Source organism: Ambystoma mexicanum, chromosome 4q (genome assembly GCF_040938575.1).
Source record: "Ambystoma mexicanum isolate Mex_15411 chromosome 4q, UKY_AmexF1_1, whole genome shotgun sequence".
NCBI classification, from domain to species: Eukaryota; Metazoa; Chordata; class Amphibia; order Caudata; family Ambystomatidae; genus Ambystoma; species Ambystoma mexicanum.
Window position 1 is genome coordinate 987,194,609 of NC_090928.1, and position 144,179 is coordinate 987,338,787.

The following is a 144,179-nucleotide window of genomic DNA, read 5'->3' on the forward strand; positions in this document are numbered from 1 at the left end:
TTTCCGCATGTGTCTCCATTAACCATTCAACATGCATTTCATGGACTATTCAACAAGTGTTTCATGGTATATAGTAGTTGGTCATGTTGTGTTTGCTGCAGTTATATTTCTTCGTGCAATTCATGGACATTTTGCATTTTTGCATTTTGTGGAATTTAAATGCACGTTTAATTCTGATGCAATGTATTATGATTAGGTATGGTTTAAGCAAGTGCTAATACTGTCATGATATATTTGTTATGAAGTGGTTTATGCTTGGATTGTATGGACTAGTAAGTGGTAATATTTTAAAGGGTGATGCACTTACTATATGAGGATGTGTGAGTGTATCATACTGATAATGCACACACTCATAACAATAACCAACAAGCAACACAAAGAAAAAAATGTTTTTTTCCTGCGTGTAGTGTTTAACAATATTATAGGATTTTCAGGTCTCCGAATGCTGCATTTCATATATATTTGCAATGCATATTGATATTTTAAATGTGTTATCAATACAAAGGGGAAATATGTTCATTAATAATATATTATCCATGATGTGGATTATAATAGGTATAATTCAAGTGGCACAGCATCGCTCTGATGCCATGTTAGAGTAGAATATATTTGGCACAGCATCGTTCTGATGCCATGTAATACATGAGTGAAAATTTTGAGTGATTTTCATGTAAATGAGAGAGCCCTATGGTTAAATGTGACACAAATGTTGCATGGTATGTATACAATTTTTTGGGCATATTACATATGGCATGCATATGAATATATTACCGGTTTACTGTACTTGGCCTAACATGTTTTTTTAAAAAAAAACTTGGATGCTTTCAATTTTTGGCTGTATTCAAACAATTTTGTTTTCAAAGATCATTTGCACTTGGACTCAGATCTGATCAGTCTCTGTCGCGGTGTATTCTCTTCTCGTGCTGTTCCTTCCCAGTTGCGTTGTTTTAATGTGATCTTTGTTTTGTGAGTTTTCTTTTATGCATTTTTCCCACTTTTCATTGTTTCTTATGGCAGGGTGTGTATGTGAATATGTGATGGCGCAAACCACAGGTGTTTCGGAGAGGAATGGTGGTGTATGTAGTTATGCAGTTATGGTTGTGAGGCAAATGTTGATAAGGATAAAATATATGGTCCATATGAATGTTAGATAGTTCCTGATGGTTGCGTGAGTACACGGTTGTGCTGGGTGTGGCAGACCCTTGTCTCCATGTGGCAGGTGGAGTAGGAGGAGATACGCTTCATTGCTTGAGAGTGTGGCAAGGAACGTTGTGCTCGCAAGTGGCAGTTGTGAGGCCCGGGAGTGGCAGTCCCGGGCAGGTGGTGATTTGTGTATTTGATTGTTTTGAATGTTAGTTATGTGAATGTGGATACGCTTTCTTGGTTATGAATGTTGTATAGATTTTACTGATGTGAAGGATTGTGTAATTTGGAAAGTCTCTCTAAATGTCTGGTCTGTGATATTTTGTTTGTGTGTTCAATTGAAGAGAGGGAGATGTGTAGTATTGTACCTATCTATCTGCACTGGGTGCACACAGTGCTGCTAGTAGAATACAGCTATGTGATATAGAATGTGATGGGACCTGAGGGTTCCAAGAACTACAGTTGGGAACACAGGATGGGAGAACCTTACTGAAAGGATGTCATCTATTTAGCTCCCTGCCCCTTTCTATATAACTAGCCCTGTAACTCTGTAACTTATAAATAAACTTACTCCTTTTATATATACTGGTCTCCTGTGCCTTACCTGAATCCAGATGTCTTCTTACCTTCCCAGATACTACAGGTACCAAGCTAGTATCCTTAGTTTCAGAAATGGCCACCCCTAAGTGGCCATTCAAGATTAAGAAAGCGAAATGACTCGTCATTATGTCCAACGTCATGTGATGTCATTGTTGCTATTATGTCATCAGGTGCAGGGGGTAAAGGTTCCCGCACGCTAGCCCTGTGTATTTAGTGGCATAACGTCAATGGTATTACAGATGGGGTAACATGATGTCACCAGGACAGTGTCAGTGTGTGACAATGTAAACATTTCAAAACATTGTAATGGCGTGAGGTGAGGCACGACAAAAGCGCGTGGTGCAGCAAGAAAAGACCAGAGACAGAGCGATTATTTCTCAACATGCACAAACTGCCCCCTAGTCCCGCCTCCCGCCGCCCGTCACTTCCCCTTTCCCTTACATACTTCCTGAACACCCCCCCTAAACACTGAAACATCAACACAACAAACATTCCCCCACGTAACTGATTGCCAGAATAATCTAGCTCAATCAATCCGGAAAAAAGCCTTCAACAATGGGTTCATGTTTTTGAAGTCTGATACTCCACAACACCAATAAACACGTACAGTGAATGTATTTGAATGGATTTTAGGATATGGAGCCCACGTAATCCACCTCTTAATGCTACAGCCAGACATGTTTGCAAAGGAAATGCTTTTTTTTCTTTTTCTATTTTCGATAGGCAAGCGCAAAAAAGCACTCTGTATGAAAAACCCTGAGAGTGTCACCACCCTGCCTGCAAATGAGAGCTTCAAACTATGTTTCAATTACCCGTCCATTGTGCAGCTGGTACTATGAGTGTGTGTATTATTCAAATCAGCCGAGAATGCGCTGCTGTTGTGCAAACAACTGTCAATTGCTGAAACAATGATTACAAGGCACCATCTCTTTCAGGTGTACTTAGAAGTACTTACACGCGGCCACTTGTGTTTAAATACCGTGCTCACACAATGCATGAGTAACCCCCTTCCCCGTATGCTCCAATTCCCCATGCCAAATCTATTACGTCAAGAGGGAAATCTATTACATTACCCATTTATGCACATTTGTATTAAACATGTTTTTACCATTGTACTTTGAAGGCTTGAACGAATACAATATGTGTATTGTGGGTCGTGCACCCATAGCCCTTGCGCTAATACATGTGTGCTGCATGATTTTGGAGTGTGGCGACCTTTACATAAACAATGAAGATGAAGTTGGCATTGTCTGAAAAATAGCATTGAACAAGGGAAAGTTACTGGTGTGACCTATGATAACAAAATATTGAAATATTGTCAGAAATGCTGTATATAGAGTTAGAGTGTTGCCTTTGAACGGTTTTAGAGTGGATTTGACATTTCGCAATGCCACTGAGTAGGCTTGTGTTATGTTGTCCCTGCTTAGAATTTGGTGGTTTGCAATAAAAAACATGGAATTTGAATTGCAATATGTAACATTTGCAGATCAGGACTCCATGGTAAACGGAGGCCATTATGGGGGAAACTCATTGCAGATACTACCGAATGAAAAATTACAGCACATGGTTACCAGCCTCCATTTTGGAGGCAGCAGAGAATGTGGCACAGTGGAACAAGTAGTGCATAATTTGTGGGGGTGTTTGCCAGGGCTAAGCCCCAGCACTTATTTCTGCGCCCCAGCCCTCATTTTCTCAGATTCAGTCTGATTGTGATGTCATGCTTTGGCAACTTTATTATTGTAACTCTCATTCAGTAGTTGTCACTCAACAAGCAACAGCAGTGTGCACTGGGACATAATTCTTCATCCCAAGCTGGCTCATTGTTGTTCATAAACCTGATGACACGTTGGCAGGACAATGCTAGTTATCCATTTTCATGGTTAACAAGGAGTTGGGAGATTGCCATACCCACACATTGCTCCAGTCATATTGAATAACATTGGTGCAGCTCCACTACTGTAATAACCAGCAACTTTACCACAATAGGTGAGGGTTGACAGCAAGAGGTCAGTCACCAGTCAGCAGTACCAACAATTGGGCTAGCCTTAAGAGGCTGTCATGAGTGCCTACCTATACACAAATATTTTGGTGCAGTGTTTGAAAAGCAAGTTCATCAGTTAAGGAATGATTTTTCATGCATTTGTCAATCAATTTACCATAGGAGGAAATAGCGTTTGCTCTTTTTTTCTGTGGAGGATGTGGACAGATGATTACCATGTTCCACCTATAGAATTGAAGCAAAATGTTAACAATGATAATGGGCCTCATTACGCGGTAGGAGGTAACCATGGCGCTATTAGCGCCATGGCTACCCCCTTACCGCATTCCGGGTCCGTGTTCCCGGAATAGGGACTTACCGGGTCATTCCGACCTTGGAGGACCCGGTAAGTCCCCATTCTGGGAACCATTCCCCATTCCCATTTGAGCCCCGATAGGGCTCAATGGGAATGGGGATGGAGCTAATAACGGGCCTGCTATTAGCGGGCCCGTTACTAGCTCCGAATTCCCTTAACGGGTCCCTTCCATAATGCCTGGTAAAACCAGGCGTTGAGGAAGGGACCCGCTAAGGGACCTCGGAATAGGGTGGTAAGGGATTACCGGCACCGGTGCCCTGACCGGTAATCTCTTACCGCCTAACGTGTTTAAAGAAGCTGTCAAACATTTGCTTTAAACTAGTATGTTATGTTATTTTACATTGAATGGTGTGTGAAAATTGCACATCTGCCATGGGTAATGCCTCCATCACCCAAAATGGCCAGTGGGAGTTGCAGCCTTGACCTTAAATATGCTGACAGTGTGGGCGGAGCCACCGGTGGTGGCAATAGGGGGCTGGAATTTACCCACCTTGATGTGTCGCAGGTGTGCTAGAAAATATTTGGGCCCTGGCACTTATTTTATTACAAATTAAGCACTGAACCAGACCACATTCGCTTGCATGTCTGTGCTCGGTATCTAGACGCGGGAATGTGGACATAGCTATGGCGTCCATGCCTACAGCCGCTCTGTGTGGTTAATGCTCACAAAGCACTGACGTACACGAATGCAGTGGTGGCAGTAGTCAGCAATGGCGGCCACCATATAAAGATACAGCGGCCTACATTACTATGAATCCCTACAGACTTCACCTGCCCTTTTCCAATGTAAACGGGTGGGCATAATCTCTAGGGATCCATGTTTTCCAACCACATTTTCACTGTCTTTGTCGGTTGGAGACGCATGGATCTACTCTGCCTGGAGAAAATGTCAGACTCTGCAAGAGATCCCATCCACAATGGCATGGAGGCCCTCAAAGATGAAGAGAGTTGTCTCTGCCTGTTATACCGAGTCCATGCCATTTTCTGTGGCAACTAACACGAGGCTTTATGAGTTTAAAGACACTACCAATAACTCGAGGATTAACCACAGAAATAGTCCACCTCCCAGGATGTTTTGGGATTTCAATACAAGGAGGAACATTCTCAAAAAACATGTGCATCTCAACGAGATATACAATGCCACAAAGATGCAACTGCCCAATTGTGCACCTCATTGTATAGCACATATTCACAGCGAAAACACCAAAAATGCCCACTGTGGAAATAGGTGGGCCTTTAATAGCGTGTCTGAGGCGCATGTCTCTGGCGCATCATTTGTAAATGACGAGATGACCATCAATTTATGCCAAAAATGTGTGCATCACATCAGATCTACCCTACAAAACACAAGCAAAGTATTTCAGAAAATATGTTCAATGTTTTTTATTACAGGTTGCTTTTGGTCTCGTGCAGAATGGATGTTACCAAACAGTTTGGGCTGGACTGCACCTTGAAGGGTGGGACCAAGCCTGATTTTCATATGGTCTTCCCCTTTATGAAATGTTAGTGCATCTTTGTTCACTTTTTGAGGTTGTGCCTGTTTGCACACTTAATTTGATGTATTTGCAAGCTTTCCACCCACTTTGCATATCGTTGGCACACATTTTACTCTCCTTTTATAAACTGGTGCATCTGTGAGAGGCGCCCTTCTGTGAATGAGGCACATCTATTTCTGGCTCATTTGTGGTACACCTCAGGTTTGCACACTCTTTTATTTTGGAAAATCTGTCCCATTGTGATCAAGGGAGGATAACTGCAAAGATACTCCCGAAGGAAACTAACATTAGCAAAGCTACTATTTTGACTTTTGTATAGTAAAATTGTTTTGTTTCAGAGGGTTTTAACATAGGAATGGAAAGTACATGCATCAGTAGAGGAAGACAAAAACATCGAACATCTACTATTGCTTGAAAAACTGCAAATGTGAGATGTTCAAGGCACCCCCTCATTTGCTCTAGTGCAACTCTTTGAGAATCAAGCCCATTAGCTCCATTTCAAGGAGTAGTGACACCCTAGTTAGCCACCAGAGTTACACACATTGCCTTCTCTACATATTGATGTCAAGGACATGTGACCCCGGCTCTGCTCACCAGCTAATCACTGCTAATTGTTCTTGACTGCCTTACCGTTATACCTCCCTTCAAAAAACTGCCTTCCCAACCTTTTTTCTATCTGCATTTGATAGGTAGGTCAAGGTCATGTGACCTACGCCTTGCCCACCTACTACTCTTTCTTTCCCTTCTTAAGTCCTAGATTCCAGGGCATCCCTCACATGAGGGTCTGAAGCAAAGGCCAGATGAAGACATGGGCTCCTGATGTTATGTCTTCACATCTCCACCCTCAACCATACATGTATACAATAATTCTCAACCGCCTTCAAAGACCGCACCTCAAAGAACCTCGTTCACATCGCACTCACACTTATCCTCCAAAACACACAAGCACATGCCCATTAATGCTAACTCCACAGTAGCACAAGGATCAGACTTTGCTGACCTCATCTCCACTCACAACCCTGACACACTATTAACCTATGGCCTAATTTGGGCCCACCTAGGTTGGGGTTATATGCTGTCTGTAAGGAAAAATAAAAGCACATACAAAAATTATTAATTGCAGACTTTTATTTAAAAAGTGTATTTGTGTTTACAGTATTGGTGCTATAATTAGGTTGTAACATGGGACTACCCTAATGGGGATTCTGAGAAGGTCAGAGAGGGACAAAGAAGGACGGATTCCCCTCCTAGGAGGTCTACATTGAAGAGGACAGTAATGACTGAAGAGGATGGTTCATGTGACAGAAGGAAGAGAAGACAATGAGGACGTCCTCTGGATGAGTTCTTGCCACGGGCCACCCTCGAAGACTAGGGTCTGATAGACAAGTAAAGAATTTCACTGTGGTTCATGCCAAAAGGGTCCTGGTTGGAGCAATGAGGATTGATAGTCCCGCTGCAGGAGAGGGGCGACCTCAGAAGTGACCAGGTGGGAATACCAACCCACGCCAATCTAGACCTGGGTGGAAGTAGCAGAAGACTCCTGTCCATGGGACCAACAGTGGCTGCCCCGTAAACCCTTGAAGAGATGGGAAGAATCAGAGATCGACCCAAGAAGTGGGCCAGCTTGAGCACTGTGTGAAGAGAGTTCAACAAGCACATGAGCAGGCTATGGTGAACTGGCCTGGCTAAGTGTCTTCCCAGGACCAGTTGAAGCAGGCAGCTGGTCTGTCCTTGGGAGCTGTGCCTACCCTGAAGGTGCATTTCAGTGCATGCACTGTAGCAAGATACATTGGAGGAGATTGTGGTGGAATGCGCATTCTGGTCACTGGCACCAAGAGACAGCGTAAAGGCACTGTTCCGCAAAGGGGTTTGCCAATGGCAAGAGCCAGATACAATGGAGTGTTAACGTTGTACAGAGTAATGGCTGGTGCAGCCGCTATTAGTGGGTATAGTAGTAGGTAGTTCAGCATTGTACTTAGGATATATATTAGATCAGCAACTAACAACATAGCCATGGTTGAAGGTTTCATGACCCAGTGAGGTCTCTTATGTCTTAGGCACTATATCATAAAAAGTGAAACCTTGGGGCTGCTCAGTCCCATATATGGTTCTAGCTGTTCTGGGTGGACTGCAGGGAGGCACTGCCCACCTGAATGGTTCTCCTTGCGGACACATTGGGGAGGGACAGGAAGGCAGAGCAGTGCATCAGTAGCAAAACCTGCATCCAGTCAGGGAAATTCACTCGAAAGCCATTGGCACCTGTTATGCAAACTGTATGAGGTATATATGTGTAATTGATGGAGCCCATTAAGTAGGATGCTTTTAGTTGGTCACCAAGCCAAAAGTGATGCTGTGAGTCATCCACCAAGGCACTCATATATTTACACAATTAGTGTTTTAAGCCATATTGTGTGAGGTGCATTTAAAGGCCCCAAACAGAAGTCCCTTTCACATGAATAGCGAGATTTAAAACACTGAAACAAAAATGGCCTGGCATTTGATTTTGTTTTTCAAGTACAATAAAAGAGCCATGTGGAAAAGGGGCTTACCTGTCATTACCAATAGATAAGCAGCATTTTAATTTACAAAAGAAGGAGGAATGAAAGATCCCTGTCACACGGAAAACAGGATGATTTTTAAACATTCAAAACAAAAATGACCTGCACATGTGTCTGCAAATAAAAACGGCTTTAAAAAGCAAAATTGAAAAAATATCACTGCTCACTGAAAATTGTAGGAAAACAAAACATGATGTGTGGGGGACAAAAGCAATGTATATTCTTTCACCAACAAAACTTCAGTGACATTTGAAGAGCCACCTTGTCTTCATGGAAAATATCAGCCCAAGGCAGACCCTTTTGCTGTCTGTGGGCAAAACGTCACAAAGGAGAACTCCCACTCTCAGCCTGAATGTCACATTTCACATCTAATGACCAACCACAATAAAATGTCCTGCTAAAGTTTGTTTGTTTTGTTTGTTTGTTTGTTTTTATTATTTATAATGCGCGAGCGTACCCGGGGGTATCAGGGCGCAGCCTTTACAAGAATATTCGAAGCTTGGTTACAGTACAAAGAATATATATAATACAGGAATAAACTAAACCAATGTTATATACAAATCAGTGGTAGGCCTACAGGCCATTCTATACAGGTAAGCAAAGGCACACAAGCAGGTAAGCAGGAAGGCATATGAAGTTACAGTTTGTACAGGTGGTGCTAGGCACTTCATGGTCTTAGTGGGTCTCGAGTTTCAACCATGAGACTACCAGTGAGCGGAAATTCTGGTAGGGCATGTCAATTCTAAGGTTTGGAGGCAAGGAGTTCCACAACAAAGCAGCTTTTACCGGGAAGCTGTTGCCCCCTATGGTGGCCCGCTTGAAGTGGGGAACAGATAGACAGTTTTTGTATGCGGTTCTGGTGGGTCTTGATGAGGACTGTCGGTGGAATCTGTTGATCAGGTAAGTTGGGGCGGCATTGTGCAGGGACTTGTGAGTGAGTGATGCCGTTTTTAATAGAATTTTGTTTTTAGTGGTTAGCCAATTGTTCTGTTGGCTATAATTTGTAATGTGTTCCCTTCTGGAAATGCCCAGAGCTGCTCTTAGCGCATTGTTCTGAAGGGTTTGCAGTTTACTGGTAGCCTTAGTAGATCCCAGGTATAGGGCATTGCAGTAGTCAAGGCAAGACAGAATAAGAGCTCTGGCGAGTGTCAGGCAGCTGGAATCTGACAGGAAGGGTTTAGCTGTGCGGATTAATTTGCAAGTGTAAGCCGTGGAGGATACAAGGGAGCTCACTTGTCTTTTAAAGGAGAAATTAGAGTCTAGATAGAATCCCAATGTTTTGACCTCCTGTCCAACTTTGATGTTGTTTCCGTCAATCATGAAGGAATTGTAGGCCGGGCCGAGCTTCTTTATGTTGAGTGAGGTACCTAGGATGATAAGTTCTGTTTTATCATCATTCAGGCATAGTCCATGAGTGGTCATCCATGCCTGGATGATGATGTACACCCTATTTAACAAGGCCAAATCCTTTCCATAATCTCCAGAAAGCGGAAGGAGGATCTGAGTATCATCTGCATAATTAGTGTAGGTGATACCGAGATGATCCAAATCATCGAAAAGGGGCTTGAGAATATGTTGTATAGTGTGGGAGAGACACAGGAGCCCTGAGGAACACCGCAGGTGATAGGTATGGGGTCTGCTGCAGCCGTGGGGGAGAAGACCCTCATGGTCCACCATTAAGGAAGGATGTGATCCACGTGATGGCCTCCGTTGAGAAGTGAGCTGCAGTGTGGAGGTGTGAACATAAGACAGAGTGATCGACCAGATCGAAAGCTGCAGACAGGTCAAGGAGAAGGAGTAAGGCAGTTTGTCCATTGTCTCTGAGCGAATCGATCTGGGCTTTTAAGTCAATGAGAGCGGTTTCAGTCCCATGTTGGGGCCGGAACCCAGACTGTCTAGATCCTAGGAGGTTGTGTTCTTCCAGGTGCTTCTGTATTTGTACATAAGCAACCTTGTCCAGAATTTTTAGGAGAAAGGGAACGGTTGTTATGGGTCGGTAGTTTGTGGGTATGGCAGGGTCGAGGGTGGGTTTTTTCAATAATGGGAGTACCCAGGATTGTTTTAGGTTAGCAGGGATGGATCCGGTGGTGAAGGAGGCATTGATCAGTTTTGTGATGAAAGGGGAAAGGTCCCGGGCAGCATCTTTGATGAGCTGAGCAGGGCACAGGTCACCCTGGCAATTGGACGGTTTCAGAGATGAGATGATTTTTTCCACTTCCAAAATATTGACTTTGGCAAACTGGAAACGAGCTAGGTCGGTGGGCGTGGGTTTGTCATGAATTTTTGAATTGAGAGTGTTATTCAGGGAAGCTCTTTTACTGGAGATTTTACTTTGAAGAGTCACAATCTTATTTGCTATGGCATTTTGAATGTCTGAGCACCAGCTTTTATCTTTGGTGCAGGTATCGGGGGGTGCTGTGGGGGTTTCTATTTCTTTGAGGATTGAAAAGAGTTCTTTCATGTTGGATTTGGCTTGGGATATACGAGAGTCAAATGAAGTACGTTTGGCCAGGTAGATTTCTTTTTTGTACAGTGCAGCTAGTTTGGAGAGTTTGAGTTTGTTTGAGTCTGTGGGGGATTTTTTCCCAATGGCCTCGCAACTTCTTTTTTGCTGCCTTAGGTTTTTGAGGAATGGTGTATACCATTTGTTGAGGTGCGTTTTTGGTTTACTGGATCTGAGTTTGAGGGGGGCGATGCAGTCCAGCGAGGTGGCCATAATCTTGTTATATTCTTCGACCAGGGACTCAGGGTCCAGGTCATCTGGCAATGTGTTGAGAGTGGGGAGTAGATTAGGGATAAGTCTTTCTGCTGTCATGTTTTTCTTGTTTCTGGTAAGGGTAGGTGGGGCCTTAATAATAGGCGGAGGTGGTGGCCTATCGTTGGAGAGCAAGAATGATATCAAGTGGTGGTCAGTCCAGGCTAAAGGTGAGATATTTGTAATATTCGCCAGGCAGTTGTGGTCGGCCACCCAGTCGAGTGTTCTGCCTTTCGAGTGTGTTGGTACTGTGCATCTTTGCGCAAAACCTAATTCAGTGAGAGTGTTAGCTATAATGCTGGCGGGGTGGTCTTCTGGGTCATTGTAACCCAAGTTAAGGTCTCCTAGGGTGAGTGCTTGAGTGGAGCTTTTAAGGTTGCTGGATAGAATAGAGTTGAGGTCTTCATCGAAGGTACCAATGGGGCCTGGTGGGCGGTAGATCAAGTAAATGTTAAGAGTTTAGGTGTTAGTGAGAGGTATTTTGACTGCTAAAATTTCGCAGGAGAGGGCATCTATAGAGGTGGCTAGTCTCATGGTAAGACTGCACTTATGGATAATGGCGACACCGCCTCCTCTCGAGTTGGGTCGGTCTTGTCTCAGGATAGTATAGTTGTCTGGGATTGCCAGCATGAGCATAGGGCCTTCTGCTGGGTGTAACCAGGTTTCGGTGATGGCGAGGAAGTCAAGGTCTTCTGCCAGTATTAGGTCTGCGATTTCTGTAGCATGGGCTACCAATGATCTGGCGTTGATCAAAGCTCCCTTGATTTTAGGACTAACTATGTTTTTGGGAGTGGAATCTGACTTTTCTGGGGTAGTAGTATGGCGCTTGTCCTGTGAGAGTTCAGGAGTGCCCAAGTTGAGGGAGTTGTGAAAGGGTGTGGAGTAAGGTTTTTGTAATAGGTTACTGATTTGTGTGGCGGGGTTAAGTCGGAAAGGTTGCGTTCTACGGTTTTGTGTGTTAGTCAGTGAGCGGGCCAGGGGCTCATGGATTTTGTCCTAGGTTCCTTTCTATAGTGATGCGAAGGTGACTGGAGGGTGGCAGAACCTGAGGGTCATTTGAATCTGAATAAGGTACTTGGTTATTAAATTTAGGTAAGGCTGGCATGTTGGGTAGTTGTGGAGCCATCTTAGTAGGTGGTGCACTATTGAGGCTGATCAGGATATAGGCCAGCAGGTAGGTAGTGAATAGATGCTTACTAGATATGCGAGATAGATGCCTAGCATCAGGATAGGCGGTTTAGCAGCAATGCGTGGATAAACACCTAGATTTGAAATGAGGCAGATTGGCAAGAACACATAGATAATCGCCTAGATTCAAATGCGGCGTAGATAAACAGCTAGGTTCATGGTGAGGCAGTGTATTCGGAATGCAGAGATATGCAGTTAACGGTTAAGCAAATTTCAGACAGGCTACTTTAAATTGATATCTTGAAGCCACTTTAGCATAAGGAGACAGGAGCAACAATCAAATCACAAGAGCAAGTCTCAAGTACATCTGCATAATGAGTGCAACGTGCGGCGCGGCTAGTGCAAAACAGAAGCAATAGTGCAATGAAAGGTTCACCTAAAAGCAAAAATTACACTAGGCTAAACATGGGTAACCGCTGATGATAGGCAAGAGTGGTTTGACCCGTAGAATAGGCACCCAAGGGGTGGTGGCTGATGCTGGGTGAGGATAGGTTCTATGGGCTAACTAGGTTCTAGAGGCTACCTAGAGCAGCGAAAACAGCAATACGTTGTGGCATGGGTGCACATGAGAGGGCTGCATACAAGCAGAATCAACCATGCAGTAGGCATGAACACGCATGGAAGGCGAGCAGAATAGAACAGGCGGCAGGGCTCTGTGAGAGAGGCTGTGTGCAAGTGGAATCAGCAGTACAGTAAGTTTAAATACGTGGAGCGGCTGCGAGCATGGTAGAACAACAATATGGCAGAGTTCTGTGAGAGGGCTATATATTATGTAAGTTAAGCACAAGTGGAATGGCTGCAAGCAGGTCAGTCAACAGAGCAAAGGGCGTGAAACACATGAGGAGGCTTATGCAAAAGCCATATGAACAGATTGGCGGAACAGGAATTTAGGCACAATGCAGGGAAATTAAAACCAGTAGAGCAGCAATGCATAGGGACCTGGTATGTCAGGGGACTGTGGAACACTCTGAGTGGGGATTGAATTGGGCAAGATCAAATAGGCGTAGGTCAATGGGTGCAGGCTTAGAGCATACTTTAATGGCTGTGGCGTAATTGGATGCAGTGCATTAGGTTATTAAACTATTAATAGCATATACACATTGTATTGTGCAGACGTTGCGTTCATAGGCGGCTTTGGAAGTCTGAGAGCCGTAACAATAGCTGGGTGTTTGCACATTAGCTGGGAGAGCCGTGTGGATTGGAATGAGGTAGGGCTTAGGGTCAGTGAGGCAAACAGTAGTACAGTGAGAGCCCTGGTAAATAACTCGTGTTAAGATCTGCAGGGAAGGGCTGTGTTGTGAGAGAGCAGCACGCTTACCCAGTTCGGCAGGAGGGAACAAGGGTCGTGGCTCTAGGCTCGATGGCACCTCCAGGCTCACGACAGGGGATGGTACCTTTGTTGTGTGCCTTGGTTCGGTGGGCCGGCTCCAAGCCTGCCGGCTAGCGATTGGCTTTCAAATACAAAGGGGTGGCCAATGGGATCAGGCGAAGGGATGTTGGCCAAAGGGGAGGTCATGGACATGGTGGGCGGCCATTTTCAAGAGGTGAAAAACCTTGTGGTTGATAATGGTGGGAGATTGCACTCCGGGTAGTTGGGCAGCAATCCTGCTGAAACGAAATCACAAATCCGCATGGGATGAATAGCGGATGTTATTAGATATGTTCCGCCGCAGGCTGGTAAAAAAGTTGGGCTCGAACTGCAAAAACGGTGTGCAGCTGTAAGTAGGCAGGTAGCCTACCTTAGTTCTGGCAATGCTGCGGTGACATCTTGGGGTGGGTTACTGCTCCTGTAGTGGGTGGAGGGAGCTCCAGCTCCTCCAGGCCAAGGGATCCGAGTGTACCTCCAGGTTCACGACAGGGGATGGTGCCTTTGTTGTGTGCCTTCGTTCGGTGGGCCGGCTCCAAGTCTGCCGGCTTGCGATTGGCTTTCAAATAGGAAGGGGTGGCCAATGGGATCAGGCGAAGTGATGTTGGCCAAAGGGGAGGTCATGGACATGGCGGGTGGCCATTTTGAAGAGGTGAAAAACCTTGTGGTTGATAATGGTGGGAGATTGCACTCTGGGTAGTTGGAAAGCAATCCTGCTGAAACGAAATCACAAATCCGCATGGGATAAATAGCGGATGTTATTAGAGATGTTCCGCCGCAGGCTGGTAAAAAAGTCAGACTCGAACTGCTAAAACGGTGTGCAGCTGTAAGTAGGCGGGTAGCCTACCTTAGTTCTGGCAATGCTGCGATGGCATCTTTGGGTGGGCTACTGCTCCTGCAGTGGGTGGAGGGAGCTCCAGCTCCTCCAGGACAAGGAATCCGAGTTGAAAGGCGTTGAAATTCAGTGTTCTCCAAACCTCCTGTCTCTGAATGCCTGGACTTCAAGAAAAATCACCCTCGGCTGGAGCATGCATGACTAGTATGTGTGAAAATGGGGGCATCCACTTCAAAGAGCAAGCTTCAAACACAATGGAAACTGATAAAGGCACAGGCTGACCCAGGGAAAACAAATGGCCGGAAGGCAGGAGGCAGGACCATTTGTCCCACATAAAGATTCACAATTTATTTAAAAAGGACTATTAACATGTAGGCCTTTTTCTCAACCATTATTAAGCCGATGGATTTCATTTATGAACCATATTTAATGTAATTTCCAGGTGATTTTGAGCGTATTCAATTCATCTTCCTATGACTCTGGGACATGTAATGGCCAGTTAAACTAGGTTTCGGGCTGATATGAACATGGTCCAAATGTGAGCTTTGGTGAGCGGGTGGACAATTAAATTACGGATATATGTAATAACTTACATATTCATAACTGTTGTGCTTTTTATGGAAACGGCAGAAAGGTGTCACATGGCCATTCTACATGATACAGATTTGGTGGTCGGCTTATCTAATTCTCCATGATTAGCGGAATCAGGAAATATGTTTAGCATGGCAGTTGCTAGTAAATTTATGAAGTTGTGATACATAACTAGTTTTTGCCAAAAAGTTGAAAGGAGAACAAAGGGGTGATTTCAAATGGGAATTGCCATATGTTGCTCCAGTCCCCTAAACCAATCCTGACTTGGAGGCTGGGTTTAGAGGAGAGAGAAGTGTAAATGTCCAATCCTAGTGGCAGGGATTATTGCAGGGTACTTCCCCAAGATTGTAAAATTGGTGGTGTAATCGCTGATATATAAGGCGGACTGCACTATGACAGGGACAGACAGAAAATGGAGTAAGACAAGAGGACAGAGAGAAGAGACAGACCATCAGGAAGGCTGCTGAAACATACCATCTGACAGCTGTAAGGAGACACCAGAAGAGATTGCTGAAAGTGCATCTGGGTGGAGCTGTCTATCTGTAGGAAGGCCTCAAAGTTGACCGGGTCCTATGGTGGAGAGTGGGAAGCCATCTTTGAGAGTGGAGTGACCAGACCCCTACCCTATTTTTCCAGAGGGTCCTGAGATGCAGCTTGCTTTCCTGAACCTTAAACAGGGGCTTGCTATGTAAGTAGAACTGAGCACTGGGAAACCACTAGGTGGGGGAGTCTGCTTGCCTTGAATCCTTTCCCTTAGTAGTGGGAGGGGGGGGGCAGAACTGTGTAGATTCTTAGCCTATTTAAACAAACATATTAATTTAATTAATTCCCCATTTGGCAGAACACTACAGGGTGAATTCTTTTAAAATTCAAATTTAACAAAGCTCACTTCCCAGTGTGTGCTGAAAGAAATAGCCTATACATTCATTGGGAAATCTTTGTTGGCCAGCTGACCCTGACCTCTTAAGGAAGAGGGGTGTCTTTGTTCTTCAATCAGTCCAATTTTTGTATCTAGCTTCCCCAACACAGGCCTTTCAGCAAGGGGGGGTTTGAAATCCAAAATTCCCCAAAGCATTCCTATTTTTCTGTCTGACTTCCCAACATAGATCAAAGCAAGGGGGGGGGGTCAGAAAAACAAACCGATAAATCACCCTGTATTTATTTTAAGCCAGTCTTTTAAGCCTGCAGGAAAATCAAAATCGCACAACTGTACATAAATGTCTTTGTTATTTCTTTTTTTTTTTAATAACACATTTTATTCTATTTTTCGTTACTTAAGAACAACAGCATACAATATACAAAGGAGCTCTCATACGTACAACAAAGGTATTTTAATTTGTTCTCATAATTAGTTGCAGTTATACAGCTCATAACAAGTCAACAGTTGGACCATATCCCTTCTGTATATATACCACACAACAGAACCCCACAATTCTTTTCTTATTTGCTACATGGTTTGTTCCCATTTTTGCCATATTTTATGGGCTTTCCCGGGGCAGCCTCTAGCGGTATAGACTCGACGCTCCATTGCTATACAGGCATCCACATCCATTACCCATTGGTCATATTGGGGTGCGATCTCCGAGCCCCACACTTGTGCGACGTTCCTCTTGTCCAGCCCCGTGGTCATTGAGAGTAAAAGTTTTTCAAAGCAGGTCATTTCCCCCTCCTCTTCAATTCCCAGCAACAGCAGCTTTGGTTCATTAGGGATTGGCCGGCTCATAGCTCTTGACAGTCTATCACAACATTTTGCCAGAAATACTGTATGCGTGTACATTGCCACAGAATGTGATAGACGGTACCCTCTTCCTGTTTACAGCGTAGGCATTTGGCATCCGTGAGCTTGCCCCAGCGATACAATGTCACTCATGGGTAATATATTCTGTGTAACACATTCAATTGTATAAGCCTGATTCAAGCTGAAATTACTGTCTCCCTGGGGTACAAAAAGGTCAAAGTCCAGTCCTCAGGCAACAGTGGGCCCACATCCTTCTCCCATTTTGCCTTCAGACTAAATCATTCTTTCGTGGCAAAGGAAGAAATTGCATTATACATGACAGATGTAGTTTTGACATTCACACTATCCAGAACAATGTTCCTCTCTATGGGTGTGCATTCTGGCAGGTCAGCGAGGTTTGACATATGTTTTTTAAGTGCGTGGGATAACTGTGTATGATGGTATTGTTCTATTGGTAGGAGGCCATGAATGATTGATAGGTCAGAGAAAGGTATTTTGCCATCTTTGATCACTTCCTTGATTGATAATATACCCGCTGTTTCCCAACTCAGCCATTTGGGTAGTTTGTGGAGCTCTGGGAGGAATGTATTATTCCAAAGGGGTTGTACCGGGGTAATTTTATTTTCCAAGCCTATATGTCTGTGAGTCTCCACCCAGATCTGTGCCATGTGGGTTGTTATTGTGCGAGAGGGAGGGCGACCCACTATGTGATACAAGCTTTCGATCGGGGGTATGCCATGCCTCGCCGCTTTCTCTGCTCGTATGTGTGGTAGTTCTGGACCACCGTGCAATATATCATTTATAGCCGCCATCTGGCTCACCAAGTAGTATGTTTGAATATGTTGGAGCCCAATTCCGCCCTCCCACACAGAACATTGGAGGGTGCTTAGTGCTATCCTTGGGTGCTTGCCCTCCCATAGTAGCTTCTGCAATGTCTTGTCTATCTTGCAAAATACAGCTGCAGGATGTGTGAGGGAACATTTTGTAGTACATATAAAAAGCGGGAAAGAGCCAGCATCTTGCGTAAATCAATTTATAATTGGGTATAGATTATGGGTCACATAGTCCTCCAATTTGTTTGAGACCAGGATGCCCAAATATCGGAATTGTTCCATCTCAACTCTATATGGGGAACCCTCAGGAGGTATACAGTCTATTCCTTTAATTGGGGATAATATCGATTTACCCCAGTTCACTTTCATTCTGCTAAATCTGCCATTTTGTATCAGTATCTGTGTGACTATAGGGCAAGAGGCCGCCGGCTTACCCAGATAAATCAGTAAATCGTCAGCATAGAGAGAAACCCTATCTTTCCAAGCTGGGTCCCATTTGAATCCTGACCACAACGGTGTATTTCTCAGCATTACTGATAGGGGCTCAATTAATAATGAAAATAGCATGGCCGATAGGGGGCATCCCTACCTGGTTCCTTTTCCGAGCTGGATGTTACGAGAGGGCCAGCCGTTCACTCTTACTTCCACTATAGGGGTGTTATACAAGAGCTGAACCCAACTTATGAATAGTTCACCAAAGCCCATTTTTCTTATGATTACCCACAATGCTTCCCAATAGACAGAATCAAAGGCTTTCTCAAAATCAATAGCCAATAGCGCCAGTGATTCCTGTAGGGCTGGTGCTCTTTCAAGCGCCAAGTGCAGCCTACGGATATTCATCCTTGTGGATCTTCTTGGCATAAAGCCACATTGATCCGGATGGATCAGGGACGAAATTACCTTTTGGAGTCTGTTGGCGAGTACCTTTGCTAGTATCTTAGTTTCACTATTTATCAGGGAAATGGGCATATAGGAGCTACATTCATCTGATGGCTTACCATCCTTTGGTATTACTTTTATGGTGGCCTTAAGTAAATCCATCGGGAGCATCCCTTCTGTTCTCGAGTGTTCGAACATATTTAGCAGGTGTGGCGCAGTACTGTCACTATTTAGTTTCTTCCAAATGTCCACTGAGAAGCCATTTGGGCCTGGGGTTTTGCCTGACTGAAGTTGGGAGATGGCTGCCGATATTTCCTCTTCTGTAATGTTTCCTTCCAGTATGTCTGATTGCTCAGTATCCAATGAAGGGAGAGTAATTCCTGTCTAATGCCATAATATCTATCGGGGTATCCGGGGAGCTATCGAGCTCCTCATAATGGGACGCAAAGCATTCAGCTATTGCACTGTCAGTTGAAACTATTTCTGCATTCGCGGTTTTAATATTTCTAATTTGCTGATGACCCTCATCTTGTCTTTTGCAACCAGGCTAGCAATTTACCTGCTTTCTCCCCTGTTTCATACAACCGTGCCCTCATGGCTCTGTGTGCCTTCTTGGCGCAGTCTGGTGATACATTATGCAATTTCTTCTGTGCCAGTATCAAAGCCCTGTTTGTCTCAGGTGTGTTATTGCCCATATGGTGTGTTTCCCTGCGTGCCACCTCCTGCTCGGCGTCTTCCACCTCTTTCCGGTATGCCTTTTTCTGCGCTGCTGTCCATGTGAGGATTTCCCCCCTCAGTACCAGTTTATAGGCTTCCCACAGTGTTCCAGAATTATCTACGGAACCCGTGTTCAGCTCAAAATATGTGGCAGTAGTGTTGCATATTTCTTCCAACATGTCAGGGAACCCCAGGTAATAGTTGTTGAGACACAAGATGGGCGGAGGGCGTGGCCTCTCTGTTTCGAGTTCTATCAATAGTGGGGAGTGATCGATATGCCACACTGGAGTAGGGACATGCTATATGCCTTGTGGCTATTCTGAGCTGGTAGAAAGAAGTAGTCTATTCTAGAGAGTGAGGCATGCACGCCTGAGTGTAAGGAATACTCACGTGCATCCACATGCAAGTGCCGCCATATGTCTCTCAGTCCTAGTACGGAAGCAAAGGTTGCCTGTTTGGTGTTGGTTGTAGGATTCCTCCCCCATATTTGTGTGCGGTCTAGTGTATTTCCATGACCTCATTGAAGTCTCCACCTAATACCCAAATATCTGCTACATTCGTGGCAAGGATGGGCGTACTCTCTTCCAGTAGTGTAGATATAAGTGCCGGCAGGGAGTATACTGCCATTATCACAAGAGTTTGGTTCCAGATCCAAGTGTTTATATGTACATACCTCTCCCAGCATCATGGGTCACCTTGGATACTGTTAGTGGGAGTCTCTTATGGATTAGGATCAACACCCCTCTGGCACCCATGGAAAAACCTGTGTGCACTGCGTTGCTGTAATTGTTTTTTTTAAAGAGATTGCATATCATTCCAGCCAGGTGTGTTTCTGTCAGGAGCACTATATCAGGTGTATGCCTAGTTATGAATTGCATCACCAGGCGTCTCTTGATGCTAGACCCTAGTCCGTTGACATTCCATGTCAGGAGTTTCAGGCGCTTGTTAATTATTACAGATGGCGGTACCATTGGATATATAGCCAATGTGGTCTATTATTTTGCCCCTCGTGAAGTGCCGGCCTCTCGGATACTATCACTCTCGCTGTCGCTATCTTACTTATGTTTGGTGTGGTCACAATACCTCTGTGTGTTAAACAATAAACAAAAACCTCATACCCAACTCCCCCCTCCCTATACTCCATCCCCAACTGAAGCATCTGTCGCCCCATTGTAAGCCTAGAATCTAATAACACTCAACATGCATACATTAACTCTTGTCAACTCGGCGTCCCCGACCTGTGGTGGAGTAAGTGCACAGTTAACAGGTACTTTAACCGAGGGGGTGGTTGAGGTGGCGTATTGCGGGCCGCCAGACATCTTGTATGTTGAATACTTCAGTCATATATTGGAAATGCCATGAGGCAGATCAGCAGTTGCTCACATAAGATGAACATACATGCTTGTCTGTTCATTGTTCGCACTCATTCATTGTCCATTAGTGGTATTACCTTCACTTGTTGCAGTAGTCGCTCGTCCGGTGGTCTGTCTGGGCGTGGGCTATACCTTCGGTTTTCTTGCCTCCTCGATGGGCCCCAATCTCCTTCCAGGTGACGTTCTGCCCAGTTCCTTGCCTCTTTTAGATCCATGAAGTGTATCGGTGTGCCGCTATGTTATATTTTCAGGTGTGCTAGGAATAATAGGCCATACTTCACCTTCAGCATCTGCAGGCGTTTCTTAAGAGGATTAAACGATTGTCTTGCTTTTTGTACTTCTTTAGTAAAGTCAGGGAAGAAGGCTATTTTGGAGCCATTGTATGTTATGGAACCTTTTGTCTTGGCCATTTGAAGCACCGCATCATGATCTCTATAATTCAAGATTTTGGCAATCACTGTATGTGGTTGTGCTCCAGGGATCGGTCTGCCAGTCGGTATCCGGTGAGCACGCTCAACTGAATTTTATTTTGATAAGGTCTTTGGAGCAAATAAATCAGTGAGCCATTGCTCTAGAAAGAGCGGCATGGTTGGTCCCTCTGTCTTCTCAGGCAGGCCAAGGATTCGAATATTGTTTCTTCTCGACCATCCCTCTCCCTCTTTCACACGCTCCTCCAGTGATTTAATGCATTCAATTACACTGTTCATTTGTTGACCCATAACCCATAGCTCATCCTCTGCCACCGATATACGAGCCTCAGCCTCTCCTGTGCGGGATGATAGTTTCTGAAGGTCGTGACTCAGTAAGGATACTTCCGTGCTAATGCTGTCCATTTTCACTTCCATGAAGGTCCGTGAGCTGGAAATGGCATTCATCAAATCTCTAAGAGATATGTTATCTTCAGAGTCTTGTGAGTCGCCCGGTTTATTTTGTTCCACTGGGGGGGTCAGAGCAGATGTCGTAAATTGTTCCATTGTGCTCTGTGTACCAACTTTCTTGGCCTTCTCTTTGCCTATTTCAGAATCTGTGCTCAAATACTGTGTAATCCTCTGGTATTTAACAGTTAGTGGAACGGTCTGCAGTTCACAGTTTCATCGCTCGCTACCCTGAAGAGCCTGTAATCTGAAGGCAACACCGTAGCTCAGTCATGCCATACATCAGTGCAGCAGCGTCGTCTCACATCTCTGGTGTTTAGCTTCTCATTCAGCGTATATGTGTTGCCTATGTGCGGGCTACTGATTATTTGGGCCTCCTCCGCCTCACCGGCAGTGTCCCACAGGCACACAGCTCAGTTTACGTGCACAGTTGCGGTCCAATTGAGCCAGTTCGAGCTGTGGACATGTGTTTGTATGTGTCACATTAGCACCTAATGCTCACAAGGGGTGGCCGATATCTGTTCTTCCAGTGGTAGTATCTCAGGACTTTATTCCCTCCTTTTTTCCCACTGTTTCCTCCCTCCAGGATCACACAAAGTGGTCTGCGGGGCTTCAATGAGAGTGGGGGACCAACCCTGTAACAGGGTAGGTGAAATTTCTACTGCGTGTCCCCCTTACCTTCACGGAAATCCACCTTTGTGTGTCATACAGGATTCAGTCTGCTGCCTCTGTTTAACATCATCATAAGCCTGCTCCCACCGTCGGGCCTCCTAGGGGGGGCATGCGGGGGTATCACCAGGCCTTTAGGTAGGTATGGGTATGGTTTGAAAGCTTTAGGAGTGATGTGCCTGTTTCCGTAGAGCACTCTATACTGTGCGCCTCCTCGAGTGCACCCCACAGTCACTCGGTCACACGGGAGTGCAATCTTAGAGCTCTTTGCCTTGGTGCACTGGGTGGTCACAGTGTTATAGGGCAGGGTCTGGTGCTCGTGCTTGGGTTGTCTCCACTTCAGGGCCGGCAGCACCGCAGAATCCCGTGCGTGTTGTGTTTCCGTGAGCGGGAGCATGTAAGTATTGCCAGCGCAGGAGTCCTCCTGGGTGTCAGTCCACACGCACCGCACCTGTGGTCTCCTCTGGGTTGCACGGGGAGATTTAGGCTGCACCGGGATCACTGCTTCTGACACCTTGCTGTCTTCCTGTGTTTGCGGCTTCCCTCGGGGCACGCGTTGTGTAGGCCTCCCAATCTGTTCCGACAGTCTCGTTTCCTACACTCTCACCTCGCGCACAGGCAGTGTAGCAGACCCTCCTCCTCTGGTGGTCAGTGTAGTGCCTCGGATCCAGACGTGATGGGACCTCCCCACCTCACTGGGGCCCCCGACACCACACTGGAAGCAACTCCAGTCACTTGTGTGGGCCGGGCCACAGCACAGATATCCGACACTCCTCTCCCTTCTGATTAGCTGCAGGGACAGTCTTGCCAGATGGTGACAATCAATCTGGGGACAGTTGGGTCTCCCGTCTCCCTGGTAGTTCTCAGTTGGTGGGATATTTCAGCAGGAAGGAGTCACAGCGCCTCTGCCATTAGGCCACAGCATCCCCCGCCGCCTCATACTCCCGGTGGCCATCTTGATCAAAGCTTGGTGATGGGCGCCGCTACTTTCAGAAATCAATATCTTCGGCTCCACGCACCGATTCTGCTTCTCACTGCCACCAGATGACGCTGCAGGTATCCACAGCCGGAAAATAGTCTTTTTATGTATACTGGTTCAACCTTTTTCAGGATATATGTAGGATATGGCTGGCGGCCACGGAGCACCGAGGAATCACGTCCCCATCGTGTGCTAGTTGGCCACGCCCCCCCAAAATGTCTTCGTTATTGATCAGTGTAATTATTTCATGAAGTGAAATTTACAGAAAGTGAATAATTGCGATTGTGGCTTTTTTTTTAACACTTTATTTCTATTTTGAATAAACATACAAAGAACAGAAACAAAACTCAAGTTCAATACCAGTACATTGTATAGATCGTAAAATGCAGAACATTAACAATAGTCATGAAACATTCATTATAATTCATGAAACAGATAAGTCAAGCAAATCATAAAATACTATTTTACAATCCAATCAGTCAATAATTTTCAGACACACAACAATCAAGACAAGGCAACATTAAAAAGCACAACAAACAATGATGTATATATCATTCAATCCAACCCCCCTACCAATGTATATTAACAATCGTATATAAGATACAGGAAACCTAGTCATATAATTCATTAAAGGACCCCCATAGTCGTGAATAACAATCCTCTATTCCCTGATTGTGTCTTTTTAACGCACTTTGGAATCTATTTATGCTGAGAGAAGTTGATTGTGTTGTGCCACGGATAAAGTGTTTTTTAAACATTTTCGTGCTAATTTCTATTACTTTTAATTTAAATAAATACCAATATATTTCCTATACACCGGCCTGGTTCTTGGCTCATTGTTAGCTCAGGGGAGAGGGATCCAAGGGGCATGATATGTGTCTGAGATAGGGCTAAAAAAAATAATCTGTTATACAATTTGTTGCATAACCACGTGAGTGGGGAGGGAAGGAACTCCCCTGTGTTGAGGGTGGCTTATCAACAAACTGTTACTAATTGGGGGCTCAGGCTGGGATTTAGCTTCCTATTCCTGAGCCATGATAAGTACATTGTGACAGTGTATTTATTTTGATGCAATTGCATTAAGGTGGAGGAAAAGTCATCTTTGTTTTCTTAAAGTGTGGCTGGGACTTGATTCCTGAGTTCCAGGGAGCTGTATAGGTAAAACAAATTAAGAGTGTATAAGAATTTATTTGATTGAGGAAATCAAGCAGGAACTGGGTGTTTTTGCCCATGAATAAAGAAAGTTTTATTAAAGTGCAAAAACCCAAATGCGAAAATGACTACTGTACACATTGGGGAAGCCAGGGAGCATCTAACTACATTATTTCTCAAAAGAGAATGGGTTGAGGACAAACTCTTCTGTACTGGCTCTGGTAGCCCCTGTACTAGTGTGTGACAGAATATTGCTACTGTTTTGTCCCAAGGCTCTCGAGTTTCAAGGCACCAAAGCTCTTGAATCTCCTAAATGTACTGCACACGGTCTTCCCTCATCTTTCGTGATGTAATCGCCCCAATGTCTGACGTGCCTGGGTATTATGTCCTCAATGCCTGCCATACTGCTGCCCTGCAGTTTGCAAATGGTGAACTGTCATGTGCAGTGTTTTGTGTCGTCACCCTGGGAACCCTGCCCTTTTCCATATGTCATCAGCTGCATCTCCCAAGATCAATACTAGAAGTCGCTTTACATCACCCACAACTAACCTATGTCCTGCTCTCATATTCTCCATCTCGTATATCCATATTTTGCTTACAAACGGAGCAAACACAATCCACTTCTGCGCCTGTAGTGTTCAAAATCACCATACCAAACAGGATTGTCTGACAATGCACTGCTAATGTTTATGCACATTGGAACCCAGCTCCAGTACCAAACTCACATAACCAGGTCGTCTACTAGGGGCCCCTGGAACCCATCACTCCCACTTTCCTATGGGCTGCTGATCCAGTATACAATGGGGCCTTTAGCCTCCCCCCTTGTCCGCCCTGGATGATGGGTTTTCTTACTTGGGGACGGTGTTGTCCTTTTCTTTACTTCCATTCCTGATGTTTCCTGCACCCCCTGTAGCAGTGCTCTTCCGTTCCTGGATTTTCTTTTTCACCTTTTCTGCACCGGGGTTCTTCTTTCCAGAGATCCTTGTCGCCAATGTAATAATGCAGTATCCACACTTGCGTGGATTGCTTCTTAATAAGTTTACTTCCAGTTCTTAAGTTACATATTACAAGACACTAAGACATAAGGTATAAGACAATAACACTGGCACCCATCACCCGAGGAGGGAGGGACCAACTGACTCTAAACAGAACACTCATCACAGCATTCTCTCACTCATACATCAACATTCCACTTGACACTCACGTGACATCACTAAGCACCTGACAAGCTACAGCAGACTCATACAAGCACTTCACAACAACTCCCAGGTATGCCAGAGGGACACCATAATACTATGATTGCGGCGACGGCGCCCGAGCCGAACACTTGCCCCAAATAACACAGGGCTTACTCACCAGGCACCCGGATCCATACAAGGCTGCCTATTAGAACTAACATCAGCACTGGACATCTCCAGAATACTCTGATTGAACACTGTACCCCCACCCACCTCTGGAGCCACAGGAGGTTCCACTCTGCTCCAGGGGACAGAGAGACCTGAACATACAAAGGCCCCAGAAGAAGATTGAAACTTTCTATCAATCGAAACGTCAGTGTTTCTTGTGGCAACTTGTTGTAAGACCACAACTTAGAAACACACTGAACTCTCTTTATTTTACTAACAGACGTCGGACCAGTCTCTCTTGGTCTTGGACCAGCCTAAGCTGGCCACCATTACTATTTCTGTACTACCTCAACACAGAAAATGTCAATCACTTGAAAAACTACAGCAATGCTACTAGGAGGATATGTTTTGTTATGAAATAATAATGTACACACCTCCTACCGACGTTTTCTAAAAACACAAGAAGTTGGGTCAATCACTTGAAAAACTACAGCAATGCTACTAAGAGGATATGTTTTGTTATGAAATAATAATGTACACACCTCCTACCGACTTTTTCTAAAAACACAAGAAGTTGGGACACACTGTATATACCGATCTATGTAAGGTTGAATTTGGAAATTGTATACCTCCTCTTTTGTTAAAAAAAAACACAGTCCTAGACCAGCCTTTTGACTAAATTATGTATATGTTAAAATCCTGGTACTTCACTGTACATTTCCATGCTTTCACATTCTTGTTCACTTTTATTTTGGATTTGAACTGAATTCTTGCTTTTTCTATAAATATTTAAAAAAAAGAAAAAAAGCCACTTAAGAAATAAAAAAGGCTACCATTAAAAACCTACTAATTGTTTACGGTTGTTTTCTCACATCATGTTAGGGATCCACTGAGCCTTACATGAGAAACCTAGGAAGGTTAAAGAATTTACTGCCCTAACCCACGTGCATTACCCCAAAGTTTCAGAGGACAGGACCACCCATTGTGTACATACAGAGGGACACTGGAAGTCAGTGGTGTTGGAGGGCCAAACACCCTACCCCGGGATGAACAGAGGACTCAGTCAATGGTAAGTTCAAACTGTAGTTTATTACAGACAAAACCAAGATAAAACCAACAGGGATAAGCACAGGAACAGGAAAATTCCATGCACATCACACTCTTCCTCGGCTCGCAGGCCGGTTTTACTACCTCATGCCATCAGCCTGACATCACAACCTGGGACGTTCTCCAGAAAACCCATTGGGCCACATGATTGGGTATTGAGTATTCTACCACCTATAGTGGACAGTATAGATGTTATTCTACTAGCCTTCGCACGTCAGGTGGCTGGCCTGGTGCATCCCCAATTCGCTAACTATAACAAGGGATAGAGAGGTTAGGGGTTCGTCTGAGGAACATCAGTGTGCTAGTTTCACCACATTTAGATTTCTTGTAACAAGTTGTTGAAAGAAAAAAGAGAAGGTCTGCTGCGTTATTGCTTACTGGGATCCGCCTAACAGAGCTCAGATCAGTTACACATTTATCAGATTGGTTTTTGGAAGTAACATACAACTTGCTACTTCTTATATGGCACGACCCTCTATTTGTACCTGCGATTTAGCACTATTAATGCACACATTGGAACCGTGTTACTACTTATTTATCATTTTGGTATTGCATTTCAACCTATTACCACATGGTGAGTAATTTTATTTTCCTAGGTACTATTTTACTTTCTTATGCGCTCCTTTCTAATTAGAGTTTCTTTGCACCTACTTTCTCAATTACCAAATCTCTTTGTAATGAAACATTTCAGCCAGATGTAAACTGATGACCGATGATCCAGAGACTGTATCTCCATCGTTTACTTCACCAAATCTAACATACACCAGTATTTTACATAGACAAGACACTAGGTATGTTAACACACTTTTATACTACTCATCAACGTGATTCTTTGCACCATCCACTTAACCTTTCTTTCAATTCTTATTTGATTACCAACTGCTTTTTTCATAGTATCTTGGATATTGTACCCCCACCAATATTTGTTAATTGTTCCTTCACTTTTTGATACACTAGGTCAGAGCCAGTTAATGATCATTAGGTGTTAATCCCTTTGATGCATGTGGTGCATGCTGCCTCACCTACTGTTTCAAACATAGTAATATCCCTTGATCCGTCCACTCAGGTTTTTTTCTTAGGGCAAATCAGGTGTTTTGCCATTTTTGTAAAGAGACTCTTGTCTCTATCCATTTCAGCATCTGTTCTGTGTCACTTTTCTTTCATGTACTCCTCCATCCAACCCAATTTCAACCTCTGAACTGGGGTATGTTACATTATTTCATTTTATATTAATTTATTTGTGTAATATTTGATTTGTTTTGATGATCACTAATTTATGTTGATATTATCTGGCTTTTTGATTGATTTGCCGCTATCTATGCTCACTTTTTATTATCATTTAACCAATTGCAACTGTAAAAATCTTTTGTAATAAAAACATAGCATTTTTCTGTTATGCACTTAACTCCAATGTCTTTGTTCCGTTTATGTACTGTACAGCCTTGAGAACAACCCACGTGGTGAAAACACGTGCCATGTAAACTGCTGACCGATGATCCAGAGACTGTATCTCCATTGTTTACTTTGCCAACTCTGACATAAAACAGTATTTTTCACAGACAAGACGCTAGCCTTGAGAACAACCAACATGGTCGAAACATGTGTAGGCTGTTCACCCTAGCATTACATTTTCTTTACGCTACCAAACTGAACTGTATTCTTGACTATACTTTTGACTTAAGTAGAATCCAGGCTAACTATAACAATGTTGCATTGTGGTGGATTTACCATTGGTTCTTGCCCGTTGCTACCCACCCCTAGGGCACTAAACTGTGGTTGGCTAGAGCTGACGTCCCCAGGCCTGGGATCCACAAGGGTTCTTAACTCTCTGTGTACCTCTTCAAGATAATAAGAATGACTATGTGTCTGCGTTGTAACTTGTAACTTGCTGTACACCACCTTAGCTTATGAGAGTGCACTCCTGATCATATTGTTGCCTGCTTGTTGCTTTCTGTGTCCGGCAGCCTGGGACCACTGCTCCTTTCCCACCTCTGCTCGCTGTCCATTGTCTGCTTCGGCCATGTCATGTGTTCAGAGACCACAAATTTGAGCTGTGCAGCCCTGAATCATGAGGATGTATTAGTCTTTTCTGCATTTGGTCCTTTTGTTGTCTGGGTATTGGAATGGGAGCCTGCTGTCATTTTCCAAAACCTTATAATGCGGTTTCTACAGTGTCCATGCTATGCTAAATTTACATAGGTTAGTCACACTTCGTTCTGTCAGGTCCCATAGGTGCTTCTGCAGTTCCATAGGGCTATTCACTTGTAAGCATCTGCAAGCACTGCTCAGGATATCTTGTGCCTTGCGGTTTCTGAGTTGCTGCGTTTGGCTAATGGCAAAATAATGAAAGCAATGGCAGTATGTATATGTATCTGTCCTCTAACTCTAGAACTGTATGCTCCGGTTCTTCATGTGTTGGAGTGCGTGTTTATGTCCCGAGGTGCATATGGAATGTGTGCTTCATGTCTAACACTGCTATGTCGTGGTGTCTCTAATGACATCAGCAACATGGCTTCTTGGTGCTTTGTCCAGGCTGTCAATAGAGGTGCACCTGTTCATGGCCTGCAGCTCTTCATCCACACAGGGATAGGTCTGCACCATCCCTGGTCAGTGTGGCTAGCTGAGCGGATACCTCTTGACATACTTGTCAATCATGGGTCCGTTGGGAATCCGCCCGAAATAGAATGGGTGATTACAGTGTCTTCTGGTCTTCTTCCTTATCATGAATTTAGTAGGAACACCTGTATTAGGAATCCCTGATTATAATAATTTACAGTGGGATACTAGATCCAGTGATGAATGGTCACTATACCTGCGAGCAAGCATTGGTGGAAGTGGCCTTTGCAATTGAGAAGTCTGTCAGCATAGCTATTGATATTGATATTGATATTTTATTTCTATTGCACACATACACAGGTGTTTCAGAGCACGACAAGGCACAGGAGGGGAACAGGGGGAGAACAAAACAGCGATATTTCTAGGCCCAGTGACATTGAGAACGCGCAAGTGCACGGGAGAGGAGGAGGGGAAAGTGCATGGAAGGGGAGAAGTGGAAAGTGCGAAGCAGAGGAGAACATTTCTATTATTTCTATTGCACGCATACACAGGTGTTTCAGAGCACGACAAGGCACAGGAGGGGAACAGGGGGAGAAAAAAACAGTGATATTACTAGGCCCAGTGACATTGAGAACGCGCAAGTGCATGGGAGAGGAGGAGGGGAAAGTGCATGGAAGGGGGAGAAGTGGAAAGTGCGAAGCAGAGGAGAACCAGATAATTAACAATACATAAATAATAAAGTCAACAGACAGTGGTAGTGCAGCCAGCAATTTGCAAGTGCTACGTTTAAGGCAGCAGACAGGGTAGGTCTGATAAGTGCAGGAAGAAAAAGGGGTGGCTGTATGGGTACATATACAGACCACAGTGCAAGGGGTGGCCCAGAGTCAGTGCGGGAGGGAGGCAGGGTGAGCAGGTACTTGGTGACAGAGGACAGAGGGTGGCCAGGTGCACAGTGCCAAGAGAGAACAGATCAGCAGGGAAGAGAGGGAGCGAAGGCAGAAGAAAGGAGGATGGTATTGAGGTGCTTCCGGAACCAGAGATGGTTCTCCTCATGTTTTATAATGGCAGGGAGGCTGTTCCAGAGGGAGGCCCCAGCCGAAGACAGAGATCTACCCCCAGGTTGTTTCTTTGAAAAACGACTGACCCTGAGGGAGTTAGCGGTAGAGGAGCAAAGAGCGAGAGAGGGGAGGTATTTGCGGAGGGATAACTGAAGGTATTTTGGACCCAGGCCCCTGAAAGCTTTGTGGACAATGCAGAGGGTTTTGAATTTAATCCTTGCATCCACTGGGAGCCAATGGAGAGATTTCAGAGCTGGAGATATACGATCCCAGGGCTTGAGGCCAAGGGCAAGACTTGCAGTCCTGTTCTGGATTAGTTGCAGAGGGCAGAGAGTAGAGGCTGGTAAATTTAGAAAGAGGCTGTTACAATAGTCCAGCCATAGCTTGGGATACCATGAGCTTCTGGGTAAAGGAGAGGAAAGGCCTCTGAGGAGGTGCAGTAGGAAATGTGACTTTTTAGAGAACTCAGATATGTGGGCGGAGAAGGAAAGGGTGGAGTCAAAGATGACCCGAGGTTCTTAGCCTCGCAGGTGGGGGTAGGAGGAGGGCCAAGGGAAGCCGGCCAGAGAGTGAGGAGAAAGGATGGTGAAGGTGTGCTGATGAGGAGGATCCCAGTCTTGCTGGCATTCAGACGAAGATCATTGGCAGCACACCAATCTTGAATGGCAGTTAGGCAATCAGAGATGAGAGAGGGAAAGGAGGTGGCAGAGGACAGCCTGAAAGTGAGTTGAGTGTTGTCAGCGTAGCACTGGAAATTTGAGCAGAGAATGGCAATGCAGTGGGCGAGAGTTGCCAGGTATTGGTTGAAAAGCCAGGGCAAGAGGTTAGACCCCTGGGGAACACCACAGGTAGAGAGGAAGATAGATGATAGGAAGGACCCGAGTTGGACCTGGGAGGGTCGATCTGAGAGGAAAGAGGTCAGCCAGGCCAGAGCCTGATAAGTGATACCCAGTTTTTCACGGAGACGGTTGAGCAGGATTGTACTGTTGACCGTGTTGAAGGCAGAATAGAGATCGAGGAGGATGAGGACAGAGGGAATGTAAGAGTCAAGGTTGGAGAGCAGATCTTCACGGATGTTCAGGAGAACAGTTTCCGTGCTTCTGGCAGCTCTGAAGCCAGACTGGTGGTCGTGGAGACAGCCAACAGAATTGGAATGAAGATTAAGCTGAGAGATGGCCAACTGTTCCAGGAGTTTGCCCAGAAAGGGAGTAATGGAAATTTGGTGATAGTTAGCTGGACAAGAAAAATCAGCTGTGAGTTTCTGGAGAAGAGGATGCACAAGGGAGTGCTTCAGAGGGGAGGGGAAGGATCCTGAGGCAAAGGAGCGGTTGCAAAAATCAGCAAGGGCTGGAGCGAGGTTTGTCAATGTGGACTGAATACACTGAATATTATGATGAAATACCCCATGTTAAGGAAAATGCCCTAGGAGGGGGAATAATTCTCTTCATTGGCAGCTCATCATCAATAGATCAGAGCACTGGTGAATGGCACAGTGGCACAGTAGCGGTAAAGGCAAAACAGAATGACAGATTTGAGGCAGTGACAAGGGTGATATTGCCAGTGCATTTATTAGCACATGCAGCAGAATTGGTAGTGCTGACTTTAGTGCATGAAGCACATCAAGATGAGGTAATAATGGTGCATTTTGACTCCATCTATGTGACGTCAACTGTACATGCAGGACTGTCACAGTGGAAAAAGAGGGGCTACCTGCGCACAGATGGCACACCAGTGCAGCATGCACCAGTATTAGACCGGATCATAGACGCACTTCAACTTCCATCAGCCATTGCCGTGGTGAAATGCACAGTGCGCACCGGTGGTGCAGATTTGATTTTTCACAGCAATGAGGCCACTGACCTAGTAGCAAAAAGAGAAGCATATTTTCCAGAAGTATCTAACATTGCGACTGCACTGAACACTTACAAACTTTCACGCGACATGGTGATGGAGGGCTTTAATATGCTACCCGTAGCACAAGTTACCGATTGCAGGGGATGTCACCACCTGAAGAGCAAGAGTTATGGAAAAGAAGCGGGTTCTCATTGTCCCTCACAGAAGCAATGTGGTGACAGGACAGCACCAGTAAACCTGGAATGTCCCTATGGCTGCTTGCAGTTGCACTAGAGCAGTTGTACCACCCAGCACACACATCAGGAGAGTGTCTTGCAGTACTGATTTCGGAGGACTGGTTTTTCCCTAATGTGGCAGAACACATTGCTAACTTTGTTATAAATTGTTTAACATGCTAGAAATGTACAGCTGGACATACTCTGTGAACAATGAGAGGAGCAATAGGCCATCCTACTGGACCGTTTCAGCATTTGCATATTGACTACATGGATATGCTCCAAATTCGTAATGGATACAGATATGTGATAGTGGTCGCATGCCCTTTTCCTCGATAGATCGAAGCAGGTCCATGCACACATATCCAGATTCCACGTGTACTGTGAAATTCCTTGTACGTGGGGTATTTCTAAGGTGGGGAGTTTACAAAGTGCTCAGGTCTGACCATGGACCATATTTTGTAAATGAGGCATTCAAGCTTATAGCTATCTTTTTTGGTATAAAGCATACATTTTCATCTGATTCTCAAAATAGAGTATGGCTGTGGACTCGACCAGAGGGGGGAATGTTGAGAGACAGATGAATATGTCATCCATAGCTTCTTCCCCTCCCCCAGTGCAATACTGCACAGGTGAAAAACGTTACTCACTAAGACAACCGTACCAGCCTTAACCCAGGCTGGTACATCAGGAGATGGACACAATTTAAGCTGAAGATAGAAAAAGTAATCAAACTAAGTTTGTGACAATACTTGTGCATGCATTAGACACAAAGCAAATGTGCACTCAACATGAAAAACACGTACACTAGGTAATATATGCATTTATACTTGAAGCATATTTGCATAGCATTCGTAAAACATGAAAAATACTAACATAAGCAATGCATAAGCTGAATGCAACATGAACAACATGCAAATACATCTCACTGGTAAAAGAAACCATAAGACTCACATCAATATTAGAAAAAATCCTAATAAATGCAGGGTAAATTAATTCCAACCACGTCCCAGCAAATGTGTCCTATAATTGCCAAACACTGTCTATTCATTAGGAACCAACACAGATAGGACACCTGCTGCATTCCCTACATATGCACCCAGACACCAGACATCGCTCAACGCCTAGTACAAAGAAATCACCCTAGCTCATGGCTCATGGCCTAGGAATAAGGGATGGTATGTTTTTTAATTGAATGGAAAGCAGCCATGGACCTCTTACTCCCTACTCCTGTCTGGCTCATGTCTTGACGATCTGTCAATTGTCCAAGATTGGTTAGCAGAATGCCAACCAATTGCCGTCCTTGGTGTTAGGCCACCCAGCAAATTATGTGCCAACCAAACATTTGGTGTACAGATGATGTATTTGTACTTTTATCAATTTCGAGTTGGTCCCAGGAGGAGCCATTAGATTGTCATAACACAATGAAATGTTTTAGAGAGTCTATATGTGGCTAATCCCCTTAACCAATCCCTAGTCCCGATAGGTTTTGTACTAAGAGATTATGTTATGACATAAGCAATGACACATTTTTCGTATTTAATCCATTGGGCCTCATTACGAGGTTGGAGGTAGCCTTGCTGGTAAGAGCGGCAAGGCTGCCTCCATACCGGCATATAAGTCTGGCACCCACAAATGGGCAATTACTGGGGTATTCTGACCCCACCGGGCCCGGTAATTGCCCTTTCACTGGTGCCAGAAGATCCCCATTCCCATTTCAGCCCCATTTCATTCCACTAGTACAGACATGGTAGAATGAAAGGCACCCGTGGCACAACTCAGAGTTTGCCGGTCTGGTAACAATGGTAGCGGCAAGCATACCGGGACCGTTGTTACCGGACCGGCAACCTCATAATGAGGCCCATTGTTTTGTATTGAATCAAATGAGGGCCCCGAGATTTTAATGCGTGTATGCTGTCCCTGCTGTGTATAGAAGATGATAAAGCTATGTTTTGCCTTGCACTCTGTCTACTTCTGTTATTGAGTCCGGCTTGGATGACTCCAGATCCCCTGGGTAACTTGGGACTTTCCTGGGCCATCTTAACAGATGGTAGGAAAGGTCATGGTTAGCTAGGCTACCCCGGAACGTTGAGCAGTCCCCGCCTTGTCCCCAAGAGCTGCGGAGGCAACCTGTGGAGAAAGGGATTATACGCAACAGATAGAGATTGACAGAAGCCCCTTTTTGAGAAAGTCCTGCAGGCCGCCCAAAAGGCCATGGTCACACAATTGGCTGATAAGCGAGACTTGATGCCGGGGACCTTCGGCCAATCCATGGAAAAATAAGAATGACATTGGCCTGGCAAAATGGGGCAAGGGATTGTTTGTATATTCGAGGATTGTGATGAAATGAAGAAATAAATGATAAAGAGACAGCTTCTGACAAGGGTCAGGAAAGATCACATGGTAAGCCTTGACACAGGACAATAATAAAATAGACGAATACCTCACCAGGAGTTGGAAAGATGGCCGTAGTATTTTTATTTGTGCAGTCTTTGCTGGTGCCAGCTTTATAACTCAGGCTTTGTAAAAGTGGTTTTGTGTTTACTATGGAGGATGTAAAGTTGTGATGTGGACCTAAGAGGGTGGTCCGGTGTGGGAGCAGCGAGGTGGGGCTGCTGAGAGCATGAGTGACAGTTATTGTGCCACTCAGAAGGATTGGAGGGTACAGTGATGTTCGGCTGTTAGGAGCGTGTGTGGTAATGTTGTGGTACCCTTCTGAAGGATTGTGTGACGCAGGAGGAGCGGTCTCAGAGAAAGATGGAGAAGTATTAATTGAAGCAAAGTATTTTCGGGGTACGGTGTGAAGGGGAGCTCTCTCCGACTACTCCTCTTTGGCTAACGTCTTGATGACCTGTCAATTGTCCAAGGTTTGGTTAGCAGGACGCTAACCAAATGCAGTCTGTGGTCCTAGGCTGCACAGAAAATGACGTTCCAAGCAATACTTCTGGTGTAGAGGTGATGTATTTGTACTTTTATCACTTAAGAAGTGGTCCCAAGTGGGGCCCTCAGATTTTCATAACCCAATTAAATGTTTTACGCTTATAGAGTCTATGTGTAGCCAATCTCCTTAAGCAATCCGCAGTCCCCATAGGTTTTGTACTATAAGATTAATTTATAACATCAGAAATGATGAGTTCTGAGTATTTAATCTATTGTTTTATATTTAATCTAATGAGTGCTCTGATATATTAATGGTTGTATGCTGTCCCTGCTTTGATTAGGTGATAATAAAGCAGAGTTTTGCCTTGCACTCTACCTAATTCCGTTATTGAGTCTAGCTTGGACTTACTCCAGATCCTCTGTGTAATTTGGGATTTTCCTGGGTTGTCTTAACAGATGGTAGTTCTCAGCAAAGGATGGATGAAGACAAGGATCTCACCCATTTGGGCATGATAGGGCCAAGGACCAGACCTGCCATCCTGCATTTCATCTGCATTTAACCTAGAAAGTAGTTGCTATACAATTACTCACCCAAAACCATCTTCATGTGTCTCCTCTCTTCACAGCCCATCAATACCTTCACTATGGTTTGAATGGCCAAGCAGCCTCGGCAGCCACGGCAAGCCACCCTAGCGAACGTCATCAGTATCACTCTTGCTCCCATCCGACACACAAAGCCCACTTGCACATGCCTCTCATGCTGATCAATGCTCGCTCAGCCGTCACTCACGCCACAGAGATCTCTGTCAGAATAAGTAGGACTCAAGACTATTCACATAACGCTTAGAATTGCTGAAAAGCTGGGAACTGAGATGCTCCTTTTACATGTGTTGCAGATGGCTCATTGTAGGGAGAATCAATGACCCATGGAGATTGTTTCCAGTTTAAGTGAGAGAGGCACTAGAAAAATATATATTTTTATCTATGATTTCCACCTCTTACTTGCTACCACAACAAGGGTGCCCAGGGACATCATTTCACCAAAATGCTTGGGGTAGTGGAAGTGGCATCACATGACACTTGACCTCTGATGACATCACAAGATGTGATGTTGTTTGACCTCACCCCAAAGTGACATTGTGGGAAGCGATGAAACACGACCTTTCACCCTTTGACAAAACAGGAAGTGGCATCACATAGCATTGTTTCTAAGTACACTATGAAAAATATGGTTACGATATCACTGTAAAGTGATATACATTTATACAAGAATAGATCACCATATGTATCATTAATATGAGCGCGTATAGACCCATATCACCAAATTACTGTGCATGCAAGCAGATGTCCAGGGCCAAACGATAATGATGTGTTATTATATAGCACTTACGCTAAGTGCTTCATATAGAACAAATATACTTACAATATTACCCAACCTGAGTTGGTACTCATTTATCAACCTCAGCAGGATGAAAGGCTGAGTTTATCTTGCCGGGTGTCGAACCTGCAACCTGCAGATCACACACACATTGCAGCAGCGAGCGCTCAACCCACTGAGCTATCTTAACAGCTATAGCTATCAGAAAACCAGCCACTCCAGAAACAGAGAGCTACATTCTGCTGGCCACAGTCCAGGAGCCTCAATTTAATGTAACAAAAGGAAAACATAGTTTTAAAAACAATATTTGTCTTAGGGGTAGCAAGGGAGACCACAGAGGTAGCAAGGGAGACCTCAGGGGTTGCAAGTGTGACCTGCAATCATCTGTGCACCTGCATGATATCACTGGACACATGGGGACATGGAGTACATTCCACCCAAAGACTGTATTGTAACCAATATCGAGTGAAAGCAGGAGATGCAGAAAGCACTGGTTTAAAGGGGAATTTTATCTCTGAAAGTGCAAAGAGACCTGAATCTGTCAAAAATACAATCCTGTTAAGTGGAAAACCTGGACTATGTTAAAGAAGTTTTGAAATAATAAAAGTCCAGTAGTATGACGTTGTCATGTATTCTGAATGGTACACGCATGCATTTCTTACTGTACATCAAGTGAAGGAAATAGATCAGCATTCAGAGAATTTTAATGTAATGTTTTATCTCTCCAACAACAGTCAGATTATTGAATAACATTTATAATAATATAATTGACTTAAATAATATCATACAGTCTAATATGCAGAAAAACAGTGATGCTTTTGTGTGTTTTGAATAACATTGGTGTTTGATTCTTCTTGATAGTGTGCTGAGATTAAGCTGACCTGTTTTTCAACTGGGAGCAAAATCCCTAAATCGTCCCTTGAGAGTCTTCCAGAGGAGAGTGTTAGAAAAATACTCTAACATTCCAAAAACATAGAATTCACAATCTTTGTAGAGATTATTATCTATTGATAAAACTCTGATCATTTTTATGGCCAGCTTCAAACTTTTCCAGTGAGCTTAACATGACATTTTGAAACATCCATCACTGTAAAACCAAAATGTATGTAGTCTAATGAGAGCAGAACAGTAACCCCGCTGTCAACTGATTTACATTTATCATTAATTAAGGCCTCATTGAACTTGATATGATATGATAAGTCATTTATAATGCGCTTGTACACATGTGTTTCTAGGCGTGACAAAACAGGGAAGGGAAGACAGAAGGATGACAAATCAATGATCTTACTAGGCCTTGTGTCATTCAGATCGCACAAGTGCGGGGGGACAGAGGGGATGAAGTGCCAGTGGGCAGGGGGGAGGGGAGAGTGCAAAGGAATGTGTAAGTGCTGCCAGGAAGTGGCTCATAAGTGGAAGGGGTCATGGTGCAATGTGTGCAACTTGTGATGTGAATCTGTTTACCAGAGTCATGTGCTGATCACAAAACTCTAGGGTCACTGTTGACTATATATGCAAAAGTGAATATTATTCATTTTTTTACAATTTGACTTAGAAACAAATTGAAGAGTGTGTTTTAAAACTCAGGGCCTCGTCTTATTTCTGAGACAAGACTTGTATCATCTACAATTTTTAATTATAGATAAAATCATTAATATTTCATAAAATTATGAAGCAATATGTCAAATAGGTCTGTCAAATATTGACACATGTGTCTGCAAACACACATTCCAATAATCGTGGTTTTATTGAGTTGACATATTGCTGTCAAAAATTATGAAAGAAAACCGAAATTGCTGTCAAAATTATGTGGAGTGGTTTTGATCCCCACCATTTTAGTTCACAAGTATCGAAATAATGATCATTCTTACCTGCATAATTTTTCTCTTTCATAATTCTTTTCTGTGTAAAAACGTTAAAAATATAAATCAACAATATACAAAAACATGAACATGAATAGAAACATTAACATCCGTAGACAAATCATTAGAATTACTCAGTACACAATGCATTCATAATAACAAAAGATAAAACCTTGTTTTGTTAAAGCAAACCAAATGTATACAGAATAAAGCACAAATGGAAGACGTTTTGGTTCATTGGCTGAACCAAGTTACATATTTCCCACTATAAATGCATAACACTTTTTCGAGGCACTTCTCAAGAAACTCAAGCTTTCTTTCAATTGGTCATTGCATTGTTTTCAGAATTCTAATGCACTACAAACATATGTATACCTTTTTTAAATAGAAATAATAATCATCTAATAATAACTGGGGGTGTATATTCAACTGGAGTATCTGACTATGAGGAAGGCCAATGAAAGAACTTGGTCAATCACATAATTTGACATAAATATGGGAATTGTTGAGAACATTATTATACTGGGAGGAGAGCTCAGGAAAGAACAGCACCTGTTCCTGTTGGTTGGATTAAAATGAGAGACCAACTTAAGGGTTGATGAAGGGAAGGTTCCCGATCCAAGGGATGACTCCTGTTCACAAGGTAATCTGCAAAAGGGAACCTGATGATGACTGAGACTTGCTTCATGTCTCGAAAGAATAATCACAAGTTAATATGACATTTCCCCAAAACAAGTAATTTATGCTGTCCATGACTATTTTCCTGCTAAGCAACCCCGAAAAGAGGTTGGTTTGGGAAAATATTATCAAAATACTTTTGATTGAAATGTGAAATAAACAGTGCAATTTCAGTGCATGCAAATTTAAGTGAGATGTCAATTCAATCCAACTTAAAATACCTTTTTTAATTTGAGTATGCAATGATATAGAAAGCACTTCTGTGCATTCGGTGCACCACTCTGTAAATATCATAATCTCATTTAATTGTACCCAATGTGCTATTACAGATAGACATTGGACCATGGACCATGTTTCAAAGCACACCGTACCATGGCCTAAAAAAGATATGTTTGACAATATATGTTCTGTGAGGTTGAAGTTACTTAAACTAAATTTAAAAATCACAGCTCGTTCAAAGAAGTCATTTATATTCCCACAAAATAGTGTGAATATAACTCTGTTTCTACCCCTCATTATACAAAATTGCACAGTGAGATTCATGTATGATTTGAAAGGGGAGGGGTATTTAAATACAGTCTCAAAAGCATTTTCTCAAGTTGGGTGGGTAAGTCAAAATAGTCTCAGTATTCTATATTGAAAACATTACTTCCTTAATGCAAAACTGCAGATCCAAGTTATTGTAAGCATAGTATAAACTGCTATCAGATTTTGCAGGTTTACCACTAGCCCACTCCTCACCTGATGATTATGTGTGTGTCTTTACTGATTCGTCGGACGAGCTTTCCAGCTTTTCCCTCCAGGCAGTCGTTGTCTTTGTTCTGATGGTCTTGTTCTTTCATTTGATGAGATAGGGGCGAGCTCCCCCGAAGGCCACCTTGCCTATATAGCTATTAGCCCGGCAGCGGGGAACTCCACGGAGCCCACCCCAAACTAGGGAAAAGCTTTGCCAAAAAACCCTGGAAGATCTCGTAGCTCAAGTAAGCAGTGGTGAGTTGTAGTTATCCAGAGAGGTAGTTGTAGGTGTGTGCTGGTATCTGGACTCCAATACCCAGCATACACGAGTAGGTAAGTAGAACAATATATTTCCAACGTACTCGGTTTCAGAATGTAATAAACTACACTACCCAGCAGGCCACTGGGAAGCAGAGCCGCAATGTCCAGTTCCGCCGTGCTCGAGGTCAGAGAGTACGGGACCACAATAACCAGCATGCACTGGTAAGTATTCGTAGTGGATTGAGGAATATCGATCCACTACGGACAGCACAAGCAGCACAGAACTCCGGTGCACTGAAGCAAAGTAACGCTTCCATCCAAGAGCGTCGGATGATAGGTGAGACGCCGAGGTAGGAACGCGTGCAGGAAGGCAGCGCAGAGTGCGGCACAACAGCAGGGAGCAGAACACACAGGTAAACAATTGGAATGGGAGAGGGCTACCGCGGGAAGCGGTGAAAGAAAGAGACGGGCTGACAAACAAACAAGGAAGGCAAGGGATCACAGAGGAACAATGGGAGGCAGAGAACGAGTGTTGTGTAACTCACGTAAGTAGCAAAAAGTTGCAACAAACAGGTAGGTGTTCCCATTTCCCAGGTACTTGTAGGTGCAACAACAGAAAGAGTATACCGCATCTTGCAGTGACTCTGGGGTTTTAGTCCTTCTTCCACATCGCCCATCTGCTCCATACTTTCCATGGGCGATATATGACAGTATGACCCCTTCTGAGCTGTCCTCCTCCAGGTTTACCCGGGTGTAACCGATGAAACCTTCGGATAAGTTGGGCTGCATATATATGACTGATCAGTTCCCATGAACTCTCAGACCTTGGGTATCCTTTCCATAGCACCCGATACTGTAAGGTGCCTTTCTTGTATCTCGAGTCCAGTAATCTGGATACTTCGTACTCCTTCGAGGTTTCAATGGGTAGATTATCAGTTCCTCTCATCCTTCTGTTGCGTGGATCTTCCACATATTCTTTTAGCAAAGAGGTGTGAAACACCGGATGTATCCTTTATAGCCTTGCAGGGAGAGCCAAGCGATAGGCGACAGGATTGATCTTGGCAGTAATCTTGAAAGGACCGATAAAACGGGGAGAGAACTTTCCTTGATGTACCCATCTGGGTAAGAACTTGGTGGATAACCATACCTTGGTACCAATGTCTAATCGTGGATTGGGTCTTCGCTTGAGATCAGCCCACCTCTTGTTCTCTAGATGGGAGGTTTCAAGATTAGACCTGGTTCTCTTGTGAAGGGACTGAAGGGTGTCCAAAAGATGGTCCACAGAGGGAATGTTAGTAGACACTTGAACAAACAGAGGAATGTGTCTGGGATGAAAACCGTAAGTACAGGAAAAGGGACTCATGCATGTCGAGGAATGTCTTCGGTTATTATATGTAAATTCTGCCATGGGAAGCAGATGAAACCCGTCATCTTGTTCCTGATTACAGAAGCACCAAATGTATTGTTCTAATGTTGTATTAAGATGTTCGGTTTGTCCATTGCTCTCCGGGTGAAATCCTGAGGATAATGATATCTTTATACCCAAAACCTTGCACAAAGCAGTCCAGAACTTAGAGGTGAACTTTGAGCCTCTATTCGAGACTATGGATTGTAACCTAACCACATCTTTCAGAAACACCTCTGTAGTGGTACTTGCTGTTGGAAGACCTTTCAATGGTGAAAAATGTGCTAATTTACTGAACAAATGCACAGTGACCATTAGGGCTATATGTCCATTGGAAATGGGTAAGTCTACAATAAAGTCAGTGGAAATGTGTTGCCACGGCCCATCTGGTAGAGTGTCCTGTTGCAGTAAGCCTAATGGTTTACAGTAAGCATATTTAATCTGAGCACATTTGGAACATGTAGCCACATATTCTTTGACATCTCTTTTCATACTAGGCCACCAAAACTGTCTTGACACCAGTTCTATGGTGGCAGGTTGACCCTTGTGTCCTGCTGACGGTATGTCATGGCACCAAGCCATGGCCTGTTCTTGTAAATCCTGAGTGGGCAGGAACAAAGCCTCTTTCATAAACCACAGATCTCCTCTTTGGGCCATTCCCTTGTCGTCTGTCATTATGTTATTCTTTTGGGCTTCCTGTACTTGTTGAAGAAATGTATTAACCATATTGATGAACCTCTTCCCTGCTATAAGGATTTCTGGACCTTGGTATCCTCCACAGTCACTTCCTTGACTCCAGGAAACGGCATCTGCTGGTGAGTTGTCCTTTCCTGGTAAATAGGTGATAACGAAATCAAATTGAGAAAAGAAATAGGCCCATCTGGCATGTCAGGAATTTCGGCATTCCAATTTCTGTAACACCTTTAAATTCTGATGGTCTGTACGAACCTGAAATGGACAAACTGCTCCTTGTAATAAATGTCTCCATTCCTCGCAGGCTTGTCTTATAGCCAGGAGTTCTCTTTCAAGCACTGAGTAGTTCCATTCACTGGGTCTAAGGATTCTAGAATAATACGCTATTGGGTGTTCCAATCCGTCCTCTTTTTTTTGTAACAAAGCTGCTCCAATTGCACCTCCTGAGGCATCGGTCTCCCCGATGAATGGTAAAGATTGTTCCGGTTGTCTCAGGATTGGAGCTGTCACAAATGCTTCCTTAAGTCTTTGTAATGCTTGATCCGTTTTCTGATCCCAGAGAAACTTGAATCCTTTTTTAAGGAGGTTAGTAATAGGAAGTATGATGTCTGAAAAGTTTGGTATAAACTTATGGTAAAAGTTTGTGAGTCCCAAGAACCTTTGTATGTCCTTTACTCAATTGTGTGTGGACCACTGTGTTGTAGCTTGAATCTTGGCTGGATCCATTTGTACCTGATCTGCGGAGAGGATAAATCCTAAGTAGGGTACCGAAGTAGCCTCAAAAAAACATTTTTCAGGCTTGGCTAATAGACTATTGTGTCTTAACCTGTGGAGGACTTCTTTGACGTGTTGACGATGTTCAGTCAGAGTGTTCGGGAATATGAGAATTTCATCCAAATAAACCACCACTGAAGTATACAACATATCTGCAAATATAGTGTCCATGAATCTTTGGAACTGGGACAGTGCATTTACCAAACCAAAGGGCATAACCCTGTACTCGTAGTGTCCCAGGGGAGTCCTGAAAGCTGTTTTCCATTTGTCTCCTTCACGTATACGAAGCAGGTGGTATGCCCCTCGAAGGTCTAATTTGGTGAAGAGATGTGCTCCTCGGACTGCCTCAATAACGTCTTTCATTAAGGGAATAGGATACCTGTCTCGTATAGTCAGACTGTTCAGACCTCGATAATCTATGCAGGGCCTTAGTTCCGTGGTTCCTTTTTTAGAGTTAAAGAAAAGCGGTGCCCGTGCGGATGATGAGGATTCTCGTATGAGGCCATTATGCAAATTGGTTGACAAGTGTTCCCTCAATGCCTCCTTTTCGGGTAGTGATAAAGGAAACATCCTTCCAAAGGGTACTTCAGCCTCCGGAATCAGATTGATTCTTCAGTCTTCCTTCCGATGAGGAGGGAAATTCCTCGGTTGGGTGTCTAGGAACACATCTTCATAGTCCAGATACTGGATAGGAATTGTATTAACACTGAGGACGGTATTTTGTATTGTTGGGAGCACACAGGATAAGGCGGGTTCACTAGCCAAACACTGTTGAGAACAATGTGTGGATCTGAACTCTACTGTGTTGAGTTGCCAGTCGATTGCCGGGTTGTGTTTTCTGAGCCATGGTATGCCTAATATGACTGGAAAATGAGCCGCTCAGATAAGATCAAAAGATAGATACGCCGAATGATTTGACACTCTGACTCGTAGTTCCTGGGTTTCCTGGCTGATGTGTCCAGAAGTCAAAGATGTGCCGTCAACGCCTTCTACAGGAATCGTTCTGATCTTGGGGCGTCGAGGTAGGTGGTGTTCATCGGCCCATTTATCGTCTACAAAGTTGCCTGCAGCCCCACAGTCCAACATAGCCAAACATTCAATGGGTTTGGTAGAGTTCACGTCTAACGTGAACTTAACCACCATCAGAGTGTTATTGTTGATCAAAGCTGGTTGAGCATTAGCACAGGGATGCATAGATGTCTCCCCTTCCTTATCCCTGTTCAAGGTTGGGGTCTTTCGTTTCCCTGCTTTCTGGGAGGGACTTCGGGGCAATCTCTCAACAAATGTATGTTGGACCCACAATACATGCAAAGTCCAAGATCCTTGCGTCTCTTCTTTTCGTTGGCTGTAAGTGGTCCTCTAGCAGTTCCTATTTGCATTGGTTTTTCGGATTGAACCTTTTCAGGGACTGAGGGTAGGCTAGTGAAATGTACGAAAGACCTAGGCTTTTTCTTCTCAGCTTTCCTCTCCGACATGCGGAATTCTATCTGTAATACTAATGACACGAGTTCCTGAAAGGAAGCAGGTCTGGCTACTCTGGCCAGTTCGTCTTTTATGTCTTCGTGCAGACCCCGATGGAAAATAGCCTGCTGCGCTGTCTCAGGCCAACCTGCTTCTGTTGCCACCTTCTGAAAACAGGTAAAATAGGTTTGTATGTCGGAACTCCCTTGACGTATGTTCAACAGGTTCTCAAAGGTGGAGTATAAAGGTTCTGGTCTCTCGAATCTCTCCTTGAAACATGCTACAAAGGCACCATAGTCATTTAGAGTTTAGTCTGAGTTAGTTACCAGTAGGGTGGCCCAGGCTAGGGCATTACCAACTAAGTTTGAAATTAGAAATCCCACCTTTGTCCGGTCAGACTCGTAAGTCTTGGGCCGAAAAGTATAGTGGATCGTACAGGCATCCAGAAACTCTTTTAATTTCCTGGGGTTTCCGTCAAATTTACCACATAGGAGGTAGTTCTCCTCTGGACTCTTCTCTCTGTTGTACTTGTTGCCTCAATGCGGTATTATCCGATTTTAGGGTTTGTACTTCAACCCTAAAAGCTTGTATGGCGTTAACCATCTCCTGGTATTGCTCCAGGCTAGCCATCTTTACTTGGCGTTGCAATCTATCAGATTTCGCAGGTTTATCACTCACACTTTCGTTACCACTAGCCCACTCCTCACCTGATGATTCTGCGTGCGTCTTTACTGATTCGTCGGACAGGCTTTCCAGCTTTTCCCTCCAGGCAGTCGTTGTCTTTGTCCTGATGGCCTTGTTCTTTCATTTGACGATATAGGGGCGAGCTCCCCCAGAGCCCACCTTGCCTATAAAGCTATTAGCCCGGCAGCGGAGAACTCCAGGGAGCCCACCCCAAACCAGGGAAAAGCTTTGCCGAAAAACCCTGGAAGATCTTGTAGCTCAAGTAAGCAGTGATGAGTTGTAGTTATCCAGAGAGGTAGTTGTAGGTGTGCGCTGGTATCTGGACTCCAATACCCAGCATACACAAGTAGGTAAGTAGAATGGTATATTTCCAACGTACTCGGTTTCAGAATGTAATAAACTACACTACCCAGAAGGCCACTAGGAAGCGGAACCGCAACGTCCAGTTCCGGCGTGCTCGAGGTCAGAGAGTACGGGACCACAATAACCAGCATGCACTGGTAAGTATTCATAGTGGATTTAGGAATAGCGATCCACTGCGGAACAGCACAAGCAGCACAGAACTCCGGTGCACTGAAACAAAGTAGCGCTTTCAGCCAAGAGCGTCAGATGACAGGTGAGACGCCGAGGAAGGAACGTGTGCAGGAAGGCTGCGCAGAGCACGGCACAACAGCGGGGAGCAGAACACACAGACAAACAATTTGAACGGGAGAGGGCTACTGGGGAAAGCGGTGAAAGAGGTGGATTGACAAACAAGGAAGGAAGGCAAGGGATCACAGAGGAACAACGGGAGGCAGAGAATGAGCGTTGTGTAACTCACATAAGCAGCAAGAAAGTTGCAACACATAGGTGTTCCCATTACCCAGGTGTTTGTAGGTGCAACAACAGAAAGACTAGACCGCATCTTGCAGTGACTCGGGATTTTAGTCCTTCTTCCACATCGCCCATCTGCTCCATTCTTTCCATGGGCAATATATGACAACTGCACACATGTCAGAAACCCACAGCACCACATTTATGTGAGAAGTAGGAAGCCTGAAATGGTTTTATGATTCTACCATGTATTGGTGTCCCTGTGGAAAATAAAGTTATTTGATTCATTTGTAAATGTGACTTTATTTGGAATTTTCCTTGACTGGAAAGTTTTGGAAAGTTTTGTTAACAAATATAAAAGTTATTAAGAAAACAAAAAAAGCAATAGCGGCCTGTTCCTCATTAATTTTTGCACCACTGCACATCAAAAAATGCTGGATGGATTTGGACCAGGTCTGAAACAACTTGGACATGAAGCGTTGACTCACAATCATTGTGTGGTTTGATATTATCTGTCCAGTAGTTTTCTTCTACCAAATGTATAGTGATATCCCCATGATGCATTGCAGCAGAGAGGATTTTCAGAAATGAAAAGGCCACCATCTTTGTTTTTCCAATGCAAGTGATAGCTGTGGCTGTTCCTGCAAGTATCGGAAAAAGAAAAGCAGGTGCCATTTGGAGTCATACAAACTTGGGAGTAGAAGGTGGGCTAGGGACTGAGTTTGCAGCACAAATGTTTTCCCGTAGATGCGGTTATCCGGTCCGATAAATGCGGCTACCGGAGAAAATTAGATCAATAAATGCATCACACGGATCAATGAGTGTTTGAGAGGTTATGGGAGAGGACTAGCGAGGCAAATGGGAGTTTCTGGGAGTGGGGGGACCTTGCTGTGAGGAGAGGGGCACTTGGTAAGTGAGTGTTGTTCAGGAGAACATTTTTGTTTCTCCTTTTTTCCTGATATTCGCCGCTATCAGAAACTACGATAATCGCAGCTATATGTAGTGCATTGGTATTATAGCCACAGTTATGCTGGAAAAGTTTTTAAAGGAAGGATATTTACATAGCTACAGTGAAGTTGGAGGTATATGATAACTGGCCATGGCCAACGGCTTGGTAGCATTTTAAATGGCTGATGGCCTGGTACTGTTGTAAAATATACATTGCACTAGTGTAAAGAAATAGAAAGTGCACATTGCCGAAGACCAGGGCTAGTGGCCAGGGAGTGATTGAAAAAATGCAGTGGGCAAGGTAAAAGGCCATGGCTAGTGGCTAGAGAGTGATTTAAATACTACAGTGGGCTCACCCAAGGACTGTGTCTACTGGCTATGGCCGAAGGCCCTGGACAGTGGCGCTGAAAGAAATGCAGTGCGCACGGCCTATGGCCAGTGGCACCAAAAAATATACAATATTGAAGGCCATTGCAAGTCGCACTGAAAAAAAAAACTATGGTCTAACAAAAATCTTGAAATTCAAGGAAACAACCTTAGTTAAATTGTAAATAAGGTGACTAAACATAATGCAACAAAACCCTTGAAATTCAACCCATTGGGAAACTCTGGACTGGCTTCACTCAGCTCATCGCCATTGAAAAGCCCAAGAGCACATTACATGGCCTGCGGTAGCGGCCATTAAGTTATGGTTAAGTTGCTAAACCAATAGGAAGAGCACTTTTTGGGTGGCTTATAACTTTTCTCCCCCTGGATGAATCCTCACCAAACTTTGCAAACCAAGTATATGGCCCACTCTAAATATTTCTGACAACTTTGGTGAGGTTTGGTCAAGGGGGGGCAAAGTTATAGGCGGGTCCCATAGACAAAAAGGGAAAAAGCTTTTCCAAATCGCTGGATGTATTTTCACCAAATTTGCAGCAGGTGCAGTGGCTTGGTCCCAAAAGCGTGCTTTTGTTAATTTGCTGTAAATCCGTCCAGTAGTTTTTTTTAAATGACCAAAACGTAAGGCAAAAACATTTGTGATATCTATGTATGGTCCGCGGACTCACTTCCCTGTTCGTTCCATGGACTGGCCTCTGATTGGCTGTACTGTCCGTGGACTGGCCTCTGATTGGTCAGAAAAACGTGCAGACTTTTGCATGGTCTGCGAAGATCGGGACGCGGCCGCTGATTGGGTGGTGAGAAAACTTGAAATGCATCAGTTCTCCTGAAACGCCTGCCATCTTGGATCGCTGATTTTTTTGGGGTCTGCGAACAGCGCAGTGAAAACATTAAAAAAAAAGCTGCATTTCACTTGTCAAACTCAACAAACAATCTCTGGGGATGTGGGGGGGGGGGTGAGAATTGGATTGAATATGGCCATAAGAAGCCACAAAATGGGTTGTTTCACCCCCGAAAGTCTGCGAACACTCCAGATGTCCTGGGGCAGTCCTGTGGGGTTCGCGGACACTTTAGATGTCCTAGGGCATCTGTACCTATTTCTGCATTACAGGGTTGGGGCAAAGCAGTTTTGGGATGGCTTATAACTTTTGTGTCACTCAATGAAACTGCATGTAATTTTGTAATTTTGCAATTTTATTCTAGAACTAATCCAAATGGTTTTGCAAAGTTTTGTGGGATTCTGTCAAGAGGGGGCAAAATTAGAGGAGGGGTCCCAAAATATTGTAAAGGCACATAAATGTGGTGTCATTTGACGAATCTGCACAACATTTGGCAAAACAATTTTGGATCTAGATATAAATGGTTTTCTAAAGTTTGGTGGGATTTTCTCAAGAGGCGGCGAAATTAGAGGCGGGTCTCAACATTTTTAGATGGCTTATAACTTTGTTGCTATTTGACGAATGTGGACAAATGATTTGAGAAAGAATATAGACCCAACCTTCAATGTTTGTGTAAAGACTGAATGGATTTTGTCAAGTGATGGCTAAGTTATAGGACTATTGTAAGCACATACATTTTCCATGTTGGCTGTCTTGGAAAAGGATTTTCCTTCCTTCTTACAGCGGGATGCCGCAGGCGTCCCGCTATATGAATAAACATCTATGTTTTAGCACCCTGGGTTCCCACTTTAAGAACCAGGGGTGCTAATGGCCTTTATCCCACATTTCAGGGGCTGCAATGGACGATAGTGGTCCGTAGCCCTCCTTATTTATTTATTTATTTATTTATTTATTTATAACACACCAATGCCCCCAGACATCAGGCTGTGTGGTTACAGTATTTGTTGAGGAAGATGAGGTGGAGAAAGACAGCTTACTACTTGCTGAGAAAGGAATAACCTTTCTGAGATCATTGCGGTCAGTGGATTTCGTGTGGTGGCGCATGAAGGTGGTCCCATAGGAGTACTGTCCAGGTAGTCTGTGACTGAGTACAAAATTGCACTCAGTGCATTTCACTTTGGTAGCTTTAGCCTTTGGTACACTCCCAACAGTAGCAAAGAACTGCCATGATTCGATCTTGGTGCTAGAAGTAGGCACTGCCTCTGCCTCATCTTCTTGGTCCTCTTCATTGTCTTTGAAAGTCCTGCACTTTTTTTGTTGTGAAGCTCCTCCAGCTGGTGGTGGTGGTGGCTCTTGGGGAGGAGGGATGGTAATAACTGATTCCATTTTTAAGACAAATAACAGTTTTGATAAAATTCTTCCAAGTATGTACTGTGCACTAGATTGGTAATGGATAATGAGTACCAAAAGGTGTAGGAGGTGGGCAAGGGAAATTTTGAAGTTGAAAGTTCCCAGATCAGTAGAAAAAGCAGTTCCGAACTGTCCGCGAAGGACAGATCTTATTGTGAAGTGTGGACGGGTTTTCGGACATGTCATCATGCCGCGCGCCAGGGTATGGTCATGTGGCACTGTCCAGAATGTCCGCAATGAAGTCAGATGTTTGTAGATGTCTACGGATGCAAAACTAGTTGGAATAGTTGCAAAAAGTGTATAGAAGTGTTAAAAATGATTCCAGAAGTTGGGAAATGGCAGAATTTTAAGGTGACACTTTGTAAATTGGACACAAATATTGTTATATTTGGTAAGTATGATATTAGTAAGTTGTAGGATAATAGCATGCACTAGTTAAAATCCTATGAATTTCCCTGAAAAAAACATTGTTAAAGGGATGTTATGGTTAAGCTGGACTAATAAAAACCTATGAAATTCAATAAAATAACTTTGTTAAAGGGATGTTATGGTTAAGTTGCACTAATAAAAACCTATGAAATTCAGTAAAAAAACATGGTTAAAAGGATGTTATGGTTACAAGTAAAATCGAAAAAGCCCTGAAATTCGCCAGTAATGGTAAGCTAAGCAACCATAAGAAAAAACTATGGTAGCTCCCCTTGCCACCAGATCAAAGAAGAATATTACCCCCAACAAACTTCTACCTCTTCTACTCCCCTCTATTAATGCTATTTCAAGCAACTCTGATCCAAGCACTCTAGTGGATATCTATAACAATACCATCATCAAGGCCCTTGACACCATTACGCCTCTTAAGCTATGAAAGGGTAAACAGCAGGCCCACCTCAATGCTTGGCTCAGCCCCCACCTCAAAGAACTAAGATCGCAAAAGAGGAAACTTGAAACTATATGAAGGCACTCAACAACGGCCAGAAATAAACTGCAACTAAAACTCTTGGATAAGAACTCTAAGAAGGAAATCATCCGTACTAAGAAGGATCTCTTCAATTAAAGAATCACAAATTCCAGCTCCAATACAAAGGAACTGTTTGTGATTTTACGTGAACTAGAATCACCTATAACTCCTCCTGACAACTTACCTAAAGACAAACAATGGTGCACTAGTATTCAGAATGCCCTAGCCAATAAAATAACAACTCTGGCATCTAAAATTGCCCTAAGAAAGCTTCCCTGCCATCTAGAGCCACGGAAACCACCCCCTCTACCACCAACGATAAATCCAACCTAGATCCGTTTAAATTCACCAGAGTATCCATATTACAAAATTAAAAAATTATTGCATCCGTGAAGCCGTCCAACTGCAAAGGTGAAGACTGCCCTGCTCAAATAATCAGGAACGCTGCAAAAGATTTAGCCCCAATTCATCTCCAAACTAATTAATGCCTCCTACTCATCCAACACTGTCCCAAGTAATCTAAAAGAGTCATGGGTTTTACCTCTCCTCAAGAAACAAACGCTAGATCCTTCCATCCCAACCAATAACATGCCCATTACCATGGTCCCTTTCCTTCTCAAGATAATACATAGAGTAGCCTACCTACAAATCCAAAATTTTCTTGAGACTAACCAGCTCTTGGGCTCCCGCCAATCCGGATTCAGACCACAACATGGTACGGAGGCAGCTCTAATTGATCTTAAGGCACAAATTGATGAGCTTATCGACAAAGGAAACAATGCCATGCTACTTCTCCTTGACTTGTCAGTGGCCTTTGACTTGGTAGACCATGCAGTCTTGTGCAAACACCTAGCTTCAGCAGCTCCTTTCTTGAGCGAAGCCATAGCCTGGGTCCAGTCATTCTTGGACAACAGAACTATGCAAGTCTTCTGCACCTCGGCATCAGTGGATCCCATTCAAACCACATGTGGCATCCAACAAGGTTCTTGTGTTTCGCCAACAATGTATAATATTTTTACCAAACCTTTATTTGACAAATTGGACAGACTGGGTGTAACCTACACTAACTACGCAGACGACACCCAGATCCTCATTCCCCTTTTGGGCAATTTTAGTGCTGATATGGCTTTGGTAAATGAAACATACACCCTCATTCAGGCATGGATGGCAACCCATGGCCTCTGCCTGAATGACGATAAAACCGAAATCCTGATTCTCGGCTCACCATCCAATCTAAAAAAACTTGACAAGAGATACTCTGCTTTCAACATTGACGGCAACATAATTACAGTAGCCAAAGAAGTGAAGACGCTAGGTTTCTACCTGGACTCCACACTCACCTTAAAAAAACAGGTAAACTCACTGGCTTCGTCGACTGCCTATACCTGTAAACTCATTAGATCTTGCAGCCCATTCCTTACTCTAGCCAGTTGCATTATTCTAGCCAAAGCCCTAATTTTGTCTAAACTTGACTACTGTAATGCCCTATATTTAGGAGCCAATAAATACATCATCAACAAAATTCAGATGCTACAAAATAATGCCCTCAGAACGCCTTGAACTTGCCAACTAGAGAACATGTATCCAACACAAGGAGAGAGCATCACTGACTCAAAATTAATGATAGGATCCTCTTCAAAACAGTGTAATTAACCTTCAAATGTCTAAACAACGCAGCCCCACCTAATCTCACAGAAAGAATAACCAGAAGAACTTCCACCCACCCTTCTAGAGCAGTTAATTCCCACTGTCTACAAATACCTACATTCAGGTTAAAAAAAATCTGGTGGAAACAGCTTCCCAGTCAAAGATGCTCAGTACTAGAACGCTCTCCTTCTCGAGCTTAGAACAGATCAATCCCAGTATAGCTTCAGATGCAATACCCTTAATTGTTTACAATCTAATGACTATTATGTCTAAACTGACATGCACTGATATACTAACCATGCCACTATCTGTACCCACTTTGCATGAATGTATGCTTTGAATGTATGTAATTGCCCTTACCCTGTATATTATCATCCAGGCATGGATGGTAACCAACGGTCTATGCCTGAATGATGATAAAACAGAGCTCATCATCCTAGGGACTCACTCTAACCTCAAAAAGCGAGGCCAAGACTACTCCTCATTTGTCATCGATGGTAATACCATCAAGGTGTCCAAGGAAGTGAAGACACTCGGCTTCTATCTGGACTCCACCCTTTCATTCGACAAACAGGTGAAGTCCATGGCATATGCCACTGCTTACACCTGTAAGCTCAATAGAGCAGGCAAACACTTTCTCTTAGACAATAACTGCATTATCTTATCCAGAGCCTTGATTCTATCCAATGCCCTCTACATTGGGGCCAGCAAATCTATCATCCACAGAATCCAAATTCTACAAAACAATGCCCTGCAAGTAGCTCTTGGCATGTCCAAAAGATCGCATATATCCAACATCAGGCGCCAAAATAACTGGTTGTCCATCCAAAATAAAATCCATCTAAAAACTGCATCCCTTGTTCACAAAGCTCTGAACAATGCCACACCTAGCTATCTTATGGACACATTCCTAAAGAGAAGTTACACCAGACCAGCAAGAACCTCCAATGCCAATAGCCTCATTATACCAATGTTCAGGTTGACTAAGGCTGGGGGAGGTAGCTTCCAGGTCCGAGCAGAACAACTCTGGAATTCACTGCCCCACCCTCTACGTTAGGAGCAGCCTTTTCTGAAATTCAGATCCAATTACATCAATTTACTGAAAGCTGCCGACAACTAGCTCACTAGCTCTTTCTTACCCCTGTGACCTTCTCGTGTAAATATGTTAGATAACCACCTAGTTGCTGCCTATGTGTATATACGCCCCTTCTGGCTAGTGATTGATGTCCTGTTAGCGCGTGTATATATGCTGTCTTCTTGTAATCTGTAACTAACCTTCTATGGCCTTTGTATATTTTGCCTGTATGTAATCTGTACATAAATGTAAATGTATGTACATAATCTGCAACCTTGTAATTTAAGCCTTGCAATGTCTGTACTGCTGCACCCGGCTACCTTCGGGTTTGGTGCACGTTATAAGTGAATAAAACAAACAAACAAACAAACAAACCAAGCCTTAAGTATTCTTGTACTCTGCTGCGCCCAGTTACCTAGGGGTTTGGTTTACCCTACAAATTAACAAACGAACAAACAAACAAACATATGGCATTATGGGGGAGATCAACGGGAATGTGCTAAATTAAGACAGTCCTGAGTTTCCCAATGCACTGAATTTCAAGGGTTTTGTTGTGGTATGTTTAGTCCCCTTAACTGCACTTTAACTAAAGTTCTTTCCTTGAATATAGAATTGATCATGGAAATGAATGCATGTGTGTGAGAAATTGTGTTATTTGTGCAGGCTGGTAATTGTAGATTTTTAGAACAGCTATCTGTGATTGTGTTACATTGTGGTGACTTCCCTTGCATAAAGCTGTAGACCACCTTTGCTTTGATTTCACCCTTCATTACTTTATTTAAATAAATTCACATTTTAAGTAAACCACCTGTTTCTTGCCCAGAATTGTGGGATGGGAATGTATATGAGGAGGTACGAGATCAGGGTTTCACCTAATGAACAGCCCAAACATTAACATATTAATCAAAATGCATTGAAAATCTCCAACCTCATCTCGTAAAACAACCGTGACACCCTCTTCATCATTGAAACATGGTTCACCCATCCTTTCCCATGTTTTCTATGTTTTCTACCCTGACTGCTGCATCCAACATGTTTGACCAGGAAGGGAAGAATGTGGAAAGGCAATCACCTACATGAGAAATTGGCTATGCTCCATCATGCCCTCTACCTTAACAAGCTTCTTTGAATCACTTGCCTCACAGTTCCCTTTATCTCACAAGGAATCCATCACCTTCCATCTCATTTACAGACACCCTCACAGGAGTGACTCTTTCATTGATGTAATCTACAACTTAGTCCCCTCTGCCTAATTAACACACACCAATGATGTCTTTCTCAGATATTTTAACATCCCTGAGTCCTATGTCAATATACACTCATTTCACACTGACCATGGTCCTGAAGAAAATTGTGCTCTTCCCCCACGTACAACAAAAGCAATACTCTAGACCCCGTCTTTACATCATCCTCCCTCTTTACCTACACAGACCCTATCCCACTCAACGGGTCTGACCATGCTGCCATCCTATTGTCGATCACCCACTTGCCCATGGACCACAAAGGTCAGAATACATGTCCCCTCACACAGCATCACTCATTAAAAATCTTTCCAGACAGCTTGAAGTAAACTTTTCACACTCCCTGTCAGAGTGAATGCCTCCTGGAAATAAAATACTGACAAATGTAAAATAAATGCAAATAAAGGAACACATATCTTGTTTTGGGAGTTAAGGGGAGATCAATTACATTTTTTATGTGTTTCTGCATGTTTGCTGCCATTGTAAAGGTAACTTGGTGAACTGTGCAACTTGAATGTTAATGTAGTATAGGGAAATTATAAATAGAAACAGCAGTGTAACACAAAATATGGGTGCCCCCGGCAAGCTCAGTTGAGGGATTCCTTCCCTAAGGTCCTCGAAGAAATTCAGACCATGCTGCAGATTTCTAGGTTTGGCCTGGGCCATAATTCATACACAGTGCCCATCATGATCATTCTGCCAAGACACTGATCACTGCGCTAGGTCAAAGATGTACTTTTTAAAATAAAACCTTAATTCTTTCACCTAGTGTAGGAAAAAGAGTGTGTCCAAACGCATCAGTCAAAACTGTGCGTGGCCAGCAAAACTATTATGTGTAGGCCAGTGGTAGAAGCAGCTTTTGTTGCCAGGAGGGCGTATGACTTCTGAGGTGGCACTTGCACTGTAAACTATCAAAGTCAGTGGTTGTAGGTGAATATTTTTTGTGGAGTGGCATTAGCATCTCCCACTTATTAATGCCAACGACCAAGTGTAGCAAGGGATCCCTAGGTGATGTGGGTGGTATGGGTGGGGTTTTCTCAGTAACAAAGAAATTGCCCATTTTACTGTACATTTTTTTCTAAAAATACGGTTAAAAGCCATACAATTTACAATTGATTCTATGGGTAGAACATGAACAAATAACCAACAGCACATGGGAGTGTTTTAATTATGTCTGTCTCCACAGCACATGCTAACATTGCCACCCTAAGTCAATTTAATGATTCTCTGGCAACAATCTATCTAGTTCCCTGTACCTCTAGGTTCTTGAAAGTGTTGAGGCAAAGATGAACGACAGGAACCTCAGTAATCCAAGCATTGGGATGATTTGGCACAACAGAGCAATGAAGATGGAACCCACGAAAGAGATGAAGGACTTATACAATAGGCCCAGACACTGCTGGCAACATTGTATAAAGATCGACAATGGATTAAACACTTGGTCTTGGGCAGCCACGGAAGCAGGTGTGCTGCGCAACGAACCTGGGAGATTCAAACCTGCATCGCTGATCCAAAGGGAGAGAGCTCCAAGGACACTGGCAGTCCACCGCATCTGATGATCAGAAGGTCCGCTGGAGCAGACCTGTGCACAGCATTGTTGAGAGGAGGAAGGAACTCAGACGGCAGTGGGGAACACTGTTGCACAACCGCAGGAAAAGCAAAGTGCCAGAGAATCAAGACAAATGCCCGCAATTCCAGGAAGCCCTGGTGACATGCCAAAACCCCAGACAAGGTAGAGGGTGGCACGGGAGACCAAGAGGGGATGTAGGGTGGCTGGCCAAGAGGGCGCATGCTTTTGTCCCTAGGCCCTTTTGCAATCATAAAGCTCATAACCCTGCACATTTTCTTTTCCTCATTGCAGTGATGGAACAAAACCCTTTGACCTCCAGGGAAGGGTCGAGGACCCTAAACACTATAAAGAGAACATGAGCGGGAGAGTCTTTCAGACAGTGGCAGCGATAAACCCACTGACAGACAAAGTAAGGTCAGCGACCCTAAACAAAAGACAAGTCATCTTCCGCGTGGCAGTACTTGGCAGGGAAGTGAACCAAGTGGTCCAGTTCAAAGAAGAGGAGAAACCAGGGTTTGGGACCCAAAGTAAGAAAGTGATACAAGTCATTTTCTCCATCACGGTGCTTGGCAAAGTAGTGAATCAAGTGAGTCAAATCAAAGAAGAAGAGAAGCCAGACCCTACTAACACTTAAAATTGGGTGCTGTATGTGTGAAGCCAAAGGAAAATAAGCCATGGGGAAGGGAGTAATTCCACCTGGTTGTAAGGAACTGATAACAACATAGCAGGAGAAGGGAGTCATTCCCCTGGACTATTTGGACCAGACACCAGGAGAAGTGAGATATTCTACTGGCCTCTCCTGAAGAATACAAGAATGGTAGTGGCGGAGTGGCGGAGAGTGGCAGTCCTGCAGTATTCCCTCGAGAACCCAGTCTTTCCTTCAGCTCTACTACTGGGGGTGTGTTTCCTGCTACACCCTGCTACACCCTGCAGCATAAAACACCTAATACACCGTGGAGCGGCGCGGAGTGGCGGAGAGTGGCAGTCCTGCAGTATTCCCTCGAGAACCCAGTCTTTCCTTCAGCTCTACTACTGGGGGTGTGTTTCCTGCTACACCCTGCAGCATAAAACACCTAATACACCGCGGAGCGGCGCGGAGTGGCGGAGAGTGGCAGTCCTGCAGTATTCCCTCGAGAACCCAGTCTTTCCTTCAGCTCTACTACTGGGGGTGTGTTTCCTGCTACACCCTGCAGCATAAAACACCTAATAAACCGCGGAGCGGCGCGGAGTGGCGGAGAGTGGCAGTCCTGCAGTATTCCCTCGAGAACCCAGTCTTTCCTTCAGCTCTACTACTGGGGGTGTGTTTCCTGCTACACCCTGCAGCATAAAACACCTAATACACCGCGGAGCGGCGCGGAGTGGCGGAGAGTGGCAGTCCTGCAGTATTCCCTCGAGAACCCAGTCTTTCCTTCAGCTCTACTACTGGGGGTGTGTTTCCTGCTACACCCTGCAGCATAAAACACCTAATACACCGCGGAGCGGCGCGGAGTGGCGGAGAGTGGCAGTCCTGCAGTATTCCCTCGAGAACCCAGTCTTTCCTTCAGCTCTACTACTGGGGTTGTGTTTCCTGCTACACCCTGCAGCATAAAACACCTAATACACCGCAGAGCGGCGCGGAGTGGCGGAGAGTGGCAGTCCTGCAGTATTCCCTCGAGAACCCAGTCTTTCCTTCAGCTCTACTACTGGGGGTGTGTTTCCTGCTACACCCTGCAGCATAAAACACCTAATACACCGCGGAGCGGCGCGGAGTGGCGGAGAGTGGCAGTCCTGCAGTATTCCCTCGAGAACCCAGTCTTTCCTTCAGCTCTACTACTGGGGGTGTGTTTCCTGCTACACCCTGCAGCATAAAACACCTAATACACCGCGGAGCGGCGCGGAGTGGCGGAGAGTGGCAGTCCTGCAGTATTCCCTCGAGAACCCAGTCTTTCCTTCAGCTCTACTACTGGGGGTGTGTTTCCTGCTACACCCTGCAGCATAAAACACCTAATACACTGCGGAGCGGCGCGGAGTGGCGGAGAGTGGCAGTCCTGCAGTATTCCCTCGAGAACCCAGTCTTTCCTTCAGCTCTACTACTGGGGGTGTGTTTCCTGCTACACCCTGCAGCATAAAACACCTAATACACCGCGGAGCGGCGCGGAGCGGCGCGGAGTGGCGGAGAGTGGCAGTCCTGCAGTATTCCCTCGAGAACCCAGTCTTTCCTTCAGCTCTACTACTGGGGGTGTGTTTCCTGCTACACCCTGCAGCATAAAACCCCTAATACACCGCGGAGCGGCGCGGAGTGGCGGAGAGTGGCAGTCCTGCAGTATTCCCTCGAGAACCCAGTCTTTCCTTCAGCTCTACTACTGGGGGTGTGTTTCCTGCTACACCCTGCAGCATAAAACACCTAATACACCGCAGAGCGGCGCGGAGTGGCGGAGAGTGGCAGTCCTGCAGTCATGTCAGGCAGGACGGGCCAGATCACCACCCTACCATCCACGCTACAATCACAGGACACAGAAGATTCGACAAATCGATTCCTAAGAAGTAACGCAAAATTGTTGCTCAAGAACACACCCGCAACCCACCTAGCCAACCCTTACCATTCCCCTGCTACTCAGGGAGAAACATTAGATGACCATTCATCACCCCAGAGCCGCAGACTTAATTCATCAGCGCTCCTGGGCAAAGGTCACACGACTTTGGGCAAAAATCCTGGCAAAAAAGCAACTGTTTCGCCCCTAGGTGTTCATGACTCCAAACAACTTCAAGTCCTCAACGAAGCGGACTTACCTGTGGAACACGCCACGAACCAGGACTCCTACGACGTGGAACCCCCATCGCCCACACCGCCTATGGCCTCCACTCCATCTGCGCTGACTGGCGTGACACTGCCGAGAGCTCCGCGACGGCCCGGAGGGGCGGCCGCGTTGAGTCTCCCGGCCGTGTTACCCGGTCTGCCGCGGGAGGCCGTGTCGGCACGACAGACCGTCGTCGGCGGCCGGCAGCCCCAGGAAGAGAGGCCCGCTCCGGTGGACGGGCCCACACCGGTGGGGCGCCGGGAGCTGTCGGAGGGGCGGACTTCGGCCGCGGAGGCGGTTCCACGGTCTCCCGAAGGGGAGACGACGTCGGGTGCCTTGGCGCCGGCGAGCCTGCAGAGCCAGGCGAGAATAGTTGGCGCCGCCGCGGAAGGCGGCGTCTCCTCCCACCCACGGGGGGTGTCGGGGGCTCTGGCTCTGACTCTCGACCTCCCTGGGGGGTGCCGGCTCGAGGCCCATAACCCACAGCACCCGAGCGGCCCGGGAGCGGAGGGTGCGCTCCTAGCACCGACGAGTGGAGGCGAGTCCACAACAGCTCCCCCTGCAGCTGAAGCCCGGACAGCCCCACCAATTCGCAACGCAGACAACCTCAACCCCGCACCAATCCATTCTAACGCCGATAAAAACGAGGGGATCCTCTTAGACCCACCACCATCAAGTGAAACAAGGGCCTCACCCTCAAACAATAAAAAAAAGAGACCTCGGCTTCAGGACGTCTCCAACAAAAAAAAAAACACTAACCATGATCCACCTATAAAACAAGGAAAACCCTCGAATCCGGCCAAATCTGCTTCAAAACAGGCGACTGCCTCCAAAACATCATGGGTGCCATTAAAAGCCCCAAGAAAGGGCCTAAAAAAACCCCAACGTCCCTTGAAGCTACTATCAGACTTCTTCCACAAACATTCTAAAGCCATCCAAGAGAAATGTAAAGAACTGACCGACGCAGAAATCCTTGAGGCTGCTGATGCAATTACTCCCCCCCGTAAACATCACAGGCTGATACAAGCTAATAGAAAAACACCCCATCCCCTTACAAAAGAAGACAACAGAGCAGTACCTGTCTGGACACCGACAAAAATGCACTTCTCAGGTCAAGTCACCTCAACAATCCCACAAATAACGTCTGAAAACGAGGGGGGGACAAAAACTAAAATCGCAATTGCACCAACTGCATCCATCGACAAACCAGTCGCACCTACAGCCAGCAACACAACGGCCTCAACCTCAGTTCTGATTCAACCTCTTTTGCATAGTCAAAGCAACACCAATCAAGAAACCCTGACCCAACCCCAACCTTTAAATCAAGAGAACCAGGGAGAGGACGGGAGTATACTCTCGGTTCACAGTCGGACGTTCTTGGAACCAACAGACCCCCCCACGACGAGCATCACCATATCAACTCCACAAGATTCGGCTCTCGGCAAGGCTCCAAGATCCAGACAAAGCGACAACAACATCAATAAAGGACAACCGCCAGAGACTCTGCCAACCCCCGCAGGCGAGGCTTTCAAACCTACGCAACAGATCCAGGAAAGGGACTCTGAAAGCACCTACCCCGTCAGAGCAAAAAATAGACTTCAGTTTGAGAAAACTTTAGACTCTTTCTACACAAACCTAGACAGTTACAACAACCAAAGAAGACACTCGCTCGACCTTCCCTCCAGAAGGACTTCAGCCGCCACAACGCCAGTCATACGACCACCATCACCCCTCAGAAGTAGACCGTCTCCACATAGGCACACACCGGCAAATGACTCTCAGTCCAAGAAACTTGACACATGTACCCTGATGTCAGCCCTATCGATAGCTCTGAACCCATTCGTCAAATTGTACGAAACAATCGGAGAGACGATGAAAGATCATACGGCGATACAATCGTCAATGCTCCACAAACTAACTTTCTTGGAAGGTTACATCTTGGCCCTAGAAGCAAAGATCCAGCCAACAGAGAAAAAGCAAACTCAAGAAACCCCCATGGTTTCACCTCAACAACAGACTCAACCTATGTGCTCCACCTTACAAGAGACGTCACTAAAAACTTCCAAAGGTACGCAAACTCAACCATTCATCGATTTAACGGAACCCCCTACTATCACGATAGTGAATACCAAGTTACCAAAAGGAGGGAAAGAAGTAAACCCAAAAAAAACCGGACCTGTGACATTTGAACCAATCTTCCAAAAAAGGGGTCCAGTTAACTCAGATGCCTTACGTACTCAAAAAGGCTCAATAATCCAGTTAAAAGAAAAAGGAACAGCCAACATGCCCCGGAAAGCAAATAAGGATAAACCTGAAACGGAAAATCTTTGTTCAAGAGTAGTTGAAACACCCCCAATCGAAGAGGACTTGATGAACATCACCCAACACTTTTCAGACAATCCTCAACCTCAATTCAAGAGGAGCAAGGAACAACAGACCCTCCTACAACACGTCCAACTACACAGGAAATCCTTGACAAAGAACAGGAGTTAGTGGAACTACCTTCTTTCACCCACAAAGAACGAAAACAGCGGTCGACCGTGCCCAACCATAATCTAAAAGACCGCACACTGGGAAAGTTGGCAACCGAACCAAACTCTGATCGCCACAATTCAGAAATGGATAAGCGCAAAGTACAACCTCACCGACAATCACTAAGATCAACCCGAAGATCGCCCAACAGTCCCTCCTCTAGCAGATTTAAAACCGAGACACAGAGACCACAAACCAGACCCCATGCTAAGGAACCCACGAGGAGAACCTACAAATCGAAAACGGCTAAATACCATCCAAAACCTCAAACACGATGGATATGGAAATTAGAGCAGATCCCGGGCAACACCGACGAAGTCATTCTAAATAGAAGAGCAGTTATGGACCTGTTCAGCTATATTCCGACACTGAGCCTAGTAAAATCAGCCGATCTCCAGATTGTGGACCCAAGCCACAAGGGCTACAAAGCTATTGCACATCTATACATAGCGTCACAAACAACAAACAACGCTTTCAAGTCAGCCCTTGAAGATCTTCTAATCATGGGCTATGACCTCACTAAATCATCAAGAGAAATAAACTCACGTGACTACCAAGAAAGCAAGTATCCCCAAGAGCCCAAAAGAAAAACTGAGCACCATCCATCGCCGCGACAAACCAGTCCTCTATCTAGGAATAAATCACCTAACACCACCTGGCGGGCCCAAAAACCAACCATGAGAAAAGGGAATCAAAAACATGGCAATACTAGACCCGCGAAAGCCTTAGAAAATTCAACTCCATTGCCCAAGAAAACCGAAAACCCTAAGACACCCAGAAGAACACATCATTCGATGGAACATCAAAAGCTCCAAAGAACAGTCCAAAACGAGTCACATCAGACAGCTGCATTTACACCACAATCCTCGCCTTCTCATTCCTTTTGGTCCTGGCTGCCGAAAGCTCTCAAACAAAACCTACAAAAATAGCCACCCAAGAGAAGGACATGCAGCAACTCCCACAACCATCCGAACTCAAAAGCCCAAGACAAAATAAACATGTGCTCGTGGAACACCCGAGGTTTTCTCCACCTCACATCCCCAGGATCCACTAATATAACAGACTACGATATCATCTGTCTGCAGGAGACATGGCTGCTCCAACCTCCTGTCCTCGACGGCTACGAGATCCACACAGTGGAGGCCAAGAAGGGCCTATTAGGTCGTCCAACAGCGGGTTTGCTTATCGCAATCCGAAGTGGACGAGGCCTTACAGATTCACAAAAAATAAAAGAAAACCACTTTATGATGATGGTCAAACTAAACTGGACTACAACGGACGAAAAAGCAAACAAATCATCTACGAAGAAAATAATAATTGCCACCATCTATTGGAACCCTGCAACTGTCGACTGTGCAAAGTTCATTAAAACAATAGAAGAAGCCTTGGATTGGGCGCAAGTAACTCACCACCCAGACTACGCTGTCCTATCCGGTGACCTAAACATCCCTAGCCAGCATCGCGAAAAGACAAAAGAACCCAAATCGAAAAAGCGCCCAACAGATCAGAGATCTACTAAATGGCATAACCTCATGAAATCTAGAGCCTTTGACAACTTGGACCAAGTTTTCGCCGACCCAAACAGACTACCTACATGGGAAGGAGCGAAATCTAACTCTACAATTGACTACATCCTGGTATCACGTCCTTTATTACTACACATCACCTCTTTTAAAGTGATCAAAACTAGAGAAAGTGACCACAACCTCCTCGAGACCACTTGGTCCACTAATCCGCCGAAAAATCACACAATGAGCGCAGAACTCGACCTCAACGCTCAAGGTACAAGACTTAGGATCACGGAAAAGGACATAACAACCATCACACAGTTTTACAACGACCGCACCAAACACCCACACTCGATAGTGGTGGATTACACACCCTTGCTGTCCGTTTGCAGAGTTCCGCAGAGAAACAAAAAGTGAAAAAAAAAAGAGAGTTAAGGAAAACAAAAAGGCTTGCACGAAAACTTGCCTATCCATTGGCTATGGCCGCTATTAAAGAAGCCGTCTCAAAATATAAATCCTGGATAAAGGGGCACCGGCACAAGCTCTACCAGCAAGACGCAGAAGACATCCTGAAAGCCATAACAGGAAACCACGCTAGAGACTTTTGGTCCCTCCTGCACTCAACAACACCAGGCGCGCGACCATGTCAGCTAAATGGAATTGGCCAATCGGCCTGGGAAGAGCACTTCGGCACCCTCTTCAAGAGCACCTCAACCACAGCTTCTAAGACGGTAAACAACGACACCCCTTGGATCTGTCTAGACAATATGGAAGACATCATAACGTCAATCAAAAAATTAAAACCATCGCGCGCTCCTGGCCCAGACGGCATCACGAACTTTGACTTGAAAGCACATCCGGAAACCTGGGCGCCCTTGTTGAGCCAAATCTTCAGACAATGTTCTATCACAAAATCTATACCCCCAACGTGGAAACGTGCCAACGTGGTACCTATCTTTAAGAAGGGCAACAGGTTAGACCCTACCAGCTACCGGCCGATTGCTCTTCTCGACCCTATAGGAAAGCTGTTTGGGTCCCTACTGGTAAACCACTTCATAGCATGGGCGAACGAAGCCCCCTGTCTAGATAACTTACAAACCGGTTTTAAAAAGCACCTGGGTACAAATGCCAACATACTAATACTGAGTACCTTGAAAAGTAAAATCATGGAGGGACGCCCACGCCTATACATTGCCTTTATCGACCTAACACAGGCTTTCGACAAGGTTGATCGGGAAAGACTATGGAAGAAACTGGCTCAATGGAAATGCCCCCCAGATATACTCAACCCCATCAAAGCCCTGTACGCTAACACCTCAATGCGGGTACGCCTGAACCAACAAGGCCTGTTAACAGAAGAGATAACAACAGCCAGAGGGGTTAAACAGGGCTGCCCCCTGGCCCCAGCTCTGTTCTGGTCCTACCTAGGTGACTTTCAAGATACAGAAAAAGAGATCCGAGCTTTCCCGCCTAAACTCGGAGGTGACCAGATCAGTCGTCTCTTATACGCTGACGATCTAATTCTCTTGGACAACACTCCAATAGGCCTACAACGCCAACTCACAAACTTACAACAATATATGAGGGTAAACAACCTGGAAATTAACCAAGCAAAAACCAAAATGATGGTTATAGAGAAATCTGCAAAAAAGAAATCCTCTCTACCCCTAAAACTAGACTCAACAACGATTGAGAAAGTTTTGAGCTTCAAATACCTAGGGGTCATCCTAGATAGTTCACAAAGAGACAACGCGATAAAAGAGGCTCTATACGGAAAAACGACAAAACTAGCTACACAAGGAAGAGCCATTGACATTAAATTTGGCAGATTCTCAATCATACCAGCACGAGATTTCTACAAAAAGAAAGTCATACCATCCTTGACATACGGCGCAGATGCAATGCCGAACCTCCCCCAAGATCTGTGGCAAAACCTGGAAGCAACTTTTTGGAGAACAGTCTTAGGTCTCCCTAAATCCACGCCAATAACACTGATTAGACGCAAACTTACCCTCTCATCATTAAAATCAATCATCGACTGCAACAGTGTTTTGCTCTATCGGAAGTGCATCCAGAAAGACGCCTTATACGCCCATAAGCTGATAAGTAAAGAACTCCGCCTCGGAACTTGCCAAATGCTCACTCGTTGGGAAACCAAAATCCTATCCATCTTGGACGCAGTTGCCTGCAGCACGGAGGACCTCATTCACAATCCAGTCAGAGTCACCAAAAAAATCAAGGAACTGGACTGGATTACCACCATCGATGCTGCTGCTCGATACAAACTCACGAACCATCTTCCAACCTTTTGCAAGAAACTTGACTCCGTTCAACCATACCTGAAATTATTTCCAAATAGGCTTGCGAGAAACTTCTACTTAAGAATTCGACTCAACCTTTTGGAAACAAATGAAATTTTAGCGATCAGACACCTATCCTCTACCAGCAGCTGCCGGCTCTGTAAATCCACCACGGCAAAGGAAACCATACGTCACCTTCTCCTGACTTGCCCTATAACGACGGTTATCCGACGTACTTACCTGAAAGAAATCTTCACAAACTTCACCTTGCAAGATGAAGAATCGTGTTGGAACAAACTGATAGATGGTGACAAACAGTCATGGCAGCTTGCAACAATAAATATCATGTCCTACATTTTCAACGTGCTCCTTCCGCTTCAGGCTTCACGATAAGTCCCATCAACAAGCCCACCAAACACGCAGGACACCTCCTTTTTCTGTCTCGAGACGACCTTAACGCTCTGGAACCTTTTAAGCGCAATCACCGTCAAATCCTTGTTAAAAAATCTTTTAGATTATAAAAAAAAAAAAAAAAAAAATACAAGAATGTTACCATCAGGGGAAGGGAGTCATTCCCCCTGGCAATATGTGGAGTTGCAATGCTGTTATAAGATTTGGGAATCGTTTGGATAAAACAGGAACCCTCACCCAGGATAAGGGAGTCATTCTCCAGAGAGAAGAACACTACTGCCTTATTCTTGAGATTATAGAATAAGGGACAGAAGTAAGGGTTTTCCTGACACAGGACAGTGGACACATTCGAGTTGACAGACATCCTGTCTGTCACATTATCTCTTTGGTTGCGGCAGGGAATCCCCTCCTAGGAATATGGATAGTTAGATTTTCTTTTTCCTTCCTATTGAATAAAAGTCTTACGCCCCAAACATGCCGCCTTTGTGTCAGATTCCTTCTTCTGCACCCTTACAATACTTTGACAACAACTCATTTTAACTGTGAAATCTAGATGCAGGTCTGGCTTAAATAGGGAGTTGAGGGTTGTGTAATTAATTTCATGTTAGGATGTGTGGTACTTCTCCTTGACAATTAGCAAAGCGTGCTGATTGCCAATGTATTGGTTATCAATGTTATCAACTTAAGAAAAGTGATGGGCACAGTTGGCCATGCTGAGATTTGAATCTGTGACTCCACATCAAACGCAAATATCAAATGTGAGTGCTTAACATGCAGAGCATGCATGCCACAATGTCACATTTGTGTACGGGACATGTTGGCATGAATGTGCTGAGCTAGGTTTTCAACAACAACGATGTGAATGCATGCTGTTAAGAAAAACAAAATGCCTGTCAGAAAAAGTAAACAGTTTAGAGCAAGGCAAAGGTTATAACAATGTGTGTGCCTGAATGTCACTATTTGATTTCAGTTTTGCAAAAGCCATTTTCAGAGCTCTCAAGTAGACAAAATGCAAACTTGAGTAGGTGATCTAGTCTTGGTTATTTCTTGCATTCTGGGATTTGTAGTCCTACATTTATGAAGAGTCATGCACACGTAATTTACCAGAATAGAAAGAAATCCAGGACTGGGTGGCCTACTGTCGAATGGTACAACTTAGAACTCTGCATTTCATTACTTTCCTATTTGTAGAGAGGTTTGAAAATGTGTCCTGTTAGCAACAAATCAAACATTAGAGCACAAGTCCTAAAAAAGTGGGTGATCACATTTGCATATGTGATGATGAGCGCCATCACAAGAAGTGAACCGATGTTAAAGTGAAATATGCACATTTCAGTCATTTCCTGTTTCCCAATCGTAAAACGTGTACAGGACAACTATACGTGTGCGTGTCACTAGATTAAACATGAGCAACTGAAAAATAGCCCAAGAGAGACGTTTTCCAATAACCTTGCTGCCAAGGTACAAATGTGTGTACCTTTTCAAGTGCAAAAGCTGGCAAAATCCTAATACAATGTTACAAAAGCTTTATAAGAAGATGTGCATGTGGTCTTGTTTTTAAGTGTCCGGCCCTGGTTCGTATCTCGCCTTTGGTACCAGTTGAAATGTGCCTAACATGAGAAAATCTACTTTTTCCTTCATTCCTAAAATATCCGGGGGGGACAACATCTGTTGCACTCTCTGAAAAAAAGTGGTCTGACACATTTTTCGTCAGTTGAAGCTGAGCCCTTGCAAATATGTACACAAGCCGCAAATGCACACACATCTACAATTACATGCATTCACTTATCTTGGTGTAGCCGGCCAGGTTCCACTTCACACACTGCTCATGCTGCACCAAGATTATCCCACAAGTGGGGCTTGAAGCTAATGTAGTTTGGTCCACCTCAATGGGAGCCTAGAGAGGGCATGGGGTTTGTTCTAGCCCGGCCGAAAGTGCAGAAGAGGCCTACCGTAGTGAGTGAGCCTGAACCAACAAAGTGGGTTGCTCCTCCCCAAACGATTTTCTTAAATAACAGGTTAAGATGTTGGATTTTACAGAACACTTTCGAGCATTTTCCAATGCATTTTCATAATGCCTTTGCCCACTACATGCAAGTACTATGCCAGTGTACACAATATGTTCATGCTGATTGTGCACATATATGTCCATGCTGGTGCACCTGTATACATATTTCCACATAAGAATATACTCATGCTAGCTTTGCCCATAATGCATAAAACATGTTCATGCTGGCCCTTCCAAAATAAACCAGTATTACTTAATGCCAGTATAAAAAAGTCATGTCAAGGTAGGAAAACGTGTCCTTGCAGGATGCACAAATGTGCAAGTCATATAACAACACTCCAGCCAGTAATAAATGCCATGCCACAGTAAGAAACATTTCCTTGTGGGCAGCACAGATGCCCCCCAGGTATGAACACTCATATGTTGTCTTGACACCAGTAAAACATGCCATGCTGTCGTAAGGAAACCTGCCCTTGCCCCTCCCCTTGTTAGAACACTCATCATGTAGGTTCTGCCCTTAATAAGAGTGCAACATTCCATGCCATAGTAGGAAAAGGACCAGACTGGCAGCCACAGTGTAGTACCCTCCATCCATCCCAACCCCTGCTAACACATTCATGATGGCTTTGCTTTGTCCAAAAATGCAAGTAAAACATACCATGCCCTTGTAAAAAAAAAAGTTAATACTCCAATGCCCTCCTGTGCCCCACTCTAGTATATATATATATATATATATATATATATATATATATATACACACACACACACACACACACTCTAACCCACCAGTGAAGCACCCATACACCTTCGCTGTCATTCACACAAGCACACAGAACATTCACACTGGATTCTCACTCACACGCACACTCATACCCATGCACACCATTCACCCTGCCTTCATTACTATGCATGCATTTACAGAAACTCCATTGCATACATACAAATGCACACTTATACAGATACTGCTTCACATGCATTCATGCCTACGTTCATACACACAATTCTTACGCACATGCATGCAGAGAGACTTTTTTCCCCCTGCCTGTTTCCCTCAAGACTCGAGAAGATACAGCCTTCTTAGCTACTCTCTAGGCTTCCAGCTCCCGCGCTCCACGCAAAAAAGAACCATGAAACAGGGAGAGCGTCCTGGTTCCTAGCATGAGCTGAGGAGAAATGCTGCTATCTTGTTCGGAAATCCTCTCGATTTTATGGAATGTGCTTTAAAATAAACCATTTGGCTATGAACGTTTGCAAATATTCTTAGAGGAAAAGTATTATTAATACTCTTTGGAAATCAACAAATGTATTGGCTATTTTGCCTCACCATATTGTAAAGTCTCCCATTTCTGTTTTCTTGTTTTAACAGGAATCATGATCTCCCAAACATAAACTTCTGAATATGGGCCTGACTTTAAACTACAAAGCTAAATTCACATCCTGAATACCATCTTGATGCATACTTCCAACGTCATTCCATGTGTGTATATGCACACAATTTATTCCTTCAATCACATATAGAAGTATTCCTGCCTTCATAGATTTGAAGATTATAAATTGTAAGTGCTGGTCGACTGGCGACATTTACATCTATAAATGGCACTCAGCTACTGATTTACAGATGTTGAGTGGGCCTTGCCTGCTTAGGCGCTACCCTGTCTACGCCTCTGTTCATGTATATCTATGAAAAGACAAATTACAGTTTGATTTCTATTACAACTAAAATGACTGAAACTATACATTCCGTCTTTATTAAATGTAACAGAGGCTCATACCACCCCTAAGTGAGTTGTCAACTTCGTTTGAACTCAAAATGTCTGTTTGTGCTGAAGTGACTTCTTTTGCAAAGAAAGAATGTCCAGACCACAGTACCCATAACTTAGATCACTGCAGAGAAGGTTTAATGGCCCATCTGTGGTCTCTAAAGCCAACATATCCTGTTTCTAAATGTCAACAATTGCATTTATATGGGAGTAGCTTGCCTTGGATATGGTAAAAAAAAGCATGGTCATATTGTTTAGCTTATCTGAAAATGAACAATTCCAGTGACTGGTTGATCATTAAGTACATTCCCAGAAACAGGTGCCTTGAACAGGTCCATGAACCAATAACCCTGGAATACATTAAGCCTGGGCTAAAGGAAAACAGTCAATTAAAAAGATCTTTGGTTCAGACAGAATGTTGCTTTTGTGCAACACACCAGATATGTACCACTAACCATGAGCAAACTTTCTAAATGCAGATACATATGTTTTGATGTACAACAAAAGGCTATTTAAAGTGTACACAATAGAGATGATCTCTGGAAATAGAGTTCTGGTTCTAGCTTCTGAACTATTTGTTTGATTTGAAAACCGGATATACCTCTGAAATCAGCAAATATGGTGTATATACAAATGATATATTAAAAGGCACTGCTTATGCATAATGTACATATTTTAATAAAGCCATCATATCAGAATTGAAAAAAACATAAATGATGTCTCTGGATTCAGAATATTCTCACAAATCTGAATCAAGGGCAAATGTCCATGTAGAGAACTATTAAAACAAATGAACATGCCAGTTCAATATACACTTCACTCAGAAAGGAGGGGCTAGTGAGTAACTAACCCATCCATTTTTAATCATCAAAATTCACTGTGCCAATGAAAGCACCCTAGTGGGTGTGAAAAAATGAGGGCAGACTTTCACATAGTCTGCCTAATTCAAAATGCCACATCAAATGATGCTATGTTGGGGGAGTTTGCTGGGTATTGAAGCGCACACATAAGAATAGAGAATTTTATTGGAAACACAGAGAAGAAAGTCGACCTGTCGGACAGAAGAGTAACTATTGTGGAAATCTCCTTAGAAGGGCCTGAAATGAACTCAGGTAGTCTAACCTTGCCATTGGAAAGCCTCTTCCAAAGATGTTACCAGCAAGGTGTGTATTACACACAGATGGGATGTTACCAACAGGGCAGAGGATGCTCACAGAAAGGGCGGGACCCAGATTTGGAGGACAATATTTTATATGTGAGCAGATGGGACACTTTGCATGAATGTGCCCACACTTGCAACAGCAGCAGTATGGCCAATGGGGGGGCACAGGTATATGTTCAACCAATGTAGCCACAAATGCAACCAATCCAGTCACAGGTGCAGCCCACACAACCACAGATGCAGCCACTCCAAGCACAAATGCCACCACAGCAGGTGCAGGTGCCCTTCACACATACAGTGCAACCTGTAGGGTCCGAATTCGCCCAGACACCACAGGTACACACACAGCAGCAGATGACAGTATCACACATGCCTTATAGGCTCAAGCACAAATATACACTCACAGGGACAGCACATTGCTAGCTCAGAACACAGTACCACATTATACTGCAGTGACAGTTCTTGGAGGTAACCCATTCCCATTTTCAGGACAAGGCCCAAATGCCCAATAGGCCAGTCCACAAAAGACATGTGTGTGCCCAATCCTTTCAGTAATTTAAGACCCCGACGATGAACCCGAGGTAGAAGTGAAGATTTCTCATTTTTGGTTGACACAGGAGCTATCAAATCCTACATTAAAGAGGGTGTTTTTCTCCTGTCGGACAAAGTAATGAACATTGTCAGAGAAGTGCATAGTATACTCGACATCCAGTATCTTTTATGAGTGAGTTGCCGCCATCATACAGGTATTTTGCGCACACAGCACTTTACGCAGGTCACCACGCAACCCCAAGCTATTCCTTTATGGGTTACAAGTATTGCTAGGGTGGGTACACAGAATGAAAGACAAGGTATTTTGATTGGCCACAGAACTTTTGTTCAGACCAGCTGTACACAAAGATTTAGTACCAGGAACAACACTCAAAATACATTTAGAAGCAGCACTCACAAGGAAGGACATGGTCATTTTGAATGGGACAGATGAAGACTGTAAAGAGTGGGGCACAGTCTGCATTGATCCAACATTAAGACTAACAGCACGTGTGCCAAAAGGACATGTAGCTGCAGAGATTAACGAGCAATGGTTTGTGCCTAACATGCAAGAATTGGTAACTGAGTCTGTAAATAACTGTGTAACATGTCAGAAATGTACAGCAGGTCACACACTTAAAACTGTGAAGGCAATTTTACCATGCCGAGGGGCTGGGGGGGCTCTTCCAGCATTTGCATTAAAAAAAAAATGTAAACCATTTTTTTATTGATTTCACAACAAACAATATGAACAATGTAAATAATAGATTGGTCATCAAGAGTTCCACATTCCCATAGGAATACCTATACATAAATACTATTGTTTATTCCCATTCTTCCCATTTGTGCCAAATTTGTCATGCCTTTTTAACTTGTTGGGTCTCAGCATTTGACACACCGGCCTCCAGAAAAGGAGACACAGTGGCCGTCACGGCAGCCACTGTGTATTGGTCCATCTTGTTTTGAGTGCCCATCTTCTTTGTCTTTAACTGTAATGGATACCGCCGGGTGTAGGCATTGCATGTATGTCTGGGGGTAGTGTCCTTTACAAATCTGAGAGGCGATAGTCCGGGTTGATATGCCCACAACACTGTGTCCAAGGGGAGGTCATCGGATCCAGGTCCGTGGGAAGGCAGAATGTATAGAAGTAAGATATGCAACAGGAGCACAGCCCACTCACCACACGCATGTGTTGCAATGATTCAGGCAGTGCCCCACACCCAAGGGGCCAAACACTGCCTGTGGGCTGGTACACTGGGGTAGACTTCTCCACCCTCTGTCCACCGCCACCCAAGCCAGATCAGAGCAAGTTGAGCAGCACGCCCGCATAGCAGTTCAGTGTTAGGCATGTAGGTTGGAAGGCGAAAGACAATGAGGCCAGATGTAGGCATCTGAGGGTTCTGCCACAGGAGTTTCGGGGACCAGCAATGAGCAGGAGGGGCGCAAGCTGCCGAAAGTAAAGAGTGTAGGTATCATGTTCAGTGCCCCTCCCCCATGGTGTTAATCAGCATCTGGAGGTCGATGAAGACGAGTGGGGGAAAGCTCGGGCAGTCCAACCTGTAGGGGGCCGTCAGGGACCCCGCTGCACCAGTATCACCCTGAGGGGTCAGATGCCCCAGTATGAAATATTGTATCCCCCAGGGACTCAAAGTCCCAATTGGAACACTGCAGAAACCCCTAAGAGAGGGTGGGTGGTGGTGCCCGAGCTTTGATGAGCTTCCAAGTTTAACCCCTGTCACAGGATCTCCAAGGTCTGCTCACCTCCAAACTCTCCCGCCGCAGCAGGGACTGTGGCATGGCTCACAGTGCCCAGTCACAGCGGTCCAAATCAGCACCCAGGTTGTCACTGCCAGCGGTGACCACAAAAGTGATGGGTGGAAGGTTTTGAACAAATCTGTACCACTGGCAATGCTCTGGGCAACCTTCCACACCACTGTTTTTTAGCCCGTCTGCGCCATTGCAAAAGGGGCCCAGCCATAAGAAAATCAGTTAGGTACTGCCACCAATGGTAGCAGCCCAGCCCGAACTGCTAGGCCAGGTCCCCTCTGCATGGAAACACAAGCAACCCCAGACATGTTTCAGCCTTGTTGGGCCTCCTCAGTGAGGTGCAGCTTGGTTCCCTATGGCGCAGCGAGCAAGGGACCCACGTCTGGGTATACCCTCTCTCACATAGTGAGACAAACTGTGACCACAAACGTGATGGATGGAAGGTTTTGAACAAATCTGTACCACTGGCAATGCTCTGGGCAACCTTCCACACCACCGTTTTTTAGCCCGTCTGCGCCATTGCAAAAGGGGTCCAGCCATATGCAAATCAGTTAGGTACTGCCACCAATGGTAGCAGCCCAGCCCGAACTGCTAGGCCAGGTACTCTCTGCACAGAAACACAAGCAACCCCAGACATGTTTCAGCCTTGTTGGGCCTCCTCAGTGAAAACTTTTTTGGTTTCAGTTTGTCTCCCTATGTGAGAGAGGGTATGCCCAGACGTGGGTCCCTTGCTCGCTGCGCCATAGGGAACCAAGGTGCACCTCACTGAGGAGGTCAGTTAGATTAGTTGCCCTCCAGAACAGGTACATTTTGTACTTATTAACAGCAATGCAGGGCAAAGTGTGTAAGAAGATCGGAAGCAGCTGCTGCACATTTGTGTCTGAAAACGATGCAGCCAACAGACCTTTGACGGATGCCATTGAGGAGCTGCACACAGCTCCATGAGACTATGACAAAGGAAACAAGCACAGTAACATCTGACAACTGGCTCGATAGCATTATTTGCCTGGGCACCGATGTGGTTGGCAAATATTTTTAAGAAAACTGTCCCAATACTTATTCTGGTACTTATCACCTTTTGTGCATGCGAATTAGGGTTAAGAACTGGAAGGGAAACAGGGCAAGGGGGAAATATATGATGCCCCTGAATGTTGATGGGGCTGGTAAAAGGATGCTCTATGTATGACAAACACAAACTGTAATGCCTGGGTATGGTCCACTAGGAATGCTCACAATGCCACTCCTGGATATAGACAACTGTGAGGCCTTTTGGGTAGACTGTTCACCTGATGGGGAAGTGTGTATGATAATGGGTTGCTCGCCAGAGAAGTTTGATGCTCCAGGGGAGAATTTGCATAGGGTAAGAAAGGTGTGGCTACCAAATCAAAAGAGCAAAGAGCTGCTGGCCCAAAATGTGTTAATCGATAGATCGATCAAAGGGGGCAATGTTGTAAAGGTCCAGGTTCAATGCTGCCAAGAGTGTCTTAGTGGGTGAAATAGGGGGTGGGGACATTATTGAGAGTGGCTCTGCTTGCATAAAGTGACACAGAATGAGGCACAGCATGAGAAGTCCCATGGTGGAACGCAAATAGGGGTGGGTGCTTTGGGTGTAGTATGGGCTAGTTCTATAGAGTGGGCAACTTAGGTGTGCAAGATGTCATAGGGGATACATGGTAAGGGGCTTTTGAGCAATATGTGAACAATAGAGAAGCCATTTTGTTAATTGGCCCACGTTAGGAATGCATTTCCCGCAGACAACTCATAAGAAAAGAGCTGCATGGCTTTGGTGACAAGCAGCAGTACAATAAACAGTGTTAGGGTATTTATCACCCACCTAACAACGTTTTTAAAGCTGTGTTCCCTTCAGAGAGAAAGTAGAACCTTATTTAGTGTGTAGTGAACTGTTAGCAACCATTGGGGAAAAAACAGTAACATCTGAAACAGCATTGGTACATGTATTGGACAAATCCCAGCCAAACCTTATGCACACAGTTCAGTGTTGTTTATCAATTAATTCTTAAACCATGATCATTATGTTATGGTATTTATTAAATCAAACATTTTATCTTCTTAAGCACCTGTATAATAGCACACTTGTGCTTGTGACAGCATTTACCCACTGGTGCAAGTGCAAATGTTTTTATGCTAGATGCATAATTCCTGTTTTACATTTGCCAGGGCTTGTTTGAACATTACAAACACTTCTTGGATGAATTTACAATCTACCTGTAAGAGAGCATCAGAAGGGAAAAAGAAAACAATCTGGGGGAATGTTAAGTAATTGGCCAAAATTATATACATTGAGTTGTACAAAGAGTTAGAACTTCCTGCACTAAGAATTTTGGTGAATCCCATGTTATGAAAACAAGGCATATGTTATACGTCCAACATCCAATTGGAAGACAAGTAAGTAATCAGGCCATATTGCATACATTGAGTTGTACAGACGGTTGACACCACCTGCCCTTAGAAAATTGGTGCATCCCATGTTATGAGAACAAGATATCTGGTATATGTCTATGACCACCTAACACTGTGCCCCACTAGTTACTAGTTACTAGGTTGTTACTGAAATAAACCCTATTTCACTATGTACAAGTTATTTGACACACCCCTGTGTTTGGAGACCCACCTACTTCTCATATCATTTTCTATTAATTAGAAGAGCTGATCAAGTGGCACAGCGAGTAGAGCGCTCGCTTTGACATCCGTGCAGAGCCTGCTAACGCAGGTTCGAATCCCGGCAGGGGGCCAAACTCAGCCTTTCATCCTTCTGAGGTGATAAATGAGCACCACACACCGTGGGTAATAATAAGCAGCGCTCAGATACCTGAGGGTTCGTAGCGCTATATAAATACCAAGTTATTATTATTATAAATGAAATATTACCTCTAGATATCATCAGTGTTTGACTGTTGTCTTTCAGCATGATCCCAAGACTGCTGTAAATATGTTTGTGCGTCTAGGACTTAATCCCAACACTAAAAGATCCTTCTATTTCTGACAGGGTAAACATGAATATAAGATTAGCTAATGTCGGTAACATACATCTTTCACCTGTCTATCGGTAGAGATGGTGTCCAGTTCTAATGAACTCTGATGTCCTTTCTGATCGAGCTATGTTATTTAGATGCTTCAATGGTCATTCAAGATTAATCCTGTCAGTTCTATTCACAACACCTGTTTGGTGTATCTGCAAATTATTTCAATCCTCCACCTACAAAAGATATATGTGTTAAGGTCATGGTTTGCTTAAAATATTTGGTGTTTACCTCCATACCTAAAGTCTTGTATAAAGTGCCACACCTGTAACCATGGTACAATTCTATTTCATCTGGCAGTGGCATTCCGTATGGTTCGCATGCCGCTGCCATTTTAAATCAGTTATTTATATTGTGTATGTCATCGATTCTGTGATGGCATTTGGTTGTATTGACTTTATTTGACCTGCATTTTATGATAAAGTGTGTGCTGCGGTGGTAATGATAAGGTACATGCAAAAACAATCAAATTGTGCATTGAATTTTTGGAGTCTTAAGTTTAATTGACCCTCGTCCAATGTTAAAAAAATCAATTAAATACATTTGACAGCAGGTCACATGTTAGTTTCCACATGACGTGACTTTGATTAGTTGGTGTGCTCCAAATTGTCTGTGCTTATTACATTCTCCTGTGGTTTAACTCTGAGAAGTATGCCTTGATATCTTATATTGCTACTGCCAAAGTTAGTCTGCAACATCTCTATCTCTGTAATCCCATATTGTAACCTCAGTGGTATGACTAAGGGGTTCTGAGGCCACCTGTCTCTCAATATGACCTCTTTGTTTTATAATGTATGGAAAGGTAATATACTTGCTATCTGAGTCTAGAAGACTGGGGCGCACAATGCCAGTGTGAGTGATCAAGTTATCCAAATGAATACTCCATCATATCACATCATCTTCCATTGATATTTCTATATCTGGTAAAAATATAACATGTGTTTATGAACTTAAAATCTCCACAAATATAAAGAGTTCCTACTCCACATGTCACACACACAGCTTGTTACAGTACCACAGGCAAAGCATCTGATATGACAACCCCCAAGACAGTCATCCAACGTGAAAATCCCCAAGACAGTCATCTGACTTGACAATCCCCAAGACAATCAGCGGAGACATTTGAGAATCTGATCTTTTCTTGATCACATTGTTATGCTAACTTATTACAGAAACACCTGCAGCTCATTTTCCTAATGCAGTCCATGTAGTGTACAGCAAAGTTTACAAATCAAATTGGCTCTTCCTGTCTGAGCATCAACTCACGATCACCCTATCTGATATCTTGCGGAATGTGCTTGATTTCCACAAACTTGATTCTCTCTTTATCATCCATTTGGTGGTTTAATGCCCAATGTTCATGTAATGATGATCTTTTGTCAGAAGTCATGGACATGTTGAGATGTTCTCTGATCCTGAATCCCAGTTCATGTATAATTGAGCCAACATAAAGTTTGTTGCATAAACAAATGATTATGTAAATGACCAATTTAGTCCTACAATTGATTAGATCTTGAATGAGCAATTTCTTGTTGTCATTGGTAACAAAGGTTTTTACATTGTTCAAGGCATATTTGCATATGGAGCAACTCACGCACTTATGAAAAACCCTAACTCTGAGCCCTGAAAAGAAACTGGTCTGTAATTCTTTTTTCTTGTTGCACATGAAACTTGGAGTTTTGTTTTCAGGGTTGGTGTTTTTGTGAACACAAATTTCGACCTATCTGAAATATCATTTCTAATATCATCGTCCAATGATAAGATGTGCCAATGTTTTGTAAATATTCTTTGTATATCATTATTTCTACAAAATATAGTTATCATCTTTGTCCTATTGTCTTCATTGGCTAGCCTTACCTTTGGGCTTAGCAATAGGGTTCTGTCCTAGCTGTCTGCTTTCTTTTTTGCATCCTTTAAACATTTTCTAGAATCTTTGTTGAATTATTTTTGATTCTTCTTGATAGCTTGACTCTTGACTGCAGTTTCTATTCGCTCTTGTGAATTCCCCTTAGGGAACATGGGTGTAGGACATGGAGGGGGCAGGGGGGACAAATGCCCCCCACCATTTTAAGTCGGGGGATATAATGGAATTTATCCCCCCCAGAATATGTAAGAAAAATATGTAAGTGTTGTGCATGCAGCGTGTAAACTTTTGCAGCGTGTAATTATACTTCTGCAGTCAGGGGTCAAGTCCTAAAAATTAAAGTGGGGGACACGTCAACAAATGCAATGGGATGTGACGTCACCACAAATTAGCATACAAAGGTGAAATATGCACATTTCATTACATTTGCTTTGCATAACCTCCCAAACTGTAGAGGACAAATGTAATTTGCCTTTCATAAAAACAACACACACACAAAGCCCAGAGAGGATTTTTTCTTCTAAAAGTGTTTTTGAAAACGTTAAAAGATGTTCATGTTTTAAACTCCAAGAACCAATACAAATGTTTTCCCTGGGAATTGCAGTACCGAAACGAGACATTTTACCTTTAGTTGTTTTTTATTTTCATCAGGTTATATAACGCAGTGGTGAAGTGTCCGGCCTACAAACCTGACCACTGTGGGTTGATCCCTGTGGTCATCTTTAATGCATAAATTTAAAGAGGACATTTACTGTTTATCATTTTAGCTCGGGGGGGGGGGGCTGAGCTCACCCTCTGAAAAAAGTGGGTGGACTCCGCCCCCCTGCGTGTACCCTCGACTTGAGCCTGCAGGCTGCAGCCATCAACGTGCAAAAGTACAAGTTCTGCAGGCTGCAGGCTTAAAGTACTTCTGCTCACTGGATGCCACGCCCCTGCGCATTTGGTACATGCCCAGGCCGGGGAACAAACTGCACGTGCCCATGCACAGTGCACTGCTGCGCAGCCTCAGCCTGCGTTTGTCCAGAGGCTAGAGCGAAGTGGAGCAGCCAGGCAGTGACGCATGCAGAGAACAACAGCATTTGATTATCGAGGGAGTGGGAGACTAGAGAGAGACTCGACCTGCAGCTAGCTGAGGTAAGTGACTGATTAGTAGTCTATGTGTGTGTGTGTGTGTGATGACATGGGTCTGGACAAAGGGGGGGCAGCGTGACTGAGTGTGTGATGTCATGGGGGGGCATCAGGTTCCCTTGGCCTTGGCCCCAGTCTTCCAGACCAATAGCGACTGCAAAGGCAATGGCACTGCACCCGGGCCAGGCCAAGAAATAGGCCTGGAAGTGGAATGGATCGGAGATTAACACGTTGCAAAACATGTTGCTCAAGCCAAACAACACCCATGGCTTCTGCACTCTGAGTCTCTTCCCTGGTGTGGCATGCATAATGTCCCTCCCATACCGCTGAGGTCTCCCAGGGGGCATGTGGCTATATCACACCTGGGCCCCATATATGCACACATGGCACGAGGTGGTGTCCTCTTCCGACAGTGCTCTGCGGCACCCCACCCTCAAGGACCCCCTAGCTCCCTGGACCCCCTGCACCCTAGAAACCGAACCCTGCCTCTTCTTAAGTCACTCCTATCTTTCCAATAAGGAGGACCATCTTGATGTGCACCTGGCAGACATGCTAGATAATTCTGCAGGGCCGGACCCACATAGCATTCCACGTCACCTGAAGGGGTCCTGACATGCTGGATACATCCCTGAAGATTACCAGAGCATGTGAAAGTCACGCAAAAGGCCCTCGCAGTCTTCAACATCATTACTGGGATCCTCATTCATGACCCATATAAGGTGCTGAAAATTAAAAAAGTGAGCATTGCCTGCGTTTGGGTCTCGGGGGGCTACTGCATGGCACACTTTGCCTTAGTCCAGTTCTGCCTTACTCCAGTATTGCATACCCTGTCCCCATCAAATGATGGGCCCTTCCTCTTACTGTCATACAAGGTGAATCGATGCGTCTGCATCACATGACAGAAGCCACAAGATCCTCTGTGAGTTGCCCATCCAGTCCCGGTTTCCATCTGCGTTCTGGGACTTGTGGTTTTGCTTTTCCCGTTTTGAATAAGAGACTACAATCCCCATATTGCAAAGAGCTATGCTCTCAGAATGCCATGAACATCTCCGGAATGTTCTTGAGTGTGTAGTCCCTTACCCCACCCCTTGATTTCCCTCCTTCTCTAAAAATGTTACCCCATCACTGACCTCAGCATTCTGTGCAGAAAAGCAATGCAAACCAACGGGACGTATCCTAGTGAAAGTATGCCCAGCACTTCTGTTTCCCGATTAAAAATGCTTTTGGAGGCCGCAGAAGTTAATCAAATATAAATGCCTGCACGTGTGTCAAAAGTAACCTGAAACATAATTGCAGGCTGATACTTTAAATGTTGCCTAGTGTAGGAGGAATGATTATTCACTACAACTCTAGGTGTATTGTATCCCCAGATCTCAGTATACACTTCTATGGCCACCAGCCCCCTTAACACCTGCACCCAACAACCTATCGTGCACATTCCCAGAGAAACAAAAGGGAGACAATGCCAAGCACAGGGGTGCATGTGGGGGGCGGAAGCTTCCATGTGAGGGCCTGGTCGACAGGGGGTGCATGTGAGGGTCTGAAGTTTCCATGTTAGGACCTGGTCGGCAGGGGGTGCATGTGGGGTGCTGAAGCTTCCATGTTAGGGATTGGTCTGTGCGGGGTGCATGTGGGGGGCTCAAGCTTCCATATTGGGGCCTGGTCGGCGGGGGTGCATGTGGGGGGCTGAAGCTGTTAGGGCCTGGTCAGCAGGGGGCGCATGTGGGGGGCTGATGCTTCCATGTTAGGGCCTGGTCAGTGTGGGGGTGCATGCGGGGGGCTGAAGCTTCCATGTTAGGGCCTGGTCGGCGGGGATGCATGTGGGGGGCTGAAGCTTCCATGTTAGGGCCTGATCAGCAGGGCTGCATCTGAGGGGCTGAAGCTTCCAAGTTAGGGCCTGGTCAGCAAGGGGTGCATGTGGGGGGCTGAAGCTTTCATGTTAGGGCGTAATCGGTGGGGGTGCATGTGGGGGACTGAAGCTTCCATGTTAGGGCCTGGTCAGTGGGGGGTGCATGTGGGGGGCTCAAGCTTCCATGTTAGGGCCTGGCTGGCAGGGGGTTCATGTGGGGGGGGGGCTCAAGCTTCCATGTTAGGGCCTGGTCGACGGGGGTGCATGTGGGGGGCTCAAGGTACCATGTTAGGGGATGGTCGGCTGACCTGCAGAAAATGACATGTCGTGTTATAACGCCGAACTATATAATTGGCAGCGTTTTGTTGGTGGGCAATTTGATTGTCCTGCCAATCCATTTTAAATGCACAGCTCTAGCTTAGTAGGAATAAAGCCACTTTTCCTAAATGAATTGAAGCAGAGTCAGGGAAACAGAGCAAATGTACCCTGTGGTTGGAGAACAGTGCCATCAAATGAGCAAAGCGCAAACTCTGAAGAGGCAGCCGTCTCTCGCATATTTGGCAATTGCCAGATGTCTACGTAATTAGGGGCTGCACTGTGCATTTTTAAGCACTAATGTAAATTAACTGCACACATTTTGGGAGCTGTGTTATGAATGTAATACCGAAGCATCTTCTGACGAGTAAAGAGGAAACCATATAGCCAACATCCCAGGCATCCCCCGAAAGGAGTTCCATATTAGTGGCCCCAAGCTCACTGCAGGGGTGCACAACCTGTTTAGCTCTGGGGCCAGATGTGTGACCCTCCCACCATGGTTGCCACAGGTTCCTGATGATAGAAATTACAGGTGACCACGTGGCAGCCAGTGGGGGAAGGAGGGAGAGGTTGTGGATGGGTAGGGGGAAGTAGGGAAACCGGAAAGAGGGTAGGGTAACAAAATTGGATAGGTAGAGGGATGTTAGAGGAAAAAACACACCTTCATACTCTGCATACCCACCTAGCGACCTGTCCTCACCTAATAATAACCAAACCTGCCTGAAAAAATAGCCTAGTGCCTTCCTAAATCACTACATACATACATTCCTCTGCTCTGACCCCCTTGTACCTGAACATTAGAAACAAAGCTTCGGACCTGTAACACCCCCCTAATGGGGGTTGAGGCAGCAAAATGTACATGGCAACATAATGATGGCAACATAATGAAACAAAACAGCAGGGAGCTACTCCCCTCATGATTGACAAAACTCATGGAAATGGCCCAAGGGTTGTGCTTGAGCGGCTGGGGGATGAAGGGCACAGGGTAAGTGGGAAAATGGTGCAACTTATGTCAAGGGCTTGAGGCTGGTACACGGCAACGGCCAAGTGGGTAAAACCGGAAAAACAAGGTGGTCCCCCAGGGGCAGCATAAGGGCCTTTCAAACATTTCATTTAAAAGGGGCCTCGAACTTCCCGATGACATTGACCCCCCCTTTTGCTAGTCAGCGCCTACAACATGGAAATATATTCCTTTCTATATTACATTCGTTCTGGGGCTTACAATGTGCACTTTGCTGGAGACCTTCCGGACGTCACTTCCCTCAAGTCCACCTTGGGGACTTTCCTCATACACAAAATCCAAGTCCACAAGGTGTCCCCTGTCCCCCTCAGATTTTATGTGTCTCCTACGATCCTGTTAGGGGATGTTAGTAATCAAATTCCTTTTATCGCAACTGTGAGTGTGTAATACTGCATTCACCTCTGCTGTTTTCCTAAACTTTCTGGTGCATAGTACATCATCTTTGATGTGAATGTTTAGATCCAAAAAGGTGATATAGCGTGTACTCATCTCTAATGTCAGTTGAATTCCAAAATTGTAATTGTTAAGATAGTTGTCATCAACTCTCCCTCGGTACCATTCCCTATTAGTAAAATATTATCGATATCTTTTAATCAAATGTGAATTTTCTGAAAGGCATCAGGAAATGTAGAAACATGTGTGCGCTTGCATGTCCCCACAGCAATGTTGGCCATAGCGGGTGCATAGCTGCCCCCCATGGCCACTCCTTTGATCTGTTTGTATAGGGATTAATTGAATAAAAAAATATTGTGTTCCAATGTAAAAGCAAGAAATTCCTTGATCATGCCAATTTGAAGCAGAAAGGAGGCCTTGTGTGACAAGCAGTATGTATTTTTTGAAAAGTCAGCAGAAACAGTGTGCTGAAATGTTGCAGGGTTAAAGTTTTCCAGGAGAACACAGCCCCAGAGAAGTCGATCTAAGGGATACTTTCAAGGCCAATGTGCTAGGTACCTGGGTGCAATTGAGAATTGGCATAGAAATAGAAATTAAATACAGTTAATTAAACTCAAGCAATGGGGGGGTACAATTTTTTTAGACTACACTTAGCAGCAAAGCGTGAGAATGGAGATGGGGGCAGGCCATTGGGCTAAGGGTTATGGGACATATGACAGGGAGCCAATCAGTGGAGAGAGGTTTCAGTGTCCCTAGGGTGCAACATTGTACAGTGTCCACGTTTATGTCTGTGGGGTACATCATTGTTCATACTTGGTGGAATGTCTTGCCCCTTGCCATTTCAAGCCATTTTGTATATTGGACATTGCCAACCAATGGAAAACAATTGTTTCTGACTGATAAGCATAATTACATAATTGAGGGGTGGTGTGGGAAGGCCAGTGACGCCACGGGGGTTGTTAATGTGATGTTTTGCCAAAGAAACATTCCACCCAAACAGGGTCACTTAACATATATATACATTTAGGGGACTGACATAGTTCCTCCAATCAGCATCTGTGACCTGCCCTAAAAATGTAACTAAAATGTATGCTAATTCTGTAATTAGATTATAATATGTGTAGCCACAGTTGGCTACGTTGACAGCTCCTTTCATTCAGTTCAGTTCCACGGGGCTGTTTGAACTGTGCCACCCAACTGTTTTAGATCCAATACATTTGCATTATTTCTTGCTTCTTGTACACTCCTTTTTTGGATTGTTTTTTTTTTTTTGTTCCTGTGACTACTTTTACCAGAGGTCCCTTGGTACACAACCCTGGGACAGCATAGGATACAACTTTCAATTAGGCACCCATCTGGATCAGGATGCATCTTAAATGTGTATTTAGGGCTACTGAAAAGGAGATTTTGGTCCCCCCATTGGGCTCTGGGCTACTCATGTACATTGAGTCATTGTGTTCTGTATGTTGCAATGTTACATGACCTGTGGTTTTGGGATAATGTCCCCATGCTACCAGAGGATGACATGCCAAACCAGAACTCTGATGATGATAAGGTGACCACATGCCGTCACATATTGAATTTACTGAAAACTATTATTGAGCACTTATGCAAACCCCTTACACTTGCTGTTCATCATCAGTATAAAGTCATCTGTGACAGAACCAAAATTGTCATGGGATTCATTTTGTGTGCTAACATGAATTCATTCACAGACAAATACCCATGCACTCCCACCATCCTCAGCACAAAAACCCATGCACTCTTCCCAACCCAACCTCAACATTCATACCCTCATACTACTCTGAACCCCACCAGACATATCCTCCCACCACCCTCAACACAAACCTGATGTCTTCCCACCACCACAGAGCCAACACCCTCACACCACCACAACAAACTCCATGCCTTCCCACCACCATTTCAACCAGAACATCCCTTGCATTCTCCCACCCCAAGCCCCCATCGCAATTTCTGATGGAAATTAATCTTCTATTTCTGAAAGCGTTTGCCAAGTCACATTACACACAAAGCACATATGAGAGCTGCTTTCTGCAGATCCCCCTGTGGGAGTGTTGGAGAAATAGCTGTATGAGCTGCAGCATTAGTGCTATGAACCTCAGCATGGTCTCATGGCCAGCGGACATGGCCTCTAGCAACTCCTGCACACATTTTCCCAGCTGAGTGATGGCAGCAGTGCCCTCTGCAGGGCATCTGCACTGTATGCCCATAGCACAAACCACCCTTCATGATTCTCTCCACACATGCATTGTATATTGTATGTGAGTGTTGGGTTGCTCTTTGGCAATACACTCCATTCTGTCCTGCTGCTGCTCAGTTAGTGTAACCACTTACCGTGTCCCCATGGCCGGCTTTGGTGACTGTTAGGAGAAAGTTGACATGCTGTAACTTGCAATAATGACAAGGGGATTGTTGTGCATGAATCTCGTGCAATTTGAAAGCCTTTCAATGCAACTCATGAACACAATGGTACACACATGACACATTGAATAGCTTGGACTTCTATCCTAGGTTACATATGCAAGGTGACCTGCTTGTTGTTTGGTTGGGGAAGCATGCCATGGTGTTGTTGTAGCTGCTGGTGAGTGGCCTTTTGGTCATCTCAGCTCTTACAAGTTCACAGTTGACCCAAGACGTTTCCCCCCCACCCATCAAGGCATAGGTAATGTGAGGGTGTATGCACCACAGTTGGCTCAGGTGAGGTTCCCAGCTTTAGTCCTGGTGGCAGTGATCATGGGGCTTGCCATGATAAATGGTTAAATGATCATACACAAGGCCATGTTGAAACATCTTATTGGCATCAAGAGTCAGTATACTTAACATTTATGTGGTAGTGCATGGGTGCAGGACATTTGTCAAGAATATGGCTGCTGACCCAATTGGAATTTCAAGTAGTGACCTCATGATCCAGCATGCATGGGGGCAGCAAAAGTCAGAGGGTGGCTAGGTATGGTGATTTGTGTTGTAGTGGAATGAGGGGTTTGTTGCCACTCCATATTACATTAAACCACATGTTCATGACTGTTTTTTATATTGATAGGTTCACATTTCTCAGAGCTGTCATCTACCTTGCGGCCTTATTTCTGGGAGAATTACCACTACTTGACTCTGCAGGAACCACTACTTGACTCTGCAGGATAACTGCCAATATGCAACTTTTATCTCATTTTGGGAATTAGCATTTTCAAAGGAACATATAGTAGATCTACTCACCAGGCTTTGCTTGGCTGCCTGCTCCATCTTCAGCCGCTCAACTTGCTTGCAGAGCAACCATGTTGAGGATGCATCAACTGTCTCATCAGAAGGCATGGGCTCCACAAGGCATTGTCCAATGGATGCTGTCAGCCTCTGGTGGGTCTCCAGGAAACTGTGGGCTTTAACCTTCAAGTACCCCTACCTTTCTTATATCCTCCAACTCCAGTGCCTTGCTTCCCACAGAATCGACTGTGTCCCGGATTTCAATGCAGATGGCTATCTTCCTATGGAGGCAAGTTGTTTGGCTAATCTAGGGCCGACTGGTGGCCTGGTACCCTCAGAGTCTGACTGGGTGCCAGGGTCTTCCTTGACCAGTCTTCCTTGCATTGCCTCTTGCTCTACTGCATGCCTAGAGGTTGTATGCTGTATTCCCCTACAGCCCCCTGCCTCCTAGCACTTACCTAGAACCGCGCTGCCCTGGCTGCACTCACTCAGACCCAGCTGCCCTGCTCGCAATTCCCCTTCCTCTCACCCTTGCACTTCCCTCTCTCCCTTCCCCTTGCACTTCTCGTTGCCGCACTTGCACGATTAGAATGACACAAGGCCTAGTAGGATTGTTTGTCTCGTCTTCCCTCCTTTGTATTGTGGCGCCTAGAAACACTTGTGTACAGGCGCAATATAAATGCCATATTGTTAGGGAGAATTCTCTGTTTAGGCTGAATTTCCTAACCTAGTGAGTCCCCCAGCAGCTTTGCTGGATTTCTGGAGTTTGTTTTTTCCATCCTGCCAAGAGTGAGACTCTTTTTCTCCCACTCTTGGACGTGAATGTGTGTAATTCCTTTGAATGTCAATGTGTTCTATGGGCTATGGGGTCTTTTACTCCATAGGGTCTCATATGTTTTTCTATGTGTGTTACACCGCACCCTCCAAGCCGTAGCACTGGGGCGTCCTAGCAGACCTCCATCATAGACTCCATACCTGGGGACGGACTTCTGTCTCCCCGGGCATGTAAAGTCACCATTGGCTTTACTAGACCTAAATTTACTAACAGAACTAGTGCAAACCATCCTATTGTGGACGTACTAGTAGGGGTAATTTGATTACTCCTGGGTCTGTTATTCGAGGGGGCACTGTGCCGTCCCCCCTCGTCGAGTTTTGGCTGGTGGCAGTGGAAACTACTTGTTATATTTGACCCCGAATATAACCCTATGGGATTCTTCCCATTGTTGGAGATTAATACTTTTTCTCGTTAATCTCAACAACACTGCTCCCCCCTACATCTCAGCCAGACTGACTAGAAAATCATCCAGGCACCATACTAGGGCTACTAACCACTACCTGCTCGAAACCCCTAGATTCAGACGCTCCAAAGCGGGCGGAGCAAGCTTCCCTGTCAAAGCTGCCCAGGCCTGGATCGCACTGCCCATTGCACTGAGAGCCAACTTACCCTACTCCAATTTTAGATGCAAGGTAAAAAACTGGCTCTGGACAAACGACAACTAACTCTCGTGGCACCCAATGACCACGATACCGTTGTCTAAAATGATTCTGTTCTCTTACCTATACCTGTACACTCCCTCAAAACTATAGTATGCTAGTTTTTTTTTTTTCTTCTACACGGCGTGTATTGATATGTTCTTACTGCACTGTTATGTTGTTTCTCGCCTATACTCTGTATGTAACCCAAGCTTAAGTAACCTTGTACCTGCTGCGCCCGGCTACCCCTGGGTTTTGTGCGCATTATCAAATAAACAATACAATACAATACCACCGGTTTACTTATCTTAAATAAGTCTATCGGGTGGTATTTACTGCCAGAACTCGGTTTTTAAAATGGCGTCTGTGTTCGTCTCTGTGACTCCTAAACCAAAGGTTGAGCCCTTTGTTCCACTTTTGGCGGGCTTCTGTACAGAGACCCTCCAAAGTGGTGCCATTCTGTCTGGGTTACCACAGGGGTGTGGGAGGGGGTTTAGGCACCCTGGACTGAGTTGCCTTGCCAACTCCAGTCGCACTCTGGTGTGATTGGCCCAAGTGGTGAGCCACCCCGCTCACCACTTAGCGTGTTTTGATTGACAGCTAGGCTGAATGAATGGGGGTATTCTGCATAAAAGCAGGGCTTTTGGGACTGGATCTTCAGAAGTCGCCACAGGACCTAAGAATCCGACGAGGGTAAAGCTGAGCCGACCTGCAACGACGACACCTCCGGTGGAGCCCTGCTGAACCGACTCACCACTTCCCGACGAAAGAGGAGATCTCCCTGCCGGAGAGTCTCTTCCCCTGACTGGTGGGAACAACCAGTCCCCTTTGCTTTTTCTTCGCTCCAGGACGCAGTGGTCGAATTGCCCGTGCAGAGCACCCCGGCAACCGGATAGCCACTACCCCTGTACCGCGACCAAAAGGTGGTGCCTTGTGACGGAGCACTCCGCGGCTGGTCTCTTCCCTGGTGGTGCAACGATCTTCAACTTTCCTTCGACGACGAGATCATCTCTTCTCTTGGCAAAGACCCAACGTGCATCCACCACCAGGAACAACTGCCCCCGCCGGAGCTGTCTCTCCACAAACAAGGTACTGTGTCCGCCTGGCTTCCCTTTCTGCTGGATAGAGTGAGGTGTCTTAATCCTCGCCTCTCCATTGGGTCGCCTCCAAGGTTTCTTTAACTTTCTGTTCTGAACTGGTCCAAACTTTCCATAACAATTTGCGATAAAGATTCGAAGCGCATTTTCACTGAGACACTTTTTAGGACATATCGCCTTGCCTCTCTCCGAGTGAGCCTGGACTCTGAACTTTGTGATCTGCAGTAGACCCTGCCTTACTTGCCTCGCATTTGTCCGTAAAGTATTGGTACCGAGTTGATTTCATAACCTACCTTATTTTTCTCTCCCATCTTAACGAATACTAGAGTGCCATCTAGGTTAAAGCATTCACCTCTGTCTGCAAATAAGTGGTGCCGTTGAACCTAGACTTGTCGAACTATTGTTAGGGGGATTGATCTTTTTCTTATAGTAATCGTGATTGAAGTTGTTTGCCGTATTAGTGCCAGTGTGTTTTTCATAGATGTGTTGCTATAAATAAATACCTTTATATCTTTACACCGAAGCCTTGTTCTGTGTTTGTTTGTTCTACTGTGTAAATTGCCCTATCTTGTATACTCCACATACTGCCTAACTCTTCTTGAGAGAAGTCTGACTGCTCAGCCACAGCTACCAAGTGGATCTGTGTGGTACAGACTGCTACCAAGTGGGTTTACTGCCAAACACCTGTGGTCCTAAATCTTTTGCAGTGGTCCCGGAGGGAACTGCACAGGTTGCCGCCTAACACATATCAGATCATATCAGGCCTGGCCAATTACCGCATTTGACATTACCTAGAAATCTGTCAATTTAGGCTTTTGAACTGTCATATCAGACAATATGACCTATATCAGAACTTGATGGTGCCTTTTGTACCATGCATGATATATGTATCTTTCTCTCTTGGATGCGAACACATAATAGATTTTCAATAAATTGAGTTTTTAGAGATGGTCACCACTCAGCTTCCCATTTCTGAATTTGTGCTATTTCTGCCATTTGTTTTAACAATAAATTCTCCAAAAAGTTAATTTACAACATAAACCAAAAAATGATGCCCCTTCATGGGTTTGCAGGTAATTGCTCAAAAACTGTTATCGACAGTCATTTTCCATGCAACCGAGAGCTTGTAACATGAAGGTAATTTTGCTGACCCTGTCTGGCAGAATTGCCTCAATCTTTTACAGCCAAATTCAAGATGAGAGCCAAACAATGACAAAAAATGTTCTGCGCTATCCTAAAATTCACGGGTGCCTACTCAAACGTTATTCATCATAACGTGTTCAATTTCTCCAATTCCAAAACACACTCCCGAGTCATGGGCAGCACTCCAGGGCCCTGAAACTCAGACTAAAAATACATAGATGGAGTGATAAAAAATTATTTTTTAATAGTTACAAGGCAATAATAAAAGCACATTTCTAAGGCGTTTCACACTGAACCCGGGGCTTGATCACCAAAAAAACTCTTTCAATTTTCCACTAAATATATGTCTACATTTTTTAGTCTTAAAGTATATTATTTTCTAACATCTCAAACTATATGAGGTTATTTATAAATATTTCTTCCTGCCATTAGCAAAATATGATAATGTGTTGCAGGTACATTTTTCCTCTCAAACCGCTCTTATGGAAATCACAGTCACCCAGCAGTCCAGTGCCTGATCTCCAATGTGTCCTTCTCTCAATTTATGTTGTTTCTGAGAATTTAGAAAAAGTAATCACACTGTCTGCTTGACTCTATTACTCTATCTTTACTTTAAGAGTGCTTACCAGAGACACAACTGACCCCATCTCATGAAGAAGGTGTTGCATCTCAACTGATGCAGCTCATGCGCCTTTCACGATTCCTTATTTTCGGGCGTTGAACAAGCCAAAGCACATAACTTCAAATCGATTAACACATTATTTACTGTAATGGAGGCATACCTGGTATGACCTTAAAGTGAGAAGCATCTTTAAGATCAAATAGATTTGACTGCCTGAACTCTGAGCTTTCTGAGATAATAATCAAAGAAATAGGGTGTTGATTTGCAAAGGAACAAGTGTTAAATCAGAGCATTTATTGGCCTCCTGTTTTTGGTTTCTTCTTTTGTATTATTATCAAGAAAAGCACTTTTGATTGATTGATTGATTTTTTATTTATTATGTGCCTATACACACGTGTTTCACGGCGCAACAAGGCAAGGGGGGAACATAGGGAAGGCAAGCCAATGATCTTACTAGGCCTTGTGTCATTGAGATTGTGCAAGTGTGCAACAAGAAGTGCAAGGGGGAGGTGTAAGGAAGGCATGGTATGAAACAGTGAAGCCAGACACAAGTGATCACAGTTTAAGGGTGTTTATTGAACTTCAATGGGTTGGTTGAACGTCTATCTAAACCTATATCTAAGGATTGGAGAAAGCTATGACCATCAAATAATAATAAGACAGTCTTTGTTGAGTCTGTCAAAATAAAAGGGTCTATACTAATAACCCTATTACCAATCCTTACTTCTAAATATGAAATGGTGTGGTACAATAGTGGATACAAAAAGAAAAGTATTCAAGAAATGATATGTCAGGATAGTTGAGCAGTTGGCTTCCCTTTTGCACATGTTCAGCACGGGGTAAGGATGCACGTTCGAGATTACCACACACTCTAGCTTCTCAGCCTCAAGGATACAGTTCAAAGCATTGACATCAAAGCCTTTTGCCAAAGCCTCTTTTCACTAACAGTCTCTTACTGCAGAGGGTCTGTCATAACAAACAAACAAATCTCAAAGTTCCATTCTGATCAGGATTTTCACATGCACAAGTTTTCGCTTTCAATGTTCATCATGGGTCTCCCTCCTTCGGGCTTAGAACGCCTTTTATCACAAAGTTCACACTTGGTCTCCCTTGTTCTGGCTCGGACCATGGATCTCCCTCATTCAGGCTCAGATCTTCTGGATATGGATCACCCTTCTTCGGGCTCAGATCCTCTTGACATGGATCTCCCTCTTTCGGCTCGGAACCTCTTGATATCAAAATGAAAGTCTTTTGAATATGCGATGGGTTTTGCTTAAACTGTCGCAGGACCACTTCAATTCACTTCATAGAATTATTCTCATCAATCTTCCACTTCCATTTCTCTTGGGGGGAAACTTTACAGACACCTTCGATTGAGCACATTCACGGTGCCAGACCACTCTGTCAACGGTATAAAGGGGTTGATTCATGGAATTAATGTGCGCCGAAAATTCCAGCGCAGAGGTGCCAAAACGTGCGATTCGCAGTAAAAGTGGGAAATCGCAGTGCAAGTGCGAAAATCGCAGGGAAACCAGCGCACATCGATTCATGGAAGTCCATGCGCGAGAAAAACATTGGATGTGCACTGAAAAAGTGCGCCGCGCACGCCGGCGCACAGGTCATCCAACAGCGTGCGCCACAGCCACTGCAAAATCGCACATAGCGCGGCGCACATCAGAAAAGTAGGCGTAACACGGGGCGTAACACTCAGAATGGGGAACAACGCGTGAAAACATGGGCGTCACGGGGGAAGTACAGGAGGCAAGTACGCGGAACGCCCACACGCTCGCCTACAACCCGTATTCATGGAATCGAATAGGGCAAACCAGCGCACGGTGAAAGACGCGCACAGGGCCAAACAAGTACGCCACAAGAAAGCAGGCGCTAGCGTCCCTGCGCCTGAAAAAAATGTGCGCCAAAATGTGCGCTAACAGAAAGCACCCATATACAGCCATGATGAATGGTCCATACAGTGGCCCTCTAGGACAAATGAGGTGCAAAGGGGTACCGACAAACACGGACACCCGCTGTGTGAAAAATAGCGTGTGCGTGTGTTCCTCGGTTCGCGGGAAGTTCCACACCCGATTGGCCTGGGTACGTGTACTTCGGGGTGTGCGGGAAGTTCCACACGCGATTAGCCTGGGTACGTGTACTACGGGGTGCATGGGAAGTTCCACACGCGATTAGCCTGGGTACGGGTGTTTCGGGGTGCGCGGGAAGTTCCACACGCGATTGGCCCTGTGCGAGCGGGGTACGTGTATTTGTGGGGTACACCCCCACCCCCCAACAGTGCAGGGCACCCTCCACCAGGCCCCCACACATGTCTCCGACCACCCCCACCCCCCAGCATCCAGGGGCACCCTCCACCAGGCCCCCACTCATGTCTCCCATCACCCCCACCCCCAGCAGTGCAGGGGCAGCCTCCACCAGGCTCCCACTCATGTCTCCCACCACCCCCACCCCCAGCAGTGCATGGCACTCTCCACCAGGCCCCCACACATCTCCCACCACCCCCACCCCCCAGCAGTGCAGGGGCAGCCTCCACCAGACCCCCACTAATGTCTCCCATCACCCCCACCCCCAGCAGTGCAGGGGCAGCCTCCACCAAGCCCCCACTCATGTCTCCCATCACCCCCACCCCCAGCAGTGCAGGGCACCCTCCACCAGGCCCCCACTCATGTCCCCCTGCGCCCCCAACCCCCAGCAGTGCAGGGCACCCTCCACCAGGCCCCCACACATGTCTCCCACCACCCCCACCCCCCAGCAGTGCAGGGCACCCTCCACCAGGCCCACACACGTGTCTCCCACCACCTCCACCCCCCAGCAGTGCTGGGGCAGCCTCCACCAGGCCCCAACTCATGTCTCCCATCACCCCCACCCCCAGCAGTGCAGGGGCAGCCTCCACCAGGCACCCACTCATGTCTCCCATCACCCCCACTCCCCAGCTGTGCAGGGCCCCCTCCACCAGTCCCCCACTCATGTCCCCCTGCACCACCACCCCCCAGCAGTGCAGGGCACCCTCCACCAGGCCCCCACACATGTCTCCCACCACCCCCACCCCCAGCAGTGCAGGGGCAGCCTCCACCAGGCCCCAACTCATGTCTCCCATCACCCCCACCCCCCAGCAGTGCAGGGCACCCTCCACCAGGCCCCCACACATGTCTCCAACCACCCCCACCCCCAGCAGTGCAGGGGCAGCCTCCACCAGGCCCCAACTCATGTCTCCCATCACCCCCACCCCCCAGCAGTGCAGGGCACCCTCCACCAGGCCCCCACACATGTCTCCCACCACCCCAACCCCCCAGCAGTGCAGGGCACCCTCCACCAGGCCCACACTCATGTCTCCCACCACCCCCTCCCCCCAGCAGTGCAGGGCACCCTCCACCGGGCCCCACACATGTCTCCCACCACCCCACCCCCCAGCAGTGCAGGGGCAGCCTCCACCAGGCCCCCACTCATGTCTCCCACCACCCCCACCCCCCAGCAGTGCAGGGGCAGCCTCCACCAGGCCCCCACTCATGTCTCCCATCACCCCCACCCCCCAGCAGTGCAGGGCACCCTCCACCAGGCCCCCACACATGTCTCCCACCACCCCCACCCCCAGCAGTGCAGGGGCAGCCTCCACCAGGCCCCCACTCATGTCTCCCATCACCCCCACCCCCAGCAGTGCAGGGGCAGCCTCCACCAGGCCCCCACTCATGTCTCCCATCACCCCCACCCCCCAGCAGTGCAGGGGACCCTCCACCAGGCCCCCACTCATGTCCCCCTGCACCACCACCCCCCAGCAGTGCAGGGGCACCCTCCACCAGGCCCCCACTCATGTCCCCATGCACCCCCACCCCCCAGCATTCAGGGGTACCCTCCACCAGGCCCCCACTCATGTCTCCCATCACCCCCGCCCCCCAGCAGTGCAGGGGCAGCCTCCACCAGGCCTCCACTCATGTCTCCCACCACCCCCACTCACCAGCATCCAGGGGCACCCTCCACCAGGCCCCCACTCATGTCCCCCTGCACCCCCACCCCCCAGCATCCAGGGGCACCCTCCACCAGGCCCCCACTCATGTCCAACTCATGTCTCCCACCACCCCCACCCCCCAGCAGTGCAGGGCACCCTCCACCAGGCCCCCACTCATGTCTCCCACCACCCCCACCCCCAGCAGTGCAGGGCACCCTCCACCAGGCCCCCACACATGTCTCCCACCACCCCCACCCCCCAGCAGTGCAGGGGCAGCCTCCACCAGGCCCCCACTCATGTCTCCCATCACCCCCACCCCCAGCAGTGCACGGGCAGCCTCCACCAGGCCCCCACTCATGTCCCCATCACACCCACCCCCCAGCAGTGCAGGGGCAGCCTCCATCAGGCCCCCACTCATGTCCAACTCATGTCTCCCACCACCCCACCCCCCAGCAGTGCAGGGCACCCTCCAACAGGCCCCCACACGTCTCCCACCACCCCACCCCCAGCATCCAGGGGCACCCTCCACCAGGCCCCCACTCATGTCTCCCATCACCCCCACCCCCAGCAGTGCAGGGGCAGCCTCCACCAGGCCCCCACTCATGTCTCCCACCACCCCCACCCCCAGCATCCAGGGGCACCCTCCACCAGGCCCCCACTCATGTCCCCATGCACCCCCACCCCCCAGCAGTGCAGGGCACCCTCCACCAGGCCCCCACTCATGTCTCCCTGCACCCCCACCCCCCAGCATCCAGGGGCACCCTCCACCAGGCTCCCACTCATGTCCAACTCATGTCTCCCTCCACCCCCACCCCCCAGCAGTGCAGGGCACCCTCCACCAGGCCCCCACACATGTCTCCGACCACCCCCACCCCCCAGCATCCAGGGGCACCCTCCACCAGGCCCCCACTCATGTCTCCCATCACCCCCACCCCCAGCAGTGCAGGGGCAGCCTCCACCAGGCTCCCACTCATGTCTCCCACCACCCCCACCCCCAGCAGTGCATGGCACTCTCCACCAGGCCCCCACACATGTCTCCCACCACCCCCACCCCCCAGCAGTGCAGGGGCAGCCTCCACCAGACCCCCACTAATGTCTCCCATCACCCCCACCCCCAGCAGTGCAGGGGCAGCCTCCACCAAGCCCCCACTCATGTCTCCCATCACCCCCACCCCCAGCAGTGCAGGGCACCCTCCACCAGGCCCCCATTCATGTCCCCCTGCACCCCCACCCCCCTGAAGTGCAGGGCACCCTCCACCAGGCCCCCACACATGTCTCCCACCACCCCCACCCCCCAGCAGTGCAGGGCACCCTCCACCAGGCCCACACACGTGTCTCCCAACACCCCCACCCCCAAGCAGTGCAGGGGCAGCCTCCACCAGGCCCCAACTCATGTCTCCCATCACCCCCACCCCCAGCAGTGCAGGGGCAGCCTCCACCAGGCACCCACTCATGTCTCCCATCACCCCCACTCCCCAGCTGTGCAGGGCCCCCTCCACCAGTCCCCCACTCATGTCCCCCTGCACCACCACCCCCCAGCAGTGCAGGGCACCCTCCACCAGGCCCCCACACATGTCTCCCACCACCCCCACCCCCAGCAGTGCAGGGGCAGCCTCCACCAGGCCCCAACTCATGTCTCCCATCACCCCCACCCCCCAGCAGTGCAGGGCACCCTCCACCAGGCCCCCACACATGTCTCCAACCACCCCCACCCCCAGCAGTGCAGGGGCAGCCTCCACCAGGCCCCAACTCATGTCTCCCATCACCCCCACCCCCCAGCAGTGCAGGGCACCCTCCACCAGGCCCCCACACATGTCTCCCACCACCCCCACCCCCCAGCAGTGCAGGGCACCCTCCACCAGGCCCACACTCATGTCTCCCACCACCCCCTCCCCCCAGCAGTGCAGGGCACCCTCCACCAGGCCCCACACATGTCTCCCACCACCCCACCCCCCAGCAGTGCAGGGGCAGCCTCCACCAGGCCCCCACTCATGTCTCCCATCACCCCCACCCCCAGCAGTGCAGGGGCAGCCTCCGCCAGGCCCCCACTCATGTCTACCATCACCCCCACCCCCCAGCATCCAGGGGCACCGTCCACCAGGCCCCCACTCATGTCCAACTCATGTCTCCCATCACCCCCACCCCCAGCAGTGCAGGGGCAGCCTCCACCAGGCCCCCACTCAGGTCTCCCATCACCCCCACTCCCCAGCATCCAGGGGCACCCTCCACCAGGCCCCCACTCATGCCTCCCATCACCCCCACCCCCCAGCAGTGCAGGGGCAGCCTCCACCAGGCCCCCACTCATGTCCCCCTCCACCCCCACCCCCCAGCATCCAGGGGCACCCTCCACCAGGCCCCCACTCATGTCCCCCTGCACCCCCACCCCCCAGCATCCAGGGGCACCCTCCACCAGGCCCCCACTCATGTCTCCCATCACCCCCACCCCCCCGCAGTGCAGGGCACCCTCCACCAGGCCCCCACTCATGTCCAACTCATGTCTCCCACCACCCCCACCCCCCAGCCGTGCGATTTGCCTGGGTACGTGTATTCCTGGGGTGCGCGGGTAGTCTCCCATGTGATACCATCAGGGTACGTGTATTATGGGTCCGCGTGAACTTCCACACGCGATACCAGCAGGCTACGTGTATTACGGGGTTCGCGGGAAGTTCCACACGCGATTGCCCTGGGTACGTGTATTTCAGGGTGCACGTGAACTTCCACACGCGACTGGGCCTGTGAGAGTGGGGTACGTGTATTCCAGGGGTGGGCGGGAATATTTACTCGCGACTGGGCCTGGGAGAGCGTGTTACATGTATTCCTGGGGTGGGCGGGAAGATTCACACGTTCGCCTACAACGCGCCGAAAAATAAATGGTCCAATCCTGAAACACGTACGCCAGCATGAAGCAGGCGTACGTCGACCCGCGCAGCATAAAAGTGCGCGCAAGCAACAAACAAGCTCAGACGCCAGGATGAATATACCGTTCCTAGCAGCAGTGGCTGTGGGTTACCAAAGGAGGAGGAGGAGGATAGTGAGGGCCCGAATTTTCACTCCCAGAACCAGCCTTTTTGGGATGCCTGATGACCAGGTGTATGGGAGGTACAGGTTTCCACCACACATAATACTGGACCTGGTCAGTGAGTGGGAGGATGACCTCACATCACCCACCCTGTGCTCCCAAGCACTCAGCCCCCTGGAGAAGGTCCTCAATGTACTGCACTTCTTGGCCACAGGATCATTTCAGCGGACAAGTGCCATAGTGGGTGGGGTGTCACAGGCCACGCAGTCATGCTGCCTACACCAGGTCTTGAACATCCTCACTGCACGCCCATCAGTCCGTAGGCACATATAGCTGCCCAGGACACCTGCAGAAAGGCAGGCTACCGCCCTCGATTTCTACGGTGTGGCAGAATTCCCCAAAGTTCTAGGTGCAATTGATTGCACCCATGTGGCTCTACGTCCTCCCAGGGCAACTGAGCACATCTATAGAAACTGCAAGCACTGGCATTCCATCAATGTGCAGGTAGTATGTGATACTAAGGGAATCATCACCTCAGTATATGCCAACTCTCCAGGGTCCACCCATGACAGTTTAATTTTTTAGAATGTCACCCCTAAACCGGGACCTAGAAGCTGGGCGGCATGGCGATACATGGCTGCTTGGTGAGTATGAATGCCACTGCACATGCATGCATGTCAGATGCAGAGTTATGTCACTACCCCACTAATGATACCCATCACCTCCTCACCAGGGGACAGTGCCTACCCTCTGAGCACCCACATGATGACGCCAATTCGGAACCCCATCACGCCTCCCAAGGTAAGATACAACACAGCCCATATTGCAACCCGGGGCATAGTGGAGCGCACATCCGGAGTGCTCAAGTCACGCTTTCCCTCCCTTGACCGTTCTGGCAGGCAGCTGTTATATGCGCCCCCAGTAGTGTGCAGGATCATAGTGGCAGCATGTGTCCTGCACAATTTTGCAACAAGCCGGGGCCTGGCTGTGGACATGGTGGTGCCCCCACATCCCCAACCACATGCACGCCCGCTGCGCATGGGAGGGGAAAGGGCACGGGGTGAGGCAGCCCGTACGCAGCTGGTGGCTAATTACTTCACATATGTTAGGTGGAAACCTGTGCAGTTCCCTCTGGGACCACTGCAAAAGATTTAGGACCACAGGTGTTTGGCAGTAAACCCACTTGGTAGCAGTCTGTACCACACAGATTCACTTGGTAGCTGTGGCTGAGCAGTCAGACTTCCCTCAAGAAGAGTTAGGCAGTATGTGGAGTATACAATATAGGGCAATCTACACAGTAGAACAAGCAAACACGGAACAAGGCTTCGGTGTAAAGATATAAAGGTATTTATTTATAACAACACATCTATAGAAAACACTCTGGCACTAATACGGCAAACAACTTCAATCACAATTACTATACAAAGAAAAAGATCAATCCCCCTAACAATAGTTCGACAAGTCTAGGTTCACCGGCATCACTTATTTGCAGACAGAGGTGTATGCTTTAACCTAGATGGCACTCTAGTATTAGTTAGGTCGGGAGAGAAAAATAAGGCAGGTTATGAAATCAACTCGGTACCAATACTTTACGGACAAATGCAAGGCAAGTAAGGCAGGGTCTACTGCAGATCACAAAGTTCAGAGGCCAGGCCCACTCGGAGAGAGGCAAGGCGATATGTCCTAAAAAGTGTCTCAGTGGAAATGCGCTTCGAGTATTTATCACAAATTGTTATGGAAAGTTTGGACCAGTTCAGAACAGAAAGTTAAAGAAAGCTTGGCGGCGACCCAATGGAGAGGCGAGGATTAAGACACCTCACTCTATCCGGCAGAAAGGGAAGCCAGGCGGACACGGTACCTTGTTTGTGGAGAGACAGCTCCGGCGGGGGCAGTTGTTCCTGGTGGTGGATGCACGTCGGGTCTTTGCCAAGAGAAGAGATGATCTCGTCGTCGAAGAAAAGTGGAAGATCGTTGCACCACCAGGGAAGAGACCAGCCGGGGGGTGCTCCATCACAAGGCACCACCTTTTGGTCGTGGTACAGGGGTAGTGGCTATCCGGTTGCCGAGGTGCTCTGCACGGGCAATTCGACCACTGCGTCCTGGAGCGAAGAAAAAGCAAAGGGGACTGGTTGTTCCCACCAGTCAGGGGAAGAGATTCTCCGGCAGGGAGATCTCCTCTGTCGTCGGGAAGTGGTGAGTCGGTTCAGCAGGGCTCCACCGGAGGTGTCGTCGTTGCAGGTCGGCTCAGCTTTACCCTCGTCGGATTCTTAGGTCCTGTGGCGACTTCTGAAGATCCAGTCCCAAAAGCCCTGCTTTTATGCAGAAAACCCCCATTCATTCAGCCTAGCTGTCAATCAAAACACGCTAAGTGGGGAGGGGGGAGGCTCACCACTTGGGCCAATCACACCAGAGTGCGACCGGAGTTGGCAAGGCAACTCAGTCCAGGGTGCCTAAACCCCCTCCCACACCCCTGTGGTAACCCAGACAGAATGGCACCACTTTGGAGGGTCTCTGTACAGAAGCCCGCCAAAAGTGGAACAAAGAGCTCAACCTTTGGTTTAGGAGTCACAGAGACGAACACAGATGCCATTTTAAAAACCGAGTTCTGGCAGAAAATACCATCCAATAAACTTATTTAAGATAAGTAAACCGGTGGCATGTTAGAGACTAACGGGAAAAAAGGTATTAATTTCCAACAATGGGAAGAATCCCATAGGGTTATATTCAGGGTCGAACATAACAAGTAGTTTCCACTGCCACCAGCCAAAACTCGACGAGGGGGGACGGGACAGTGCCCCCGCGAATAACAGACCCAGGAGTAATCGATTTACCCCTACTAGCACGTCCACAATAGGATGGTTTGTACTAGTTCTGTTAGTAAATTTAGGTCTAGTAAAGCCAAAGGTGACTTTACATGCCCAGGGAGACAGTAGTCAGTCCCCGGGTATGGAGTCTATGATGGAGGTCCGCTCGGACGCCCCAGTGCTACGGCAGGGAGGCGCGGTGTAACACACATAGAAAAACATATGAGACCCTATGGAGTAAAAGAGCCCATAGAACACATTGACATTCGAAGGAATTACACACATTTATGTCCAAGAGTGGGAGAAAAAGAGTCTCACTCTTGGCAGGATGGAAAAAACAAACTCCAGAAATCCAGCAAAGCTGCTGGGGGACTCACTAGGTTAGGAAATTCAGCCTAAACAGAGAATTCTCCCTAACAACATAGAAATCACACCCCTGTGGAGTGCACACAGCCCTGGCACATACCATCTGATAAGCAATGATGACTCGACCTGACAATTATGACGAACAAAGGGACAGTCAACTGTCAGAACCATAGCAGCCTGAGATTGTTCATGTGGAAGTGTCACAATGTGTGCATCCCTACCTACACAAACACCACCAATGCAGTGTCATCAAAAGACACACTTCCATGCTGCAGAAATGAATACCCACTTGCAAAATACTATATGAGAACACTGCCATGTCACCCAACCCCTCCCCGGCACGGCCACACAACACACCATGGCATGTCATGCAATGTGAGAGCAAACAAATTAATCCCCACAACATGCCCCAAGTGTCACCAACTACAGTGTCCCTAATGGAAACATGGCCACACATGAAATGCTCACAGTAATGCAGGACCTACAACACACATTACCAAATACTTACCAAGAATACCAATCACCTACACAACCTCCAATCTACCTTAAACATGACATTACAGACTTAAAAAATTGGTAGCCTCACTACCTGATGATGCCAGCACTTCGAACACTTCCAAGCGCCACGCAAGAGTGTAGGTGCACTGCTTACAACATGGACTCCAGTTCCAAGGTGGACCGCCTTGTGAAGACATGAGAAATGGACCTGCAAATTAGGAGGATGAGATGGATGCAGAGGCACATATCAATACACCATGCAGTGTACAATACAACAACAATATGCACTATGAATGTATACACAGTATTGACTACAGACTGCCCACACATCGAATGGGAGTCCAACGTCACCATGTACGTCAATGTCACTTGGGCACACCCTTTGCAAGCCCATGGAAACGGGAAGCAGGAGGGGTGTGTGTCACACAAACCCAAGCATCTGAACCAAATTCATGACAAGCCTGCATGTGCCCAGCCACAATACAGCGTATGCCCACGGGAGCCACACAAGGCAACACACTGTCCAAAAAAAGAAAAAAAAATATCAAAAATGCCCATTAATGGGCCCGGGGGGGTGGGGGAGGCCACCCAGGAGGTCCGAGAACAGGGTGCACACCAAAACCCACCTGTGTGGATCTTGCGAAAAATAAAACACCTCCATGGGCTCATGGCCTACACGGCTACCCTATTGTGAGAGAATCACTGCTGTCGCTCTCCTCACCCTCTGCAGCTGCATCAGGAGGTGGTGGCACTATGGGAGGCAGCCCACACAAAGCCCTAGTCTGTTCCTCCATGGCAGCAAGCATGCGAGTGTGGTAGGCCTCGTTCTGGAGGATAATTGTGCGTAGGTCCCCATGCAACAACTTACGGGATGCCCGGACCTCCGCCCTAGTTGCCTGCATCTCAGCTGAGAGCGTACGTGTGAGACGCTCCAGCTGCTGTTCTGTCCTTCTGTTTGTTGAAGCCTCAAGCTCAACAAGAGTCGTCCTGAGGTGAAGGAGTTCCACCCGCAGGGCTTCCCTGTGGCCCTGGGACTCTATGGAAATGGCTTCCCACAGAGTCGCCAGTGCCGCCCGCCTGTCCCTGTCGGACGCCAACATGTCCTCCCAGATGGCATGTAGCCTAGCCATAAAGTGAAGAGAGAGAGGAGGGCACCAATTGTTCATTCAGTCCAGTTTGCTCATGAAATTGATTTTTCCATTGAAAAGGTTGTCTAAACAAATCATGTCCAGGAAACAAAGCCAGTCCACTGTACCATAGCCATGTCAGACATGTGACAATAGGACTGAGAAATGCAGACTAAAAGTGGTGGTATGCAAAAAATCTGCCTGAATAAACAGAGGAAAATAAGCAAAAATGTTGTGGCAAGATGACACTTCAAGGGCAACTGGCGTGGTGTTGGGCTGGATGTCTAATGTTGGCAGAAGGGATACTGCTATACCCAAATGCTGGTGCGCAGAATGTATTGGATGAGGCACATGGGTGACCCAAACCACTCAGGCACACACACCCTCACCTGGCACCCAAACAGAAGCCCTCCCATACACACCATGCACATGGATGACACACACATGCATGTGCACTCACCGGACAATGCCTCGTAATCTGCCAGTTCTCCCACGCCTTGGATCTGTTCCTCCGTGACGTAGGTCCCAGCAACCTGCTCATGTGGAGTGAGTTCTATGTCCTCTGCTGGAGACCCACCTCCAGTCACTAGAGTTGCGGCATGACTTGAGGCCAGCTTATTCTTTGCCCTGCGCTTCAGGTCATTTCAACGCTTGTAGCATTCAGTAGCTGTGCGCCTCACAATTCCAAGGGCACTTATGATGTCCGCGATGGTCTGCCAGTGTGCCTGACGTTGTGCAGGTGTGGGCTTGGATCCTGCAACAATCACCATTTCGCGATCATGTGCGGACACATACTCTACAAGTGCATTCAGTTCGGCCTCATTGAAGCTGGGCTTTCTTGACGGGCCGGACTGTGTAGCCGTGTCTGGGGCATCAGCCTCTACTGGACGAGCACTCTTCCTCTTGCGCTTGAAAGGTGGTGGGGATCCTGAGTGTCCTAGGCCGCTCTGGACACTAGGGGCAGGAGCCCCGGTGGACTCTGTACTAGGAGTGTGGGATTGCACACTCAGCATGGGAGTTGGTGCAGGCATTAGCTCAAGTGTGATGGTGTCAGGGGGAATGTCAGCATGATGGACTTGGACCGACACTGTCCTGGCTGGGTGTGTGAGAGGTGGGGTGGATGGAGCCGCAGCTGCCCCTGCAGCCTCCCCAGCCTGCCTACGCGGGGCAGCAGATGACCTAGCTGCCCCTGATCCACGTGGCCTGATGACACCAACGGTCACCGGCGCACGTGGCCTAGACCTGCTGACCTGGAAGTCAGCCATGGAGTCACCCTGTGCCAGGTCTGGTTCCACAGTGGGCTGGTCCAACAAGGGCTGAGCATGGATGGTATCAGCCACGTTACCCTCAACCGGGGGGGTGGGGCATGGGTGTCCCTGACTGCTCCTCCACTCATGGGGGGCTAGAGGTACCCTGCAAGTCACGGCCACGTCCCCTACCGGATCCACCACTGCCACCACTTGGGGCTCGGCCACCTTTGCCACCCTTACGGCTTGTTCACCTCCCAGCCATGGCACTGATGTTATTGTGCGTATGGGAGTCGATGTGAACTATTGTCCTGGGCAATTGGGGGTCAAAGGGGTTGGGTACCAGATGGTAATCGTACCCTAGTGCTCTAGCAAGGCTGTATGTCACCCCTGGGGAAAGATGACGGGTCACGCAACGCACAGGCACCCCAAAAAGGGAAGTAAGGTGCACGCAACCCCTCCTAGACCACGTGTGTGGAAAAATAAACCTGCACTACGCTGTAGCACACAGAAACACAAGAATGAACGTATGCGTGTCACACGCAGCCTAAAATGACCTCTGAAGGGGTAGGCGACACACGGGGCAAGCACAGATGTTAAATACGTGCGCGACTCACCGTCTGCCAGGAACAAAAGCGTGAAAAATATGCGCGTGTGCGCGTTGGCAACACCCCCGCCAAAAGAAGAATTGTACGCTGTCTGAGGAGACAGGACAACAGTAGAAGGGAACGCTGTTTGAGGAAACAGGCCCAGGAAAAAGAGGAAAAGAGAAAAAGCTGTCAGAGGTAACAGGGAGTACGAACTTGAAACGCCGTGAAGTAAATTGCGTGTGAACCGACAAGAAGTACAGATTTCATCCACTCGCTCTCCACAAAAAGCACGTACAAGGAAATGGCGTTCTACACGTACCTTTTATATACACGTCACAGACGCGCATACGCGATGAGGCCATTTCCACCAATAACACGCTTTGACACTCGGACGTGTATCATTTTTTTTACACGCGCCCTTCTCTACGGCCATGCGCGTGACGTCATAGCTGCGCATGGGGGCCTTTGGGCCAATGAAATCGCGTATGCGTGCACACGTGCTTACGCGCTAAGGGCCTTTCCTCGAATTACACGCAGACGTGCAGGATTTTCACGTGCCAAATCACTCCGTATCAAGCTGGCCACGTGTAAGCACACGGAAGACCACGCTCCTGCCCAGAAAGCCGATTTACTGCCCCCCAGAGCCCCGAGCACCCTCCCACCTGCCATCTGCTGCTGCCTGACTGCCTGCTGCCCACGTGCCCTGCCATTTGCTGCCTGCACATCAGCCATGGGTGCTGTTGCTGTGACCACCCCTGCTGGAACCGAAGACTCCCGACTGGGATTCCATCGCTCCACAGCCCAGCCCCAGGACCCAGTTGCCCACCCACTCCTGCCTCTGGGGTTGTCATGTCGGGCACTGCAACATCTGGCACCACTGACAACCCCCGGCCAGAGAGGCAGAGGGGCACCAGCTTCAGTGCCAGGGAAGTTGGTGTCCTGGTGGAGCAAGTCCTGGGGCAGTATGATGCCCTCTTCGGAAGTGTGCGCGCCGACAAGGAAGGACGGACTCGGATCTGGACGGACATTGTGACTGCCATCAACGCGGAGGGGGTGGCAGTCCGCGACTTCCAACATGTCAAGAAGCGCTGGGAGGACTTCAGGTCCAGGACCCTGAACAAGGCCCGGCGCCTCTTGAAGGCAGCGGATGCTAAGGGGCGCCGGGGCCACTTGTCGGAAGATCAGATGAGGGTCCTGGAACGCATATCCCCAGCGCTCCACGTCCAGGTCCTTGAGAGGCAGACCCGTCTGGAGTCGAGCAGTAAGTGTACATGCATCATGATTGTATGCTGTGCGTGTGGTGATGTGCCAGTAGTGTGCCGGTTGCACATGTGTTTGTATGGGGCCGAGTATGGGTGGGGGTGTACAGGGCCGTGAGGCTAGCACATGCGAGGGCTGTCATGTGTGAGACATGGATGGTGCTTGTGTGTGTAGGCTTGCATGCCAAATGCAGTTGTGTGGGCACACATGTTTGGATGAATGTGTATGTAAGTAGGCATGGTCGTGATGTCACGCATGTATGTTGTTTTCAGCTGCATGTATCAGCACTGTGTACATGTGCATCTGTGTGTATTTGACAAGGGTGCAACAGTGATGCAACATGGATGCATGTGACAGCGGGATGTGGAAGCCTGATCGGCAGATGTGACATGGATGCCCATCTGAACACTGCCACAGTTGGCTGAGGTGTACACATGCATGCAAATGTGGTGGTGTGCATGCATGTGTAGTGCACTCCCTGTGTTGCATGTGATGTCTGGCTCACCTTTGCCTGCTCATGCTGTTGTATGTGTATGGATGGTGCTTGCAGTTGCGATGTGGCTGTGGTATGGCTCATGTGTGCAAGTTGAAATGACATGTGTGTTGCCAATTGTGATGCCATGTCTGAGGTTTGCCAATGCCACTCATGTGCAACTGTCATGTGTGTATGTGTCCATTGTACAGTGCCCTGATGCCTGTGTTTTATTTCTCCCTGTCTGCAACGTCAACTGATGGAGAGGGCGGAGAAGGTGCTGTGGAGCACAGCGGCGGGGATCGCACCGCCAGCCGGAGACGCAAGGCCCGGCTCCTCTCCCAGGTTGTGATCTCGTCGGGGAGTGAGGAGTCTGGTTCCGCGTCCCAGGCCGCAGCTGCCGGGGGGAGGTCCAAGAGGCGGAGGTCGGAGTTGGACTCCTCGGCAGCAGAAGGGGCAGCTGGGACCCCACAGGGCCCAACGGGGGAAGATGGCACGGAGTCATCCAGGTTGGTGGGGGGTTTGGTGGAGGAGAAGGCCGTGCAAGCAACAGAGACGGGGTCTATAGGTGGGGATTCCACTGGTGCTAGTGGTGCAGTGCAGGACCAGGGACAGGAGGCAGCACAGGTCATCGCGGAGGTGCCTGTGTGCAATACTGTCCCTGATCCTGTCACTGCATCATCTTGCACCAGCAGGGATGCCTACGTCCAGACCCGTTTTCAGGCAGGGGATGAGCTCACGACAACTGGCCTTTCTCTTCCTGCGGACGTGGCTATCCGGGTCCGGGTTGAGCCTGTCCTGACTGGTGTGGCGTTGCGTCAACGGGCCATGCGAGGTGACCTGCAGTCTTTTCATGAGGAGACTGCATGTCATCTCGAATGGCTCGTTGACCGCGTCGGCCTACTGGGACAGGTCACCCAGGCCGGATTCCTCCGTTTGATGGGGTTTGCTACGACTCCCTCCTCAACTGAACCCCCTATGCGCCAGTCGTCCTCCGTGCCATCTTCCCACCCATCAGTCACCTGGGTGCCCTGTGGAGCTGCCTCTGACGGTGCGGCCAGGCTGGTGGAGGAGGCATCCCTGCCACAGTCGGGAGTCGGACGTCCAGCAGGGGTGGCCACATCAATGACTGCACCCCAGCCAGCGGAGGATGTGCAGACAGCAGGAGGCAGTGCACGGGCAGAGGCACAGCAGCAGCAGCAACGTGGTGGGAGCCATGATGGCTCGGGGCCTTCGACATCGGAGGGGCAGGCATCGGCAGGAGGACAGGAGGACCCAGGACAGGAAGTGTCTTCCATGTGGCAGCGGTTGGGCCACGCCATAGATGCGGAGCGGCAGCGGGCGGCAGAGGCACGGCTCATGATGGTCAGGGCGGAGAACTCCATGCGGAGGGCCCTGAGGTGGGCCGAGTGCCTCGAGGCAATCCGCAGGGAGTTTGGGGTGAACATGTGGACGGCCCTGCGGACCCTCGGGGCCATGGAGGAGGACCGCCTCCGCGACATTGAGCAGGAGTTCGATGATGCCCTGGCCCGGAACATCCCGAAGTGAGCCGTCGGACTAGCCCACTGCCCTTGTAAATAGTTCTGTAGTTAGTGTTAGGTTTCCTTTGGTTTTGCATTTTTTTTGACCTTTTGGACAATGGGCCACATTTTTGTATATAGTTTTTTTTTTAGGTAGTGTTATTAGATAGGTTTCATTTCTTCGGTTGGGATCATGGACCCTGGATTATTTATCTGTATGTAGTTGACTTTTGGATTTTCAATTTTTTTTATGATTTCCCCATGGAGCAATGGTTTTCGATTTTAATTTTCCATTGGATTTCCTTTTGTGGACTGTGACTTTGGACACCTTTCCTTTGCATTATGATTTGTGGTTTTGCATTATTTCACGGACCTGCTGTTTTTTTTAAAAAAAATGTCCATTATTGTTTGTTTATTTTTGATTCAATTTATGTTGCTTTTAATACATGTTTTTTCTTCAAACTTCAATGTGTAGTATCATCTCATTGGTTTCATGCATATCATGATATGGGTTTTGACATTCATTGACACCCATTGGGTGTATGTGAGGGACATGTGTTCATTTCCAAACTTGCAATTGGGGTTCTATCATGTTTTTGCCATTTCTAAGTGGGTGGATGCAATACTCAGGTGGGTGTTTGGCATTTGGAGGCTGACCAAAAGGGCCAGGGATCTACATTGTGGTGACAATTGGCTGGGGGACATGAGTGGGGGCATGGTGGAGGGTGCCCCTGCACTGCTGGGGGGTGGGGGTGAGGGGTGACATGAGTGGAGGCCTGGTGGAGGGTGCCCCTGCACTGCTGGGGGGTGGGGGTGGTGGGAGACATGAGTGGGGGCCTGGTGGAGGGTGCCCCTGCACTGCTGGGGTTTGGGGGTGATGGGAGACATGAGTGGGGGCCTGGTGGAGGGTGCCCCTGGATGCTGGGGGCTGGGGGTGCTTGGAGACATGAGTGGGAGGCTGGTGGAGGGTGCCCCTGGATGCTGGGGGGTGGGGGTGGTGGGAGACATGAGTGGGGGCCTGGTGGAGGCTGCCCCTGCACTGCTGGGGGGTGGGGGTGCTAGGAGACATGAGTGGGGGCCTGGTGGAGGGTGCCCTGGATGCTGGGGGGTGGTTGTGCTGGGAGACATGAGTGGGGGCCTGGTGGAGGGTGGCCATGGATGCTGGGGGGTGGGGGTGGTGGGAGACATGAGTGGGGGCCTGGTGGAGTCTGCCTCTGCACTGCTGGGGGGTGGGGATGCAGGGAGACATGAGTGGGGGCATGGTGGAGGCTGCCCCTGGATGCTGGGGGATGGGGGTGCAGGGAGACATGAGTTGGACATAAGTGGGGGCCTGGTGGAGGGTGCCCTGCACTGTTGGGGGGTGGGGGTGGTGGTAGACATGAGTGGGGGCCTGGTGGAGGCTGCCCCTGCACTGCTGGGGGGTGGGGGTGGTGGGAGACATGAGTGGGGGCCTGGTGGAGGGTGCCCCTGCACTGCTGGGGGGTGGGAGTGCAGGGAGACATGAGTGGGGGCCTGGTGGAGGCTGCCCCTGGATGCTGGGGGGTAGGGGTGCAGGGAGACATGAGTTGGACATGAGTGGGGGCCTGGTGGAGGGTGCCCTGCACTGCTGGGGGGCGGGGGTGGTGGTAGACATGAGTGGGGGCCTGGTGGAGGCTGCCCTTGCACTGCTAGGGGGTGGGGGTGGTGGGAGACATGAGTAGGGGCCTGGTGGAGGCTGCCCCTGCACTGCTGGGGGGTGGGGGTGGTGGGAGACATGAGTGGGGGCCTGGTGGAGGGTGCCCCTGCACTGCTGGGGGGTGGGGGTGATGGGAGACATGTGTGGGGGCCTGGTGGAGGGTGCCCTGCACTGCTGGGGGGTGGGGGTGGTGGGAGACATGAGTGGGGGCCTGGTGGAGGGTGCCCCTGAATGCTGGGGGGTGGGGGTGGTGGGAGACAAGAGTGGGGGCCTGGTGGAGGCTGCCCCTGCACTGCTGGGGGGGGGGGTGGGAGACATGAGTGGGGGCCTGGTGGAGGGTGCCCCTGGATGCTGGGGGGTGGGGGTGCTGGGAGACATGAGTGGGGGCCTGGTGGAGGGTGCCCTGCACTGCTGGGGGGTGGGGTGATGAGAGACATGAGTGGGGGCCTGGTGGAGGGTGCCCCTGCACTGCTGGGGGTGGGGGTGGTGGGAGACATGTGTGGGGGCCTGGTGAAGGGTGCCCCTGCACTGCTGGGGGGTGGGGGTGATGGGAGACATGTGTGGGGGGCTGGTGGAGGGTGCCCTGCACTGCTGGGGGGTGGGGGTGGTGGGAGACATGAGTGGGGGCCTGGTGGAGGGTGCCTCTGGATGCTGGGGGATCTGGGTGGTGGGAGACATGAGTGGGGGCCTGGTGGAGGCTGTCCCTGCACTGCCGAGGGGTGGGGGTGCAGGGAGACATGAGTGGGGGCCTGGTGGAGGGTGCCCCTGGATGCTGGGTGGTGGGGGTGCAGGGAGACATGAGTGGGGGCCTGGTGGAGGGTTCCCTGCACTGCTGGGGGGTGGGGGTGATGGGAGACATGAGTGGGGGCCTGGTGGAGGGTGCCCCTGCACTGCTGGGGGATGGGGTGGTGGGAGACATGATTGGGGCCTGGTGGAGGGTGCCCCTGTACTGCTGGGGGGTGGGGGTGATGGGAGACATGTGTGGGGGCCTGGTGGAGGGTGCCCTGCACTGCTGGGGGGTAGGGGTGGTGGGAGACATGAGTGGGGGCCTGGTGGAGGGTGCCCCTGGATGCTGGGGGGTGGAGGTGGTGGGAGACATGAGTGGGGGCCTGGTGGAGGCTGTCCCTCCACTGCTGGGGGGTGGGGGTGGTGGGAGACATGAGTAGGGGCCTGGTGGAGGGTGCCCCTGGATGCTGGGGGGTGAGGGTGCTGGGAGACATGAGTGGGGGCCTGGTGGAGTGTGCCCCTGGATGCTGGGGGGTGGGGGTGGTGGAAGACATGAGTGAGGGTCAGGTGGAGGCTGCCCCTGCACTGCTGGGGGGTGGGGGTGCAGGGAGAATGAGTGGGGGCCTGGTGGAGGCTGCCCCTGGATGCTGGGGGGTGGGGGTGCAGGGAGACATGAGTTGGACATGAGTGGGGGCCTGGTGGAGGGCGCCCTGCACTGCTGGGGGGTGGGGGTGGTGGTAGACATGAGTGGGGGCCTGGTGGAGGCTGCCCCTGCACTGCTGGGGGTGGGTGTGGTGGGAGACATGAGTGGGGGCCTTGTTTAGGGTGCCCCTGCACTGCTGGGGGGTGGGGATGCAGGGAGACATGAGTGGGGGCCTGATGGAGGCTGCCCCTGGATGCTGGGGGGTGGGGGTGCAGGGAGCCATGAGTTGGACATGAGTGGGGGCCTGGTGGAGGGTGCCCTGCACTGCTGGGGGGTGGGGGTGGTGGTAGACATGAGTGGGGGCCTGGTGGAGGCTGCCCCTGCACTGCTGGGGGGTGGGGGTGGTGGGAGACATGAGTGGGGGCCTGGTGGAGGGTGCCCCTGCACTGCTGGGGGGTGGGGGTGATGGGAGACATGAGTGGGGGCCTGGTGGAGGGTGCTCCTGGATGCTGGGGGGTGGGGGTGCTGGGAGACATGAGTGGGGGCCTGGTGGAGGGTGCCCTGCACTGCTGGGGGGTGGGGGTGATGGGTGACAGGAGTGGGTGCCTGGTGGAGGGTGCCCCTGCACTGCTGGGGGGTGGGGGTGGTGGGAGACATGAGTGGGGGCCTGGTAGAGGGTGCCCCTGCACTGCCGGGGGATGGGGGTGATGGGAGACATGTGTGGGGGCCTGGTGGAGGGTGCCCTGCACTGCTGGTGGGTGGCGGGGTGGGAGACATGAGTGGGGGCCTGGTGGAGGGTGCCCCTGGATGCTGGGGGTGAGGGTGGTGGGAGACATGAGTGGGGGCCTGGTGGAGGCTGCCCCTGCACTGCTGGGGGGTGGGGGTGCAGGGAGACATGAGTGGGGGCCTGGTGGAATGTGCCCCTGGATGCTGGGGGGTGGGGGTGCTGGGAGACATGAGTGGGGGCCCGGTGGAGGGTGCCCCTGGATGCTGGGGGGTGGGGGTGGTGGGAGACATGAGTGGGGGCCTGGTGGAGGCTGCCCCTGCACTGCTGGGGGGTGGGGGTGCAGGAAGACATGAGTGGGGGCCTGGTGGAGGCTGCCCCTGGATGCTGGGGGGTGGGGGTGCAGGGAGACATGAGTTGGACATGAGTGGGGACCTGGTGGAGGGTGCCCTGCACTGCTGGGGAGTGGGGGTGGTGGGAGACATGAGTGGGGTCCTGGTGGAGGGTGCCCCTGGATGCTGGGGGGTGGGGGTGCTGGGAGACATGAGTGGGGGCCTGGTGGAGGGTGCCCTGCACTGCTGGGGGGTGGGGGTGATGGGTGACATGAGTGGGGGCCTGGTGAAGGGTGCCCCTGCACTGCTGGGGGGTGGGGGTGGTGGGAGACATGAGTGGGGGCCTGATGGAGCATGCCCCTGCACTGCTGGGGGGTGGGGATGATGGGAGACATGTGTGGGGGCCTGTTGGAGGGTGCCCTGCACTGCTGGGGGGTGGGGGTGGTGGGAGACATGAGTGGGGGCCTGGTGGAGGGTGCCCCTGGATGCTGGGGGGTGGGGGTGGTGGGAGACATGAGTTGGGGCCTGGTGGAGGCTGCCCCTGCACTGCTGGGGGGTGGGGGTGCAGGGAGACATGATTCGGGGCACGGTGGAGGGTGCCCCTGGATGCTGGGGGGTGGGGGTGCTGGGAGACATGAGTGGGGGCCTGGTGGAGGGTGCCACTGGATGCTGCGGGGTGGGGGTGCAGGGAGACATGTGGTGGACATGAGTGGGGGCCTGGTGGAGGGTGCCCTGCACTGCTGGGGGGTGGGGGTGGTGGTAGACATGAGTGGGGGCCTGGTGGAAGCTGCCTCTGCACTGCTGGGGGGTGGGGGTGCAGGGAGACATGAGTGGGGGCCTGGTGGAGGGTTCCCTGCACTGCTGGGGGGTGGGGGTGATGAGAGGCATGAGTGGGGGCCTGGTGGAGGCTGCCCCTGCACTGCTGGGGGGTGGGGGTGGTGGGAGACATGAGTGGGGGCCTGGTGGAGGGTTCCCCTGCACTGCTGGGGGGTGGGGGTGATGGGAGACATGTGTGGGGGCCTGGTAGAGGGTGCCCTGCACTGCTGGGGGGTGAGGGTGGTGGGAGACATGAGTGGGGGCCTGGTGGAGGGTGCCCCTGGATGCTGGGGGGTGGGGGTGGTGAGAGACATGAGTGGGGGCCTGGTGGAGGCTGCCCCTGCACTGCTGGGGGGTGGGGGTGGTGGGAGACATGAGTGGGGGCCTGGTGGAGGGTGCCCCTGCACTGCTGGGGGGTGGGTGTGCATTGAGACATGAGTGGGGGCCTGGTGGAGGCTGCCCCTGGATGCTGGGGGGTAGGGGTGCAGGGAGACATGAGTTGGAAATGAGTGGGGGCCTGGTGGAGGGTGCCCTGCACTGCTGGGGGGCGGGGTGGTGGTAGACATGAGTGGGGGCCTGGTGGAGGCTGCCCCTGCACTGCTAGGGGGTGGGGGTGGTAGGAGACATGAGTAGGGGCCTGGTGGAAGCTGCCCCTGCACTGCTGGGGGGTGGGGGTGGTGGGAGACATGAGTGGGGGCCTGGTGGAGGGTGCCCCTGCACTGCTGGGGGGTGGGGGTGATGGGAGACATGTGTGGGGGCCTGGTGGAGGGTGCCCTGCACTGCTGGGGGGTGGGGGTGGTGGGAGACATGAGTGGGGGCCTGGTGGAGGGTGCCCCTGGATGCTGGGGGGTGGGGGTGGTGGGAGACAAGAGTGGGGGCCTGGTGGAGGCTGCCCCTGCACTGCTGGGGGGTGGGGGTGATGGGAGACATGAGTGGGGGCCTGGTGGAGGGTGCCCCTGGATGCTGGGGGCGGGGGTGCTGGGAGACATGAGTGGGGGCCTGGTGGAGGGTGCCCTGCACTGCTGGGGGGTGGGGTGATGAGAGACATGAGTGGGGGCCTGGTGGAGGGTGCCCCTGCACTGCTGGGGGGTGGGGGTGGTGGGAGACATGTGTGGGGGCCTGGTGAAGGGTGCCCCTGCACTGCTGGGGGTGGGGGTGATGGGAGACATGTGTGGGGGGCTGGTGGAGGGTGCCCTGCACTGCTGGGGGGTGGGGGTGGTGGGAGACATGAGTGGGGGCCTGGTGGAGGGTGCCCCTGGATGCTGGGGGGTGGGGGTAGTGGGAGACATGAGTGGGGGCCTGGTGGAGGGTGCCCTGCACTGCTGGGGGGTAGGGGTGGTGGGAGACATGAGTGGGGGCCTGGTGGAGGGTGCCCCTGGATGCTGGGGGGTGGAGGTGGTGGGAGACATGAGTGGGGGCCTGGTGGAGGCTGCCCCTCCACTGCTGGGGGGTGGGGGTGGTGGGAGACATGAGTAGGGGCCTGGTGGAGGGTGCCCCTGGATGCTGGGGGGTGAGGGTGCTGGGAGACATGAGTGGGGGCCTGGTGGAGTGTGCCCCTGGATGCTGGGGGGTGGGGGTGGTGGAAGACATGAGTGAGGGTCAGGTGGAGGCTGCCCCTGCACTGCTGGGGGGTGGGGGTGCAGGGAGAATGAGTGGGGGCCTGGTGGAGGCTGCCCCTGGATGCTGGGGGGTGGGGGTGCAGGGAGACATGAGTTGGACATGAGTGGGGGCCTGGTGGAGGGCGCCCTGCACTGCTGGGGGGTGGGGGTGGTGGTAGACATGAGTGGGGGCCTGGTGGAGGCTGCCCCTGCACTGCTGGGGGTGGGTGTGGTGGGAGACATGAGTGGGGGCCTTGTTTAGGGTGCCCCTGCACTGCTGGGGGGTGGGGATGCAGGGAGACATGAGTGGGGGCCTGATGGAGGCTGCCCCTGGATGCTGGGGGGTGGGGGTGCAGGGAGCCATGAGTTGGACATGAGTGGGGGCCTGGTGGAGGGTGCCCTGCACTGCTGGGGGGTGGGGGTGGTGGTAGACATGAGTGGGGGCCTGGTTGAGGCTGCCCCTGCACTGCTGGGGGGTGGGGGTGGTGGGAGACATGAGTGGGGGCCTGGTGGAGGGTGCCCCTGCACTGCTGGGGGGTGGGGGTGATGGGAGACATGAGTGGGGGCCTGGTGGAGGGTGCTCCTGGATGCTGGGGGGTGGGGGTGCTGGGAGACATGAGTGGGGGCCTGGTGGAGGGTGCCCTGCACTGCTGGGGGGTGGGGGTGATGGGTGACAGGAGTGGGTGCCTGGTGGAGGGTGCCCCTGCACTGCTGGGGGGTGGGGGTGGTGGGAGACATGAGTGGGGGCCTGGTAGAGGGTGCCCCTGCACTGCCGGGGGATGGGGGTGATGGGAGACATGTGTGGGGGCCTGGTGGAGGGTGCCCTGCACTGCTGGTGGGTGGCGGGGTGGGAGACATGAGTGGGGGCCTGGTGGAGGGTGCCCCTGGATGCTGGGGGTGAGGGTGGTGGGAGACATGAGTGGGGGCCTGGTGGAGGCTGCCCCTGCACTGCTGGGGGGTGGGGGTGCAGGGAGACATGAGTGGGGGCCTGGTGGAATGTGCCCCTGGATGCTGGGGGGTGGGGGTGCTGGGAGACATGAGTGGGGGCCCGGTGGAGGGTGCCCCTGGATGCTGGGGGGTGGGGGTGGTGGGAGACATGAGTGGGGGCCTGGTGGAGGCTGCCCCTGCACTGCTGGGGGGTGGGGGTGCAGGAAGACATGAGTGGGGGCCTGGTGGAGGCTGCCCTTGGATGCTGGGGGGTGGGGGTGCAGGGAGACATGAGTTGGACATGAGTGGGGACCTGGTGGAGGGTGCCCTGCACTGCTGGGGAGTGGGGGTGGTGGGAGACATGAGTGGGGTCCTGGTGGAGGGTGCCCCTGGATGCTGGGGGGTGGGGGTGCTGGGAGACATGAGTGGGGGCCTGGTGGAGGGTGCCCTGCACTGCTGGGGGGTGGGGGTGATGGGTGACATGAGTGGGGGCCTGGTGAAGGGTGCCCCTGCACTGCTGGGGGGTGGGGGTGGTGGGAGACATGAGTGGGGGCCTGATGGAGCATGCCCCTGCACTGCTGGGGGGTGGGGATGATGGGAGACATGTGTGGGGGCCTGTTGGAGGGTGCCCTGCACTGCTGGGGGGTGGGGGTGGTGGGAGACATGAGTGGGGGCCTGGTGGAGGGTGCCCCTGGATGCTGGGGGGTGGGGGTGGTGGGAGACATGAGTTGGGGCCTGGTGGAGGCTGCCCCTGCACTGCTGGGGGGTGGGGGTGCAGGGAGACATGATTCGTGGCCTGGTGGAGGGTGCCCCTGGATGCTGGGGGGTGGGGGTGCTGGGAGACATGAGTGGGGGCCTGGTGGAGGGTGCCACTGGATGCTGGGGGGTGGGGGTGGTGGGAGACATGAGTGGGGGCCTGGTGGAGGCTGCCCCTGGATGCTGGGGGGTGGGGGTGCAGGGAGACATGTGGTGGACATGAGTGGGGGCCTGGTGGAGGGTGCCCTGCACTGCTGGGGGGTGGGGGTGGTGGTAGACATGAGTGGGGGCCTGGTGGAAGCTGCCTCTGCACTGCTGGGGGGTGGGGGTGCAGGGAGACATGAGTGGGGGCCTGGTGGAGGGTTCCCTGCACTGCTGGGGGGTGGGGGTGATGAGAGGCATGAGTGGGGGCCTGGTGGAGGCTGCCCCTGCACTGCTGGGGGGTGGGGGTGGTGGGAGACATGAGTGGGGGCCTGGTGGAGGGTTCCCCTGCACTGCTGGGGGGTGGGGGTGATGGGAGACATGTGTGGGGGCCTGGTAGAGGGTGCCCTGCACTGCTGGGGGGTGAGGGTGGTGGGAGACATGAGTGGGGGCCTGGTGGAGGGTGCCCCTGGATGCTGGGGGGTGGGGGTGGTGAGAGACATGAGTGGGGGCCTGGTGGAGGCTGCCCCTGCACTGCTGGGGGGTGGGGGTGGTGGGAGACATGAGTGGGGGCCTGGTGGAGGGTGCCCCTGCACTGCTGGGGGGTGGGAGTGCATTGAGACATGAGTGGGGGCCTGGTGGAGGCTGCCCCTGGATGCTGGGGGGTAGGGGTGCAGGGAGACATGAGTTGGAAATGAGTGGGGGCCTGGTGGAGGGTGCCCTGCACTGCTGGGGGGCGGGGGTGGTGGTAGACATGAGTGGGGGCCTGGTGGAGGCTGCCCCTGCACTGCTAGGGGGTGGGGGGTGGTGGGAGACATGAGTAGGGGCCTGGTGGAGGCTGCCCCTGCACTGCTGGGGGGTGGGGGTGGTGGGAGACATGAGTGGGGGCCTGGTGGAGGGTGCCCCTGCACTGCTGGGGGGTGGGGGTGATGGGAGACATGTGTGGGGGCCTGGTGGAGGGTGCCCTGCACTGCTGGGGGGTGGGGGTGGTGGGAGACATGAGTGGGGGCCTGGTGGAGGGTGCCCCTGGATGCTGGGGGGTGGGGGTGGTGGGAGACAAGAGTGGGGGCCTGGTGGAGGCTGCCCCTGCACTGCTGGGGGGTGGGGGTGATGGGAGACATGAGTGGGGGCCTGGTGGAGGGTGCCCCTGGATGCTGGGGGGCGGGGGTGCTGGGAGACATGAGTGGGGGCCTGGTGGAGGGTGCCCTGCACTGCTGGGGGGTGGGGTGATGAGAGACATGAGTGGGGGCCTGGTGGAGGGTGCCCCTGCACTGCTGGGGGGTGGGGGTGGTGGGAGACATGTGTGGGGGCCTGGTGAAGGGTGCCCCTGCACTGCTGGGGGTGGGGGTGATGGGAGACATGTGTGGGGGGCTGGTGGAGGGTGCCCTGCACTGCTGGGGGGTGGGGGTGGTGGGAGACATGAGTGGGGGCCTGGTGGAGGGTGCCCCTGGATGCTGGGGGGTGGGGGTAGTGGGAGACATGAGTGGGGGCCTGGTGGAGGCTGCCCCTCCACTGGTGGGGGGTGGGGGTGGTGGGAGACATGAGTGGGGGCCTGGTGGAGGGTGCCCCTGGATGCTGGGGGGTGAGGGTGCTGGGAGACATGAGTGGGGGCCTGGTGGAGTGTGCCCCTGGATGCTGGGGGGTGGGGGTGGTGGGAGACATGAGTGGGGGGCTGGTGGAGGCTGCCCCTGCACTGCTGGGGGGTGGGGGTGCAGGGAGAATGAGTGGGGGCCTGGTGGAGGCTGCCCCTGGATGCTGGGGGGTGGGGGTGCAGGGAGACATGAGTTGGACATGAGTGGGGGCCTGGTGGAGGGTGCCCTGCACTGCTGGGGGGTGGGGGTGGTGGTAGACATGAGTGGGGGCCTGGTGGAGGCTGCCCCTGCAATGCTGGGGGTGGGTGTGGTGGGAGACATGAGTGGGGGCCTTGTTTAGGGTGCCCCTGCACTGCTGGGGGGTGGGGATGCAGGGAGACATGAGTGGGGGCCTGATGGAGGCTGCCCCTGGATGCTGGGGGGTGGGGGTGCAGGGAGACATGAGTTGGACATGAGTGGGGGCCTGGTGGAGGGTGCCCTGCACTGCAGGGGGTGGGGGTGGTGGTAGACATGAGTGGGGGCCTGGTGGAGGCTGCCCCTGCACTGCTGGGGGGTGGGGGTGGTGGGAGACATGAGTGGGGGCCTGGTGGAGGGTGCCCCTGCACTGCTGGGGGGTGGGGGTTATGGGAGACATGAGTGGGGGCCTGGTGGAGGGTGCCCCTGGATGCTGGGGGGTGGGGGTGCTGGGAGACATGAGTGGGGGCCTGGTGGAGGGTGCCCTGCACTGCTGGGGGGTGGGGGTGATGGGTGACATGAGTGGGGGCCTGGTGGAGGGTGCCCCTGCACTGCTGGGGGGTGGGGGTTGTGGGAGACATGAGTGGGGGCCTGGTAGAGGGTGCCCCTGCACTGCTGGAGGGTGGGGGTGATGGGAGACATGTGTGGGGGCCTGGTGGAGGATGCCCTGCACTGCTGGGGGGTGGGGGTGGTGGGAGACATGAGTGGGGGCCTGGTGGAGGGTGCCCCTGGATGCTGGGGGTGGGGGTGGTGGGAGACATGAGTGGGGGCCTGGTGGAGGCTGCCCCTGCACTGCTGGGGGGTGGGGGTGCAGGGAGATATGAGTGGGGGCATGGTGGAATGTGCCCCTGGATGCTGGGGGGTGGGGGTGCTGGGAGACATGAGTGGGGGCCCGGTGGAGGGTGACCCTGGATGCTGGGGGGTGGGGGTGGTGGGAGACATGAGTGGGGGACTGGTGGAGGCTGCCCCTGCACTGCTGGGGGGTGGGGGTGCAGGAAGACATGAGTGGGGGCCTGGTGGAGGCTGCCCCTGGATGCTGGGGGGGGGGGTTCAGGGAGACATGAGTTGGACATGAGTGGGGGCCTGGTGGAGGATGCCCTGCACTGCTGGGGGGTGGGGGTGGTGGTAGACATGAGTGTGGGCCTGGTGGAGGCTGCCCCTGCACTGCTGGGGGGTGGGGGTGGTGGGAGACATGAGTGGGGTCCTGGTGGAGGGTGCCCCTGGATGCTGGGGGTGGGGGTGCTGGGAGACATGAGTGGGGGCCTGGTGGAGGGTGCCCTGCACTGCTGGGGGGTGGGGGTGATGGGTGACATGAGTGGGGGCCTGGTGAAGGGTGCCCCTGCACTGCTGGGGGGTGGGGGTGGTGGGAGACATGAGTGGGGGCCTGATGGAGGGTGCCCCTGCACTGCTGGGGGGTGGGGATGATGGGAGACATGTGTGGGGGCCTGGTGGAGGGTGCCCTGCACTGCTGGGGGGTGGTGGGAGACATGAGTGGGGGCCTGGTGGAGGGTGCCCCTGGATGCTGGGGGGTGGGGGTGGTGGGAGACATGAGTTGGGGCCTGGTGGAGGCTGCCCCTGCACTGCTGGGGGGTGGGGGTGCAGGGAGACATGATTCGGGGCCTGGTGGAGGGTGCCCCTGGATGCTGGGGGGTGGGGGTGCTGGGAGACATGAGTGGGGGCCTGGTGGAGGGTGCCCCTGGATGCTGGGGGGTGGGGGTGGTGGGAGACATGAGTGGGTCCCTGGTGGAGGCTGCCCCTGCACTGCTGGGGGGTGGGGGTGCAGGGAGACATGAGTGGGGGCCTGGTGGAGGCTGCCCCTGGATGCTGGGGGGTGGGGGTGCAGGGAGACATGTGTTGGACATGAGTGGGGGCCTGGTGGAGGGTGCCCTGCACTGCTGGGGGGTGGGGGTGGTGGTAGACATGAGTGGGGGCCTGGTGGAAGCTGCTTCTGCACTGCTGGGGGGTGGGGGTGGTGGGAGACATGAGTGGGGGCCTGGTGGAGGCTGCCCCTGCACTGCTGGGGGGTGGGGGTGGTGGGAGACATGAGTGGGGGCCTGGTGGAGGTTGCCCCTGCACTGCTGGGGGGTGGGGGTGATGGTAGACATGTGTGCGGGCCTGGTGGAGGGTGCCCTGCACGGCTGGGCGGTGGGGGTGATGGGAGACATGAGTGGGGGCCTGGTGGAGGGTGCCCCTGGATGCTGGGGGGTGGGGGTGCAGGGAGACATGTGTGGGGGCCTGGTGGAGGGTTCCCTGCACTGCTGGGGGGTGGGGTGATGAGAGGCATGAGTGGGGGCCTGGTGGAGGGTGCCCCTGCACTGCTGGGGGAAGGGGGTGGTGGGAGACATGAGTGGGGGCCTGGTGGAGGGTTCCCCTGCACTTCTGGGGGGTAGGGGTGATGGGAGACATGTGTGGGGGCCTGGTGGAGAGTGCCCTGCACTGCTGGGGGGTGAGGGTGGTGGGAGACATGAGTGGGGGCCTGGTGGAGGGTGCCCCTGGATGCTGGGGGGTGGGGGTGTTGAGAGACATGAGTGGGGGCCTGGTGGAGGCTGCCCCTGCACTGCTGGGGGGTGGGGGTGGTGGGAGACATGAGTGGGGGCCTGGTGGAGGGTGCCCCTGGATGCTGGGGGGTGGGGGTGCTGGGAGACATGAGTGGGGGCCCGGTGGAGCGTGCCCCTGGATGCTGGGGGGTGGGGGTGGTGGGAGACATGAGTGGGGGCCTGGTGGAGGCTGCCCCTGCACTGCTGGGGGGTGGGGGTGCAGGGAGACATGAGTGGGGGCCTGGTGGAGGCTGCCCCTGGATGCTGGGTGGTGGGGGTGCAGGGAGGCATGAGTTGGACATGAGTGGGGGCCTGGTGGAGGGTGCTCTGCACTGTTGGGGGGTCGGTGTGGTGGTAGACATGAGTGGGGGCCTGGTGGAGGGTGCCCCTGGATGCTGGGGGTGGGGGTGCTGGGAGACATGAGTGGGGGCCTTGTGGAGGGTGCCCTGCACTGCTGGGGGGTGGGGGTGATGGGTGACATGAGTGGGGGCCTGATGGAGGGTGCCCCTGCACTGCTGGGGGGTGGGGGTGGTGGGAGACATGAGTGGGGGCCTGGTGGAGGCTGCCCCTGGATGCTGGGGGGTGGGGGTGCAGGGAGGCATGAGTTGGACATGAGTGGGGGCCTGGTGGAGTGTGCTCTGCACTGTTGGGGGGTCGGGGTGGGGGTGCTGGGAGACATGAGTGGGAGCCTTGTGGAGGGTGCCCTGCACTGCTGGGGGGTGGGGGTGATGGGTGACATGAGTGGGGGCCTGATGGAGGGTGCCCCTGCACTGCTGGGGGGTGGGGGTGGTGGGAGACATGAGTGGGGGCCTGATGGAGGGTGCCCCTGCACTGCTGGGGGGTGGGGGTGATGGGAGACATGTGTGGGGGCCTGGTGGAGGTTGCCCTGCACTGCTGGGGGGTGGGGGTGGTGGGAGACATGAGTGGGGGCCTGGTGGAGGGTGCCCCTGGATGCTGGGATGTGGCGGTGGTGGGAGACATGAGTGGGGGGCTGGTGGAGGCTGCCCCTGCACTGCTGGGGGGTGGGGGTGCAGGGAGAATGAGTGGGGGCCTGGTGGAGGCTGCCCCTGGATGCTGGGGGGTGGGGGTGCAGGGAGACATGAGTTGGACATGAGTGGGGGCCTGGTGGAGGGTGCCCTGCACTGCTGGGGGGTGGGGGTGGTGGTAGACATGAGTGGGGGCCTGGTGGAGGCTGCCCCTGCACTGCTGGGGGTGGGTGTGGTGGGAGACATGAGTGGGGGCCTTGTTTAGGGTGCCCCTGCACTGCTGGGGGGTGGGGATGCAGGGAGACATGAGTGGGGGCCTGATGGAGGCTGCCCCTGGATGCTGGGGGGTGGGGGTGCAGGGAGACATGAGTTGGACATGAGTGGGGGCCTGGTGGAGGGTGCCCTGCACTGCAGGGGGTGGGGGTGGTGGTAGACATGAGTGGGGGCCTGGTGGAGGCTGCCCCTGCACTGCTGGGGGGTGGGGGTGGTGGGAGACATGAGTGGGGGCCTGGTGGAGGGTGCCCCTGCACTGCTGGGGGGTGGGGGTTATGGGAGACATGAGTGGGGGCCTGGTGGAGGGTGCCCCTGGATGCTGGGGGGTGGGGGTGCTGGGAGACATGAGTGGGGGCCTGGTGGAGGGTGCCCTGCACTGCTGGGGGGTGGGGGTGATGGGTGACATGAGTGGGGGCCTGGTGGAGGGTGCCCCTGCACTGCTGGGGGGTGGGGGTTGTGGGGGACATGAGTGGGGGCCTGGTAGAGGGTGCCCCTGCACTGCTGGGGGGTGGGGGTGATGGGAGACATGTGTGGGGGCCTGGTGGAGGATGCCCTGCACTGCTGGGGGGTGGGGGTGGTGGGAGACATGAGTGGGGGCCTGGTGGAGGGTGCCCCTGGATGCTGGGGGTGGGGGTGGTGGGAGACATGAGTGGGGGCCTGGTGGAGGCTGCCCCTGCACTGCTGGGGGGTGGGGGTGCAGGGAGATATGAGTGGGGGCATGGTGGAATGTGCCCCTGGATGCTGGGGGGTGGGGGTGCTGGGAGACATGAGTGGGGGCCCGGTGGAGGGTGACCCTGGATGCTGGGGGGTGGGGGTGGTGGGAGACATGAGTGGGGGCCTGGTGGAGGCTGCCCCTGCACTGCTGGGGGGTGGGGGTGCAGGAAGACATGAGTGGGGGCCTGGTGGAGGCTGCCCCTGGATGCTGGGGGGGGGGGTTCAGGGAGACATGAGTTGGACATGAGTGGGGGCCTGGTGGAGGGTGCCCTGTACTGCTGGGGGGTGGGGGTGGTGGTAGACATGAGTGTGGGCCTGGTGGAGGCTGCCCCTGCACTGCTGGGGGGGTGGGGGTGGTGGGAGACATGAGTGGGGTCCTGGTGGAGGGTGCCCCTGGATGCTGGGGGGTGGGGTGCTGGGAGACATGAGTGGGGGCCTGGTGGAGGGTGCCCTGCACTGCTGGGGGGTGGGGGTGATGGGTGACATGAGTGGGGGCCTGGTGAAGGGTGCCCCTGCACTGCTGGGGGGTGGGGGTGGTGGGAGACATGAGTGGGGGCCTGATGGAGGGTGCCCTGCACTGCTGGGGGGTGGGGGTGGTGGGAGACATGAGTGGGGGCCTGGTGGAGGGTGCCCCTGGATGCTGGGGGGTGGGGGTGGTGGGAGACATGAGTTGGGGCCTGGTGGAGGCTGCCCCTGCACTGCTGGGGGGTGGGGGTGCAGGGAGACATGATTCGGGGCCTGGTGGAGGGTGCCCCTGGATGCTGGGGGGTGGGGGTGCTGGGAGACATGAGTGGGGGCCTGGTGGAGGGTGCCCCTGGATGCTGGGGGGTGGGGGTGGTGGGAGACATGAGTGGGTCCCTGGTGGAGGCTGCCCCTGCACTGCTGGGCGGTGGGGGTGCAGGGAGACATGAGTGGGGGCCTGGTGGAGGCTGCCACTGGATGCTGGTGGGTGGGGGTGCAGGGAGACATGTGTTGGACATGAGTGGGGGCCTGGTGGAGGGTGCCCTGCACTGCTGGGGGGTGGGGGTGGTGGTAGACATGAGTGGGGGCCTGGTGGAAGCTGCCTCTGCACTGCTGGGGGGTGGGGGTGGTGGGAGACATGAGTGGGGGCCTGGTGGAGGTTGCCCCTGCACTGCTGGGGGGTGGGGGTGGTGGGAGACATGAGTGGGGGCCTGGTGGAGGTTGCCCCTGCACTGCTGGGGGGTGGGGGTGATGGTAGACATGTGTGCGGGCCTGGTGGAGGGTGCCCTGCACGGCTGGGCGGTGGGGGTGATGGGAGACATGAGTGGGGGCCTGGTGGAGGGTGCCCCTGGATGCTGGGGGGTGGGGGTGCAGGGAGACATGTGTGGGGGCCTGGTGGAGGGTTCCCTGCACTGCTGGGGGGTGGGGTGATGAGAGGCATGAGTGGGGGCCTGGTGGAGGGTGCCCCTGCACTGCTGGGGGAAGGGGGTGGTGGGAGACATGAGTGGGGGCCTGGTGGAGGGTTCCCCTGCACTTCTGGGGGGTAGGGGTGATGGGAGACATGTGTGGGGGCCTGGTGGAGAGTGCCCTGCACTGCTGGGGGGTGAGGGTGGTGGGAGACATGAGTGGGTGCCTGGTGGAGGGTGCCCCTGGATGCTGGGGGGTGGGGGTGGTGAGAGACATGAGTGGGGGCCTGGTGGAGGCTGCCCCTGCACTGCTGGGGGGTGGGGGTGGTGGGAGACATGAGTGGGGGCCTGGTGGAGGGTGCCCCTGCACTGCTGGGGGGTGGGGGTGATGGGAGACATGTGTGGGGGCCTGGTGGAGGGTGCCCCTGCACTGCTGGGGGGTGGGGGTGATGGGAGACATGTGTGGGGGCTTGGTGGAGTGTGCCCTGCACTGCTGGGGGGTGGGGGTGGTGGGAGACATGAGTGGGGGCCTGGTGGAGGGTGCCCCTGGATGCTGGGGGGTGGGGGTGGTGGGAGACATGAGTGGGGGCCTGGTGGAGGCCGCCCCTGCACTGCTGGGGGGTGGGAGTGCAGGGAGACATGAGTGGGGGCCTGGTGGAGGGTGCCCCTGGATGCTGGGGGGTGGGGGTGCTGGGAGACATGAGTGGGGGCCCGGTGGAGGGTGCCCCTGGATGCTGGGGGGTGGGGGTGGTGGGAGACATGAGTGGGGGCCTGGTGGAGGCTGCCCCTGCACTGCTGGGGGGTGGGGGTGCAGGGAGACATGAGTGGGGGCCTGGTGGAGGCTGCCCCTGGATGCTGGGGGGTGGGGGAGCAGGGAGGCATGAATTGGACATGAGTGGGGGCCTGGTGGAGGGTGCTCTGCACTGTTGGGGGGTCGGGGTGGTGGTAGACATGAGTGGGGGCCTGGTGGAGGGTGCCCCTGGATGCTGGGGGTGGGGGTGCTGGGAGACATGAGTGGGGGCCTTGCAGAGGGTGCCCTGCACTGCTGGGGGGTGGGGGTGATGGGTGACATGAGTGGGGGCCTGATGGAGGGTGCCCCTGCACTGCTGGGGGGTGGGGGTGGTGGGAGACATGAGGTGGGGCCTGATGGAGGGTGCCCCTGCACTGCTGGGGGGTGGGGGTGATGGGAGTCATGTGTGGGGGCCTGGTGGAGGTTGCCCTGCACTGCTGGGGGGTGGGGGTGGTGGGAGACATGAGTGGGGGCCTGGTGGAGGGTGCCCCTGGATGCTGGGGGGTGGCGGTGGTGGGAGACATGAGTGGGGGCCTGGTGGAGGCTGCCCCTGCACTGCTGGGGGGTGGGGGTTCAGGGAGACATGAGTGGGGGCCTTGTGGAGGGTGCCCCTGGATGCTGGGGGGTGGGGGTGCTGGGAGACATGAGTGGGGGCCTGGTGGAGGGTGCCCCTGGATGCTGGGGGGTGGGGGTTGTGGGAGACATGGGTGGGGGCCTGGTGGAGGCTGCCCCTGCACTGCTGGGGGTGGGGGTGCAGGGAGACATGAGTGGGGGCCAGGTGGAGGCTGCCCCTGGGTGCTGGGGGTTGGGGGTGCAGGGAGACATGAGTTGGACATGAGTGGGGGCCTGGTGGAGGGTGCCCTGCACTGCTGGGGGGTGGGGGTGGTGGGAGACATGAGTGGGGGCCTGGTGGAGGGTGCCCCTCCACTGCTGGGGGGTGGGGGTGCTGGGAGACATGAGTGGGGGCCTGGTGGAGGCTGCCCCTGGGTGCTGGGGGTTGGGGGTGCAGGGAGACATGAGTTGGACATGAGTGGGGGCCTAGTGGAGGGTGCCCTGCACTGCTGGGGGGTGGGGGGGTGGTAGACATGAGTGGGGGCCTGGTGGAGACTGCCCCTTCACTGCTGGGGGGTGGGGGTGGTGGGAGACATGAGTGGGGGCCTGGTGGAGGGTGCCCTACACTGCTGGGGAGTGGGGGTGGTGGGAGACATGAGTGGGGGCCTGGGTAAGGGTGCCCCTGGATGCTGGGGGGTGGGGGTGGTGGGAGACATGAGTGGGGGCCTGGTGGAGGCTGCCCCTGCACTGCTGGGGGGTGGGGGTGATGGGAGACATGTGTGGGGGCCTGGTGGAGTGTGCCCTGCACTGCTGGGGGGTGGGGGTGATGGGAGACATGAGTGGGGGCCTGGTGGACGGTGCCCCTGGATGCTGGTGGGTGGGGGTGGTGGGAGACATGAGTGGGGGCCTGGTGGAGGCTGCCCCTGCACTGCTGGGGGGTGGGGGTGCAGGGAGACATGAGTGGAGGCCTGGTGGAGGGTGCCCCTGGATGCTGGGGGATGGGGGTGCTGGGAGACATGAGTGGGGGCCCGTTGGAGGGTGCTCCTGGATGCTGGGGGGTGGGGGTGGTGGGAGACATGAGTGGGGGCCTGGTGGAGGCTGCCCCTGCACTGCTGGGGGATGGGGGTGCAGGGAGAAATGAGTGGGGGCCTGGTGGAGGCTGCCCTTGGATGCTGGGGGGTGGGGGTGCAGGGAGACATGAGTTGGACATGAGTGGGGGCCTGGTGGAGGGTGCCCTGCACTGCTTGGGGGTGGGGGTGGTGGTAGACATGAGTGGGGGCCTGGTGGATGTTGCCCCTGCACTGCTGGGGGGTGGGGGTGGTGGGAGACATGAGTGGGGGCCTGGTGGAGGGTGCCCCTGGATGCTGGGGGGGTGGGGGTGCTGGGAGACATGAGTGGGGGCCTGGTGGAGGGTGCCCTGCACTGCTGGGGGGTGGGGGTGATTGGTGACATGAGTGGGGGCCTGATGGAGGGTGCCCCTGCACTGCTGGGGGGTGGGGGTGGTGGGAGACATGAGTGGGGGCCTGATGGAGGGTGCCCCTGCACTGCTGGGGGGTGGGGGTGATGGGAGACATGTGTGGGGGCCTGGTGGAGGGTGCCCAGCACTGCTGGAGGGTGGGGGTGGTGGGAGACATGAGTGGGGGCCTGGTGGAGGGTGCCCCTGGATGCTGGTGGGTGGGGGTGGTGGGAGACATGAGTGGGGGCCTGGTGGAGGCTGCCCCTGCACTGCTGGGGGGTGGGGGTGCAGGGAGACATGAGTGGGGGCCTGGTGGAGGGTGCCCCTGGATGTTGGGGGGTGAGGGTGCTGGGAGACATGAGTGGGGGCCTGGTGGAGGGTGCCCCTGGATGCTGGGGGTGGCGCTGGTGGGAGACATGAGTGGGCACCTGGTGGAGGCTGCCCCTGCACTGCTGGGGGGTGGGGGTGCAGGGAGACATGAGTGGGGGCGTGGTGGAGGTTGCCCCTGGATGCTGGGGGTGGGGGTGCAGGGAGACATGAGTTGGACATGAGTGGGGGCCTGGTGGAGGGCGCCCTGCACTGCTGGGGGGTGGGGGTGGTGGTAGACATGAGTGGGGGCCTGGTGGAAGCTGCCCCTGCACTGCTGGGGGGTGGGGGTGGTGGGAGACATTAGTGGGGGCCTGGTGGAGTATGCCCCTGCACTGCTGGGGGGTGGGGGTGCTGGGAGACATGAGTGGGGGCCTGGTGGAGGCTGCCCCTGCACTGCTGGGGCGTGGGGGTGGTGGGAGACATGAGTGGGGGCCTGGTGGAGGATGCCCCTGCACTGCTTGGGGGTGGGGGTGATGGGAGACATGTGTGCGGGTCTGGTGGAGGGTGCCCTGCACTGCTGGGGGGTGGGGTGGTAGTAGACATGAGTGGGGGCCTGGTGGAGACTGCCCCTGCACTGCTGGGGGGTGGGGGTGGTGGGAGACATGAGTGGGGGCCTGGTGGAGGATGTCCCTCCACTGCTTGGGGGTGGAGGTGATGGGAGACATGTGTGCGGGCCTGGTGGAGGGTGCCCTGCACTGCTGGGGGGTAGGGGTGATGGGAGACATGAGTGGGGGCCTGTTGAGGGTGCCCCTGGATGCTGGGGGGTGGGGGTGCAGGGAGACATGAGTGGGGGCCTGGTGGAGGGTTCCCTGCACTGCTGGGGGCTGGGGGTGATGGGAGACATGAGTGGGGGCCTGGTGGAGGGTGCCCCTGCACTGCTGGGGGGTGGGGGTGGTGGGAGACATGAGTGGGGGCCTGGTGGAGGGTGCCCCTGCACTGCTGGTGGGTGGGGGTGATGGGAGACATGTGTGGGGGCCTGGTGGAGGGTGCCCTACACTGCTGGGGAGTGGGGGTGGTGGGAGACATGAGTGGGGGCCTGGTTGAGGGTGCCCCTGGATGCTGGGGGGGTGGGGGTGGTGGGAGACATGAGTGGGGGCCTGGTGGAGGCTGCCCCTGCACTGCTGGGGGGTGGGGGTGGTGGGAGACATGAGTGGGTGCCTGGTGGAGGGTTCCCCTGCACTGCTGGGGGCTGGGGGTGATGGGAGACATGTGTGGGGGCCTGGTTGAGGGTGCCCTGCACTGCTGGGGGGTGGGGGGGTGGGAGACATGAGTGGGGGCCTGGTGGAGGGTGCCCCTGGATGCTGGGGGTGGGAGTGGTGGGAGACATGAGTGGGGGCCTGGTGGAGGCTGCCCCTGCACTGCTGGGGGTTGGGGGTGCAGGGAGACATGAGTGGGGGCCTGGTGGAGGCTGCCCCTGGATGATGGGGAGTGGGGGTGCAGGGAGACATGAGTAGGACATGAGTGGGGCCTGGTGGAGGGTGCCCCTGGGGGCTGGGAGTGCAGGGGGACATGCGTTGGTGGGCAGTAGTGCAAGGTGACATGTGGGTTGGCTGGGGGGCATGGGCATGGTGGATGGGCTGCCTGCGGGACATGGCCAGGGTAGGCCCCTGTGGTGTGGGCCGCCTGCAGGGGCCGTGGAGGGTGTAGAGGGAACACCTGGGAGGACCCACACGTGCAATTCACATGTGGTGCTCCCCGCGCACCCCTGGAATACATGTACCTTGATGGAATCGCGTGTGATACTTCCTGCGCACCCCTGAAATACACGTACCCTGCTGCTTTTGCATGTGATACTTCCCGCGGACCCCTGGAATACACGTACCCTGCTGCCACGTACCCTGATGGAATCGCGTGTGATACTTCCCGCGCACCCCTGAAATGCACGTACCCTGCTGTTTTTGCGTGTGATACTTCCCGCGCACCCCTGGAATACACGTGCCCTAATGGAATCGCGTGTGTTACTTCCCACACACCCCTGATGTACACGTACCCAGGACAATCGAGTGTGAAACTTCCCGCGAACCACTGAAATACACGTTCCCCGCTTGGCGTTTGCTGTTTGGCAGCCCTGTGAACTGGTCCAGGGTTAGCGTAGCCCTTTGCGATGATTTGTGAATTTTGAAGGCTTTTCCATGCGCAAGGGCGTTCTTGGGGGCGTAACTGGCGCTGCTGCAGGGTCGCTGCGCCACTCTGCGCCACGGCTGGTTTCAGAGGCTAAAATCCATGAATACGCTGTGCGATGAAAAGGATTTTTTCACACGCGGCTGGCGCAGTGTATCGCACAGGCACATTGTGCGCCAGCCGCGTGCGCCACTTTTGTGCAAATTTCTATGAATTACCCTGTATATCTTTCCTTCTCAAGTTCAAACATTCATCTGCAGTGTAGTGTGACTCACGTCTTTCATCACATGCATTTAACAATGTTCGTTCCAGCGCTCGTTATGCATTGTTGCCACTTGCAACCTTGACTTCAACACAGACCGGTCTTGCATCGGTTTCCCCAACTCACCAGCTGTGTTGATCTCTCTGGCGTTCCCTTTGTTCTTGGAGCAAAGGACAATACCAAGGCTGATCCTCCATGCCTTGATCAGCCATGCGGGATGCCTCCGTTATCTTTGACAAACAATGAAGGATTCCTTATGCAGGTCTCCTGGCCTTACACTTTCACTGTCAAAGGTTTCTTGAGAGTAAGGGTTTCTTGTTGAAAAGGTTAAGGGTATTTCCCTCCTTGCAAACCCTTCATCCAGCTGCCAAAAAACCGCAGCTAGTTCTTATTTTTTTTAAAAATAAATAGTACTTGCCGAGATTCAGCTGCAGCTTTCCTGCTCTGGTCTCCGGTCCCCGTCCTCCGCGTACAGCACTAATTAAGGGAAAGCCACCGAGCGGTAGCTTTTTTTTACTACAGCTGGCTAGCTTTTCCTTCATTAGTGCCGCAAAAGCAAAAGCCAGCACAGGAGGGCATCCATTTCACAAAATGGATGCGCCCATGTGCTTGCTTTTGCGAATTTTGAGCTTGAATAGCTCAACATTTTACATAGGAAGTTTTAAAAAAGAGAATGCTAGTATTTTTTTTTATGTTGCCTATCTATTTTTTAAATAACATTTTTTACTAGACCATGCCTTTAACGCCTGGAAAAACCAGGCGTTAAGGGAGGACCCGCAAAGGGATCTCTTAGTAGGGCGATAAGGGATTACCGGCACCGGTGCCCTTACCGGTGCCGGTAATCCCTTACTGCCCACCTCGTAATGAGGCCCCAATACTCATAGAAGATTCTGTGCAGCAGGCAATACATCGGCCGATCATTCCAATTGTTGAGAACCTTTCTCTTTCAACTGACCCTAACTCCTGCTTACATTATAGAAGATCAAACTGGCATTTGCGACTCTGACATTTCCATACATGGGAGTTGTTCAGACTCAGTCATTATGCAGAAGCTTTCCTAGTCGCCTATTTTATTTAATCATGAGCTGTGTGACACGTCTGCGGTGTCTATTTCTTTTGTTGCACGACACCACGTAGACCCGTTCTAGCATCTGAATGCAGAAACGATCCCAGCCAAAACGCAATGCTGGAAATTGCGTTGTCAGCTATGAATATGAGTATAGCCAGCTTAACTAAGTTATTTGAAACTTTAGATCGGAAGATCACTCAGCAATCTTTACAGATTAAAAAGTTGTGGACTGGAATATGAACGTACAATGTAATAAAATACCAAATCAAGTAACACCCAACGAGTTGACTCAAATCGCGGTGTGTAATCAGTTTGATGGTCCTCCACTGATTGCACAAGTTACATCACTCATTTCCAGGGAAGATGGCTCAGCAGCAAACGTACGTGCCTTGGAAACAAGAGGACATGAAGCAATACAGGTTCAATCCCCAGGTCCGCGCTTAGAAACCTCTTGGTATTTAAGCGTGTTATAAATATGCAAATAATAAAAAAAAAAAACAATTACGAAAACTAAAAAAAAAAAACAATTGCTGTAACACGTGTGAGCGCTTTCAAAATGCTAAAATAAAAAAAAAGCAATCAGCGTTTTCCAACACAATAACGTATTTATGTTTGCGGTCGCTTCAAAAGCGACCGCAAACATAAATACAATGTTTTTAAAGCTGCGGTTTTATTTCTAAGTTTTCCGGGCTCCTCCAGCCCGGAAAACTTAGAAAAAAAACCCCAGCTAGTGCTTATTTTTTAAAAAAAATAAATAGCACTTACCGAGATTCAGCTGCAGCTTTCCTGCTCTGGTCTCCGGTCCCCGTCCTCCGCGTACAGCACTAATGAAGGGAAAGCCACCCAGCGGTAGCTTTTGTTTATTACAGCTGGCTGGCTTTTCCTTCATTAGTGCCGCAAAAGCAAAAGCCAGCACAGGAGGGCATCTATTTGACAAAATGGATGCGCCCGGTGGGCAGTCATAATTTCGAAAAAAAATGTCGACAGACAAAAATGTCGACAAAAAAATGTCGAAAAAAAAATGTCGACTTTCGTTTTTTTTAATTATATATTTATTTTAGGGGTTCGGGAGTTAAAAAAAGGGAAAAATTAAAAAAAAATTAAAAAAAGGGGGGTTGGGGGAGGAACCCCCCCATTTCGAAAAAAAAATGCATTGAAAAAAAAAGTCGACATTTTTTTTTCGAAATTTTGACTTTCGACATTTTTGTTGTCGAAATTATCACTATGAACCGATGCGCCCATGTGCTTGGTTTTGCGAATTTTGAGCTTGAATAGCTCAAAATTCTACATAGGAAGTTTTAAAAAAGAGAATGCTAGTATTTTTTTTTTATGTTGCCTATCTATTTTTTAAATAACATTTTTTACTAGACCATGCCTTTAACTCCTGGAAAAACCAGGCGTTAAGGGAGGACCCGCAAAGGGAACTCTTAGTAGGGCGGTAAGGGATTACCGGCACCAGTGCCCTTACCGGTGCCGGTAATCCCTTACCGCCCACCTCGTAATGAGGCCCCAATACTCATAGAAGATTCTGTGCAGCAGGCAATACATCGGCCGATCATTCCAATTGTTGAGAACCTTTCTCTTTCAACTGACCCTAACTCCTGCTTACATTATAGAAGATCGAACTGGCGTTTGCGACTCTGACATTTCCATACATGGGAGTTGTTCAGACTCAGTCATTATGCAGAAGCTTTCCCAGTCGCCTATTTTATTTAATCATGAGCTGCGTGACACGTCTGCGGTGACTATTTCTTTTGTTGCACGACACCACGTAGACCCGTTCTAGCATCTGAATGCAGAAACGATCCCAGCCAAAACGCAATGCTGGAAATTGCGTTGTCAGCTATGAATATGAGTATAGCCAGCTTAACTAAATTATATGAAACTTTAGATCGGAAGATCACTCAGCAATCTTTACAGATTAAAAAGTTGTGGACTGGAATATGAACGTACAATGTAATAAAATACCAAATCAAGTAACACCCAACGAGTTGACTCAAATCGCGGTGTGTAATCAGTTTGATGGTCCTCCACTGATTGCACAAGTTACATCACTCATTTCCAGGGAAGATGGCTCAGCAGCAAACGTACGTGCCTTGGAAACAAGAGGACACGAAGCAATACAGGTTCAATCCCCAGGTCCGCGCTTAGAAACCTCTTGGTATTTAAGTGTGTTATAAATATGCAAAATAAAAAAAAAAACAATTACGAAAACTAAAAAAAAAAAACAATTGCTGTAACACGTGTGAGCGCTTTCAAAATGCTGAAATAAAAAATAAATCAATCGCGTGTTTCCATGTGTTACTCGACCAATTGTTGATAAAATAACATATTCATCTACAACAAAGACTAAGGAGGCTGTAGATATTAGTTCACAGGAACCAGTTAAATACACTACTACTGATACCCCTCGTGCCTAAGGCATTTTTGATTCAGACATCTTAAGCAAACAACATTGTGATAGAGAGCAGATTGCACCAAAACAACTGAAAAAAAATATGAAATCTGTGCGTGCTTACAAACAGGAGCTCAAAACAGTTTATACGGACCATCGTGGCCATGCAGAAACAAACCTTAAATGCAAGCTCGGCTGTCGTAAAAAAATATAATAACGTACTTAAGGATAAAAGGGAAAGAGCCCCACAAAATAAGAAACTTCCACCCGCACATCCACCATTGGATGACCTTATTACCACACTCACACTGCAAACCGAAGATGGAGTTGTGACTTCATCTAAGAAGTTTCCCCTTCCTTCAAAACAGGCGGCCCAGTGAAGAAATGTCTCTCCCAGATGAAGAGTCCCCGTCTGTTGAACAACGTCGTAATGAGATTAGGAAAGCTGTCGACTCTTATTTGGAAAGGCAAACTGAAGATAAAGTTATGTTTCCATCTGAGGGGTTGCTTTTGCCTCAAAATAAGTGCAACACTCATGAAACTTCTCCCTTAGATGAAGAGTTGCTGTCCGTCGAACAACGACATAATGAGATTAGGGAAGCTGTTGACTTTTATTTGGCTTCTCAACCGAAACATCAACATTCGGGATTCATCATTGACACTCAGGAAAAACCTTTGTCTAAGCCTATATGTGGACCTTTCTCTAATAATCAATACCAGGGACATATCTCCACTCATCAAAATATCCCGAATAGGAAGCCACTGTGTACAGCTAATGCCAAACACTCTGCTCGCCTCAACAAGAACGAGTCACAATCCCAGTTCCACACTCTAATAATGACATACCAGTCAGGACCTTATGGGCCCTATAATCTATGGAGAAGCAACATACTCAGCATCTTCCGGGGCTGGACTGGCCTACAGGGAACTCTGGAGATTTCCCAGTGGGCCTCTGCACCTTGGGCCTCTTTTGTAGTTTATTTTCAAATTATCTCATAGGAAAAGGGTTGGGCTTGCTCAAAATGTGCAATATGGGGCCCCTTTGAGAAACATGTCCAGGGCCTCTTTTGGTTCCCAGTCCGCCATCTTCGAGGAGATACCATCGCTAGGAGACATCGCCTCAGTGGACATCGAGTAGAATGTATACGCCAAAATGATCTAACAACTGTCCGATTATGGATTCCCTCAGGTATTGTTTTCAATGCCATATGGTTAGCGGAAATGAGCCTGTTTACGTTGGGATTTATAATTGCTCAAGATATCTACAACAGTAATGTCCCACCCCAGCCGATTCACAGAAAGATCGTCAATAAAATGCTCCTCTTGTACTTGTCATAACTCACAAGCTCAGACACATCGGACTGAGCTTCATGCTTCAAGCATGACAACTCATCGCTGTCGAGAAAAAAGGAGTGGGGGAAAAAGAAACTTTTGCTTTGGTCAGTTGGAACACATGACGCGATGTCCATCTTATCAACGCATCTGCTAATCACATTAACAACTATGACATCTTTGCATTTCAAAAGACCTGGCTCACGGATGCTCCAATTTGGAACAATCATTTATTTATTTTAAAATGTTTTGATTGGCATTTGTATAAGTACAACCATGCGTTTATCAAATGTCACACATCAAATAGAAACTTCTTATACTTGCAGCATTGTGTTAGTGATAAACAACAACAAAAAATAACAAACTAACAAACAAACAACTTTCTTCACGTATCAGGCATTATGTCTTTTCCAGTCTCTTAGTGTGCGTGTTTTGTGCTTGGGTGCCCATTATGGGTGTTCACTTTCTTCCTTCCAGTAGCAGAAGCCAGTCTAGCCATGTTTTATCCCAACTGTGGTTAAATCAGGGTCAAGTGCAGCGCTGAAAGACAGATAGCCCTCAAGGGGGTTTGTCATCTGATGGGTGAAACATGTCCCATACCAGCGTCTTCCATGCAGCACATTTATCGCTCCCATCTGACTCCGATCTGCTTGCCCCTTCCATCCATACACTAGTTTCTGTTCTGCTTCTGCTCATCGTTTAAATTCCCTGTGCCATCGTATATACTGCAGGCCCCCAGCAAATTTCCAGGCCATAGCAATGGACCTTTTGGCCAGTATACATGCCATGTCCATGAACTTGATCACATGTTTATATTTGCTGATTCTGGGGAATGCCCCTAGCAAGCATTCTTTCGTGACCATTTGTATCTTACTATTCCAGCTTCCCTGCAGGCCTGTTCAATTCGTACCCAAAACCTCTGCACACTCTCACACACACAAAACATATGTATTAGATCCGCGTCCCCCATCCCGCACCATGGGCATAATGGTTGTGCTTTTTGTTGAATGTGGCTATCCTGTGTGGTGTCATATATGTGCGGTACAATACATTTAGCTTAATTAATCTGAAGCAAGAGTTTCTCGATACTTCTTTGGGGTACACCAATATCCGTTCCCATTCTTTCTCCGTTATGTCTGCACCCAAATCTTTTCCCCATAACTCTTTCAGTGCCGTTCTTTTGGGGTTGGGTTTATCTATCAATAAACTATACAATCTGGACACCAGCCTCCAGCCATAGTTCAGACAAGCAGGGGGTTCGATGTTGGTTCCTCTAGCCATCTATCCCATTTTTCTTTTGCCACCCTCCGAACCCTTTGATACCAGAGGAAATGCCCACCAGGCACCTCTTCCTTCTCTTTAGTGATTCAAAATCCCTGAAGACCCCTTCTTGATACAAATCACCCCAAGTGTATATGCCTCAACTCTCCCATCGTCTCACTATTGCCAAGTCTGTGCCATCCTTGCAGGCGTCTGCCACAATCGGTGCCTCAGGTGAGTAGGGGTGACCGAGTTTCAGTAATTCCACAGCCCTAATCCATATCTCCCTCCCCAGTGTCACGACCATGGGGATGCTTCCCAAACAACTCATTGGCACCCACAATATTTCTTTTAGTCTTGCCAGTGCCACCAGTCGTAGCAACTCAGTTTCAGAAGTGGCCTCATCCGCCAACCATTTGACTATATGGCTGAGTTGGGCCACCAAGTAGTACTTTTCCAGGTCTGGTAATTGCACCCCTCCTTCTCTATAGGGCAGACACAGTGTGGCAAGTGACATTTTATGGCAGGCGGCTCCCCACGGAAATTCGCATAACAGTGTTCCCAGTAGGCGAGAAAAGGTCACCTTAACGTAGCAGTGTACGTTGTTAAAGTAATTCAGGAATCTTGGTATGATGATCATTTTGGTGATAGCCATCCAACCCATTAGGGACAGCGGCAACCTGGACCAAAGTTTCATAGATTTCCTCAAGCCTTTCACACTGCTACCGTGTTAGTCTCATGCATCTGTTCCGGTGTGTGTCGTATGTGCACCCCCAAGTACTTGAATGATTCCAGTTCCCACCGGAGGCCAACTTTTGGTAGTTCTCTCGTGTCTTTCCTTCTCAAGCCTGCTATCGGGAATATGCAAGATTTTGTTTTGCTGAAGTTAATCCCAGACACCTTTGCATAGTTGTCTAATATATCTAGAACCACTGGGACATTTAGATGTGGATCACTCAGGTACAATTGCACATCATCTGCATTGATTGAGATCAGATGTCCCACTCCCCCCACCCAAATGCCTGCATCCAGATACTGTTTTCGAAGATAGATTGCTATCGGATCCAGTCCCAGCACATACAGCATTGGGGAAAGTGGGCAGCCCTGTCTAGTATCCCTCTGTATGTCCCAAACCGGTGACACCATCTTCCCAGTTTTAACCCTTGCTACTGGCGCCGTGTATAGTATCTGCACTAATTTGAAGAATTGTTCCCCAAACCCAAATTCCCTTAGCGTTGCCACCAGCCATTCCCAATATATTGAACAAACGCTTTTATAGCATCCAGGGAGAGTATGGCATATTGTGCCTGGGAGTCCGCTGTCTGCTCTAGGACATGATGTAGTCTGCATAGGTTTAACGCAGTGCTGCGTCCCGGTACGAAACCATTCTGATCGCTATGGATCAGGTCCCTTATGACCCTGCTCAGTCACTTCGCTAGTACAGTGGTTAGGATCTTAACATCATAATTTAACATGCCAGTGGGTGGTACGAGTCACACTCATCAGTTGGCTTCCCTGTTTTGGGTATCTAACTCCAGTCTCAGTGTTTTCCCGATGCCTCCCACACTAGCAATAATCTCCCCGTACCACCACCTTCATTGCTTCCCAGACCGTGCTCCACTGTGCCACGCTGCCCACATTCTTCTCAATGTATTACTTTAACTTGCTCCGTAGTTCTTCCTTGAAGGCCTGGTCGGTTAAAGCGTCTGTAGGCATACGCCACAGTGGTATAGGGGGCCTAGGGCCTCGAATCTTCCTTGTCAACACTAGTGAAGAGTGATCTGAGATTGACCAGCCCAAGTATTGTGCTGATTCCACATGCACCAAGGGAGCCCTGGCCACAAATAAGTAATGAATCCTTGTGTACAGGTGGTGTGGCGAGGAAAAATAAGAGTAACCCCTATCTGTCGGGTGCAGTTCCCTCCACACATCCACCAGATCCAGGGCCTCACGTAGTGCATTCAATGCCCCCGTAGCCGCCTCGCACCAGGTTGCCAGTGGACTAGATCTATCTAACTACCAGTCTTGCACGCAGTTATAGTTGACACCCCAAATAAACACACATTCCCTGTATGGGGCTATCTTACCACACAGTGTATTGAGGTGCGTATGGATCCTGTGCAGCCCCTTAATATCAGATATCTTCCCTCTGGATCAACTTCCCTCCCCCAATAGCTTAAAGGGAACCACATCACTTATCCAAGTGAGAACCCCAAGGGCATATTTGGAGTAGGCAGCTCCATAGCACTGTCCTCCCCAGTGTTCCTCAACCGTGGCCATAGTGTTTTGCGTTAGATGGGTCTCTTGCAGTAGTGCCATAGACACTTTTTTCCTATTGAGGAAGGAGTTTACCCAGTTTCTGCGCAAATATGTGGCCAGTCCCCAAACATTCCACGTCAGTACCTTAATATCAGCAGCCATGACAATGTTGCGCCTCCTCCTTGTACCTCTCTATTTCTGTGTCCCCAGCCCCACAACACACACACTGCCAACCCTTCCGCAAGTAGGACGGCCCTCGCCCCTGTCCGTCCCCATACTATCTCATATGCACACCCCATGTTATATGCCTTTTTCTGTGAAGAATTCAAAACATTAAGAACAACAAACCAAACCAAACCAAAATTAAATAACTGCGCTCAGCAGCTGCATTCCATCTGCAGCTCTCGAGTGCCCCCTGCACCTTCCTGACCCATCCTGGCCATTGTGTGCGAGCTGTATGGTGCCAGCAACAGGCCGACACCAAACAATTCGTGGGGTGGGTCCATCGTCCCGGGTTGAGGGTCCTGGTTTCGCCCCTGCCGAGCATGAAGAACTTGGTAGCGGTAGCAGTGAGTGTCAGATGCTTTACCACAGGACTCCTGCAGACCCTTCGATTACTATGTTCACCCCGCTCCCTGCTCCCCCATTGGTCCAGGTGTCTTTCATGTGACTGCTTCCTCAACCCTATCTAAGTTGTTATGCTCCATCCACATTGTGGCCGCCACTGGCATTTCAAGGAAGACAGGACGTCCTTGTAAATCACTTTGAGCCTGGATGGGTACATCAACATATATTTGAGGTGTAATTGTCTTAGTCTTGCTTTGACTGGTGCTCTTTGAACTGTGTAGTCCGGGTATATAGCTATATTGGAGTTATTGCGTCATATCTCCCCACCTTCTCTTGAGTATTTCAGGATGGCCTCCCTGTCCAGGAAGTTCCAAATGTTTGCTATCATGGGGTCGGGGTGCGAGCCCAGTGGTGTTTTTTTTGTTGCAAGGTACTGTGGGCCCTCTATACCACGAAGCCCTGTGAGAGATTACCTGTCCCAACTTCCAGGTTAGTGGTTCCCATCATTTCTTTCAATCCCATCTCTCTAGTTGTGAGTCTTTCTGTGAGGTTGCGGACATCTTGCCGCATCAATTGCATGTCGGCTTTAACCTCCTCAATTTTGGTGTCTATAAATGATCTTAAAGCTGCGATCGCTTCCAGCACTTGGTTCTCTTTGGTTCCAGCCTCCGGGTCAGGTTATCCTTTTTGTGCCTCTGCATTACTGTGTGGCTAACACCGGGGATTTGGCAGTATTGAAGGAGTCCATGATTGTGGGGTCCTTTTTGCCTTTAGTTGAGGGCATTTCTGCATTGTTCATGCTGGCGCGGTTTATTGTCGCCGTCGGCCTGGCTGCCGTTCTGCCACTGCGTGGTCGCTAACCTGTTTATGGTTAAAGTTCCTCAAAACAAGTCAGTGTCTCCCCAGTAGGGCTCTCAGGCTTTGAGCTTGCTGGCTTATTCCTCACTTTCGTGTGGTGCTCCGTGGATGGGCTACGTTTCAGCGTGGGACCAGTAGGGCCCCATGGTTTTAGAGTGGGTGTTGCAACTGTCTATGCCTCTGCCCGAGAGGTAGTTGTGGGACTGCGTTTGCTATCAGTCACTGCGGTTGCCTCACTGGGCGGCGCGTGGCTTCTTATGGCATAGTCCTGCACAGCAATGTCTCATATTCTGGTGGGGCCAGCCTCCCACCGGTTTGTGCCGTGCTTGGTCCGTTGCTTGTTCAGACAGCATTCTCAGGGCAGTGTCGCACTCACACTGTGCTGTAGAGATCACTGTGCCCAACCGTTCCTCCTTCTTCACTCTAAGTAGTGCTTGGCGGCCTGCACAGCGTGCTGGATTAGTGGTGGGTCTGCTGCAGGTGTGCCCTCCACCGACTGCTGCACTTGGTTGTGATGTCCTGTTTCCGCAGTGGTACCAAGACACCCTTGTTTCCAGGTCCCTGTCTCCCTCATTTTGGGCAGTGCAGCATGCTGGTTTGCTGGTGTAGTTCACGTGGGTGTTGCCGCAGGTGGCTGCCACGCTTGATACTGCTCTATGTTAGGGTTGTCCCCTTTGTGTGTCTGCTTGCTTGCCTCTTCAGTGTGGCAACCGATCCCCAGCTCTCCCCACCTGCTTCATGTGCATGTTGCACTGTGCCTGAGAAGCAGCAATGTTATAGGCCCGCAGTTGTTCTGTAATGCTGCCACAGGGTAGTTGCCAAACTGTTAGCCTACCTTTATTGTCTCAAGGCGTCTGCCGCACTCTTAGCAACTTCTCTGCAGCATGTCCAGGTAACGTTCACTCCGCTCATTGGGCTCTGCTTCTGTCATGTATCAGGTGATCTCCCCATGTCCCCTGTGCTGGGCTTGGGGTGGTGGCTTGTGGCATAGGATCTCCTCCAGTACACCATGCCCCGACTAATTATATCTCCAGTCAGGGCGCTCAGCGCGAGGTTATGTCTCCAGCTGGGAGAGGCTGGGGCACTGACTCCCTGGTCCAGTCCCTTGCCCAGCCCTGTGGCGTAGTTCTGACCGCCTTCCATTTAGCAGCTGTGCTTGGCAGCCTTTCTCTATGAAGCTCCAGCAGCAACACGCTCCATCCGCTGCACTACTTCGCTGCTTCTGCAACCCTGGGCACCGTACGATGCAATCTGCGGTCACTCGCGTTGCAGACTACCACTCCTCAGCCCCCGTCTGCCTGCCAGGATAAGTCACCCGCACCTCGGGGGTTACTGCTCAATTGAAGCGATTGGAGTCATCCACTCCAGCGTCCTTTCCCATGTCTCATTCCCGCTGGAGGCTCCTTGTGCGTGCGCTCCCTCCTCTTTGTTTCCTCACTGCACTCAGACTCTGGAGTGTAAGGGCCCCCTCCTTCTCACTCCTTCGGGACCTCCGCTGGCTCGTTGGGACTGCCGCAGGGTATGCTCATCCTGGGCTGTCTCAGTGGGGGATCCGGACTGCCAGGATTTTGACCACCACCACAGACCGCCGTGTGTGCAGTCACAGTGCTGTAGCTCTCAGGCAGCTCTTCTCGTTCCGCAGCATCTTGGTCTCAGCTTGCCTTCCCGCCAGCCTCGGCCGCTCATCCATCTCACAGCGGAGTCTCGGCTCCGTCCGCCATCTTGGCTGCACCGGGCATCTTCTTTGCAGGCAGTTTCTTCACTAAACCCTTTCCGATTTTCACCGACTAAGCATGTCAGAGCTGGGGAATCGGTTTCTGCACAAGCAGATATGTTTAATATTGTTTAATTCGCTGTCCACCGCAGGTTTTCAGGATATATTGAAGGATCTCGGCAGGAGCTCTAATGAGGCGTGACCTCACTCCATGAGCTCAGGCCATGCCCCCTAATTTGGAACAATCATAGTATTGCTTTACTTCCGGTGATAGCAGCTCAAAAGGGTCATCCAACTTCTGGCCTCCTTGCAGCTGTAAAGATGAGCACAGGCTTTACATTGCAGCCATGGATATCCCCAAATAACTTCACGCAATTAGTTAAGATCTTTCATCAAGTTCGAGTACTCACCCTGGTGAATGTCTACAGAAATTCGGCTGGTATTTCAGATGGCTGTTTCTATAAAGATCTGGTATGTCTTCTAGACACAGTTGCTATTGATCCCAGTATAACTAATATCATACTTACTGGAGACTTGATCCTGGGTTGCCTAGTTCCAACTGCAACAAAAATTAGCAATGCCGCTATCAGATGGTCCTCATAAATGAGCAAAAGGTGACTCATAATAGCAAATGCCTCAATACCAGGAGATCTTCCTCTGTGTAGTACATGGTCTCAAAGCTCTTCAGAAAGCATAATTGACTATCTTTATACAGATGAAAAATTGTATGCTGCGGCAAACAAGTTCAAAGTAGTTAACAAACTACATAGTGACTACAATATATTAACCTTTCACTGGACTTGGAATCTTCAGTCTTCCTTTATGACAAGCAAGTGGCTCAAACAAGAGGTAATTGTCAATAAAGCTAAGACGCATCTTCGCTGGACAGAAAATAACCTCTTGCAGCTCAATGCTGTACTTCTACAAAACCAACTGAGAAATGATGATACACCTTAAACAGCTGCTCTTAATTTCTCGAAAATCAACATAAGGGCCTGTGATAGAGCATCCCAAAAAACACTCATTGTTTTGATGACGCACTTCGGGTAAGAAAAGCTGAATACTGACATTCCAAATACAGAAACTGGGTACATGGCCGGCAAGCTCTTGTCTACCAACGTGATGGTGAAGCCATACTACAGGTTCTAACAACTAAAACCACAGCACAAACATGGGCCCTCATGAATTAGGCTAGACATAATAAACAACTACTCAAATTAATGGTTTCACAGAGCAGCAGTGGCTTACGCATTTCTCAGAATTATATGCAACTTCTAATTTGACACCTATACGAAACACATCTACGTTCTGTACTACTTGGCAATTGAAAATATCTGAGGAAGACATCTATTATTTCATCATGAAATCAAGTCAATCGCGGGCTTCTGGCCCAGAAGGGTTGAGCAACGCTATGCTAAAGGCTCACCCTTACATGTTGTCCATCATTCTAAGGAACATCTCTACTGAAATCATCAAAATATGCCACATACCGACATCTTGGCGAAAATCAGTGATAGTACCAATCTATAAAAAAGGGGATTGCTCGCTTGCCAAGAATTACAGACCAATCGCGTTGCTAGACATGCCTAGAAAACATTTTGCGCGATTTGTGTTACGGGAATTTAATAAATGGAAATTGCAGCATCGGAAATGTGATCCACATAAAACTGGATTTGTGGCTGGATTGGGGACAACTATCAACTTAATGACACTGCACGCTATTAAACAACAAGCCCATGTGAGGAAACAACCGCTTTACCTTGCCTTCGTCAATTTCCATGCAGCCTTTGACTCTGTTTCTTGCCAAATTCTTATCATTAAACTGCAGAAAGCAGAATGTCTGGCCACATTAATTGACATAATAAACACATTTCATACTGACACGTCTATCCAAATCAGACTCACTGCTGAGGGATTACTCTCAACTTCTCTGCAAACAGCTAGAGGGCTGAAGCAAGGTTGTATCCTTGCTTTGGCCCTCTTCAGTTTCTTTATCCCTGATATGCCTGAATCCTTTGAGAACATATTGGCCAATGCTCCTAGGCTAGGAGGAGAAAAGGTCTCTGCATTATTATATGCTGATGACAATGGTCTTGATTTGAAAGACCCCCATAGGTTTGCAAAGGCTATTACCTTCTCTATCTTCCTACATAGATGCCAATCAGTTAGCCATCAACACTGAAAAAAATAAAAATATGCTATGTAGTGTTAAGATTTCAGGTAGAAACAATCTTAATTGGTCCCTACAAGGCACGGAATTACAAGTAGTTGACCAGTATACATATTTAGGTAGGCTGATCGACAATCAACAACAAAATAGAGCTCATCTACAAGCATTGGAGGCAACATTACCAAACTGCAATTTCTCAAACAAAAATCATACTATACAAACATGGTAAATTTTCTATTGCTCCGGCAATTACCTACTATAATCAAAAACCACTCTAGTCCTTTTGCATGGTATGGAAACAACGGCTATATTTAACGATACGCTCTTACAGAGAATGGAAGCTACATTTTGGAAAAAAAGATTTTGATTCTCCCTCAATGTGTACCAATAGGTTGGTTGAGATGTGAAATTGTACTAATCTCTCTTAAGGCCTTGTACCAATGATGCTTGTGTGCTCTATTCAGAAAATGTATAGTAGTTGCCAATACAAATAACCTTCTTAAAACATTGTCTGACTATATTTTCAATTCGACACACAGCTTTGTAACGAATTGGAAAAAAGCTGTTTATCATGTCTTGGCTGAGGCTGATATTACAGTAGAGATTCTTATAGCATATCCGAACAGAGTCAAATTGAAATTATATTTGGCTTGATTGGATTGAGACACGGAAACAATCGGTATTGTACAAGAACTTTAGAGAGAATCCATTTCAAGAGAAAATGTTTCATGTAACAGAACCATATTTACTTGCTTATCCACCTACGACTCTAAGATCAGCTACTTTGTGTTTTAGATTCAACTTATGGCCTACTCGAATGATTATGGCCAAACGCTAAATTATTAGTCCGAGCCTGAGTTAATGTCACTTCTGTAATAAAAGTGATGAGCAATAAACTCTGCGTCACATTATTTTACAGTGTCCTGCATTATCAGTTGAAAGAGATAAATGCTTTTCTAGGCATTTTGAACATTTCAAAGCACTTAACACAGATAATAAATGGCTTTTGGTTTTCTCAACTTCACGCATTTCCATTCGAATTGCCACTATGAATTTTTTGGTCTCTTTGTCATTATTGTAATATCTGTCCATACCTTGCTTGTGATCTGAATCTTTTGAATTGAGCCTGAAATGTCCATGATTGTTGATTTACAAACATGAATTTTATCGTCTACTGACTCATGGGTGCATTAGCTTCGAGATGGTGTACTTCAGTATATTGATTAGCCCTTGAAGAATCTATTGTATACAAAGTAAAGTGGCATCAGTATCTGTAGAAACAATTGCCTTTTTTACAATTGTCAAATATCCATCGTGTAAAAAGAAACATGACAGTAGTATCTGTATAAATATTAGTTTTCTCTTCTTTTACTCACAATTGTTAAATATGTGAATTTTATTGAAGGCTTTTGTCTGCTCAGACTTGCCGATAATAATGTCTTATTTTGGTATATAGTCTTTTCTCCTTCGTTTCTTTTTTCATCTTTTTAAAAAAAATATGAATATGCTAACTGTGTTTTAGCCTAAAATTGATTCGCCAATTGAGGTTTTTATGTTTTAATTGGGTTGGACTTAGATGGCAATATTATTATAAGAATTGTATTATTTTAGATTTTGTGATGTTCTTCTTTGTCCTAATGTGATGATTCCTGATTATAGAACAAAACTAATTGTAGAATGTTATATTTAAAAATCTTGTAAATTAATATTGTAAAGTTGATTAATTCAGCTGTATCAAAAAAAAAACTGCTGTTCCTTCATGTGTTTTGCCCCACTCAGATTGTGCTTTCGTGCTTCGCCTTTTATCTGTGTGGGGAAGTTCAATGGAAGTCAGGTGTGAATGATTGTCGGCAATTGCCTGACTTCGCCTGACCATTGTATCGGGACATGTCAGGTTCACTGCTCGGGTGTGAGTCTGTTTTCTCCCAGATCGGGCTGTTCATGTGAAAATGTTCATAATGGAAAAAAGGGTGGGGGGTAGATTTCCCACGTATCTTGCCTGGTAGGATGGGGTAAAGGAGTTAAAGAGGTGGGGGATACTGTGTCTCATCATTCGGTGTCCCACTCCGCGAAGACCCCTCACTAGGGTGATGCTTCCGTGCTGGACCACCCCCAGGAAGTGGATCCAAAAGCAATGGTCATGTCCTGGCCACCTGGTTGACAGATCCCCAGGGACTAGTGGGTGAGAGCAGCAGCGCCCTGAGTTAAGTGCAAGGAAGATTGGGACTACAGGGGGCAGTCCTAGCCCGAAGTGCAAG